This window comes from Xyrauchen texanus, chromosome 33 (genome assembly GCF_025860055.1).
Source record: "Xyrauchen texanus isolate HMW12.3.18 chromosome 33, RBS_HiC_50CHRs, whole genome shotgun sequence".
Taxonomy (NCBI): domain Eukaryota; kingdom Metazoa; phylum Chordata; class Actinopteri; order Cypriniformes; family Catostomidae; genus Xyrauchen; species Xyrauchen texanus.
The window spans coordinates 12,683,791-12,800,276 of record NC_068308.1 but is presented as its reverse complement, the minus strand read 5'-3'; the positions used below and the strand labels follow the sequence as shown (position 1 = coordinate 12,800,276).

The 116,486-nt window shown below is 39.5% G+C and overlaps 5 protein-coding genes across 7 annotated transcripts; 2 read left to right on the top strand and 3 right to left on the bottom strand.

Annotated features, from left to right (window-relative positions):
* Positions 1–3,116: 3,116 nt before the first annotated feature.
* LOC127627244 (WD repeat-containing protein 49) lies at positions 3,117–41,402 on the bottom strand. The gene is made up of 18 exons (XM_052103585.1): positions 41,263–41,402; positions 40,373–40,495; positions 40,048–40,228; positions 39,906–39,952; positions 39,218–39,355; positions 36,338–36,526; positions 32,506–32,697; positions 31,184–31,429; positions 30,898–31,062; positions 29,947–30,096; positions 28,560–28,744; positions 27,862–28,001; positions 25,900–26,045; positions 24,588–24,805; positions 13,673–13,821; positions 4,406–4,518; positions 4,184–4,291; positions 3,117–3,251 (listed from the first exon to the last, which is right to left on the bottom strand). Exons 1-18 carry the CDS (start codon positions 41,356–41,358, stop codon positions 3,117–3,119), a joined length of 2,721 nt encoding a protein of 906 aa, XP_051959545.1. The 5' UTR covers positions 41,359–41,402.
* A 3,830-nt stretch (positions 41,403–45,232) lies between these two features.
* lrrc45 (leucine rich repeat containing 45) lies at positions 45,233–58,391 on the top strand. Of its 3 annotated transcripts, none has more exons than XM_052103446.1 (18): positions 45,233–45,341; positions 45,844–46,115; positions 47,479–47,540; positions 49,321–49,391; positions 50,828–51,006; positions 53,105–53,233; positions 53,396–53,508; positions 53,604–53,662; positions 53,983–54,060; positions 54,779–54,914; positions 55,096–55,173; positions 55,260–55,371; positions 55,476–55,546; positions 55,620–55,712; positions 55,856–55,948; positions 56,075–56,248; positions 57,331–57,478; positions 57,684–58,391. In XM_052103446.1, exons 2-18 carry the CDS (start codon positions 45,884–45,886, stop codon positions 57,878–57,880), a joined length of 2,025 nt encoding a protein of 674 aa, XP_051959406.1. In that variant the 5' UTR covers positions 45,233–45,341; positions 45,844–45,883; the 3' UTR covers positions 57,881–58,391. The 3 variants fall into 3 exon arrangements, with proteins under 3 accessions (XP_051959406.1, XP_051959405.1, XP_051959407.1); XM_052103445.1 differs by having other exon boundaries at positions 53,396–53,514; XM_052103447.1 differs by lacking the exons at positions 45,233–45,341; positions 45,844–46,115; positions 47,479–47,540 and adding an exon at positions 49,619–49,811 and having other exon boundaries at positions 53,396–53,514.
* A 3,556-nt stretch (positions 58,392–61,947) lies between these two features.
* On the top strand, positions 61,948–77,443 carry rac3b (Rac family small GTPase 3b). Its single transcript, XM_052103273.1, has 6 exons — positions 61,948–62,116; positions 63,576–63,647; positions 67,965–68,082; positions 69,152–69,214; positions 69,433–69,592; positions 74,691–77,443. The coding sequence occupies exons 1-6, from the start codon at positions 62,082–62,084 to the stop codon at positions 74,819–74,821; spliced, it is 579 nt and encodes a 192-aa protein (XP_051959233.1). The 5' UTR covers positions 61,948–62,081; the 3' UTR covers positions 74,822–77,443.
* A 1,165-nt stretch (positions 77,444–78,608) lies between these two features.
* Positions 78,609–89,642, bottom strand: dcxr (dicarbonyl/L-xylulose reductase). Its single transcript, XM_052103583.1, has 9 exons — positions 89,582–89,642; positions 86,277–86,434; positions 85,923–86,077; positions 85,763–85,816; positions 85,634–85,715; positions 83,594–83,646; positions 80,950–81,019; positions 80,019–80,139; positions 78,609–78,760 (listed from the first exon to the last, which is right to left on the bottom strand). Exons 1-9 carry the CDS (start codon positions 89,640–89,642, stop codon positions 78,609–78,611), a joined length of 906 nt encoding a protein of 301 aa, XP_051959543.1.
* A 3,526-nt stretch (positions 89,643–93,168) lies between these two features.
* On the bottom strand, positions 93,169–111,447 carry rfng (RFNG O-fucosylpeptide 3-beta-N-acetylglucosaminyltransferase). The gene is made up of 9 exons (XM_052102867.1): positions 111,095–111,447; positions 108,646–109,169; positions 100,383–100,431; positions 99,432–99,534; positions 98,717–98,870; positions 98,226–98,311; positions 96,201–96,366; positions 95,351–95,436; positions 93,169–94,345 (listed from the first exon to the last, which is right to left on the bottom strand). Exons 2-9 carry the CDS (start codon positions 109,081–109,083, stop codon positions 94,279–94,281), a joined length of 1,149 nt encoding a protein of 382 aa, XP_051958827.1. The 5' UTR covers positions 109,084–109,169; positions 111,095–111,447; the 3' UTR covers positions 93,169–94,278.
* Between the last annotated feature and the right edge of the window lie 5,039 nt (positions 111,448–116,486).

Below are 116,486 nucleotides of genomic sequence, written 5' to 3'. Positions count from 1 at the left end.
GCTGAAAGGTGAACCACCTGCCCATATTCAGATGTCGAGCAGAGTCCACAGATTTTTCTCAAGAATTTGGGTGTACATGGCAGCATCCACTTTCTCTTCAATCCTGACCAATTGCCCAGTCCCCGCTGAAGAGAAACACCCCAATCACACAATGTTGCCACCGCATGCTTCACAGTAGGTGTAGAACATGTATGTTCTGGGTGGTGTGCTGTGTTTGGGTTTCTCCAAATAGCACTTAGTATTCAGTCAAAAAAGTACAATTTTTGTCTCATCTGACCATAAAACCTGCCACATGGAATTAGAATCCTCCAAGTGTTTTTTGCTACATTTTAGTCTTCTCTCTTGCCACCCTGCCATACAGGCCAGATTTGTGTAAAGCTTGGGAGATTGTTGTCACATGCACAGACTGATCAGTCTCAGCCATAAGAGCTTTTAAACACTTCAAAGTTGCCTTTGGCCTCTTGATAGCTTCCATGATCAATATCCTCCTGGAATGGTCATCCAACCCACTTTTATTCTAAAGTAATCAAATCCACTAACACTGATGTCAGATGTGTGCCAATTATCCAGGTAAGTGATCGGAAAGGTTATTGGCTGCACCTGAGCAAGTTTGTAATGGTTTCTCTTTGGGGGCTAATCACTTATCTAAACCAAGTATTTTACTAATTAATTTGTAATAACCGTTCTAGACCAGCAGCGGCTACTTTGAAAAAGTCTTCCATTTGTGTTATTTCAACACTTTGACTTTACTTTTATTTTAAAATAAGAAAAGTAGCAATAATAAAGAATAGTAGGTGTGCAAATCCATGACCAAAGGATCCTGGCGGGATTACAAATGGAATGTATACAGTTAAACATATTTTGCATTCTTCGTACTCAAAATATACGTTTCTTCATATCAGACAAATACATTTCTTCCTGAGAAGGAGTTTTTGCATTCCCAGACGAGAGCTTTAGTGAGCCTTCATGTTTTAACATCATGCTTCTTATTATGAGAAATTTGTATGTACAGTTGTCCAGCTCTTTGTCACCGGATAGATGGAACAACTAATAAATCACAGCACAGAGTTCAGCTCATGTTTGGATGATGAATGTTCCACTCGCTGAGCGCCAAAGGACAAGAGGTGCAGGTGTGTGGAGAATTGCAAAGTATTGTTAATTGTAGAAGATATTTCATGACCCATTATGTATGAATTTATATGGCACTAGCGGAAACATTGTGTTAAAACGCTGTTTTATGGACTATCATTTTTCAACTTATACCAAAATAGCATATATTATGGCTGCCTGTGCTTCCATTAATTTTTTGAATTTTGCATGGTTAAAAAGTTTCCAGAGAAGTATATACTGTATTTTGGATGAGTTTTGGTAGGAGTGGTCACATGTCACTTTGTACATGGTTTCTGACTCTGTGGTGATGCAGTGGACATTCCTCGGGCTGCTAAATGTTCTTTTAGCGAGTACAATCATAGGCTGGTAATTGGTATGTATGGACATTCTGAGGCCACAGAGCTGGAGATGCATTGAGCTGCTTACAGTTCTCACATGGAGTTCCTTACCACTGTGTTTGTGATCAATATGCTTCTATACAGTAACTTTCAGTTCAATTCAAGGTGACATAGTTTACACAAAAGGCAATAAGGCATAAATCAGCTTATTGCGGATCTGATAACGCAATTAAACTGCATTTACATGACTTGAGTGAAATCAGGGTAATGGACAAAAATCGATGTGTGATGATCAGATTTAGCTACTGTTGCTAATGTTTAATGTTGAATTTGATGCAGAATTATTATAAATGTATTGTATAATGAATATTAATAACATGAATCTTTGCATCTTCTGAAGAAAAATGTATTTTCTCATGCACAACTCGCCTCACAGTGCTATGGTGTTGCAGATAGTTTATATACTGTTGCTAAGGTGTTCTAATGAATAATTAATATTATAAGGGTGTAGACTTATAAATGTATAATAAATATTAATACGATGAATTTTAGAGTGGTAAAGACGTTGGCTACCAACCCTGGAGTTCACTAGTTCGAATTCCAGGGTGTGCTGAGTGACTCCAGTCAGGTCTCCTAAGCAACCAAATTGGCCCGGTTGCTAGGGAGTGTAGTCACATGGGGTAACCTCCTCCTGGTGGCTATAATGTGGTTTGTTCTCGGTGGGGTGCATGGTGAGTTGTGTGTGAAGGCGTAAAGCCTACACACACGCAATGTGTCCATGGCAACAGGCTCAACAAGCAATGTGATAAGATTTGCAGGTTGACGGTATCAGACGCGGAGACAGCAGGGAGTCACTACGTGACAATGAGGACTTAAAAGCGCATTGAGAATTGGGCATTCTAAATTGGGTGAAAACATTTCTTAAGGTTTTCTTATTGACTTTTGAAGCATTGTTATGTGGTTTCTAGGGTTTTAAAGGTGGTTGCTTGTTTTTAGCCTACTGGCCCTAGATACAGGAAGCCCACCCCCAAGTCTCTATGATATTCTGGTCCTTCAATGTTAGTCTACTGGCCCTAGATACAGGAAGCCCACCCCCAAGTCTCTATGATATTCTGGTTCTTCAATGTTAGTCTACTGGCCCTAGATACAGGAAGCCCACCCCCAAGTCTCTATGATATTCTGGTTCTTCAATGTTAGTCTACAGTATTTTTTGACTGCTATTTCCCTTTATTTTTCATCAGTCAAGCAAACATCCTAAGTCTGATTGCTTAGAAAAGTAACAGTATATCATTCATTAACATAGCAAAAACAGCGTGGGACGAGTGAGCCGCACAATAGTAATAGTGATGCTGGCATTAGAAAGCATCACTGATAAAATTACAGTCATTTGAAACTAAAAAATTCAAATGTAAAATCAATGACAGCATACACAGGTTTTCGAAGCAAAATAATTGTCGATCTATATTTTAATGTAAAGAAATATTGCGTATGTACACATTGATGGTGCAAAACAAAGCTAATGTGGTCATGTCAATGAAGCCACATGGTACAAAAGCAATGACTACTCTACAGTTAAAGGAAGAGGACATATATTTCTGGACAAGACAATGAAAATGTGTGAATCTGTGAAGAAAAAGAAAAAAACATCACCTCCATTATACCAACTGTCTACTCCAGTGTATCAAAATGCACAGGACCTTCAGATGACAATATGTGAGAGCTTAATTCTGTTTGTCTGGAGGAGAGCTGAAATTTTTTCAGTATCCAGGGCTCCAAAGGTAAATCCACAGGCTCACTGATCTCCTAGAAGTAATTCAAAATAAAAGAATTTTATTTTTAATTATAGTAAAAGTTTTTACATGCTTGTTGTAAGCCTTTATGTGTTTCTTCTTATAGTATAAAACATTGCCAAAATACTTCTTATCCACAGCATTTAAACTAGTTGAAGATTTGGAATATTTTGCGTCTTGTCCTTTTTAAAGCTCTTTATCCACTGTGGTTGAGACACGCAAAATGTGTCCAACTTTTGTGATGTGGTTGCCATAATAATGCCTCTCTCCTCTAAAAGTGCCATGACAGTCAGTAGCCAATCCTGGCACACGCCAATGCATCTGCACTTTTTCTCCCACTACCACCATCAATCCCACAGTGATTTACTTTGCATTTTTCATTTCATTTCTGGCCCAGCCGTTCATTTGAGAGTTTTACAGAGAAAAAAACATTTGAGCCTGCTTATTCCACCTCACCAAGAGCTTCAGTGGCCAAGCAAAACTCTAGTGCGTGGCAACAAACATACAACAAACCCTGGATGCAAAAGCCTGGTGCTGTTCTCATAACACAAAAGATGAGTTAAAAATAAAAGGGTGTTGTCTTTGTTTTCGTCCTCTGCTGGTTTTGTGGACCCTTCTATAATCAGTGCTATGCACATGTGTCATTTAGCCACAGTGTTCATGTGATTCTTATGACTTTAGCACACTAAAACATTAGAGATATTTCAAAGTATCACTATATTTTGGGTCTATGATTAAGTAAAGCAGGAAGGTCAGCTCCAATGAAGAGAAACAAGATATAAGCAAGTAAAAGAACGGAATATATCACATTTTTGAATCACATGAATTGCAATAATATCATATCGCAAACCAGTTCTCTGCTGATTCCCTGCTGATAATATCATATTTCACCAGGTCCCTGCTGATTCCAATCCCTGCTATGCATCTGAGAAAAGACTGACTAACCGGCAACTCAAGGGCCCGAAATGGTGTGACCTCCCCAAAGCAAAAGAGCTTCTTGCGGTCAATACCTCGTCGTCTGCTTTGTACAGTGGCTTCATGTCCTTGTCCAAACTGAGAAATGCATTGAAAGAATACACTAAGAAATCGCAACATTAAACAGACCATGATGTTTCAATTAAAATGACTTGAAATTTCAAGACCGGTTCATGTAATTTCTTGACCAACCTTACTGTATTTGGGCAGTTGGAACTTTTCAAAGGAGCTATGGTGTCCAGATGTGCTCTCCTGGTGTGGAGTTTGTAGAGTCAAATGACTCATCTGTTGGTCTAGAGCTAATTCTGAAATGAAAAACAGAACTCTAATAAAAACTTATCATTTTCAGTATTTACAGAACTGTATATCTGAATTTTATAACTTAAAGAAAACATGAAACGATAGGACCCATTTTATATTAGGTGGCCTTAACTACTATGTACTTAACCATTTGATATAATGTACTTATTATGTACATACATGTTGTTGCATTGTAATTACATTTGCAGTTACACTGTTAACTTTACCCCTAACCCAAAGCTCCATACAATTTCTGTGTTTTCTGCTTGTCTACCATTTCTTTTTCTTAAAGGGGTCATGTCAAGAGGAATACAATTTTCTTTGGTATTTTGACATGTAAGAAGTCATTCTACTATAAATCATAATGTAAATTTCAGAACTCAAACTTAATCCTCAATGCAATAAAAGTATTTATTGAAACCAAGCAACAAAAACGCATTGTCTTCTACTTCCGCAATTTCCCTACGTAACAAGGGGGCTCATTAATTACTGTCCGACTCTACAGTCAATGCCAACTTTACATTATCGCACCGTTGGCCCCGCCCACTGGAGCTTCAGTTCATAAACAGTGGAGATGATAATGGACTTTAGGAGGAACACCCCAAAATTAACCCTTCTCACCATTCTAAACAGCACTGTGGCAGCAGTGGAGTCATTCAGGTTCCTGAGCACTACCATCTCACAAGACCTGAAGTGGGAGACCCACATTGACTAAAAAAAGGCCCAGCAGAGGTTGTACATCCTTTGCCATTTGAGGAAGTTCAACCTGCCACAGGTGCTGCTGATACAGTTCTACTCAGCACTCATTGAGTCTGTCCTCTGCACTTCAATAACTGTCTGGTTTGGTTTAGCTATGAAATCAGACATCAGAAGACTACAAAGGACAGTTTAGACTGCTGAGAGGATTACTGGTTGCCCCCTGCCCTCCCTTCAAGAACTGTACACTTCCAGAGTGAGGAAAAAGGCTGGAAAAATCACTCTGGACCCCACTCACCTAGCCCACTACCTTTTTGAACAATTGCTTCTGGACGATGATACAGAGCTCTGAGCACCAGAACTGTCAGGCACAAAAACAGTTTTTTCCCTCAGGCTATCCATCTGAACAATTTTTTTCAAACTGCCCCATTGAGCAATAATTATGTGCAATACACAGCTTAGTCTATTTAAATTCATCCAACATGTCCTACCTCTTCTGCTATTACATTCCCTTGCACATCTGTATATACTAGATTTGTATTTGTACATACGTGTATAAATATAGTTTTTTTCTTATTGTGTATTTCTAGATATACTTATATTTTCTATTCACTTTTTATTTTTATAAAAAAAAAAAAAATGTTATCTATGAATTTTACTAAAAGCTTTTGTCACCAAGACAAATTCCTTGTATGTGTAAACATACTTGGCAATAAATGTCAGGATCTGGGTTGTTTCTCTCTCACTACACACACTCATTCACACACTCATCTCACTCACACATCAGCACACACACACTTACATGGTTGCACTCTGACATCACCTGTTGATCATCTCAATCAGCGCTCGCGCTGATTTGCAGTGACACCTGTTTCTAGTCTTGTCTGATTACTCTGTCTACTTCTGGTGTTTGCTCTCTCTGTTCTGTGTCGGATTATTGTGTGTGTTACGCTTTGTGTAATGCTCTCTCATCTGTCAGCAGTTACTCACCACGTCTTGTCATGTGTAGCTGCGCTCGTCTTAGTGTATCCTGTTACCTGCTGTGGTGAGTTTCTACAAGGCTTACTCTGCTCAAGCTACTTTCTACAAGGACCAGTACCTTCTGTTCGAGTGAACTTTCTGCTCCACGTTTCCTCTCCTGACAAGTACCCTCTGTGTAGCTGTCTTCCCGGAGAGCATCATTTGAGTTCCAGTTCTGTGTTATCCACTACAGACTTCCTTTGTTGTTGATCATTAAAGACTTTGATTTGAGTTACCTTTTGCATTTGGATCCTTTTGTTGCACTCTGACAGAATAATCCGACCAAGGATGGATCCAGCAGAGGAGGAATCGTTTTTCTCTGCGGTAAAGATTCAAGGAGCTATGCTGGGTCGACACGAGGAGGAATTATCTGCTGCCAAACATGCGGTGGAGAGTTTGGTTGCACAGGTGAATGATTTATCTGCTCGTCTTCTCCATGTGCACCAGGAGTCACCAGCAGTTCAGAGTCGTCCTTCTCCTCCAGAACCTCGTGTGAACAATCCCCATGTTATGCCGGTGAGTCGACTGAGTGTCGAGCCTTTTTGACTCAGTGTGAGGTGGTGTTTTCCCTGCAACCACAGACTTACGCAAGTGATTGCGCCCGTATCGCCTTTGTGATTTCGTTACTGATTGGGCGTGCGCGTGAGTGGGGAACCTCCGCTTGGGAAGCAGGGACACCCTACTGCAGTCGTTTTGATCTCTTTAAGGAGGAGATGATTAAGGTCTTCGACCAGTCTGTTTTTGGTCGCGAGGCTTCACGTCTTCTGACCACCATTCATCAGGGGAGAAGAACTGCAGCCGATTTCGCCATTGAATTTCGCACCCTGTCCACCACATGCGAGTGGAATGAGCCTGCCTTGGTTGCTCGTTTCCTGGAGGGTCTGAATGTTAATTTGAAGGAGGAGATTTATGCTCGTGGTTCACCTGATCAACTCGACCAACTGATAGAGCTGGCGATTCGTCTTGACAAGTGCTTTGAGCAACGGCGACGTGTTCGAGCAATCTCCGCTACACCTAGTGAGCCATCTACTTCCGCTGCTTCCAGACCAGACCCTGAGCCCATGCAGTTGGGTAGCATTCGCCTCCAGGCTGAAGAGAAACAACGTCGCATATCCAACAGACTGTGTCTTTACTGCGGCATGGCTGGCCACTTTGCCGCTTCATGTCCGTTAAAAGCCAGAGCTCGCCAGTAGACTGAGGAGTACTGGCGAGCGCTACTGTGATGTCCTCTCCATCCAAGTCCCGCACCATCCTGCCCGCGGTTCTTCGTTGGGCTGGTTCTACTGTTTCATGTTCCGCACTAATCGATTCAGGGGCTGAAGGGAATTTTATTGATGAGAAATGGTCTCGGGAACAAATAACGTACCCTCTGGGGCACGAGGCGGTCTGACAACGTGTGAAAGAGCCCTCTTTATGGTCTGTTCGACTCCCCAGACGACAGCTCCGACCACGCAGTGTTGGGGAACAATAACCTCCTTGGTCGAAGCCTCCACTGAAGAACCGAACTGCCGCGAGAGAGCATCGGGTTTAAGGTTCTTGGAACCTGGTCTAAACGAGATCGAGAAGTCATAACGACCAAAAAATAACGCCCAGCGGGCCTGACGAGCATTAAGTCTCCTGTCCGGTGAGTCTAGTTATCTCTGGAAACCAGTTTTCCTATACCCCCATTGTGTTAGGACATCCCTGGCTAGTCCAACATAACCCTCATATTGACTGGGTCAAGAATACAATGTTGTCTTGGAGTCTTTCATGTCATGTAAATTGTTTAGTTTCTGCTATTCCTGTGGTTTCTTCTGTTGCTGTGTTTCAGGAGGAGCCTGGAGATCTGTCTGGAGTCCCGGAGGTGTTCCACGATTTGCGAGCGGTTTTCAGCCGCTCCCGGGCCGTTTCCTTACCGCCTCACCGCCCTTACGATTGTAGCATTGATCTCCATCCTGGCACCACGCCACCCCGCGGTAGATTATATTCTCTCTCTGCGCCCGAATGGGAGGCTCTAGAAAGATACCTCTCCGAGTCACTTGACGCTGGGATTATTGTCCCGTCCTCCTCACCTGCCGGTGCTGGGTTCTTCTTTGTGAAGAAGGATGGCTCGTTGCGTCCCTGCATTGATTATCGGGGGCTGAACGACATAATGGTCAAGAATCGTTACCCCTTGCCCCTTATGTCGCCGGCTTTCGAAATCTTGCAGGGCTAAAAGTCTTCACAAAGCTGGATCTACGTAACGCATACCATCTCGTTCAGTATTAAGCAGGGAGACGAATGGAAGACCGCTTTTAACACCCCTATTGGTCACTTTGAATACCGCGTTCTTCCTTTCGGGCTGGTCAATGCTCCCGCTGTATTCCAGGCGTTAGTCAACGACGCCTTGCGAGACATGTTAAATGTCTTTGTGTTCGCTTATCTAGACGACATCCTCATTTTCTCACCCTCTCTCGAAGTACACATCCAACACGTTCAGCGAAGTCTTACAACGACTACTCGAGAACCGCCTTTTGTCAAGTCAGAGAAATGTGAATTTCATTCTCGATCGGTCACGTTCCTGGGTTCGGTGGTCTCTGCTGAGGGTATCAGCATGGATCCCAGAAGGTGCGGGCGGTTCTCGATTGGCCTATTCCGATTCTCGTGTTGCTCTCCAGCGGTTTTGGGATTCGCTAACTTTTACAGACAATTTATTCGTAATTTTAGTCAAGTCGCGGCCCCTCTGTCTGCTCTCACCTCGACCAAGTCTCGATTCGTTTGGTCTGAGGTGACGCAAGATGCATTCGATCGACTCAAGAGGTTGTTCACCTCCGCGCCCATTTTAGTCACTCCAGATCCTGAGAGACAATTTATAGTCGAGGTCGATGCCTCCGATGTTGGGGTGGGGGCTATTTTGTCACGGCGATCTTCTCTTGATGACAAGGTTCATCCGTGCGCCTTCTTTTCCCAAGGTCTTTCGCCGGCTGAGTGCAATTATGACGTGGGTAATCGGGAGCTTTTGGCGATTCGGTTAGCTCTGGGGGAATGGCGGCACTGGTTGGAGGGAGCCAGTGTTCCATTTATTGTTTGGACTGACCACCGGAACCTCGAATACATCCGTTCCGCCAGGAGACTTAATGCTCGTCAGGCCCGCTGGGCGTTATTTTTTGGTCGTTATGACTTCTCGATCTCGTTTAGACCAGGTTCCAAGAACCTTAAACCCGATGCTCTCTCGCGGCAGTTCGGTTCTTCAGTGGAGGCTTCGACCAAGGAGGTTATTGTTCCCCAACACTGCGTGGTCGGAGCTGTCGTCTGGGGAGTCGAACAGGCCGTAAAGAGGGCTCTTTCACACGTTGTCAGACCGCCTCGTGCCCCAGAGGGTAAGTTATTTGTTCCCGAGACCGCTCGTTCAGCCGCTTCTCCAGTGGGGTCATGCCTCTAAATTAGTCGCAAGATCCCGGTGTTAGGGGTACCTTGGCCGCTATTCGCCAGAGATTTTGGTGGCCCACTAGAGAACGTGACATTCGTCGGTTCAGAAGGCCGTGTCCTGTCTGCGCTCAGACAAAATCAGGCAACTCTCTGCCTGCTGGCCTTCTCAGACCACTTCCCATTCCGTCACGCCCATGGTCGCACATTGCTTTAGATTTCGTTACCGGTCTCCCGTCATCCGCCGGCAACACGGTTATTCTCACTGTGGTCGACCGTTTTTCTAAAGCAGCTCATTTCATTCCTCTTCCTAAACTACCGTCCGCTCGTGAGACCGCCCAAGTAATGGTTGATCACGTATTTAAGATTCATGGTCTTCCTTCGGACATTGTTTCTGACAGAGGGCCTCAGTTCGCTTCTCAGTTCTGGAGGGAATTCTGCCGACTGATTGGGGCATCCCCCAGTCTGTCATCAGGATTCCATCCTCAGACTAATGGGCAGGCCGAACGAACAAATCAGATTCTCGGAAGCATGTTGCGCAGCTTGACTTCACAGAGCCCTGCCTCTTGGTGCGATCAGATGTCCTGGGCTGAATACGCCCATAATTCTCTGCCGTCGTCCGCTAATGGGTTGTCCCCATTTGAGAGCTGTCTCGGTTACCAACCTCCACTTTTTACATCACAAGACTCTGAGACTTCCGTGCCTTCCGTACAGGCCCATATTCAAAGGTGCAAGCGTACTTGGAGGAGAGTGAGATCGGCTTTATGTCGCACTAGAGCACGAACTTGTAGAGCTGCGAATCGTCGTCGGTTTAAAGCCCCTAGATACGTATGTGGGCAGAAGGTGTGGCTTTCCACTCAAGATCTACCTACACACGAGGTCTCACGTAAGATTATTGTGTGTGTTACGCTTTGTGAAATGCTCTCTCATCTGTCAGCAGTTACTCACCACGTCTTGTCATGTGTAGCTGCGCTCGTCTTAGTGTATCCTATTACCTGCTGTGGTGAGGTTCTACAAGGCCTACTCTGCTCAAGCTACTTTCTACAAGGACCAGTACCTTCTGTTCGAGTGAACTTTCTGCTCCACGTTTCCTCTCCTGACAAGTACCCTCTGTGTAGCTGTCTTCCTGGAGAGCATCATTTGAGTTCCAGTTCTGTGTTATCCACTACAGACTTCCTTTGTTGTTGATCATTAAAGACTTTGATTTGAGTTACCTTTTGCATTTGGATCCTTTTGTTGCACTCTGACAATAAAGCTCATTCATATTCTGATTCTAAACTGAGAGAGAGAAAGATGGACAGATAACTATTCCTGAACACCAAAGGGGACCCATCTGGACGATTTTGAATTATTTTTGTATATAAACTTACATACACTACACAGACATCATTGACCATTGTCATGAATCTCGTGCTGCTTTTAAAAGATGTTGTGTCAAGTATTTGAAAAGGAGACCCCATTCTGTTTCATTCAGCTGCTCTGCCTCTTGCTGTTTTGAGCACAAATGCATCCTGGATGAGTTCTTGTACTATCTGTGATATTTTTAATTGTTATTATATGTAAACATGCACTAGATGGACGTCTTTGACCGTTTTGATGCGTTTCCAGTGATGTGCTCCTCGGTGCAGAATGATACTGTGTGTGTCTTGTTTCACTGTGCTTTGGACTATGTATGTGCGTTTCTTCGGCTCATATCAGCGTGGATTGCTTGTGAACCAGTCATAATATGATTCAAGCTTTGCAAATATACAGTTATTGAAGGATGGGGCAGTTAAAAATAATATTGGACTCGATCGCAAAACTGTAAGTAAACAGTTTCATTCATGAATATTTAAAATGTCATGACTGTTTGATTGTTTATGGTGCTGCTGTTCTTTAGTGAACAGTTTAATATATTCTGATGCAATTTTTTGGATGTGCATTATATGTAAACCCTGAAATTTAACTTTATAACATTGTGGAGCATTGTGGAGGGCCTAAATTATGTTACTAAATGCCTGTTTTGGTGCAGAAAACAAAAAAACTTTACTAACATTATCAGTGGACCTCAGGGAAGATAATACAATTATTTAAATATAGAGTATGTCATGACCTCTTTAAGAATAACCTGAATTATGCACAATGAGACTAGAGACGGTTACTTTATAGGCAAAGTAAACAGGGTCCATTTTGATTTCAGGTTTATGCATTTCTGATCATTTAGAGGCAAAGGAAAATCAGTAGAAAAACACTGATAATCAATGCCATAAGGATATACTGAAGGAAGTCTGAGAATCAGCAGACATGTACTGTAACTCTCACTCAAACGAGTGTCTAGACAGCTGCAGGAACCAAATAACACACCCAGCTCAGTCGGGAGGCTCAGTTAATCGCTTGTTTTGGCATGACGGTGACTTAGGGCAGCCTGGGAGCTGGAAGTGAGGGACGTGAGTACAACAAACAGCCAGATCATGTCTGCCTGCACTTAACACTCAACTTCACAGTCACTTTGGAGCAGTCGGTGGGTCAACAGGATCATTAATTTTCAAGTAATGGCACTATGACTGCTAAATAGCAGGACAACCTCAAAGAACGTTGGAGGGTTTAGTTAAATGAGAAGTGAACAAGAACAAAGTTCAAAGTTGTTTTTAACTAGAGTGCACATGTATGTTGTTTGTGGTACAGACTAGTTACAACTTTAATAGTGCAGTGTAAATATATAGCCAGTCATTAAAGGAATATGAAATGAAAATTCTGACGTTATTTACTCGCCCTCATGCATTTCCAAGCCCACATTTTTTTCTTCCTCCTTTCTTCCATGGAACACAAAAGGAGAAATTTTGAAGAACTGTAATAATTGCTTTTTTGCACGCAATTATAAATGAATAGGGACTGAGGATGAAAAAAGGATGCAAAAACACCATAAAAGTATCATAAAGGGCGTACATTGGACTAGTGCGTGATATTCAAAGTCTTTGATAAGTGAACGAATCAGGAGACCTGGATCAGTGGATTAATTGAAAAGATCCAACTCAAAAGAACGTTGTGTTTTCAAATCGATCATTGCTACTTCTCATGAATGCACCAAGTAGAACTAGGGTAGATCTCAAGATTTTCAGTGAATAATGACATATATAAGTCAATAAAAGTCTGACACAAAGCTACTGTATGGCTTAAAGGAATAGTTGACCTCAACATGAAAATTTGGGAACACTTTATTTACTATAGTAATACATTTACATTTACATTTATGCATTTGGCAGACGCGTTTATCCAAAGCGACTTACAGTGCACTTATTACAGGGACAATCCCTCCGGAGCAACCTGGATTAAGTGTCTTGCTCAAGGACACAATGGTGGTGGCTGTGGTGATCGAACCAGCGACCTTCTGATTACCAGTTATTTGCTTTAGTCCACTACGCCACCACCACTCCACAGTCAATTATGCGTAATTACAAGCAACTAACCCTAAACCAAACCCTTACGCTAAACCTTCAGTAAGTACATGTTGTTAATTAGAAATAATCAGTAATTACACTGTAAAAAGGTAAAAGTGTAACCGAAAATTCAATTATGATTTACTCTTCCATGGAACACAAAGAATATAGATGGAATGTTAGGGACTGACAGTCTCAGTCCCCATTCACTTTCATTTAATTTTTTTCTTCACATTTTCAAACTTTCTAACATCTCCTTTTGTGTTTCACAGAAGAAAGAATGTCATACTAGTATGATGGTGAGTAAATTATTCATTTTGGGGTAATACAATATAGTGCATGTTGTTTAGATGACTTTAATCATACTGTTATTATGTTTTTTTAAGCTTGAAAGTCCACATTCATTGAAATTGCATGGAAACGAGTGAACAGTTCAATTCTTCAAAATTCTCCTTTTGTGCTTCATGGAGACATGTAAGTTTAAAATTGGAACAAAATGAGGGTGAGTGTGTAATAACCACATTTTTTTTTTTGGATGAACTATTCCTTTAAGTGGCCACAGCAGATATTATAGGAGAGACTGTTCATTGAAACATGGTGTCCTGGTCTCTGTGTGTGTTTGTCAAAGAGTTTTTCTGCCCACCTGTTTGCTGACAATCAACATCAATAATGCTTGTCCCAGTGACCTCCCCTGAGCCTTCACCCCAGCAGATAAAACTCTCAGGGCCTGAACATGATTGGCTGCTCTCTGTCCTCTCCTCCTCTCCTTCTTTGATTAAAGTGGCACATTGTCTGTGGGGGATGTTTATGTATCATCATTAGGCAGCCATAAATGATTAACAAAAGCACACAAATTCCAGATGTTTACTGAATCGATGAGGTCACTGAGGATGTGTCATATCCATGTCATGACATATGGTCACATCATTGTGAAGCATCATGATATTAATCATTAACCAGCAGTAAGTGGTTCAGTGGATAAATTAATGTGTCATTCTGCAAAACAAATGCAAAACGCAGTAACTATGCCAACACTGAAACTGAGCAAAATGGCTTCACAGTTACTTGGTTTTAGTGTGGATTTTGTAGTTACTGAAATTTGCACACTCTCTGAATTTTTTTGTTTTCTCTGAATCTAAGCTTAGTTGAGCCAAACCCATCTGTCACAGGACAGATCACAACATACGTTCATAACTTAGTTTTGACAAAATTTGTACAGTGGTTACAAGGGATGGGAATCGTTAGGAATTTAATGATTCCGGTTCTGATTCCTCTTAATGATTTCGGATGCTTAACGGTTCCACTATTGATTCATTTAGAACTTTTGAGGAAGAAATGTTTGAAAATAAGAAATTATTTTCTTATTGGATTTACAGCCCACAGCAAAACTCATAATGTATATGTTTAAGTAGACATTGTCATCTCATTTAGCAGATGCTTTTATCAAAAGAGATTTACAAATAAGATTAATAAAAGCTCATGTTCAGTAGAAGGAGTTCAAGTACCTCGGGGTCTTGTTCACGAGTGAGGGGACAATGGAGCGGGAGGTTGGCCGGAGAATCGGGGCAGCGGGGGCGGTATTGCACTCGCTCTATCGCACCATTGTCACGAAAAGAGAGCTGAACCGAAAGGCAAAGCTCTCGATCTACCGGTCAATTTTTGTTCCTACCCTCACCTATTGTCATGAAGGCTGGGTCATGACCGAAAGAACTAGGTCGCGAGTACAAGCGGCCGAAATGGGCTTCCTCAGAAGGGTGGCGGGCTTCTCCCTTAGAGATAGGGTGAGGAGCTCAGTCATCCGCGAGGAGCTCGGAGTAGAGCCGCTGCTCCTTTGCATCAAAAGGAGTCAGTTGAGGTGGTTTGGGCATCTGGTAAGGATGCCCCCTGGCCGCCTCCCTAGGGAGGTGTTTCAGGCACGTCCAGCTGGGAGGAGGCCTCGGGGAAGACCCAGGATTAGGTGGAGAGATTACATCTCCACACTGGCCTGGGAATGCCTCGGGGTCCCCCAGTCAGAGCTGGTTAATGTGGCTCAGGATAGGGAAGTTTGGGGGCCCCTGCTGGAGCAGCTGCCCCTGCGACCCGACTTCGGATAAGCGGTTGAAGATGGATGGATGGATGGATTAATAAAAGCAGAAGCAATTAATCTAAGCTTTGCTTCCACACATTAAATTATTTCTCTAGAACAGACCCATTTTACTGCAAACTTTGAAAGTCATTTCAGTAAACTTATAAAAGCTGTTTTATTCTAAATGGAGAGGGTCCACACATGGGGGCTGCCATTTTACAATCACATGACCAGCTGAATGCTACTCACTTAATCTCAGTAACCGTCCAGTTATTTGACAGTTTCACTCATTGATTTAAGTAATCATGGTTGACTGTGAAAACAACCATTCTACAATGGCATCTGAAACTACATTTCTACAATGGCATCTGAAACTATTGATATATAATAATATAAAAACTATTGATTTTAAATGATGCTGCATCCAAGCCGCTAGGTGTCAGTGTAAATCCAAGATGACACAAAGACAAAAGTCACTGAGTGCACCTTTAAATAACTAAAAGTAATCCAGCTGTGGTACTTTCATGTTGTGATATTTGGACAAGCTAACTGGTTATTTAACTAACTGGTTTTATAGTAATTAATTGGCAATTTTTACTGGAATACAATTTTAAAGTAAACTTTCAATCTTTGTGTATAATTCAGATTTTAGTCTGAATATGTGTGATAGATTCTGCACAATGCAGGTCTCCACAGATTGAGCCAGTCAGCTGATGTAGGGAAGGAACACTGAGGAGAGATTCCTCACCATGACCAGACACTTTGACAAATGTTTTGTTTCCCCTGCCTTTCAGTAACTATTAGAAACTTTCACACAATTCCAGAAACAACAACCATACAAAAGATAAAATATATGGTTTCTCTGGAACTGTCTACCCTTCAACACGCAGCAGCTGCTTCAGCCATATGCTTGGGTTTAACAGCAGTTAAATCTGACCATCGAAACATTCTCTCTGTTGGTTTATTTGTTAAAGCCTCCCAGTGGGTTTATCGCCAAGTCAGCCCTGCCAAATTTGGAGATTGATTAAATATTCCACAGTCACTCCAGCCACTAGGATTACATCTGGCCCAGAATATGAGCTTCTAGATTGGGTTGACTACTTACATTCTTGCTTATATTGAGATTTATCATGTAGTACAAATGGCTGAGAAAAGTTAGTTCTGAGAAAAGATCTAGCAACATTTGTTAGTTGATGCCACTTGGTTTGACATATTGACAAATTGATATACACTGGCAGCCTAAAGTTTGGAATAATGTACAGATTTTGCTATTTCGGAAGGAAATTGGTACTTTAATTCACCAAAGTGGCATTCAACTGATCACAAAGTATAGTCAGGACATTACTGATATGAACAGCACCATCATTATTTGAAAAAAAAGTCATTTTTGATAAAATCTTGACAGGCCTCATTTCCAGCAGCCATTACTCCAACACCTTATCCATGAGGAATCATGCTAAATTGCTTATTTGGTACTAGGAAAACACTTAGCATTATATCAAACACTGCTAAAACCAATTTGTTCATTAAATGAAGCTTAACATTGTCTTTGTGTGTGTTTTTGAGTTGGCACAGTATGCAATAGACTGGCATGTCTTAAGGTCAATATTAGGTAAAAAATTGAAAAAAAGAAACAGCTTTCTCTAGAAACCCGTCAGTCAATCATTGTTTTGAGGAATGAAGGCTATACAATGCTTGGAATTGCCAAAAAAAACTGAAGATTTCATACAAAGGTGTACACTACAGCCTTCAAAGACAAAGCACAACTGGCTCTAACAAGGACAGATTGAGATGTGGAAGGCCCAGATGTACAACTAAACAAGAGGATAAGTACATTAGAGTCTCTAGTTTGAGAAATAGATGCCTCACATGTCCTAATCTGAGAGCTTCATTGAATTCTACATCCTTAACACCAGTTTCATGTACAACAGCAAAGAGAAGACTCAGGGGTGCAGGCCTTATGGGAAGAATTCAAAAAGAAAAGGCTAGAGAGGGCAAAGACACACAGACACTGGACAATAGATAATTGGAAAATAGTGTTATGGGTCTTAACCCCATTGAGCATTTTTAGGATCAGCTAGACTGTAAGGTGCGTGAGAAGTGCTCGACAAGACAGCCCTTTGACAAGTGTTACAGGAAGCGTGGGGTGAAATGGCACAAAAATTGACAGCTAGAATCCCAAGGATCTGCAATGCTGTCATTGCTGCACATGGAAGATTTTTTGATGAGAGCTCTTTGAAGTTCAGAATTTTTCTTTTTCAAATTGTAATAGTAATTTTTCACGTTATTAATGTCCTGACTATACATTGTGATCAGTTGAATGCCACTTTTGTGAATAAAAGTACCATTCCCCTTCTGTCTCTCACTCGAAGTTTTGTCAATGTACTGACACTAGGGGTCACACTTGAGAGCCCCAAAATACCTCAATCTTTGAGAAAAGGCCAGTGGGAATTGGCGAGTGGAATTTGCATGCCACTCCCCCGGACATACGGGTATAAAAGGAGAAGGAATGCCCACTCTCATTCAGATTTCTGTATCAGTGAGCTGAATACTGCTGCTGTTCCATTCACCTCTGAAAGAAGCATAAACTGTTGGATATACGGCGCATTCCAGTGGCTTTCTCTCCTTCTGCACGCCTAGTGCAGATTATGCCCCTGGGTGCTTCGACAGCGCTACTAAGAGAGTATATTTCCTCTTTAAGAGCAAACACATTGAGGTAAATGTCATTTTAAAGACTCGTCTTTATAAAGATGCCTTTCCATCTTTCTGTGATTCCTGGATGTGGTCGTTATCTCTCCACCTCCGACGGCCACGGGCGCTGCCTCACATGTCTGGGCAGTGATCACAATGAGGCAGCGTTTGTGGATGGTTCATGTTCTCATTGCAAGAATATGACCATGGCAACATTGCTGTCATGGCTTTCCTTCTTCCGGGGGAAAGCCACTCCAGCCACCCCCTGTGCTACGCCTTCTACCTACGAGTACAAGGCCGGCCCGGCTGGCCCTGGAGACGGTTTAGGGAAATGGGTGTGGTCTCGCCGGGTAAATCCCAGCGGACCTCCCGTTCCCCAGCACACTTGTTTGCGTTGAGTTCCGAGATGAGACCAGCTCGCCTCATGGCCAGTTCTCGATCGCTGCATAGGAGAGCGCACTGACGATGGCAATGACGAATGACGATGACGCTGAGGACTCGACTGGGCTGCAACCTTCGGGTCTGCCCACCCAGTCTGAGGCCGATGCAAAGCTGACCACTGTGCTTGCCCGGGCCGCTACATGTATCGGGTTGGACTGGAACCCTCTGTCCTCCCATAAGCGGCTAGATAATTGGTTCCTGGGTTCAGGGCGCTGCTCATGGTCAGGCCCCCCCCCCGGTCCTTTTCTTCCCGGAAGTGCGCGATGAACTGACAATGTCATGGAGGGCCTCTTTTGCTGCCGAAATCGACTTCCAGGTTCGTCCGCTCTCACTACTCTCGACGGAGGGGCGGCCCACAGGTACACAGAGGTTCCTCAGGTGGATAAGGCAATCGCAGTGCACCTGCGCCCGCAAAACACCGCCACCTGGTGGGAATGCCCGGCACTCCCCTCCATGGCCTGTAGGACTACGTCGTCTCTGGCGACCAAAGCCTACAGTGCTGCTGGACAGGCTGTCTCTGCCCTGCATGCCATTGCCCTGCTGCAAGTACACCAGGCCAAGGCTCTGAAAGAGCTGCATGTGGGTAGTCCTGATCCCAATGTGCTGCAGGATCTGTGCTCGGTGACTGAACTTGCCCTCCAGGCAATGACGGTCACAGCATGAGCACTCGGGCAGGCGATGTCAACCTTGGTGTCCCAGGAGCATCACCTGTGGCTGAATCTGGTCGAGATGAGGGATGTCAGCAAAGTTTGCTTTCTCAATGCGCCCATCTCTCAGATCTGCCTATTCAGCGACACCATTGAAGACTTTGCCCAGCAGTTCCCGATGGTGAAAAAGCAGACGGAGGCCCCGGCACGACTCAAGATCACATACCCCATCTGCTCACCAGACTCCACCAAAGCCTGGCCCCAGTTCTCGGCCCCAGCATAGAGCCCCCAGCAGGAAGCGGACACCCCCACGGACGCCCCACGGCCTGGCACGAGGACCCTGAAGGCTCCTAAGCGCTCCTGAGGTGGACAAATCCTCTGCTATGGGTCTTCCCATAGCGAAGACCCCCACAGATAGGGTAAGGTAAGTGCATTCCTTCCTGCAGGAGAAGCTGGAGGGGCGGCTGTCCGTAGCTGCTAAAGCAGCACACCATGACGCAGTTGAAGGTAAGTCCCTTAGTAAGCATGACCTGATCATCAGGTTCCAGAGAGGCACCAGGAGGCCGAACCCTCCTAGGCCGCTCTTCTTTCCCTCATGGGACCTCTCAATGGTCCTGCTGGGCCTTCGGAGAGCCCAGTTCGAGCCCCTAGAGTCAGTCGAATTAAAGACCGTCTCATTAAAGATTGCTCTACTGACCGCGCTCACTTCCATCAAGAGGGTCAGGAACCTGCAAGCGTTCAGTGTCAGCCAAATATGCCTGGAGTTCGGTCCGGAAGACTCTCACATGATCCGGAGACCCCGACCGGGCTATGTGCCAAGGTTCCCACGACCCCTTTTAGGGATCAGGTGGTGAGCCTGCAAGCACCGTCCTGGGAGGAGGCAGACCCAGCCTTATCGTTGCTGTGTCCGGTGCGTGCTTTGCGCATCTACTTGGATCGCACGCAGAGCTTTAGATGCGCTGAGTAGCTCTTTGTTAGCTTTGGTGGACAGCGGAAAGGGAATGCGGTCTCAAAAAAGAGGCTTACCCACTGGAATGTGGACGCCATTGCATTGGCCTACCAGATCCAGCCCGTGTCGCCCCCTTGTGGCTTCGAGCACACTCTACAAGGAGTGTGGCTCTCTCTGCCCCCGGTCGCTGTGTTTGTAGAGCTCTTCCCCTTCGAGGCAGGACCTACCACCGTGCCTCTTCCATGTGCGGCTGGTGAGCCCATGTGTCATATTGCCACATGTTGACCTCCCCTTTTAGCCAGGATGTGGTCTCCACAGGGCCTTTTCCCCCTGAAAGAATAGGATAGGAAAAGAACACCTTCCCTGATGCATATAATAGCATTAAATGGCCACAGCTGAATCTAATACTCTGTGGAGAGAAAACATAGAGAGAAAAGGCCACGGCTGGCACATTCACTTCAATCGGGACCCTTATTGTCACTAAATCGGCACAACGTCGAGTGAGTGACAGAAGGGGAAATTCTCGGTTACTGTCGTAACCTCCGTTCCCTGATAGAGGGAATGAGACGTTGTGTCCCTCTTGCCTTGCCACAATGCTGAACTAGCCGCTGAAATATCCGGGACCTTGTCTCGGCTCCTTAGCACAAAACCTGAATGAGAGTGGGCATACCTTCTCCTTTTATACCCATATGTCCGGTGGAGTGGCATGTAAATTCTGCTCGCCAAATTCCCATTGGCCTTTTCTCAAAGATTGAGGTTATTCTGGGCTCTCAAGAGTGACCCCTACTGTCACTAAATCGACACAATGCATCGTTCCCTCCATCAGGGAATGGAGGTTATGACAGTAACCGAGACAATTTCTTTCCATAAGAGCAAAATCAGTAAATTATTCCAAACTTTTGGTCGCCAGTGTATATTTTGGGATTGATAAATATGATTTAAGTATCCAAACATGTCCAGAAACTTTTGGGGGCCACCGTATGGTTATTGTTGGAAGAACATGTGTGTGTATTACAAACATTCAAGAATTTCACTGTTGAAAAGATTATATTAAAGGGATAGTTCACCCAAAAATAAAACTTCTCTCATCATTCTGCTGAACAGAAATGAAGATTTTAAGAAGAATATCTCAGCTCTGTAAATCCATACAATGCAAGTGAATGATTGCCAAAAATGTTAAGCTGCAAAAACACATAAAGGCAGCTAAAATGTATCCTTTTGACATCATGGGTGAAATCTATCATTGTGTCTGAATATCCATACTTCCCTACTATATAGTATGCCAAAAACAGTATGTCAATAGAGAAGTATGTCCGAATCCTCAGTATTCATGAAGCAGTAAGTGAGAAATACCCAGATGACCTACTATTTCCGGTGAGATTTTGAAGTGCAGATCGACACTTAAGGATCCCATAATCTTTTGGGCACTGAGGTGACGTCATGTTCAAAATGCTGGGTTTAAAAAAATGGTGGAGAACCGCGAGTCAGGCGGCTCTTTTTAACCGTTTGTGCTATATATACCAAGAAAGTTGTTCATTGTGCTTAAATGGTTCTTGTTTAACAAAACCAGAGCAGAGTTTTTCCAAAAATGTTGTTCTTATGTTATATATAATCGGTTATGGTTCAATACCTAAGCCCCTGGATGAAGCATGTCTGGAATCTTTTCATAATACTTGCATTCATACCTAAAGAACGTACTGTTTTACTGGCCGAGAAATGCATGCTTCATCAAATACAGGACATACCGTGACAGTACGTGGTTTCGGATGCAGGGCATATCTTCAGAGGTGATATAATAAGTATGGGAGAGAAACAGCTTAATATATAAGTCCTTTTTTACTACAAATACGCCTTTGTTATGTATGACCTTGTCCTGTTTTACCGTTGCCCCTTTGTTTTCCATTTTTGTCCCTTTTGTTATTCCATAGTTTTCACTGTTGTCCCTTTTGTAGCTCCACAGTCTTGTTAGCGTTCGTGTTTTCTGTCATTGTTTTCACCTGTCCTCATTAGTTTGCCATTTGCTTCTGTTATCATCTTGTTATCTTGTTTTGAGTTCTGTTTGTTCATTGGCCCCTTTGTCCCTTGTTCATGTATTTATACCCCGGTTTTTGGTTCAGTCCTGGTCTGTCGTTGAATGTTTGTGAATGTAGTTAGCCTGGTCTGTGTTCCCTGCCCGAGTTCTCTGTTCTTGTTTATTTCCCCATTGAGGGTTTTTCTTTGCATTTTGTTAGTAATAAAGTAAGCTGCATTTGGATCCTCAACCTTCGTCTGCCTTCATTGCCTTACATTCGTGACAGAACGATAGACCACCAAATGGATCTAGCAGCGGTTTTCCTCAAACTGTCCCAGGAAAATCTTCCTGTCCGCGAGTACTCACGGCTCTTCTCCACGGTCGCCATCCACACCGGGCTCAACGACGACGCCCTGAAGTCCATCTACTGGGTTGGGTTACCGTCATCCCGGTGGAGAGTGGCGCCGATACCCGGAGAGCTCCCATGGAGGGAGTACATGAGCCTCGTTCTGAGGAACCTCGCGCCCGAGGAACCACCCCTCGTGATTCCGGCTGTCGAGCCTGAGCCCCTGCCTACCCGGATCGATGAGCCAGCGCTGCCAACTTCTTCCGCCCGGAAGAGGAGGAGAAGGAAAGCCCACGCCTGCCCCGGTCTGCGAGCCGGAGCCCACGCCTGCCCCGGTCTGCGAGCCAGAGCCCACGCCTGCCCCGGTCTGCGAGCCTGAGCCCTCGTCAGTCACTGTGAGCGAGCCTCCCAGCGCTCCGCCTCCCGGGCTTTCCAGAGCTCCGCCTCCTGAGCTTTCCAGAGCTCCGCCTCCCGAGCTTTCCAGGGCTCCGTCTCTCGAGCCTCTCGAGCCTTCCAGAGCTCCGCCTCTCAGGCCTCTCGAGCCTTCCACGGCTCTTCCTCCCGAGCCTTCCACGGCTCCTCCTCCCGAGCCTCCTAGGGCTCCACCTCTCAAGCCTCTTGAGCCTCCCAGGGCTCCGCCTCTCAAGCCTCTCAAGACTTCCAGAGCTCCGCCTCTCAGGCCTCTCGAGCCTTCCACGGCTCTTCCTCCCGAGCCTTCCACGGCTCCTCCTCCCGAGCCTCCTAGGGCTCCGCCTCTCAAGCCTCTTGAGCCTCCCAGGGCTCCGCCTCTCAAGCCTCTTGAGCCTCCCAGGGCTCTGCCTCTCAAGCCTCTTGAGCCTCCCAGGGCTCCGCCTCTCAAGCCTTCCAGGGCTCCGCCTCCAGAGCCTCTCGAGTCTTCCACGGCCCTTCTCCCCGAGCCTCCTACGGCTCCGCCCTCAGAGCCTCCCGAGCCTTCCAGGTCACCGCCTCTAGGGCCTCCTCCCAGGCCTCCTGACCTGACCCCTGTCCTGTGGCCTCCTCCCGGGCCCCCTGACCCAGTCCCTGTCCTGTGGCCTCCTCCCCGGTCCCCCGAACCTATCCTTGCCCTGTGGCCAGCTCCCAGGCCTCCTGAACCTATCCTTGCCCGGTGTCCAGCTCCCAGACCACCTGAACCTGTCCTTGCCCCCTGTGCCCCCTTGGACTTCCTGCCTGTCCTCTGTGCCCCCTTGGACTTCCTGCCTGCCCTCTGTGCCCCCTTGGACTTCCTGCCTGCCCTCTGTGCCCCATTGGACTTCCTGCCTGCCCTCTGTGCCCCATTGGACTTCTGCCTGCCCTCTGTGCCCCGGTGCCATCATTTTGTTTTCTGTGGGTTCCTTTTTGTCTTTTGGTGTTTTTTTTCTCTTTTCCTTTAGGATCGTCTGGGATCCGATCCTTAGAGGGGGGGCTAAGTTATGTATGACCTTGTCTTGTTTTACCGTTGCCCCTTTGTTTTCCATTTTTGTCCCTTTTGTTATTCCATATTTTTCACTGTTGTCCCTTTTGTAGCTCCACAGTCTTGTTAGCGTTCGTGTTTTCTGTCATTGTTTTCACCTGTCCTCATTAGTTTGCCATTTGCTTCTGTTATCATCTTGTTATCTTGTTTTGAGTTCTGTTTGTTCATTGGCCCCTTTGTCCCTTGTTCATGTATTTATACCCCAGTTTTTGGTTCAGTCCTGGTCTGTCGTTGAATGTTTGTGAATGTAGTTAGCCTGGTCTGTGTTCCCTGCCCGAGTTCTCTGTTCTTGTTTATTTCCCCATTGAGGGTTTTTCTTTGCATTTTGTTAGTAATAAATTAAGCTGCATTTGGATCCTCAACCTTCGTCTGCCTTCATTGCCTTACATTCGTGACAGCCTTCCTGCCTAGTAGGTGGAAATACGCACGAAGAATGTGATTCGCCAAAAGCAAAAGAAGATGTGAAAGTGAAAGTGGTGATTAATAGTAAAAAAACAACTTAAATATTAACCTCTGGAGTCTTATGGATTACTTTTATGCTACCTTTTAGATGTTTTTGGTACTTCAAAGTCTTGTTTCCCATTCACTTGCATTGTATGGACCTACAGAGCTGGAAAATTCTTCACATCTGAGATGGCATGAGAGTGAGTAAATTATGAGAGAATTTTAATTTTTGGCTCAACTATTCCTTTAAGGCTGCATTTATTTCCCAATTTGACAATGGAATTCTTTATTTTCCAAAACAGACAATAGCAGCCAGCCTTAGTGGGGTTTCCTTTGAATGCATGCTAGCTTAGAGTCTTCTTCACAAGAGCATTATGAGAATGTCAGGTCATATACCCTAAGATGGTTTTAAAGCTGGGATTTCTGCAAGTTTACCAGCACAGACTGACTGATTTAACAATCATTTAGCCTAATAACAGATACAGAATTATACCTGTGGATCTGATAAGTGTCTGGGTTGCTCAATTCCCACTGCTGTTGCTGTCCAAACCACCCCACACTACCTCCATCAGTGGTCCAGAGACAGGCCTTGTGGTCCTCTGACACACTCAGTAAGAAGAGTTGCGAGCCATACACAAGAAACTCACTGCTCACTATCGCCCTCTCATGTGCCCTCCAAAAGTGTAACAGTGGGGGAAATCCTTTTGCAGACTTTAAGACACAGACATAGGCTATGTTAGGAATAACATACTAAAATACTAACAATACAATCTAACATACTGTACATATTTTATAAAGTACACTGCACAGAATACTGTATCTCACAATGCAATGCGTTAGAGTTAACCTTCCATTTTCAAGCGAGCGCAACAGTGCCCACCCACTTTTTCAGCCTTGGTTCCAGAAGTATTAATACCATAAATCTTTTCAATAGAGATTTCATATAATCCCTCATAAAAATGTTCTAATCCATGAACCAGACAAACCAGCTTAGAGGTGAATCACATTTTGATTTGCAGCAAAAAAGTATTTGTAAATCGGACAAAAAGACAAAGGTACGAGACTGTGCACTAACCGTCTTTCATGAGGAAATGAACAATCCCATGAAAGAGTGTGAAAAATCTAGTGAAAGACATTGGGACAACGTAAAACTGTTGAATTAAAACTGCTGACTTCAAGTATAGAAACAATATATTTTAATTTGAATGCAAAATGTTCTGATATATGCAAATATATAAGGCTGACTCATGCGTCATCGGAATGGGTGTCACTAAAGAGCTCATTTGGCACACTTTATCGCAATTCTTTGATTGATGCATTTTCCTCAGAATCATGGGTAGTGTAGTTTTTCTTTCAATATTTGTAATAACATGGACTGATGGCTTTAACAGTTGCATATACTGTACTCTACCATAGATTAACAACTTTGGAGTTCATGATAGGTCTCTCTTTTAAAATGTTTGTAAGTTATATTTAAAAAATGAATTTGCCTATGGAGAGAATGAATGGGAGTTTTACTTCCAGAAAGCAGATTGATGCGTTCCATTGTTACACCTACAATACTATGTTTAAAAAATAGTAGGCAGTATACAGTATTTTCTGCACAGTGTTTACTAAGTTCATAGTAATAAACTTAAAGATTATCAAACATAGACAGAAATAATGAACTTCATGAACTTCATCTTCAATTAGTGTGAATTTAAGTAAAATGACCCACTTTGGCCTACCATTCATCTCAGTGACAAAAAAGTGGCCCAATTTACCTGTATTCACCGTATATGAACAGTAGAGATGAATTTTCATACCTCATTTCGATTTGATAAGGCATACAGAGAGATGTCCCAGACCTTGATGGATCCTGTGGTGTCTCCAGTTATGAGTAGATTATTTTCCTGGTCTGTGCTTAAACCCATTACACTCTCATCAGATTTATCAGGTGCATAGAACTGTCCTGCATCAGACATGATTGACAAAACAAGTAATTTATCTACTGCTCTGTGCATTCTTCTCATAAAATGGAATCACTCACTGAATACTTTATTATGAACACTATACAGTACTAATACTGGGTAGGACCTCCCTTTGCTCTCAAAACAGCCTTGATGCTTCGTGGCATGGATTCCACAAGATGTTGGAAACATTCCTTTGAGATTCTCGTTCATGTTGACATGATTGCATCACATTATATCTGTAGATTTTTCAGCTGCATATTCATGCTGTGAATCCCGTTCTACCACATCCCAAAGGTTTACTATTGGATTCAGATCCGGTGACTGGAAAAGCAACTGAAGAACATTTAATTCATTCTCATGTTCATGAAACCAGTTTGAGATGACTTTTGCTTTGTGATATGTTGCATTATCATGCTGGAAGTAGCCATTAGAAGATGGGCAAATTGTGGCCATGAAGGGATGCACAAAGTCAGCATCAATAGTCAAATAGGCTGTGGTATTCAAGCAATGATTGATTTGTATAAACGGGCCCAAATGTGCCAAGAAAACATTTCCCACACATTACACCACCGCCATCAGCCTGGACTTTTGACACAAGGTAGGTTAGGTCTATGGATTCCTGCTACTGTCGACAAAATCTGTGTGCCTCAGCACAAATCGAGATTCGTTTTCCCAGTTTTCAACTGTCCAGTTTTGGTGAGCCTGTGCCCACTGCAGCCTCAGATTTTTGTTCTTGGCTTACAGAAGTGGAACCTTCGACATGGTCTCATGCTGTTGTAGCCCATCCGCCTTAAGGTTTGATAAGTTGTGCATTCTGAGATGCTATTCTGCTCACTACGATTGTACCGAATGGTTATCTGAGTTACCGTAGACTTTCTGTCAGCTTGAACCAGTCTGGCCATTCTCCATTGACCTCTCTCATCAACAAGGCCTTTCTGTCTCGAGAACTGCCGCTCACTGGATGTTTTTTGTTTTTGGCAACATTCTGAGTAAACTCTAGAAACTGTTGTGTGTGAAAATTCCAGGAGATCAGCAGTTACAGAAATACTCAAACAGCCTGTCTGGCACCAACAATCATCCCACTGAGATCACATTTTCATTGCACTGCTGCCACACGATTGGCTGATTAGATAATCGCATGAACAGGTAGGTGTACAGGTGTTCTTAATAAAGTGCTCAGTGAGTGTATGGAACACAAGTTGGCATTTATATTGTTGCAATAATATATTTGTTCATCTACATATTTTAACAGCATTGTAAAGAATGTTCTTGTATGGGACTTGAATTCAGATAGGGGGAATGCAGCATCATAAATGTTAGTATTCAATCAGCATAAATTCAGGACCACGTTGCCGCGTATTCTAGCCAAGAACAGCCCACTGACCCAGGAAAAGGCCATCTGACTGATATGCAAAGTGTCTCAAACAAGACACCTGTGAACCTTGACTCACAGAAATTCTGCCAATTGGACTGAAACAGACAAATTCAGCTCTTGCCATTTTTGTGTGCATCAGACGGTTAGTAAACAGTCTCTGGGTGTGCCGTCTGAGGATGAGACTACATAATTGCTCACCATGACAGTGGACTGTGTACAAAGACATTTTGGGATTAAGATAAACTCTATTTTAAACAGGTATATTGGTGTATTTAAACAGGCTTTTTGACTGGTCACCATTTAAAAATATATGGTGCACCAAGTGGAACTGCAGTCCTTGAGGTAGGGTGTAATTTAAAACTCCTCAATTTGAAAGGGTCCATATTATGGTGTTTGTGGTGTGTTAAGTCATCATGAGTTGCTCTCCATTATATGTTTACCATGGTTGTGTTGGGGTCCACAGATGCTCCACCAGCAGACAGATCCAGCCTGTGAGCTGAGCAGCACTGCGCTGCTTCTCAAATGACTTTGCTGGGCTCGTCTTTGCAGAAACAGCAGCCTACGAACAGGTGGAGATACTCTACACACACACATACAGCAGCATAAATACTTGTGCATTATTTCCCTTTGCTAGTTAATAAAAAAATATAACATGCAAAATGACTTTAATCATAAACAAATATTTTATAAATTATTTACTTTGTATGATCTAATATACAATTTAATGCATCAACTCTGAGCACACGAGAATCTAACTTGTAAATTGATAATGCAACTTTTTGAATTCAACGATATATACATAAACAATGTACAAAATTACAGGTATATTTTTAAGAGGCCATATTCTACTATTTGTTTCTGTGAATTCTAATTGATAGTTGATATTTATTGAATGCTACAGTACTTATTTTCCATACAAGAAGTGGGTGGACTTTTGATGGAACTTTGAATGTTAGATTTCGTCTACATAGTAGGGTAAATTCAGTTAAATTGGGCCAATTTTTGCCATTCATTTCTATGGCAAAAAATATTGTACAATGCACCTCAATCCACCCTACATTAAACTTTCAAAAGAGCAAGAAAATCCTGTTATAGCCACTTTAAAACCTTGTTTGCCAAAGTCTCATTTTGTACTAACTTCCCCTGCTGGGATCTCTGTAGTCGTGTGATGGGTTTCTGAAGAGCCAGGGTCCATATAATTATCTCTCCATCGTAACTGCCAGTAGCCAGCAGCCCCAGACCAGGACACTGATCCATTGCCAGGATATCATCACTGTGCTGACGACCAGACTTCCAGGACAGGTCTGCTTTGACAAAGATGTCCTATACTCACAGATAAACCTCAGTAAATGGCTTTTAGATCTACAGTTCTGCTGTGTCAGCTTCTGTGCAGTGTCAGACCCCCATTAAAACCCACTTTGTTGTCATAGACGTCTCAAGCAGTGGGGATTTCTTTAAGACTGCAAGGGAAGCTCAGCTTCCCCTATAATGTCAAAAAAATAATGGTCAAATATGTACTATTGTGTAAACAATTTATTGACTAAAAATGGGTTAGAACACGTTCATCTCGAAGACGAATTCGTTCAGAATCAGCTACATTACATATAGCAGGTCAGCTGACTCGATTTACTTCTCATACATTCCCGTAGCGTCAGTGCATTTCCCTGTTGAAGCCGAGCGTCCATTGACTTCAATGGGGCTGCTCGGAACAGTTTTTTTCAGTGCTCCAAAAATAGACGGTCATTGGATAAATGCTGCGATTATGTCCCGCCCACGGACACTCAGCGTCTCTGGGGGTGAATGAGGAGTGGGCTGGCCCGGACTCTGGGCTTCTGCGTGATGATTGGAGGATCTGTCGAAAGACTGCATCTCCTTTTGATCGACAGCGAATCTGTACTATAAGAAGTCACTGAAGCTATTTCGCGCTCAGTCCCATCGCGGATTTCTCAAGTGTAGTCGAAAGACAAACTGCTGCAACCTATTTCTTTATAGTTGTTTGGCGAAATTGCTAGTCAATTTGCATAATACATTTCACACAATTATACACCACATTCCTTGTTTCAGTTTTACCAAGTTTAATATATTTTGTTTTAGAGCGTTCGTTCGTTCGTTCGTTCATTCGTTCATTCATACAGTAGGCTAGGCTAGCGTCGTACGGGTGAAACTGCGCACGATGGCAGACGGTGCTAATATTGTCGACCTGATTTTGGCGAAGCCATTTGAAAGTCTTCCTTACGAGGAAAAAATTTGAATTAAACAGCAGGGCAGATCAACTCCTAAGATTGATTTAGTGCAAAAAATAGGGTAAATAAGTTTATAATGTAGGCTGAAAATGAGCTTCCCCTCTTTGAAAGACCAGCAGCCGCCACTGGTCTCAAGGTATAACCACAAAAGTACATTCCCAATTTAAGAGAATAAAAGCCGCAACCTGAAAATGGATATTATGTGTGTATACTGGCTGAAAGCCCTTTTTGCTTTTAAGTGGCCATTAAATGTGTGTGTGTGTGTGTGTGTCTGGCCCTTACGTTTGAAAATGCAATGCTGTACTGAGCGATCAGTCGACTCCAGCCTGTGGCTATAAGTTGGTTGTCATGGTGACAGATGATCCCGGTGACCTCTGTGTTGGAAACGGCCTCTAGCTTGTGAAGATTGTGGCCATTCAGTAAGTTCCACACCTAAAAGGAAAATGTAGCAGTTAATAATAGAAGGTTGTGATTGCAACAATAGCCAATCACTACTAAATAAATACAAAAAAATAATCAACAGACAAGTATTTTTCCTCAAATAGCATTGTTACAGAGTTTCTTTCAGTAACTGTCCATTTCACTATCATTTATATCAAAAGAGATACTGTTGAAATGTACATGAAAACAAAGTATAAAATATAATTAAAATCTTTCATTACAAAAAATCCAGTGAATTAGTGTACTGACAAATAAATTGGATGTTTCAGGTTCACTTCAAATTCCAAACACACAGTGGTATTTCTGTCACTGATACATTAGTAAGGCATTATTTACATTGAAAGCATCCAAAGGCATTAAGATGCACTCATTTTGAGGTAGGACTTTTGACTACTTGCATAATGTCTGATTCAAATTGAAGCTTTTTCTGACCCAAAACAGCCCACTTTGAAAGGACAGGACATGTGATTAATGTGTAAAGTGACCAACCACAGTTTATTTTTTACATGACTTTAGCAGCAAGTAAATTAGTCCCTACTGATTTGTGCAAGGATGTCTTGTTTACTTGTGACTAAGTGAACCTCACAAACTTTTGTTCAAAAACAAATTCTTGGCAGACTGATAAAAACCTGTGCAGACGACTCCCAGAAACTGCATTCATCCAGTCTGACTGGAGTTTGCAATTATAGGAAATGTCTATTTTTGTGTGCAATAGGCATCAGATGGTCAGTCTGTGGACATGTCATCTGAATCTGGACAGTCAATAGTAACATGGAAATCCCAGACACTCGCCTTGATAGTGCCATTGGTGGCTGCAGAGATTAGCTTGCGCTGGCTATTATCCAGAACCATACATGAAATCTCCTCTTTGCCATGAGCATTCCTTATCTCCATCTTCTTAATGCCTGTCTTCACATCCCACATGGCCAATGAAGAGTCAGCAGAGGCCACGATTACCTAGACAATACACAAATGTACCCAGACACAGAGATGGTACTTATTGCAATACACCATCTAAAGATAATAACCTATAATGTTCAGTTCTAAAATCAAAAATCTAACAAGCTGAAACTCCAACCTGTTCAAGATGAGGATTATAAAGGGCACAGGTGTACAACCCAGGCCTGTTTCTGGGCACTGCTTTGTGCAGTCGTAGCATGGCCAGATACTCCCTACAGGTCACCAAGAGTGCATGATCTACAGTCAGGTTGAGAAGCAGAGGAAAGCTGCCCTGTTCTGGTGTAAAGCCTGGCTGGAAATTGGGGAATTTCAATCGAACAGTCTTTACACATTGTTGAGAAGGGATATCCCATATTTTCAGCACCTGAAAGTAGACACAAACATATAGACGGGATTTGTGACTTGCATATTAAAAACTGTTATTTTGATGCCTTTTAAAGGAATAGTTAAAAGTTTAAAGGAACTAAAACTTCATTTTGTTCCTCTTAAAAAGCTGTCATATTGCTTCGGAAGAATAGGAATATAACACACGTGTTATATGGACTACTTTTATGTTTATATTGTCCTTTGTGGAACTTGACAAACATTCTCACTATGAACTGTTATAGTGTGGAAAGAGCTATGTGATTTTTCTACTTTTCTGTTCCACTGAATAATAATAATTATTATTATTATAGCAAATACACTTATTTAGAACTTTATTAGGAACACCTATACACCTACTTATTCGTGGAATTATCAGATCAGACAATCATGTGGCAGCAGTGCAAAGCATAAAATCATGCAGATAGGGGTCAGGAGCTTAAGTTAATGTTCACATGATCCATCAGAATGGGGAAAAATTTGATCACAGTGATTTTAACCATGGCATGATTTTTGGTGGCAGACGGGCTGGTTTGAATATTTTTGTAACTTTTGATCTCCTGGGATTTTCACACACAACAGTCTTTAGATTTTACTCAGAATGGTAAAAATAAATAAAAAATAAAAAATAAAAAAAACATCCAGTGAGTAGAAGTTCTGTGGACGGAAATGCCTTGTTGATGAGAGAGGTCAACGGAGAATGTCCAGACTAGTTTGAGCTGACTGAAAGGCTACGGTAATTCTTATAACCACTCTGCACAATTGTAGGGAGCAGAATAGCATCTCTGAATGCACAACGTGTTGAACATTGAGGCTGATGGGCTACAACAGCAAAAGACCACGTTGGACACTTTATTAGGACCTTAGTGTTCCTCATAAAGTGCTCAGTGTAGTTTTGAAATGACATGAGTAAATAATGACAGAATCTTTTAATATTGGGTGAAATATTCCTTTAATATGAGTTCTCCTATGATTTAGAATTAATTAACTACTCACCTTCATGCTAATCAAAACAATGTATATTTTTTATAGCTCTCTCTATTTTCCAAGAGGACATTTAGTGAGTGTAATACTAACAGCGTCTTTAGCATAGCTGAAGATCTTGCCCAGTTCTTGGTGAATGACCACATCCACCACAGAGGTCTGGTGACTGTGCAGAACTGCAATTGGATGAGAGGTCACATAGCGGTTCCACAGTCTGACAACAGGATCCACACCAGCAGTTACCAGCATACTGAGAGAAAAGCTAAAGTCAAAACACTTGACTCCCTGCAAAACAATATTAACATGTAGTGAATGGATTATTAATGCTGTGTGTTATTATGTATTGGTAGCGATGTTGTTATTGAAAGTGCTCTTGTTTTACACAATATACAGACAATGGTTGTCTGCTTTACCAATTCAATTTTTTACCACTGTGGGGATGACTTATTACTTCCTCAGTGTATGACACAATGGAAAATGTTGAATAGTCTTTTTTAATAAATCCGTCAAAACAACTAAATGAGGACTTTTTATTGGGGTCTGAACACTACCTCTGAAACCACAATAACAAATTCAAAACCTCACCACCCTTATGAATCATTTATGTGTTGTAGCGGGGTGAGCAAGAGACAGTCACAGTGGGTGTGGCTTCAGGCCTCGGAGAAGCGTTTATTTTAAATAAAGATAACAACAGAAAAGGGTAAATAAAGTGTCCATGGGGAAATAGGGTCCAAATGAGAGGGGGAATCTGGTGTCCTCACAGCTTAGTAAAGGTAGGGGAGTGCCCATGGTATGGTTGAGGATGTGAGTGGGGTCCGGTGACCGCATACGCTCTCCTCCTTGGTCCAGGGCACGAGAAGTGGCTTATGTGGGGGCCTGTCCCAGGAATCGCTGGCTGGTGTTTCTACCATAGTGAGGACCTAGCGCGTAACCCTGTACAGACGATACTCTACTTCTTGCAGAGTGCTTGGAAACAGGACTTACTCCATCCACGTAAAGCTTACGTTGCTGCATAGCGACCGGCCATGAACCCATGGGTGGTTTGTCTGTGCACATGGTGAATTTGGCATGGTGCGAGACGACTAAGACCCTCTCGTCATAGGACTTAGCACTGGTATTAAATGCGCTTGAGGCATTTGAGGCGGTAACTTACACATACTCCCTTTAAAAACTGTGCTTTTACTCGATTTGGAATCAGTCAAACATGATGGGGATCTTCTGGCCTTTATGGACAAAGACTCTTGTTTAGAGCTGGGACCTGGCCTATCAAAATCTGTTCTTATGCCCAAACAATGTTATGTGCTCAAAGTGCTGGGCCAAAGTGCTTGTTACCCTTCAAGCGATCTATTCTCCTCCTTTTTGGTTAAATGAGGCTAAGAAACTGCATATGCTTTGAATGTGAGGGCATTAAGCATATCCATTGCCTGAACTAGTCAATTCAAGCTGTCTAAACAGCTCCTTGTATGCTTTGGAGGCCTTTCAAAGGGTTTGGCCATCTCCAAGCGAAGAATTTCCCTCTGGATCATGGAGGCCATTGCACTCGCTTATGAGTCACAAGGCATACAGTGTCCCATTGGTGTCCTATTGGCTCATTCTACCAGGAGTGTGGCTTCCTCCTGGGCATGGGCAAAGGGCATCTGCTTAGAGGACATCTATCTGGCTGCAGCTTGGGCTTCCCTTAACAACTTTGCCAGGTTTTAAATCTTGGATGTTTCTGCCCTCCCTTCCCAGGTTTTAACTGTGAAAGAAGATTGATTTCTATCCATGTTCACTACCCTGCTGGCTAGTTTCATAGCATTACATTCACAGTCTATGAGATTTTTTTCTCGTCCTTTCCCACTATATGCGAAGAATATCTTTTTGCAATGTTTCACTACACTGGATGGCTAGCGTCATGTCTTATGTTGACAAACTGGTTTTAACCATATCATCCTCTTTCTTCTGCACTACACTGCGAAGAGTGTTATTTTCAGTGATCCACTACGCTGTTGGCTAGTGCCATTGTATCACATTTCAGTCTAGCACCGTTATGTCCTATAGAGCTATTCATGCAACCTGGAATGACAAGTGTCATTGCTTTTACCATAAATGGTTTATTTCTTGTCCCTCTTCCTTCCTATTTTTCTACCCTTTTTTTTCCACCCAATTTGCTAGTAGGCATTTTCATGTGTGTGTGAATCAGTAGCACAGCATAATGGTTTACGGCTCCCATAACATCAGCTACTTACACAGCGTCGAAATGATTGACTTAAAAATGGAACGTCTCGGTAACTGATGTAGCCTAGGTTCCCTGAAAAGAGGGAACAAGACACTCAGTAGCTTTGCCACACTACTGATTTCTCACTGTTAGTGCAAAGACAGATGTGCTCTCCTCCCTTCAGTAGAAAAATTCTGATGATGTGAAGGGCAGAGAAACACGTGTCACCTGAAAATATGTAACTGCCATGATTGAATAGGGTTTTAGAGATCGGTATTCCTGAGAGGAGCTCCCATAGCATCAGCTACTGACACAGCATCTCGTTTCCTTCTTTTCAGGTATCCAAGGTTACATCAGTAACTGAAACATTAGCTGTTGTTTTTTCAAAATCCTTAACCCTAATTTAAGAATTCCAACTTTATGACTTTTTCACTCCTTCTAGAGCTTTCGAGCAACAGCATTGTGCAAAAAATTTGGCCACATATGTTTTACAAAAACATTTCTCTTAAGACGGTTATTTATATATTCAGCCTTTGTTTGTCAATAGGAAATATACATTTTAGACTCTGCCAAACAAAATATGTCCAAAATATGTCCAGGTGTACCTAGGAGATTTGGTGCTGTTTTGAAGGCAAAGGTGTTCACACCAAATATTGATTTAGCTTTTTTTATGTTTACTAGACTTTGTATGACGTTAACTGACAGATGAAAAATATTTATGGCATAATTTTTGAAGACATCCTCACTATGCTAAATTGTTCACAAGTGCCTAAAACCTTTGCACAGTACTGTCACCAAGTATTTGTCCTTCTGTCTGTTTCCCAACACCCTAGCATACATCTATTAATTTAGCAGACTAGTAATCAAATTTCAAGTTAATCTCAATCAACAGCATGTGTTACATAGTGCTGATTACCACAAATAATAACTTTGACTGATCCCTCCTTTTCTTAAAAAAAAAAGCAGCAAAAATCAAGGTTACAGTGAGACACTTACAAGTGAATGGGGAGGGTTTAAAGGCAGAAATGTGAAGCTTATAATTTTATAAACACACTTACATTAAATCTTCTTTTAAATCTTGTATATTATTGGAGCAGTGAAGTTGTTCATTGTTCATCATTGTTTGTATGGTCATTCAAGTTACATCATCAATGAAATTTAAAACAAAAATGCAATAACATACATATTGTTATATCTTATGGCTATACTTTTGGAACTGTGAGAACATTTACAGATTGTCCCCATTCACTTCTATTTTATGTGCCTCACTGTACCCCTTATTTATGCTTTTTATAAAGACAAGTTGAATTAAATGTTTGTGGTAATCAACATTATGCCACAAATGCTGTCGATTGAACTAACTTGTACTGAACCCACTATTTTCATTTAAGTCTTAAATACCCTTCAAACATCATGTTTTAAAATTTTCAGACAACATTCAAAGTTTGTCTCTCCATTTCTAGTTCAATAAAAGTATTTTTAATCTACATTTGCACATATCCGTGCTACTAAGCATTACTGGTCTTTCTTAAGGCAGACGTGGGATTTATGGGGTGGTGTGTTTGTAAAATGTTTTAGACATGTGCAATAGGTCTTTTGAGACCAATAGAGATTTTCGGTGTTCTCTTACATAACTTTCTGTATGCATGGCTCATAATGGCACAGCAAAATTCATAAAATGGCATAGATATTGAACATGAGATGCACAGTTGTATGACATATTTTCACCTTTTCGATTCTCCAAATGTATTTCTGTCTCTTCTGATTGATATCAATGATGACAACAGAGCTGGCTGCGCTTTCTGATGATGTAATAATGAGCTCACCACGGGGCTCATACTGGATTCTGTTAATTGGGCTGCTGTGGATTTTTGGGATGTGCTGATAGGAGATCCATGCACTGTGAGCATTTATGTCCTGTGCAGGTAGGAAATAGTATTTATGACATCAGTTTTACAACATCAGTGACACTCAACTTGTTTATATGTTCTGAAGATATGATAAATATATACTGTACCTTTAGGTTAATTTCAACAGTTCCTTTTGTCTTATTTAAGTGTTTTTACAGTAACAATGTGACATTTAATTTTCAGGCCAAACTGATTTGCACTAAAATAACTTTGCAAGCATCCCTATACATATGTTACAAATTATTGTAAACTGAATTTGGCCAATAAAGGTAGTATTTACACTTGGTTATTTCATGCATTTTTACTGAGTGGATAGCTATCCAGTCATGAAAAGATACATTTGGAGATGGTTTAAGATGCATCCAAGACGCAGCTCAGCCAAGTGTAAATGCATTTGATTATTCTGCCATATACTTACAGTACATAAACATACATAAACTTTACTCCTTCCAAACGGTATACAGACATTTGGGAGCCCCACAATCCACTTGAGGAAGTATCATGGCTGAGACATATTGATTGAGGAACCGCAAAAACTCAAAAACAATTTACAAAAATGTTTTTCCCAGCATTAGCATTATCACGGTTTGTGTATTCCGGAGGCTAGGATCGAAGTGAGATTCATATTCAGACCAGGAGTTTGATGTCCAAGTCAGACCCTTTTGTAGTGGAGGCTATTGATTTGCAAAAATATACAATGTATGCACTTACTAGAAAGTTATTGATACTCCATTTCTTGTATGACATTTAAATTAATTGTTCACCCAAAAATAAAAATTCTCTCATCATTTATTCACCCTCATGCCATCCCAGATGTATATGACTTCCTTACTTCAGCAGAACACATTTAAAGAAAAATAGAAATATATCTCAGCTCAGTAGGTCCTTATAAAGTGGATGGTAACATGATTTTTGATGCTCCAAAAAGCTCAGACAATCAGCATTAACATTATCCATATGACTCCTGTGGTTAAACGAATGTCTTATGAAGCGATATGATCACTTTTGGTGTGAAAAAGATCAATATTTAATTACTTAAATATTATAGATTTAAATCAGCATTAATCAGCAGTATGCGCGTTCACGAGAGGGGTGAGGTCCCGCGGTCTTTCCAGCGATGGCATGGCAACGTTCCATTCATTGCAGCAGATGCTCTCTACCTCTGATGGCATTGCCTACATGTGCACCACCATGTCTCCTGAGCTCTCTGTCTCTCTGAGGCTTGTTGTTGTGCTGCTGTTGGTCAAGCCTCCTCCATATCCCTGTGCTCCTGGTCAGAGTAATCAGGTTCAAATAAATATGGCTGTGCAAAAAACTTGTATCTCCTTTTCTCCTCTTAAATCCAAATCTTATGACATATTTATTTAAATTTGCTTCTTATTTATTTACGGCGTTTGGTCTGTACAGCGTTCCTCCAACACAGTTGTAAACAGCGCTGCTCATCCGGATGTGTCACGCATGCGTCACTTCTCACGTGAACATGCCAATGCTAATATATCACACGAGAGACCGTGTGACCTCAGCCCTCTCGTGAACGTACATACTGCTGCTTAACGAAAGTGATTATTTTTAGTTAAAAAGTACTTAAGTATTTAACTTTTCCTCACCAAAAGTGATCTTATCTTTTTATAAGACATTTATTTAACCAGAGGAGTTGTATGGATGACGTTAATGCTGATTGTCTGAGCTTTTTGGAGCATCAAAATCGTGTTACAATCCACTTGCATTATAAGGACCTACAGAGCTGATTTTTCTTCAAATGTGTTCAGCTGATGAAAGGAAGTCCTATACATCTGGGATGGCATGAGGGTGAATAAATGATGAGCGAATTTTCATTTTTGGGTGAACTATCCTTTTAAGATTTTAGTTTAAGTCACGACATAGATTTAAGCTTTCTGACATCCCGAAAGACTTCATTGCATCTGTTGTAAAAAAAAAAAAAGGAAAAAAAAAAGAACACCATTTCTCTCATATCATTTTGGCTTTTACCTTGGCACATAAAAACAAGAGACTTGGATAATTGTAACTATACATACATATTTCAAAATGGACACATTCACAATTTAACTTTTCAGTGCTTTGTATTTGTAATATTTGAATAAACTAGCAACAAATCCAGAAAAAAGGCAAAAAATAAGACATCTGTTCTTTTCTATTGCTTGGTATGTAAATAATATTTTCTTTATGAAAATGGACTTCAAGCACATAATACAATATTGAAGACACTGCACAGTTGGTTCTGTAAAGTTTTAAGTTTTGAGAGCTTGTTATTTCCCTGCTGTGTCGTGCTATCGAGCTGTCACTATCACATCTGTATTTACGTTAAGTATTATTTTATTTTGTAACAATAAAGAATATTGATAGCATTCTGAAATGAGGGGAATGAAGATTTCAGAGATTAACATGTTAATTGAGATTGTGAGACTTGAAGCACATTCGTCTATTTGGCAAAGTATCTGTTCTCCCTGGATTTTCCGTGATCCTTCCCCCGCAGTCAAGTGAAGCCTCAGTATAACGGAGCAAAATGTTACGTTTCTCACAGGCCACTTTCTCATCTGTTTGAGTGTGAGAAGCTAAAATATGGAAGAGACTGTGTCCCATGTGGCTTTAATACAAAACGCAATTCTAATCCAATCTAATATATTAATATGCATGAAGTGACTAAGTGTAAAAAAGTCCTGAAAATGAACACACTCACTGGCATATAGATTTGAACGGGGCCAGATTGGTTGGTGAATGGTATATCAAGGAGCCCATTTAAAGGCTGAAGAATCCACAGCAAATTCACAGAGCCTTTCTCATCTCCCCACATCAGCACACACTTCTCTCCTGGAGCCTAATTAAACATGAATCACAGTCAACTAAAACAAACCAGCATGGTGAATTAAAGGAACAGTTCACCCAAAAAATGACTGTTCTGTCATAATTTACTTAAACCTGTATGACTTTATTTCTTCAGTGGTTATTTTTTTCTTTAGCTTTTTATAGTAGCCCAATCTCCTCTTTTCCATACAGTGAGGTGAACTGTGTCCATGGTTGTTAAGTAAGATTTTCAAGGAAAGAGTTTCAGTGAATAATGACTTCAATTTAAGTCTGTTCTTCATAGAAAGGTGCCACATGTCCTCTGAAGATTTGGAATATATTGCACAAGTTGTATAGCTTTATGATGCTTCTATGGTGCTCTTTTTGTCATTTTTTTAAAGCTTGGCAGTCCCTGGTCCCCATCCATAGACATTCTGCTAAATTTATCCTTTGGATTTCCACAGAAAAAAAAGGAACATGGATTTGACACGACATGAGTAAATGGTGACAGAATTTTCATTCTGGGTCCCTTTAACAAACATAATTCCAGTTTAACACTGGGGCATGAAATCTCACTGGCATACCTTTGTGTTATACCAATAACACAGTGCAGTTGCAGCATAACTTAGTCCTAAAAAAGACAGACAGGGGAAAACAAGGTCATAAAGTAAGCAGAAAAGGAACCGTTTACATCTGGAAGTTTTTTTTTTTTTTTGTAGCTCATACCAAACAAATAAACCTGCTTAAAACAGGATGTGGTGATAACATCAAAAAAGTGGATGTCCCTATTCATGGTTGCCACAGCGATCTTGTGGACGTTTCCCATGTAGACAGCATCTGTGGTCCATCCTCGGAACTTCTTGCAATTTTCTTTCTTATCGCTCTCATCAAATAGGTCAGAACACACCTGCAGGGATAAAGGAGAGATTTTGGATGAACATACAAATGAACCCTAAAATTAGTAACAAACGCCTTTCATTATTGAAAGTGTAAAGATTTAAAATGGTACATAGAATTTTACAGTAAATAAACTCCTATGTTATTATGTCACCTCCAGTTGCTTTAGGATGTTAAAACGACTGTTCCAAACACAGAGAGTTCCTCCTTTGCTGATGCTGATGTAACGCATGGGTGGTGACTGGCTCAAAGCCAGGAAACGAATGATTGGCTCTTGCTATTATGGTGAGTAAGAGATTTTACAATTAGAGTAGTAAAAAATAAAGTGAAAGTTTTCACATGTTCAAATAATCTAGAGAAACAATAATAAATAAATGTCTGTCATGACAAACTTTGATGGTGGCAGATAGACAGACAGACAGACAGACAGACAGACAGACAGTCGGACAGACGGTATAGGGTTGAGGGGGCCTGTGTTGCTCAGCGAGTAAAGACACTGACTTCCACCACTGAATCCAGGGTGTGCTGAGTCACTCCAGCCAGTTCTCCTAAGCAACCAAATTGGCCCAGTTGCTAGGGAGGGTAGAGTAACATAGAATAACCTCCTTGGGGTCACTATAATGTGGTTTTCGCCCTCAGTGGGCCACTTGGTGAGTTGATGCCGCGGAGAATAGTGTGAAGCCTCCGCACGTGCTATGTCTCCGCAGTAACGTGTTCAACAAGCTATGTGATGAGATGCGCAAATTGACGGTCTCAGACACGGAGGCAACTGGGATTCGTCAAAGGGAATTTAGCATTCCAAATTGGGGAGAAAATGGGAGAAGAAAAAAGATGTTTAGGGTTGTTATAGGGATGGAATCCCTAACTAAAAACTTATATTATCAGAAAAAGGAAAGTATAAAATTAGCCAGAAGCCTTACTGAAACCATTAAAGAACTGTATTCTATTTTGTTCTAGAGACAGACGGATAGATGAATAGACAGATGGATAGACACACAGACAGACAGACAGACTGACAGACAGACAGATAGAAATAAATATCACCTTGTTATAGACACAGTGGCATATCAATGGTTCTGAGATAGAAAAATTTAGTCCAGTCTGCAGTGAGTGTCTGCTCTGCTTGTAATGCTGCAACATATAGGTATAGAACGTCTCCCATTCTACACGGCCATCACAAGAGATATCCATCTGTACAAAAAAAAGACAGTTCTGCTCTGATAGCTTGTCATCAAACAGGTTCTAGTCAACTACATTGAACGGCCTGTGACCTATGTTGTTTTTAAGATGCTGAAGTTTCTTGCTTCAGAACTTGCTTAACCAACAAGACTAATTAGTTAAACCAGCTTTGACAGGGCGGAGGGCAGGGCCGGGTCGTGATTCTACACACGTGATTCTACAAAGGAGCAGCAGTGGCCATCTGCCGGGGGAAACACGGCGGGGTTAAGAGAGGACCGCCGACCGCGAGCAGGGTACCCTTCAGTTCCCCGAGAACAAGGCGGGCGTTCCGTCTGCCAGGGGCCGGAGGACTGCCTCCAATCCATCTGAGGAGGCGCAGCTATCGTCCATTAGAAGGTAGAGGAGTGGCCGAGGACAAGCTATGGCGTATTGGAGAACTGGCAAGTAAGTGTTTTTTTTCTCTCTCTCCCTCCTCTCTCTCTCCCACTGCCGCTCCGCATTGGCCTTTTCCCTCTCTTTTAAATTTTGCAGTGATTTTTTTGTTGGGGGTACTACACTGTTACAGGAAGTACCCCTTATTTTAATCATCATTGTTTCCCTCCCCCCATCCCCTCCAAGATTCAGGAAGGCGGGTATGACCTGCTGGCAGACGGGGGGTTAGGCATGCCATCCCCCAGGGAAGGGGGGGGGGGTGTACATCATGCCGGGGGCTCTCCGGCCTGAGAGAACGTGGGAGGAATGTGACAGGGCGGAGGGCGGGGCCGGGTCGTGATTCTACACACTAGGCCCCTTATCAGGCTAATCAAGCCTCCGAGAGGGATAAAGCCCGACTGCGGATGGTGGTGTGACAGAGAGAGAGGCAGCTACAGGCAGCTGTCCATCATATGTGTGTGTTTGTGTGTTTTTGTTTAAGTTCTTAATTGAATATAATTTATATTGTCAAGTCGGTTCTCGCCTCCTCCTTTCCCTTGTTCCCTTTACACCAGCTTTCCCAGAAAGACCATGTTTGATCTCATCAGCAAAGTTTTGCTGCTGAAAAGGGTGGTTATGCTTGTCCACCAGTTAGACCAGTACTTCACCAGCACATATCAGTTTGAAATAGCATGGCAATTCATGCTGGCCTAACCATGTCAGAAGCATACTGAGAGTGAAAAGGCCTGGTAAGTTAAACAAGTAAACCAAAAATGCAAGACCACTGGCCTCACTGAATAACTCCTCCACGTCACTTCTCTGGTAGTCTTTGCCTGTCACTTCTTTCAGAGCAGAGAGGATATCGTCAGCCCTCATAAAGTTAACAGAGACACAGTCACGTGCTCTGACTCTTCTGTTGGGTTTCGAGCTCACAGAACACTGCTTGAAGATGTGCTCCATCAGTAACTTCAGATGACTGGACCGCAATGACTCCAGGAGACAGACACTCCGGCCAGCAAAACTGTAGATTTAATGGTGAAGAGGATGCAATGTATCATTAAGCATTGGAATCAGAATTTTCAAACTACATAGACTACAGAGTACAGATAGTTAGAGAGGGCAGAATAGAGAGGGGGTGGTAGGAGAGATTGACAGTGTTGTGCTTGTCCGTGTGTGAGAGAGAGACAGAGGCTCTCTGTGGAGCAAACAGAAATTACACCTTCAGACATAACCAGGGCTCAGGGCAAATATGCCCCTGATATTTAAAATGTGAGGACAATACAGTCTTTTTTATCTGTTATCTAACATCTGATACATTTCATAATATTTTACTCTAAGAATGGATTTAGTGTGGGTTTAGTACCTCTGCAGACATTGTATTATCATATAACTGTCAGCTATATCTGTATTTGCTCTCTCGAAGGCAAGAGAGCGCTGTTTAACGTGGAGCTCATATGATGTGGTATTTGATGAAAAAAAAAATCAGCTTTAAAAACACTAAATGTGAAGAAAACACTATCAACACCTCCAAAACGTACATTGAATGTAGATAGAGAGCTGTATAATTTAACTAAAGTGGCCACCCAATAATTTAAAATGTATTATAGCAGGACCTTTATTGTGTTTTTGTGCATTTTTTACATCAACTTTTTTTGTGAATTTGATTTGCTTATATAGAGCAGCCATACTGAGAATTGGTTTAAATTATATAATTGTTTTGAAGTATATTAAGGTGCACTCACAATTTTTTGGAAATGCTGCTGACTTAAAATGGGCTATGCATAAGAGACTACTAATTAGATATACATTCAAAATGAAGATAGTTGTCTTCACAATTCTTTTGATGGTTATTATGCTGATGAAGTAGATACCATAGTTTGAGAATCACTGATTCAGAGCATTTTTGCTTATTTTTATAATCTAATTAAAAACATATTGACAGACGGACGGACGAACGAACAATCGATCGATCTATAGATAGATGGATAGATGGACAGACGGACAGATAGATGAGTGTCACCCATTCCATATGCAGCCCAATCAATAAGATTCTTGGCTTCTGTAATTTATCATGAAAGCGTGTTCTTGTTGCCATTAGTGACTTTACAACAAACCTAAATGAGCCGGAGAAGTTACTGATGGGTAGCTTTTAAATTGACACAAGGCAGCACCTGTTCAAGAACACATCCTCAGTAAGACCCACTTACTGAGCAAATACTCCTAATGTTTAATGAAAAAATCTGCAATTACGTGTTTCAGCATTCAGACTCCATTCAGCAAATAAATACTGTATGTAATGTTACATTTTGCACGAGCTTTTAGGTTTTTGGAGTAAAACCTTAGACAATTTGCTATTACGATTTTGCATGTAAATATAATTTAGATGGATGCATTTGATTATTCAAGTAAAAGGAATATATGAAACACCTTAGGCTATGTTTTGGAAAAGTGTGACAGCTAGAAATATTAAGGCATAAATGTCTGAGAAATTGCCTCCACTGTGTGATAATGATGTGCAATATTTAAATCTAATAGGCTATAAATAATAAGCCAAATATTGGTCACTTACGACTTAGTAGTGCTGGGAATTTCCTCCTTATAGACCTTCCATGGTTCCTTCCTTTGCTTCAATGTTTCCATACCTAAAATATTAATAGACACAGTGTAGACCCTCCAGAAGTGATGTGGTTTTAGTATTTTTTAAATAATTAACAATTAATTCCAAATATTCTCCTTCTGCGCTTTATGTTTAGTGTGTTTACTTTTGCTATCTCTCCTTCCTCCAGGCATCCAGACCTTCATTATGGAGACGGGAATGCTCAAGTTTCTAAATTAATCATCCATCAGTCACTAAGGCAATCTCCTACAACACACAATTAAGGAGGGGCAAAAACATTTCCATACTGAACACATTTATTGAACAAACACTGTTTAATTTTATATTTAGTCATGTATTCGCTGTAACACCATCAATTATTCTCTTTTAATTGTTCAGATAATTTACTGCCTCTGTTTACTTGTTGTTTTGTTTTTTAGCTAATTAAGCTATCAAATGTAAAGAAAAAAAGGGAAGTTCAGTATGTAGCACTATGTACAAGTATTGCTAATGTTGGCAGCATTATGTTGAAAAGGCTATATTGAGAAATCTATCATTTGCAGAAAATAAAGAAACAGACACTATAACTGTCAACAATGATTTACTGTAGCTACATTTGAAAAACAAACAAAAGTTGTACCTGGTCGAACTCTGTGTCAAACAATGGCAACATATTATCACTTGTAAAAACGTGCTTGTTTCTTGTCAAATGTAACGGAATATTTGTCTCTGTACCAGTGGCAACTCTCAAAAAGCGTCGCACTTTCAAGACTACACGCCCCATAATTCTGCTGTTTTTAAACCGGAAGTCATTTCACTTCCTGGATACTTTCAACTGTCAAAAGAAACAATCAGCTAGTGCAGACAAGCGCCTGAACTACAGCTGCCGTCTCAACAATACTGGATAAAGTTATGCCTTTTAAGTCCAGAAATAAAAGTATGTTGTAGTTTTATCACTATTCTTCTCCTGCAAGCAGACTCTTTTGATTGCTGATTCAGTTTTGCACTTAAAACGTGTCGTGCAAGTTGTAGCTTGTGCTATTTTTATGCTATTTTTAGCTCCATTATAATTTTAGTTGCATTTATATGCTTCCTTTAGAGTTTTTATGATTATTGTTTATATGCAAACCGCCAAATAGAGGTCAAATAAACTATTTAGTTACTGTTTAAATTCGATTTTTTTTAAAATATTTAATCAAAAGATATACCAACAAAGCATTACCATGTGATACCATGGTTTTTGGACATGTACCACTGCAGCGCCAGTTCAGCAATTTAATATGCAATAAACAATATATTAATACTGTGCATAAGACATATTATTACCAGATGGAAATGGGAGGTTTTTAAAGGCAAATTCCTCCCACTCTTCCTATTGTGATTACACTTGGCATTCCAAACCACATTGTCTCCCTGTCTGTCTTTCTGTTCTCCAACAGCTCAGTGAGGTGGTGACAGGGCAGCTGAGGGCGTGGGGTCATGGAGGAGTTCAGGAGGACGTACCTGAGGCTGTGTAAGGAAGGAGGAATAGATACGCAGGAGTCAGTGCTGGCTCAGCTTCATGACACAAGAACAGTGACAGGCAGCAATAGACTTGACCTGAGCGGGCAGAGTATCACTGTGGACACCTGCAGCATGCTGGGCAGAGTACTGCAGAATGACACAATTTTCACAGAGATCATTCTCAGTGACTGCATGCTTAGTGAGGAAGGTGGGTGTGACTGTAAATGGGTGAATCTCAAGAAAACATGCACAGGTCACATTACACCCTAAAACCAAGCAATGAAATAAGGAATCAATTCAGGGTTTTTTTATTTAGCATTTAACATGTATCATGATAATAAGAACATTTCTCCCACCAAATTCTCATTGCAGCAGAGCCCCATTTTTCTGGAATAGTTTTGAGTACCCACGTAATAAGTTTTGCGTGTCCTTGTTTTCTTTTTCTCGCAATAAATTTACCATGTTTTACTATAGTAACCATATTTTAACCTTGATATTCATAGTTAAACCACAGTAATAAATCAGTAAAAGGAAAACTATGGTACTACAATTCATTTATCATGTGGTTTGTTGTCCATGACACCGCAGAGACTCGCAGCATGTTGAGGCTTATGCTACACTGCGATACACGCACAACTTGCCATGTGCCCCATTGAGAGCAAGAACCACTTAATAGCGGCCACGAGGAGGTTACCCCATGTGACTCTACCCTCCCTAACAACCGGCCAATTTGGTTGCTTAGGAGGCCTGGCTGGAGTCACTCAGCACACCCTGGATTTGAACTTGTGACTCCAGGGGTGGTAGTCAGCGTCAGTACTCGCTGTGCTGCCCAGGATCCCTGAGTTGTTACATTTTTAGCATTTTCAGTAAGTTGAATTATAATAATTATATAGAAATTATTGTAATCTACCTTAATTTATATAATTTTAAGAGATCTTGAGACCCCTCTGGAAGTGCGATGAGGCCCCCTAGTTGAGAACCAGTGCTCTAAGGGGCACCTTATATTACCATAATGTAATTACAAATGTTATTTAAATCAGTATAAATTAAAGCCAGTACCTCAAATACTAATAGTACTAAGATTTATAAATAGATTATCATTTAAATATTAGATTACTTTTTACTTTTTTTTTATTACGCAATGAGAATTTAAAAATTGCCATAAAAATGTCACAGTTAATAAAAAAATCTTAATTGTCCTAAAAATAGGCTTCATTTTTATTATGTAAAACATAACTTTTTCTTTCATTTGGTTTTTGGGGTAAAATATGACAAGTTTCGTTACATGTGGATGCTTGTAGATGAGGGCGTAGCCTAATTATTACACTTTAAATAAACTGCATACTTTTTATTGCTAAATTCATGTTTCTTAAAATATATGGATTGCTTAAGATATGTTCTAATGTATACCTCTTTAAACAGTGCTTTATATATCTCAAAGACATGGCATATAAAAGACTTTGCATATAAAATGGCTGTTTCGGTGACTTTTTCATACATGTATTCCTGTTTTAATGTTTATACTGCTGTGCAGTTAACGCTGTGCTATAGACAATTCCTGTCATCTACAGGTGTCAAGCAGCTCCTAACTGGTCTTCGCTCCAACACCACAGTGAAAGTGTTGGACCTGAAGGTAAATATTAACATTATGTATTTAAAAGATATAGTTTTATCTGTTATTTAGATGATATACAGTATAACATTATAGAATAAAATATATATTATTATACAGTGAGGAAAATAAGTATTTGAACACCCTGCTATTTTGCAAGTTCTCCCACTTGGAAATCATGGAGGGGTCTGAAATTGTCATCGTAGGTGCATGTCCACTGTGAGAGACATAATCTTAAAAAAAAAACTCCAAAAATCACAATGTATGATTTTTTAACTATTTATTTGTATGATACAGCTGCAAATAAGTATTTGAACACCTGTCTATCAGCTAGAATTCTGACCCTCAAAGACCTGTTAGTCTGCCTTTAAAATGTCCACCTCCACTCCATTTATTATCCTAAATTAGATGCACCTGTTTGAGGTCGTTAGCTGCATAAAGACACCCGGTCCACCCCATACAATCAGTAAGAATCCAACTACTAACATGGCCAAGACCAAAGAGCTGTCCAAAGACACTAGAGACAAAATTGTACACCTCCACAAGGCTGGAAAGGGCTACCGGAAATTGCCAAGCAGCTTGGTGAAAAAAGGTCCACTGTTGGAGCAATCATTAGAAAATGGAAGAAGCTAAACATGACTGTCAATCTCCCTCGGACTGGGTCTCCATGCAAGATCTCACCTCGTAGGGTCTCAATGATCCTAAGAAAGGTGAGAAATCAGCCCAGAACTACACGGGAGGAGCTGGTCAATGACCTGAAAAGAGCTGGGACCACCGTTTCCAAGGTTACTGTTGGTAATACACTAAGACGTCATGGTTTGAAATCATGCATGGCACGGAAGGTTCCCCTGCTTAAACCAGCACATGTCAAGGCCCGTCTTAAGTTTGCCAGTGACCATTTGGATGATCCAGAGGAGTCATGGGAGAAAGTCATGTGGTCAGATGAGACCAAAATAGAACTTTTTGGTCATAATTCCACTAACCGTGTTTGGAGGAAGAAGAATGATGAGTACCATCCCAAGAACACCATCCCTACTGTGAAGCATGGGGGTGGTAGCATCATGCTTTGGGGTGTTTTTCTGCACATGGGACAGGGCGACTGCACTGTATTAAGGAGAGGATGACCGGGGCCATGTATTGCGAGATTTTGGGGAACAACCTCCTTCCCTCAGTAAGAGCATTGAAGATGGGTCGAGGCTGGGTCTTCCAGCGTGACAATGACCCAAGCACACAGCCAGGATAACCAAGGAGTGGCTCTGTAAGAAGCATATCAAGGTTCTGGCGTGGCCTAGCCAGTCTCCAGACCTAAACCCAATAGAGAATCTTTGGAGGGAGCTCAAACTCTTGTGTTTCTCAGCGACAGCCCAGAAATCTGACTGATCTAGAGAAGATCTGTGTGGAGGAGTGGGCCAAAATCCCTCCTGCAGTGTGTGCAAACCTGGTGAAAAACTACAGGAAACGTTTGACCTCTGTAATTGCAAACAAAGGCTACTGTACCAAATATTAACATTGATTTTCTCAAGTGTTCAAATACTTATTTGCAGCTGTATCATACAAATAAATAGTTAAAAAATCATACATTGTGATTTCTGGATTTTTTTTAGATTATGTCTCTCACAGTGGACATGCACCTACGATGACAATTTCAGACCCTCCATGATTTCTAAGTGGGAGAACTTGCAAAATAGCAGGGTGTTCAAATACTTATTTTCCTCACTGTACGTTACATTATTTGATACAGGTCTCTTAAATATGTTCAGTAGTTCTTAGCAAATGTTTAAAAAAATAAATTTCTCTTAAGGGAAATAACATGAGAGGGACAGGAGCTGAGGCTTTGGGGCAATTATTAGTGAGGAACAAGGTGCTGCGTAGGTGAGTGATTTAGCATGACTTTCTGGCCTATAATTCTTTAATTTGTTGTAAATATGGTCACTGTTTTAATAATTGAACCACCCTATTTGTATGTGCATGGCAAACATTTATTAAAATGTTTTTGGAATAAGGTGCACCGGTGAATTGTGACAGGAATGTGCACCAAACAATTATTTGATAACACTTTACAATAATGTTCCATTCATTAACTTTAATTAATGCATTAGGTATCATGAACTAACAATTAGTTCATGGCAGTGAACAGAGAGGCAGTGGTGGCTCAGTGGTTGAGGCTCAGGGTTACTGACGAGAAGGTCAGGGGTTCAAGCCCCAGCACCACCAAGATGCCACTGTTGGGCCCTTGAGCAAGGCACTTAACTCCAGGTTGCTCCGGGGGGATTGTCCCTGTAATAATGCACTGTAAGTCGCTTTGGATAAAAGCGTCTGCCAAATGCAAAAATGTAAATGTAAATGTAACAATTAATAAAGTTTTTTTACAGCATTTATTCATCTTTAGCCATTTTTCTACCATCAAGAACTGTTCTCATCGCAAAACCGTACCGTTCTGTGCCGAACCGGGCTAGCTGGCTCGGTTTCTTTTTCCACTGTTGTGTGGTGTAATTAGGAGAATGCATGCAACATATCCATCTGTTGGTGATGGGTGAGAAATAAACATTTAAACGATTTTAGGCTTTTTCCCCCTGGTTTTATTCTGCTAACAAACAACAAAGACACAAACCATGTTGAAAAAACAAAAGTAAAGAGAAAAAGGCGAGAGGTTTACCATCATTTGCTGAGGGATTGTGCATGTCACCGGACCTGAACATGCAGAAAGGGAAAAGTTCCCAAACTAGATACAAATGATATTTATTGATATTTATTTATATAAAATTGTTAGTGAGAATATATCGATGTAGTTTGAGTTCAATTAAGCTATTAATCTACTTCCCTGACAGAAAGGCTACAATACTAGTTAAACCATCATAATAAAACCATGACGATACACTAAACAAGTCGCCACGTACTAAAGCCATTCCACCAGCATGGTTGAGTATGGTTAGCTGACCATGCCGAGAATTCAGGGCCAAGAATGGTTTATAATTGTGCCGTGCCGAACCATGCTCAAGTGGAAATGCTACTGTAACCATTCCGTACTGTGCTAAGAACGTTCAGCCCGATGGTGGAAAAGAGGCTTTGTTAAGTTAATTAATAAAAAATTCAAAATGTCATTGTTAGTTCATAGTCCATTCACTAATGTTAACATATACAACTTTTGATATTAAAAAGTTATTCCTATAAATTGAAATTAACATTAACCAAGATTAATAATAAATTCTGTAAAAGTATTGTTTATTGTTAGTTCATGTTATCTAATGTTGTTAACTAATGTAAGCAAATGGAGGTGTTATCAGTTATTCTTTCTGTTTTGCTTGGAGACTTGTGCTGGAATGGAATGCCTTGGGAATGTGGGAGGAAGGATTTGCCATATTTTGTGAAGGTCTGGCCTCCAACACCTCTCTCAACCAGCTTGATCTGCGCAATAACCAAATTAACCACCAGGGGGCAGCAGAGCTCTGTATAGCACTGAAGAGGAACACAAGTCTTCAAGAGCTGGGTGAGTTTTGCAACAACAGCTCAGCACTTGGTAAGAAATTCCAGCCTCATTGTTGCCTGTGTACAAGGGCTGTTTTTGTTGTGCATAGACCTGTTGTCCCAGTTATTTGAGGCTGATGTCATGTAATTGTTTGCAAAAACCAGTCGGTGGTGTCCTTTGAACCTCATTGTCTACACCATGTTGTAAATGTTCAATGTTTGAAAAAAATAATTCTTCCTATAAATGACTTTTTCTTGCTAACTCATTGGTCTATTACACTGTTACTTGTCCAAATAGGGAAGAGGTAGACCATTATATTGGTTTTACCAAATTAATCAGTGCCATTATTTGCTTTTTGGAACTATGGGTTATTGGTAAAAATCTATGAAGATTTTTGTATTTTTGTATTTTTTTATTTCACCTCTAGAGTCCAATGAACCAGGATTCCATAGATAGAACAACTTGGTTACTGGTTCATTGGACTCTAGAGGTGAAATAAAAGCAATCACTGACTGACAATATTCTGTCATATTTTTATCACCACTTCACTAGATTCACTAGATGAATCAAATGTTCTAAATTGAAGTGAGGGCCTAAATAGAAAAATGGCACTATATGGAAGTGTGCCTTATCAGAACATACACTGTGTCTCCAATAGGGGTGGGTAAAAAAAATCGATTTTCCGAAGTATCACGATCTTCATTTGAACAATCTCGATATCGATTCTTAAATCCTAACATCGATTCAAGTAAAGCACATGCGATTAAATTTTGCATTATCAAGCCGCCCAAGATTGCGTCCGACGTTGATAAGCATTAAATGCATTTGCGCTGTGCTGTTGAAGGCTGGGTACTACTTCAAAGTGTTCTCATCCAAAAATCCTCCCCATGCAGCAATGACAGCTTTGCAGATCCTTGGCATTCTAGCTGTCAGTTTGTCCAGATATTCAGGTGATATTTCACCCCACACTTCCTGTATCACTTGCCATAGATGTGGCTGTCTTGTCAGGCACTTCTCACGCACCTTACAGTCCAGCTGATCCCACAAAAGCAATGGGGTTAAAATCCATAACACTCTTTTCCAATTATCTGTTGTCCAATGTCTGTTTCTTTGCCCACCTTAACCTTTTCTTTTTCTGTTTCAAAAGTGGCTTTTTCTTTGCAATTCTTCCCATAAGGCACCCCTGAGTCTTCTCTTTACTGTTGTACATGAAACTGGTGTTGAGCGGGTAGAATTCAATGAAGCTATTAGCTGGACATGTGAGGCATCTATTTCTCAAACTAGAGACTCTGATGTACTTATCCTCTTGTTTAGTTGTACATCTGGACTTATACATCTCTTTCTGTCCTTGTTAGAGCCAGTTGTGCTTTGTCTTTGAAAACTGTAGTGTACACATTTTTATGAAATCTTCAGTTGTTTGGCACACATTTCACCCACACACACACACACACACACTCACACTAATGATGGCAGAGCTGCCATGCAAGGTGCTAGCCTGCCATTGGGAGCAACTTAGGGTTCAGTGTCTTACCCAAGAATATTTCGTCATGTGGGCCGAATCGAACCGCCAACCCTGCGATTAGTGACCGACCCGCTCTACCACCATCTGAGCCACAGCCGCCCCATATATATATATATATATATATATATATATATATATATATATATATATATATATATATACACACACATGCACAAATCTTTAATCTGGTTAATATGTATAGGCTTTAAAAAGCTAAATTTGTTAAATACCTAGAGCATTGTAACAGAGCCAATTCTCTGTCATTTCAAAATAAGAGTCTCAAAATAAGTGTTTATTTCAGACTTGTTATGCTCCAAATCTTCATTTTTTCTGGTTATTATTGGGATTTCGGTTGCACAATAAACTGCTTCTGGGATTTTAATCATGTTGGACTCTTGTTGCCACTATGTCTGTGCCCATCATACTGTAGTAAGGAAACACCAAGAACGTTTTTTAACATACTAAAAAATCGATTTTAAAACTTATGAACTATTAATCGGTTATTGACCTTTTCCACAATCTTCCACAATCGGTCGACCTCCAACATGGGGTGTCTTTTAGTTAAATAAGTAGAGTCTGTTCTGTTTGTGTGTGCAGATCTCAGGTGGAATAACATTGGGCTGCTGGGTGGCCGATCATTCCTGGAGGCAATGAATCAGAACCGCACAATTCTCAAACTTGAGATGGCTGGAAACAACATTCCCAGTGACACACTCCGAGCTATCGGTGAGACTGACTCTGTCAACATCAGCTGTCAGCCGATCAGAGTTCTAGAATGTTGTGGTTCATATCCATGTCCACAATGAATGTGCGAGAATGTGATCGGGTGAAACTCATGATTGTGTTCAGGCTCTGGGTTCGAAATCTTAATGTATGTTTTCTTCTCAGAGCAGTCCATGAATCACAATGTAGATAGACAGTCCACACTGAGAGAGAGCAGGAGCAGGACCCATGTCCTCAGCAAAGAGATCCAGCTCCTAAAGGAGGAAAAGGGCCGGCAGGTCAGGGTAACTGGGCTATTTAGTGCTTTTGCTTTAAAAGTTTCAAATGCGGATGGGTTGAAAATGAACTGTTCTTCTCTCCGTATGGCCTGAAGTTTCTTAGTCTGATGGAGACCATTGATAGACAGAAAGATGAGATGGGAAGGAGTAGCAGGTAAGTGTTCGTTTAACTTAAAACCTGTCTTCAAAATGGCTAAATACTTCTATAAAACAGCAGCAACACCAAGTTAACAAATGACACAAATAAGAAAAACAATTTGTCCACGAAGTATTACAGTTAATGAGCCTAACTGTAGGCTGTTACAATTTTTCAAGCAACTTGGTGCATTAATATAGATATTAGTATCAATATTTAGTTAACACAACTCATCCAGTTAGATTTTGAGAGATTATATGAATTGAGATTACAATGCTTGTACTGTATATAATGTTGAATATTTTTGATATGCTAACTGAATTTAGTTTTGAATTTAGGAATTCATCACTACGCCTGGGACAGTTACAGGAAGCCCTGAACGAACAGAAATCAGCTGTGAATTCTCTCACAGCCAAGTAAGCAACCTTTAAACATGCAATTAATGATGATTTATTTTTTCAAAGTTTAAATACTTTATTCTATTTTAATATGCAGAGAAATAGTGTGTTCTTTGAGCTGTCCGACTCAACCAGTGCATGAGTTTTGGACTGGACTATCTGTAGACAGTGTGCGGGAAACCTTTTAGAGAGCATAACTATCAGCTTGGATCACGTGAATCCTCTCTGGCCAATCATATAACGACTTTTTCTTGTGGTATATTTTGAGATATGTATATGTTAGTTTATATATTTTGGGAATTGAATGTTTGTGGAATATGTTTCAGTGAGCGGTAAAAAGAGCACTACAGTATTAATCTATTTAAATATATATATATATTTTATATCAGCATTGTTGGGCACACACATACGTTTTATTGGATTTTTTATTAGATAATATACAATATTGTACAAAATGTATCATATTTTATTACTAAACACTTATTTTAATTCATCAATGCAATTTTTGTGAGCTGGAGACAGTAAATAAAAGTAGGCTTGTGTTAATGCCATAAATGAGTCCTGTCGCTTCATTCTCTACTCTGATATCTCTTATAAAACAGCAATTTTATCTTAGTAAACTCCACACATGTATCGATTGACAGTAATATTCTACTACTTTCGATTGACAGGTTGCTGGTGTTGTACACAGGAAGTACAACAGGACTTTTGTAGAGTTCATTGTTTTGTTGTTCAGATTGCAGATGTCAGAGGCTGCTCTAGCTCTATCAGAGCAGAGGTCTCATGACCTGGGAGAGTTACTGACACGAGTTAAAATGGAAAAGACAGATCTGAGAGACAGACAGTCCAGAGAGATCAAGAAAGAGCATGAGGTATTCAGCACCACTGATTAGACAAATAATTTAGTTTTTTTTAGCCTTTTAAAACGTTTAATATCAGCTTTCAACTTTTATAATTGTAATAAAATCAGAACCATGACATATTATAAAATCTGTTAACTTTGCATTAAAGTAAACGATTTAAACGTAATTTTATTTGTTATGTTTTTTGTAGGAGAATGCTTTGAGGGAAGCAAAGCTTTTAAAGGAGGTGAACAGTCTGTCAGAGAAAAACCTCCAGCTTCAAAACAAGGTACAGAAGAGAGCATATCCTATGGAAGAGTAATATATGTGTGTGTGTGAGAGAGTTTTGACTAATACTGTATATGTACCATTCAGCTGGAGGAGACTGAACGCAGATGTAAGACGCAGCAGGAGCAAATCTTTCAGCTCAAACAGGAACTCGCCAACACCACTGCTGAACTAAAGCTGCGGCTTGCCCAGACTGAAGGTGCCAACTTACAACACCAGCTATCTAGAAAAGCCTTCCTCAAGAGAAACATTTCAGTTAAAGTCTGCTTTTTGCTAGTCATACTAAAAGTTGTTTCTCTCCAGAACGGTTGGACATGGAGAAAAGAAGATCCAAGCAGGCACTTGACGACATGGACAGTTTACGACAGAAGGAGGTGAAGACGTTAAACCAAACCAAGGGGTTTTTATGAAGTTGCCTGCTGCTTAGAGTTTTCCTTTTTGCTCCAGGTGGATCACCTGACCAGACACCAGGAAGAGAGTGAAAGAGCTCTACAAGACCGCATTCTCAAACTTGAAGGACAGCGGATTCAATTAGAGGAGGTAGACAAGATAAATTCCAAACTAATCCCAAAATTAATCCCAAAGCTAAATGAAATTCCCATCTTTTATCTAAAGCACAGATTCCTGACTTATCACATTTGCACTTGAGACATGGTTTGATCTGCTTTACCTTTTGCATGTAGGAGCTCAGCAGAGCGAAATCTTCTCTGGTGACTGAGAGAGCTCACGCTGAGGAGGAGCTTGGAAAAGTGCGCTCCCAAGTGCGAATGGAGGAAGTACGCAAATGTTTTCTAAATGGTTCTAACATTATTAGAAATGTTTGCTAACTGAAATTCTTGCATCTCATCGTCCTCCGTTTCAGGATCATGAACTCTAATGTTCCTTTTCTCCTCCCTCTGCAGCAGCAGCATTTGAGCAGTCTTGAGGAGAAGCTGCGAGGGGTTCGCCAGTCTCGGGACGAGTCTCAGAACCACTGCACACAGCAGAAACAAACCATCGCTGAGCTCCAGGCTAGAGTAGGGCAGCAAAGCATTGAGATGGACACTCTCCGCCGTAGGATAGAGGAGTTACAGCAGGTACTGGTTTAAATCGAGAGATGTACTCAAATATTCAAATATCAAATAGTCACATTATATACAGTATTTGTGATCATTTTGCTGAGAATATAAACCTAAGCAACAAGAAGACTGTTATTCAAACTAGTTTTGCAATACCTCTTAGGGTGTGTTCACACTTCGGTTCTCTTGGTCCTCTCGGTCCAGACCAAAAAAGAAAATGATACATTTATTCCTGGTTCACTTGGCGTTCACACTGGCATTTTTAACACCAAACCTAAAGATAGGAAACAAAAGGCATCAGGAAAAAGTCACAAAAATCACAACCTGATTGGACAGCATTTATGACGTATATTTTGCTGATGACGGAACTTGCCGAACATCCAAAACAATGCTGGCTGCTGGGCTAAATGCGCTCGTTGGATTTATATATGTATATATATGGTGGTATTTTTACCAGCTGAGAACAAACAAAGAGCTAAAAAAAATTGTAAAGGAGTCAAAACAGCACCAGGAATTCCTCCGTTGTACACACAAATGAACATATGCTGCAAGGACGGCTGATGGTGGTTCTGACGGCTGTACCGAACTGTAATGGGCAACAAAGCTCCTATGATGAGAAGAACCAGATATGTTTTAGGTCAGTATTAGGCAAATTACTTCCTGTTTTTGGTCTGTTTAGACGTCTTTGGTCCATGATGCGTTCATATATCAATCGAACCGCACCAGAGTTTGGTGGGCACCAAGGTACGGAGGCAGCGTTCCCACTTGTTCAAATGAACCGCACTAACAGAGCAATCGCACCAGAGTTTGTTTTAATCGAACCAAACCTACTAAGTGTGAACACACCCTTAGTGAATTTCGAATATGAGAGCAAAGACAGAGATTTTTTAACAGCGTCGTCACTCAAAAATCTATACAAATTAGGGCTGTCAATCAATTGATATTTTTAATTGAATTAATTAAATGATATCCTGATTAATGTTCAAACTGTTTTTTGTTTATTTAATAATATTTTATTAATGATCATAGAATATTTCTGTCTGCTTTAGCTGATATTAGTCTGTGAATCTGATGATCTTTTGCCATGTGTCTGAACACAGGAGCTTGCAGGGAAAGAGCAAGAGAAAGTGGCTGAAGTGACGCGTGTGCGGGTGGAACTGCAAGAGCAAATTGGCCACCTGGAGGCTGAGAGGGCAACACAGGGTGGCCTAAAAGAGAAGATTGCTGCTCTGGAGAGAGAGATGAAGGGTACATTTGTTATGCTAATTTCTTGCAATACCAGGAATTATTTAGATAAATCATTTTACATAGTGACGAAATGCAAAACGTATTTGTTTTGTACTGTTCATGACCGTTTGAGATGAAACTTGATGCCCATGTTGCAAGCTCAGTTGACTCAGTGTGTGTGTGTGTGTGTGTGTGTGTGTGTGTGTGTGTGTTTGTGTTTGATCAGTTCTCAGCGCCAGCCATAGAGAGGCCCTTCTGGACAAAGAGAGCGAGATCTCCTCTCTGCTTGAGCGACTGCGTATTAGAGAGGGAGAGATCCAGCGCATGCGTGAGGATGAGGCCCAGAGAGCCAGCTTCCTCCAGAATGCCATACTCACTTATGTCCAGGGCTCGCCCCTTGCACAATTCAGCCCCAAAAAGTGAACTACTTTTCCAAAACCCACTTTCCATCAGTTTCACCAAGGCACTTTTAGACTATGCACAGTAAATCTAGTGTAGACTGGAAGTTTTTAATCAAATGATTTTACTTGATTGGAAAGTTTCATGGATTGGAAAAGAAATACTCAAAAAATGACTGACCAAATAGATATTGATATGCATTCCTGTGTCTTTTAAATGTATAGATTTTGGTTTGGAAATAAGTTTTCATAATTGAATGATCAGGTACCAGAGCATATTTTTTAAACTTCTTAGTTAAGAAATGTTACTGTTTCTATTAAGATTTATTTTGATTTCTTGAAATATTGGATCTCTTTCACATATATATCTTGTGAAATATCCTGAATGTGCCATATTGCCCATCAGAGCTCTTATGTTGTGGCACTTGCAGATTGTATATTGTAACATGTTTTCAAATTTTGTTTTCTACTTTTGGAATTTTACACACTTGTAATGTCTGTTTGCTGTTTGTGTAAAATAAAATGTGTGGTTTCGAAGAAGCTCTGTGCAGTCTGTATGGAATTGCTATAGAATTAAATGGCATGATAACGCCACTGTTTTGCAGTTAATTATGTACAGTGAGGAAAATAAGTATTTGAACACCCTGCTATTTTGCAAGTTCTCCCACTTGGAAATCATGGAGGGGTCTGAAATTGTCATCGTAGGTGCATGTCCACTGTGAGAGACATAATCTAAAAAAAAAATCCAGAAATCACAACATATGATTTTTTAACTATTTATTTGTATGATACAGCTGCAAATAAGTATTTGAACACCTGTCTATCAGCTAGAATTCTGACCCTCAAAGACCTGTTAGTCTGCCTTTAAAATGTCCACCTCCACTCCATTTATTATCCTAAATTAGATGCACCTGTTTGAGGTCGTTAGCTGCATAAAGACACCTGTCCACCCCATACAATCAGTAAGAATCCAACTACTAACATGGCCAAGACCAAAGAGCTGTCCAAAGACACTAGAGACAAAATTGTACACCTCCACAAGGCTGGAAAGGGCTACAGGGAAATTGCCAAGCAGCTTGGTGAAAAAAGGTCCACTGTTGGAGCAATCATTAGAAAATGGAAGAAGCTAAACATGACTGTCAATCTCCCTCGGACTGGGGCTCCGTGCAAGATCTCACCTCGTGGGGTCTCAATGATCCTAAGAAAGGTGAGAAATCAGCCCAGAACTACACGGGAGGAGCTGGTCAATGACCTGAAAAGAGCTGGGACCACCGTTTCCAAGGTTACTGTTGGTAATACACTAAGACGTCATGGTTTGAAATCATCCATGGCACGGAAGGTTCCCCTGCTTAAACCAGCACGTATCAAGGCCCGTCTTAAGTTTGCCAATGACCATTTGGATGATCCAGAGGAGTCATGGGAGAAAGTCATGTGGTCAGATGAGACCAAAATAGAACTTTTTGGTCATAATTCCACTAACCGTGTTTGGAGGAAGAAGAATGATGAGTACCATCCCAAGAACACCATCCCTACTGTGAAGCATGGGGGTGGTAGCATCATGCTTTGGGGGTGTTTTTTCTGCACATGGGACAGGGCGACTGCACTGTATTAAGGAGAGGATGACCGGGGCCATGTATTGCGAGATTTTGGGGAACAACCTCCTTCCCTCAGTTAGAGCATTGAAGATGGGTCGAGGGTGGGTCTTCCAACATGACAATGACCCAAAGCACACAGCCAGGATAACCAAGGAGTGGCTCTGTAAGAAGCATATCAAGGTTCTGGCGTGGCCTAGCCAGTCTCCAGACCTAAACCCAATAGAGAATCTTTGGAGGGAGCTCAAACTCCGTGTTTCTCAGCGACAGCCCAGAAACCTGACTGATCTAGAGAAGATCTGTGTGGAGGAGTGGGCCAAAATCCCTCCTGCAGTGTGTGCAAACCTGGTGAAAAACTACAGGAAACGTTTGACCTCTGTAATTGCAAACAAAGGCTACTGTACCAAATATTAACATTGATTTTCTCAGGTGTTCAAATACTTATTTGCAGCTGTATCATACAAGTAAATAGTTAAAAAATCATACATTGTGATTTCTGGATTTTTTTTTTTAGATTATGTCTCTCACAGTGGACATGCACCTACGATGACAATTTCAGACCCCTCCATGATTTAAAAGTGGGAGAACTTGCAAAATAGCAGGGTGTTCAAATACTTATTTTCCTCACTGTATATACTGTGTACAGTTCAACTATGTGCACTGTATTTATAGAATAGGGAAAGATTATTGCACAGAATACTGCATCCCGTTTTGCAATGAGCTTGACTGAACTGGAAGTAATTACATAAACACTCAAACTCTTTTTTTATCTATTTTTTTTACTTTATTTGATCAAACTGCCAAAAGGTATAGGAAAAACTGAATAAAGAAAATGTAAATCAAGAAGGATATAGCTGCAGTCAAAGCTACAAAAAGCACCAACCACCAGCATAGAGATAGGGAGCCCCTTACTTAACCCTTTGCCTAACCCAAACCAAGACTGAAAGTGATGGCCCCTTTTGGAATTTGTGCAACCCCCTTTTGAAGTAACCCCACCCTCTTTTTGAGATTCTACCCCATTTGGAGATCTCTGGCCTGCAGCTGTATTCCTACTTGGTTATTTCCAGGGTGATAGAGCGCAACAGTGCCCACACACTTTTTCAGCCTTTTGTGTTCTGAAAGTATTTTTCCCAATCATTTCTTCCATTAAAGAGTTGTAAAGCATGAACCAAACCAACCACAACAATATCACAATATTTCAAACTTTGTTTTGAGGCAAAAATTATTTTGAAAATCTGTGTACTTACCGTCTTTCATGATGGCAGGAACTACAATCCCATGAAGCATTGCGAATGATGTCAGCGAATTTATAACTAGTGTAATATATAAAACTATTGATTTTCTGTTGGTTACTGTTATTAAAGAAACAATATAGTTTACAGTTATTGCAAAAAATTTTGATATACACAAATATAGAAGTAGTTTGAGAGTGCAGGGAGACCGACTCATTTGCATTATTTAAAGTGTGTCATGGGTGTGGGCGTTCGCTTCCATGCTTATTTCGCAGGCTTTGTTGGCCATGGTACTCTGATTGGTGAAGCTTTCTCTACTGGACCATGGTTAGTGTAGTTGTTCAACAGGAATTGCACTATTAAAGATGATTTTTAAACAGTGAAGTGAAGGTTACAAACAAAAGCTTACACCATCGATGAACAACCTCAGAGCTCATGGTAGGTCTGCCTCTCAAAAGGTATTTCAGATATAGGTCAGATTCTGGAAGGAAAAATCCCATTCATTTATCTCATAGACCAATTGATTTTCAACAATAACTTATAAACATTTGAAGCCTACAGTGAGCAACGAGGTTGTTCATCGATGGTATATGCTTCGGGTGAAGCCATCGGTCTGCATTATTTCACAGTCATTGTGTAAAAATCATGTTTGATAGCGGAAATCATGGTAAACAACTACATAACCAATGGTACAGCAGAGAAAGATCCACCAATCAGAGATTCACGGCCAAGGAAACCCACGAAACGTGCCTGAGAGCCACCACGCGCTCCCATGATGCACTGCGAATGACATAACCGAGTCGGTTTCCCTTTACCCTTAAACTACTGATATATTTGTACATATCTGAATATTTTCAATAAAACTTAAAACAAATTGTTTTTAAATGTATAATCAACAACCTAAAATCAATAGTTTTGATATATTCCCATATTTTTTTATTCAATGACATTATTCGCAATCCTGCATGTGCCAACGCACTCTCATGAAAGACTTATGGCCTTGTACCTTTGTCTTTATATCTGATTTTCTAATAATGTTTTGCCTCAAAGGCAAAGTTCGTGATGTGATTGGAGCTGGTTGGTTTGGTTCATGGCTTACAACTCTTTTATGAAGGATTTTGTATTAAGTCTTTGGAAGAAATGAATGAGAAAAATACTTCCGGAACCCAAACGGCTGAAAAAGTGGGCGGGCGCTGTTGCGCTCAATGAACGCCCCCTGTCCCTTTAAATTCATTCGGCTTTTTCCGGGAGGTCTCGGTGATATTCGACGTGAAACCCGCTACTGCAAAGAGGGCAGTGACCATATTTGTGCAGATATCTATCATTTCTCGGGATAACTAAGAGCCGTAGCGAAGTCAGATATATTTACGCCTGTGCAGTGAAGGAGCCTGCCTCTCCGCAAATGCAAGCTATTAAATGCGTGGTGGTGGGCGACGGGTAAGTGGTGTTTTTTTGGGAAGTGATGGAGAGTATCCTCTTTGGAAAACCCGTGTGGTGTATGCCTAATATTGGCCTTTAAATTTTATCATTTGCTTAACGGAAGACCTTATATTTGGAAATCCGCATTTGTATGCATGCAGATTCCATGCAAAATAACAGTTATTACTGGAATCTGAATTGCTATTGAAATGGGCGCAGGCAGCAGCACATCATGATAAATTGATAATTTCTTCATATCAATATTATTTTGATTCGTTGATGCACGTGCGGTTTGTCAGTATGCATTGATTATTAGAGATTAAATGAATAAGCTTTCAACAGAAACGCGTTTTATTTCACTGCAACCAGAAAGTGTATTTATCATTGTGTTGAAGTAATGACCCATGTTGAATGATAAAAACTGAAGCACAAATGCTCCTCTATGGTTACCACTCCCACTTACGCGCGCGAGTGTGCAGTGCACGAGAAGTGTGTGGGGCGCGTGCATGTGCGCGATAGAGTCTGTCACATGCGTTTCACTTCAGGCGCGCGCGCGTGTGTGCGTGTGTGTGCCCTGTGGCGGGTGTGAATCTGGGACAGGGTCTGTCACTGGCACACTAACACCCACACAAAGAGCATACAGGCAATATCAAATAGTTTGGATGCAAGGATGCAATCTTATTCATGTTGAGATTTTTCTTCAAATATTTGCACTTCTATGTTTTTATTTAGAAATTACTTGCTTTTTAAGCCTTTTCCCCTTTTTTGTGAAATGGTCACATTAAAACGATATAGGAAACATTTTTACCAAGCATTACTTAATTTAGCTACTATTCAAAAAGTCTTTAATATCGTTTTTATTGTTGTTTTACCCTTGTCCAAGTCTGAGAATATGTAAAAATATGAAAATCCATCATAAATTTACAAGAATTATTACATATTTAAAACTTTGATAATATAAACCAAGAGGGAAATAAACATAAACCATTCCAAAATGTATTCTGTGAAAATTATATAAATATACACACACACACACACACACACACACACACACACACACACGTTGTGTTTCCATGTTTTATGGGGACTTTCCATAGACATAATGGTTTTTATACTGTACAAACTTTATATTCTATCCCCTAAACCTAACCCTACCCCTAAACCTAACCCTCACAGAAAACTTTCTGCATTTTTACATTTTCAAAAAACATAATTTAGTATGATTTATAAGCTGTTTTCCTCATGGGGACCGACAAAATGTCCCCACAAGGTCAAAAATTTCAGGTTTTACTATCCTTATGGGGACATTTGGTCCCCACAAAGTGATAAATACACGCACACACACACACACACACACACACACACACACACACACACACTGTCTTTTTGTACCTTTAATTCTTCTATTACTTTGCTTTGAATTGAAAAAAGTGTATTCTGAGAAATCTAGTTCATCCCTCTCATGTTTTTCCCCCAGGGCGGTTGGTAAGACCTGCCTGCTGATCAGCTACACCACAAATGCCTTTCCTGGCGAGTACATCCCCACAGTGTAAGTATCTGATCAATTCAGTCTTATTGTATGCATCTCTTACAATTTTGTCCAAAGAAATTAGGGCAGACTAGTTTTATCCATCAGGAATTGACTGGATTGTGAAAATTAGCTGTTTTTATACCAGAATTGAGCCCACAGTGGGTTGGGGGGAAGGGTTTAACCCTTAAACGCATACCTCAGGTCTTTAGTGACCTGGGACATCATTCCACCTCCTGTACATCATCCATTCTTTGGAGTTGTGCCCACACCTCTTTAAAATTCCTCAGTCTTTCTATTTTAAATGGGAAAAAAAATGCAAAATTGCAACAACAAAACATTTCGTTTAAAGGTGCACTGGAAGACTCCAGTCACATCTGTAACCTTATAACAGCTGTATTATTCTACATGGAGAGGGTCCACACATGGGGCCGCCATGTTAGAATCACATGACCAGTCAAATGCTACTCGTGTAATATCAGTAACCGTCCTGTTATTGGACTCTTTCACTCATGGATTAAATAAAAAAATGTATAATGTACAGTCAGGTCCATAAATATTGGGACATCGACACAATTATAATCTTTTTGGCTCTATACACCACCACAATGGATTTGAAATGAAACGAACAAGATGTGCTTTAACTGCAGACTTTCAGCATTAATTTGAGGGTATTTACATCCAAATCAGGTGAACGGTGTAGGAATTACAACAGTTTGTATATGTGCCTCCCACTTTTTAAGGGACCAAAAGTAATGGGACAGATTAACAATCATAAATCAAACTTTCACTTTTTAATACTTGGTTGCAAATCCTTTGCAGTCAATTACAGCCTGAGGTCTGGAACGCATAGACATCACCAGACGCTGGGTTTCATCCCTGGTGATGCTCTGCCAGGCCTCTACTGCAACTGTCTTCAGTTCCTGCTTGTTCTTGGGGCATTTTCCCTTCAGTTTTGTCTTCAGCAAGTGAAATGCATGCTCAATCGGATTCAGGTCAGGTGATTGACTTGGCCATTGCATAACATTCCACTTCTTTCCCTTAAAAAACTCTTTAGTTGCTTTCGCAGTATGCTTCGGTCATTGTCCATCTATACTGTGAAGCGCCGTCCAATGAGTTCTGAAGCATTTGGCTGAATATGAGCAGATAATATTGCCCGAAACACTTCACAATTCATCCTGCTGCTTTTGTCAGCAGTCAGATCATCAATAAATACAAGAGAACCAGTTCCATTGGCAGCCATACATGCCCACGCCATGACACTACCACCACCATGCTTCACTGATGAGGTGGTATGCTTTGGATCATGAGCAGTTCCTTTCCTTCTCCATACTCTTCTCTTCCCATCACTCTGGTACAAGTTGATCTTTGTCTCATCTGTCCATAGGATGTTGTTCCAGAACTGTGAAGGCTTTTTTAGATGTTGTTTGGCAAACTCTAATCTGGCCTTCCTGTTTTTGAGGCTCACCAATGGTTTACATCTTGTGGTGAACCCTCTGTATTCCCTCTGGTGAAGTCTTCTCTTGATTGTTGACTTTGACACACATACACCTTCCTCCTGGAGAGTGTTCTTGATCTGGCCAACTGTTGTGAAGGGTGTTTTCTTCACCAGGGATAGAATTCTTCGGTCATCCACCACAGTAGTTTTCCGTGGTCTTCCGGGTCTTTTGGTGTTGCTGAGCTCACTGGTGCGTTCTTTCTTTTTAAGAATGTTCCAAACAGTTGATTTGGCCACACCTAATGTTTTTGCTATCTCTCTGATGGGTTTGTTTTGATTTTTCAGCCTAATGATGGCTTGCTTCACTAATAGTGACAGCTCTTTGGATCTCATATTGAGAGTTGACAGCAACAGATTCCAAATGCAAATAGCACACTTGAAATGAACTCTGGACCTTTTATCTGCTCCTTGTAAATGGGATAATGAGGGAATAACACACACCTGGCCATGAAACAGCTGAGCAGCCAATTGTCCCATTACTTTTGGTCCCTTAAAAAGTGGAAGGCACATATACAAACTGTTGTAATTCCTACACCGTTCACCTGATTTGGATGTAAATACCCTCAAATTAAAGCTGAAAATCTGCAGTTAAAGCACATCTTGTTCGTTTCATTTCAAATCCATTGTGGTGGTGTATAAGCCAAAAAGATTAGAATTGTGTCGATGTCCCAATATTTATGGACCTGACTGTAAGCCAGTGGTTCCCAGTCCTGTTCCTGTGGCACCCCAACACTACACATTTTGGATATCTCCATAATCAAACACACCTAATTCAACTTATTCGCTCGTTAGTGGAGACTTCAAGACCTGAATTGGGTGTTTAAGAAAAAGGAGATATACAAAATGTGCAGTGTCGGGGTGCCTGTCAATCATGTTGAGCGTTCTCATAGTATTTTAGTTGCAGCGAAATATTGAGGCATAATGGCGTTTTTATGACAGGTTGCTCATAACAGTTCAGGGCGCTACTTTGCTGCTGTTGTTTTTCACAACCGTTTCTGCTTGTGCCAGTCTCAATAAAGCTCATTTGGTATCTTTGGAGTGCAGGGTTTTGGAAAGAGGGCGTGTGGCTAATCCAAAAGCTCAGCTTGTCGAAATCCTAGCGAGTAAAGACAATGACTATCACCCCTGGAGTCGCAAGTTCGAGTTAATCCAGGCAGGCTTCCTAAGCAACCAATTGGCCTGGTTGCTAGGGTGGGTAGAGTCACGTTGGGTTAACCTTCTCGTGGTCATTATAATGTGGTTCTCGCTTTCGGTGGGGAGCGTGGTGAGTTGTGCGCAGATGCCGCGGAGAATAGCGTGAAGCCTCCACACGTGCTAGGTCTCCGCGGTAATGCGCTCGACAAGTCACATGATAAAATGTGCGGATTTACGGTCTCAGACGCGGAGGCAACTGAGATTTGTCCTCTGCCACCCGGATTGAGGCGAGACACTACCACGAGTACTTAGAGCGCATTGGGAATTGGGCATTCCAAACTGGGGAGAAAAGGGGAGAAAGAAGTGTAACACATGACTATGACTATTGTCATTTGAATGTACTACTGAGATTATGTAAGTTGTTCATTTTTTACTCTCAATAAGTGCCTGAAAAAATACACATAAGATACACATAAACTACTCACAAGTTACACATACATTACACATGTGAAGCTTATGTGATATGTAGCTCAATATGTGTTTGACAGACAGTTTCATCTCATGAAATTTCATTGTGAAAGTAATGAATTCTGTTCTAGATTTGTCCTGTGATAATGTGTTACATTATCTCTTTGATATATGAAAAGATATTTGATTCTATTATTTTCTAATTGTCTTTTAATTTTTACACTGTCTGGGCATTTTGTTGATCAATTTGTGATAGTTATACGTGCAGGGTCTCTAAAGATTCAATGGTTAAATTCCCATGCATTTAAGTGTTGAAAAGCAAGAAAGATGAATAAGATCAGCCAAAAAGTTATTTTAGAAGTGTAACAAGTCTTACTTTTTTTTTTTTTTTTTACAAAAGTAAACAAAGACAAATTTTTCCCCCTTTGGAATAATGTCAGGGTTCCCAGAGTCATGGAAAACCTGGAAATATCAGGAATTTTTTAAATGGTCATTTCCAGGCCAAGTTTCTATAGTGAATATCATTTTTTATTGTTATTTTCAGCTCTAAAATATTTAGATGACAAGAAACCACTCCTTGACAGTACTTCAACTCTTTAATATGATTTTTTTCTTTTCTTTTTTAATCACAAGCTACTGGAATTCAGGAAATTCAGTGGTCAAAATGTGTGGGAAACGTGTAATGTTCATTGATTAATTGTGCATAATAAGTTCAGGGATGTGCATTAAGCAAGAATAGTGTAAATTTTGATTTCAAGTTGACTTTTAACTACACTTTGTTTACGTGAAGTCTTACACCCGGTCACTCTTTCGTTTTTGTCACATTATTAATTCGTCTCACTGGTGATGGTTAGGGTTAGGGTGATCTGGGGCCTGTTTTGCTGTTTTACCTCACATGAAGTGCATGTGAGAACAGTGATTTGCATTTCAATGAGACAATTAGTAGACTATTCTAAAGATTAATTGAACTTTGCCCTGATGCTTTGCATGGATATATTCCAAAAATGTGAGAGTTGATGTAATTCAGGAATGTGACATTTTGAAATGCATTTATGAGTAATTGCTTTATTTATTATAGAGATGAATGAGCATCCAGGAATGGTTAATGGTTCGGAATGAATGTCAGTTTCTGAACTATGGTGGAAATGACATTCCAATGTCATTTGTGTCATTCCAAAAGTTTAGCAAGGTTTTATTGAGTATTATGTCGATGTGTTCTCAACTGGGGCCTTTTTCAGATTTGATAACTACTCTGCCAATGTGATGGTCGATGGAAAACCAGTCAACCTTGGTTTATGGGATACAGCAGGACAGGAAGACTATGACCGCCTTCGACCCCTCTCATACCCACAGACGGTGTGTATCTTCATCTTCTTGACTAATAACTAAACCCAAACTGCAATGTAAACCCTAATAAGTTTGCAGAACTCAATCATTTTAAGTTAACAAAGTCACTAATTTAAGTAAACAGAACTTTCAGATTAAAATTTTGTACTACACATGCAAGCTAATTGGTCTTAACTTGAAATATTGAGGAAGGTAATTTATATATTTTGATGGCACTTAAATTTAACAATAGTCTCAACTTAAATGCTTCAAGTAGAGGAAACCTAGTTAGTACTGACTAGAATAACCTAGTACAGTGGATGCTAACATGCTGAATGCATGCTGATTGGTAACACTATGCTTTCGTTAGCAAACTAATTGCTCAATGAGTAAAGCAGTATAGAATATTCTTTACATGTACCAGTCCTCAATTTAAGCTAATCAAAATTTTCTCAGAATGTAAGAAAAGAACCCCTGGAGTCGTGAGTTCGAATCCAGGGGGTGCTGAGTGACTCCAGCCAGGTTTCCTAAGCAACCAAATTGGCCCGGTTGCTAGGGAGGGTAGAGTCATATGGGGTAACCTCCTTGTAGTCACGATTATGGGTTCTTGCTCTCAATGGGGAGCGTGGTAAATTGTGCGTGAATCGTGGAGAGTAGCATGAGTCTCCACATGCTGTGAGTCTCCGCGGTGTCATGCACAACGAGCCACATGATAAGATGCACGGATTGACTGTCTCAGAAGCGGAGGCAACTGAGACTTGTCCTCCGCCACCCGGATTGAGGTGAGTAACCGCACCACCATGAAGACCTACTAAAGTGTGGAATTGGGCATGCCAAATTGGGAGGAAGAAAAAAAACTGTTAAGAAAAGAACCCGCAAAGTGGCAGGGGATTTGATTGACAGGTCTTCCAATTCTGTGGAGATCAGCTGAACTTTATGTGGAGTTCTGCAGGTGGGTCTGTTAATAAGAGTGTATGATTTTTTTGTTGTCTCCTGCACAACAATAGGAAATTGATAAATAATTGCCTTTATTTTGGGTTACACATAAATAAATGATCATCAATGACAGCCTCTCATTTTTCTTCCCTTTCCTCTACAGGATGTGTTCTTAATATGCTTCTCTTTAGTGAGTCCAGCATCCTTTGAGAACGTCCGTGCGAAGGTAAGTGTTAAAACAACTAACTTGTAGTTGTTTTGGGGAGAAACGGCATGTAAAGCAGACAAAACAGCTTATTTGTAGCTTAAGTTTATAAAAAAAAAGAGTATCAAAACTTTATGCATTTAAAGATGCTATACAAATTAAATATTATTGTAATTATTATTGTTACTTTCAATTTTTTTATGTAAGACTAACTTTTTTAACTTGTCCTCTTGCACCAGTGGTACCCAGAGGTGCGTCATCACTGTCCCAACACACCTATCATTCTGGTGGGTACCAAACTGGACCTGCGAGATGATAAGGACACCATAGAGAGGCTGCGGGACAAAAAGCTTTCGCCCATCACCTACCCCCAGGGCCTGGCCATGGCTCGTGAGATCGGTGAGGATGTGGAAAAGGGGTGTTTATAGTCAGAAATGAGCTTGATAACATCATAGACCACAAGAGAACTAGAAGCCTAAATTATGAAACCAAAGTACTATCGTAACACTTTCATCATAAACCTTGAATTATGAATCCAGTCAACAGGACAGCTGAAAAACCATACTTATCCTCCATTACTTGAGGCATGTTTTAGCTAACTATAATAGAGTTATTGAGATGGGTTCTCTAAGGGAGTGGGATGCTGGTTGTGTTGTCATATGCTGAAGTTGCTTAGTGGAGTGGGATGCACTCACAGAGGCTCATTGTCTGACCGGTGGAGGTCCAGCATGAGTTGGGAGCGTGGGGGAGGAGTGGCAGCCAGAGAAAGATGTTCAGAACACAAAATGGCTTCTCCTCAGAGAGCCACCCGTCAGCTGCAATAGAAGGGCTCTTTGTCATGTTGGTCTGTATGCTGCAAGTAACCCAAGTGTGAATGTTTTTTCAAAGCCTGCCAGAAGCCATAAATGGCTGACTTATGCAAGATCAGTGCCCCAAATAATTGTCTCTGAAGTTTAACAGGAACCAGTGGTGTAACTAGGATCTTACATGGGCCCAATTGCAAAAACAACAGATTGGAATGAATAACTCTGTCATATGTCATATAAGTAATTTTATATTTTAATGAGTTTTAGAGCAAGTTGTTAGGCCAGTGTGCATATAATTTAGGAGTTTTGAGAATTTTAAAAGGCTGACATCGTGAAACGAGGAGATCAGTGGCATAGCCATGGGTGTGCAAAAGCCAACCTAGTCTCATATTTTTGCGAACTGACTTTTATGTTCTACTTTCTACGTTCTGCTGCAGTTTTCTTGTGAAATTAACACTAGCTACAACAACTGTGTGTTTTATACACTTTCACACAAATCACGGGTACTGTAATTGTTTATGACTTTATTAACACTTATTTTTCACACACGGCTTTATGATATCGAAACACATTTACTCTGACGCATCATTTAAAAAAACGTTAAATATTAATGCTTGCATTACAGACCCACCTACATTTACACACTTATTCCAATGTGATTAACTTCTGTGGTAGCTCACCTGATAGAGTGCTGGACATTGGACTCAGAATTGAGCCTCGAACCCGGCCAAGCACGCTTCAAACAAAAGTGAAGTGAAAGTGCCATTGAAGCATCACAAAATGTTTTGGTTGCTTCAGTAAATTTGCTTTTCATGTTGAATTTTCTTTTAAAACAATATTGGTTAGGTTTAGGTTAAAGTTTTAGGTTAGAGAGGTACGTTTTACTCAACTTGTCTTATTACATCATTCTCTCTGAATAATCTACTCCACAAACTGGCCGGCATAAGCTGGGGTGCAAGGGCACAGACACTCAAGGCCACTGCACTTGCTCTGTGTTACTCAACAGCAGAGTACTGTGCACCGTTCTGGTCCAGATCATCCCACACCAAGCTAGTTGACGTTCAGTTAAACATGTCTATGCGCACAATCACTGGAACTTTACATCCTACACCACTACCATGGCTGCCAGTTCTCAGCAACATACCACCACCACATCTCCGACGACAGGAGGCCACTGCCAAGCTGCTGACTAAAGTCCAAGTGAATGACAAATTGCCACTCAACATGGACATCACACTGCATCCACCAGCCCGCCTGCCATCAAGAAAACCTGTCTGGTTGAACCCACCGACAGGTGAAATAACAGCTAACTTGGCATGGAGTGTTGAGTGGGCAGCAACTGATGTTGTGAACCACGCCCTCGTAGCTGAGCCGTCGGTCTGTCCTCCTGGCATCGACCTTCCTCGATGACACTGGTCAACACTGAACCAATTCCGGACAGCACAGGGTCGATGTGCAGTCAACCTTGTTCAGTGGGGGCAAGCCACCAACCCGAACTGCAGCTGTGGGGAACCAGAAACCGTGCAGCACATTGTCTATGAGTGTCCGCTAACTTATTTCAGTGGCAGATTCGAGGCTCTACACCTGGCTGAACAAGATGCTGTTCTGTGGCTGGGCACGCAATGCAAACGCTAAGAAGAAGAATGACATCATTCCACTCACTTTTGGCACCCCCCCCCCCACTGGACATTTCACTTGGAGACTGAAGCCAAACGTGAAATGAAACGTAATTTGGCGTAATTTTGGTTTGCAAAAATTTTGCTATTGCCACGTAAATTTCATGAGATCAGGCTGGCATAAGCTACCCAAAATGTAAGCTTGCACACCCAAATGAAATGTTTTTTTTATGCTTAATTATAGTATATAGGGGTTAAAATGTATTAATATAATGCTGAAACTTAGATCCACCAACACTCTCGTAACAGACGCGTGGGGTGTGACTGAGGATACAATTGCGCACTTTAATTTAAGAAAGTTTATGCTACCGAGTTCAGATTTCTGCCTCATATTCATATACACTCACCTAAAGGATTATTAGGAACACCTGTTCAATTTCTCATTAATGCAATTATCTAATCAACCAATCACATGGCAGTTGCTTCAATGCATTTAGGGGTGTGGTCCTGGTCAAGACAATCTCCTGAACTCCAAACTGAATGTCAGAATGGGAAAGAAAGGTGATTTAAGCAATTTTGAGCGTGGCATGGTTGTTGGTGCCAGACGGGCCGGTCTGAGTATTTCACAATCTGCTCAGTTACTGGGATTTTCACGCACAACCATTTCTAGGGTTTACAAAGAATGGTGTGAAAAGGGAAAAACATCCAGTATGCGGCAGTCCTGTGGGCTGAAAATGCCTTGTTGATGCTAGAGGTCAGAGGAAAATGGGCCGACTGATTCAAGCTGATAGAAGAGCAACTTTGACTGAAATAACCACTCGTTACAACCGAGGTATGCAGCAAAGCATTTGTGAAGCCACAACACGCACAACCTTGAGGCGGATGGGCTACAACAGCAGAAGACCCCACCGGGTACCACTCATCTCCACTACAAATAGGAAAAAGAGGCTACAATTTGCAAGAGCTCACCAAAATTGGACAGCTGATGACTGGAAAAATGTTGCCTGGTCTGATGAGTCTCGATTTCTGTTGAGACATTCAGATGGTAGAGTCAGAATTTGGCGTAAACAGAATGAGAACATGGATCCATCATGACTTGTTACCACTGTGCAGGCTGGTGGTGGTGGTGTAATGGTGTGGGGGATGTTTTCTTGGCACACTTTAGGCCCCTTAGTGCCAATTGGGCATCGTTTAAATGCCACGGCCTACCTGAGCATTGTTTCTGACCATGTCCATCCCTTTATGGCTACCATGTACCCATCCTCTGATGGCTACTTCCAGCAGGATAATGCACCATGTCACAAAGCTCGAATCATTTCAAATTGGTTTCTTGAACATGACAATGAGTTCACTGTACTAAAATGGCCCCCACAGTCACCAGATCTCAACCCAATAGAGCATCTTTGGGATGTGGTGGAACGGGAGCTTCGTGCCCTGGATGTGCAGCCCACAAATCTCCATCAACTGCAAGATGCTATCCTATCAATATGGGCCAACATTTCTAAAGAATGCTTTCAGCACCTTGTTGAATCAATGCCACGTAGAATTAAGGCAGTTCTGAAGGCGAAAGGGGGTCAAACGCAGTATTAGTATGGTGTTCCTAATAATCCTTTAGGTGAGTGTATGTGCACGTCCATATAAGTAAAATAAGTGTGGTTATAGTGTAAAATATTTGTGGTTGTTTTCTTCCCAAATTACAATTTAGTATGCATATTGTGGAATATTTGGAGAATACACTTGGAAAGGTAGGCGATACTGTACCACGAATTTCCTCACGATCGTTATTTGTCCTTAACATGTTAATCGCCATTAAGTTGTAAATTTTGTGATCCTGCTTGGTTTAAAATTGAGACTTATCTGCCTGTATAGATTACAGATTTAGTTTATATTTTAATTATTAGTTCAGTATATGTTCCCATGATGATTCGCAAATCTATTATGCATAAACAGCACACTGCTTACTGTCTGTTTGCATCATGTCAGACATGATATTATCCTTTATTGACTTAATAATTAATGTATATTTCTGTTTTTATTATAACCCAATCCTCCCTGTACTCCATAAATACAAAGAATGTAAAAAAAATTATTTAGAATCTTGCAGTTGTGCATTATCTGTTCAACACAATGCATTATGCATTTATTTATTATCAACAATTAAGTTTTTATGTTACCTAAAACCTGGTGTATTTTTGTCAATTGTCCTGTATAGTGCAAATTGTCCCACCATTTATATTTGTGTCTTTAGCATATTTTGGAAAATAATTATGAATCATTCCAAAACTAATTAATTTGTAATTTTATAACAAATTATTAAGATTATAGAAAAAATTAATGGGATAAACTTTCCAGAACCAAAACAGCTGAAAAAGCATACAGGCACTGTTGCACTCTATTGAAAGATAGGGATAGGTAGGCCCTATGAGCCATATTAAGGGACTAGAATATCGGAGCCTGGGTAGATCAGTGAGTATTGACACTGACTATTACTCCTGGAGTTGTGAGTTTGAATCCAGGGTGTGCTGAGTGACTCCTGCCAGGTCTCCTAAGCAAACAAATTGGCCCGGTTGCTAGGTAGGGTAGTCTCAAGGGGTAACCTTTTTGTGGTCACAATTAGTGGTTGTCGCTCTCAATGGGGTGCGTGGTAAGTTGTGCATGGATCACGGAGAATAGCATGAGTCTCCACATGCTGTGAGTCATCGCGGTGTCATGCACAGCAAGCCACATGATAAGATGTGTGGATTGACGGTCTCAGAAGTGGAGGCAACTGAGACTTGTCCTCCGCCACCCGGATTGAGGTGAGTAACCGCTCCACCACAAAGACCTAGTAAGTAGTGGGAATTGGGCATGCCAAATTGGGGAGAAAAGGACTAGAATATCAGGGAGACTTAGGGGTGGGCTCTTTTGACTTCTAGTAACCACCTAGTAACCATGCAGAACACCCTAGCAATCGCATAGCAATGCCCTGGTGACCATCCACAACTCCCTAGTTCTGCACTTGCAAGCAAAAGAATTAAGTTTATTAAAATTATTCTTTGAAAATTAAAAAGTATTCTTTCTTGTTTTATTCTGCAGGTGCCGTGAAGTACCTGGAATGCTCGGCTCTGACTCAGCGTGGTCTAAAGACTGTATTTGACGAGGCCATCCGTGCTGTCCTGTGCCCTCCACCCGTCAAAAAACGCGGCAAGAGGTGCACTCTCTTCTGAGCAAAAGCGATGACAACTCCTGGCACGCCCACACAAAACTACAATATTTTTAATCAGCCTTTTGGAAATATATTGTACTACTCTCACAGGTTCGTTGATAGCCGTCCATGAAGTTCTAATACATTGAATGCAAATGACATGTATATGAACCATTGGCAAGACTTAGAGGTGTTGTCCATTCAGAGGGAAACCTTGTGGTAGATGGCTTTTGTTTTCGCAGCCTCACACCTCCGTCCAAAGATGTAATATTCCATTTCATATTGTTTAAAAGAGAAGTTTTAGTGGTAAAATGTAATTGTTGACATACTGTAAGGAAGTGTTTCTTGGTGTTGTGAAGGAAGCATCAAAGAAATGGGAAATTTCTGTTGATTTAGAGAGTCTTGTACTAAGATAACCATTTATTTGCATTCCTGGTGGTGTTAAAGTCTACATGAAACAGCATTCTCAACCCATTTTACTTGTATTGTGGCGTATTACTGAGTGAAACAGGATATTCAATGAGAAAAAAAAAGCTAGGCCGGGATTTGATTTTATCAATTGCAAATTGTTTGTTTTGTGAAAAGTGTGTGTTATATATCAGAATGAAGCCAGGTGACTGGAGGGGAGGGGTTTAAAAAATCAAGCCCTTGATGACATCAGCTGAAAAGAAAAGATGTTGTGGAGAAATGTTGTTGAGAGATTACAAAGATTTTATTAAATGTTTTGGGATTAACACACACCAATGAATCTGTAAAGGTATTAAGATGGGCAAGGAGGAGGTGAGAAACGGCTTGACAATATAAATAATATTTTAATAAGGAACTTAAACAAAAAGACAAACACACAAAGGGTGTCGGACAGCTGCCCGTAAATCTCTCTCTGTCTCACTGCAGTCTCCAGTCGCCCTTTATCCCTCTCTGAGGCTTATTAGAAGCCTGGTGTGTAGCATCACGACCCGGCCCCGCCCTCCGCCCTGTCACATTCCAACCTCGGGGAGCCCCTGGCATGACATACAACCACCCCCCCTCTTTTCCTGGGGAGGGGCGTGTCTAACGTCCCATCTGCCGGGACATCATTTCCGTCTACCTGGATGAGGGAGGGGACAAGGGGAGGGAAACCCAAAAAAATTTGCCAAATTAACAAAAACATTTTAAAAAAGAGAGGCAAAGGCCAACACGGAGCAGCAGTTGGAGAGAGAGAGGAAAAAAACACTAAAAAAACTTAGTCCTCGGCCATTCCTCCAACCTTCATCGGACGACAGCCGCGCCTCTCCAGACGGATCGGAGGCAGTCTTCCGGCCCCTGGCGGACGGAACGCCTTGCCGCGTGCTGGGAAACAGAAGGGGTCTCCCCCGCCCCTGGCAGCAGTTTTCCCGCTCCAGGCGGTCGGTCAGGTGCCCCTCCCTGCTCGCAGCTGGCGGTCTCATTTCCCGCCGCATTTCAGAGGCTGGTAGGGGTCTCCTCCGCCCCTGACCGCTCCAGGCAGTCGTTTAGGAGACCCTTCTCGCTTCGTGGTTGGTGGCCGTTCGTCCGCTCTCAGGAGGCTGGGCTCCTCCGTCCTCCGGCGGATGGCTGCGGCTGCTCCGTTGGGATGGATGGTATTGGCGAGGCTCTACTACGGTGCATCCCTCCTCCTTCCGGGGTTTCGGCACCAGTGTAAAGGTATTAAGATGGGCAAGGAGGAGGCGAGAACCAGCTTGACAATATAAATCATATTTTAATAAGGAACTTAAACAAAAAGACAAACACACAAAGGTGTCGGGCAATCTCTCTCTCTCTCTGTCCCACTGCAGTCTCCAGTCGGCCTTTGTCCCTCTCTGAGGCTTGATTAGCCTGATTAGGGGCTGGGTGTGTAGTATCACGACCCGGCCCCGCCCTCAGCCCTGTCACAGAATAGTTCAAAATAATACCAGGAACACGTAAAAAGAAAGTGAATAGGGACACTTTTGATTTCATGTATACTTTAACCCACATGCAGTTATGAACACTAAATGTTTTCTTCTTCTCAACTCTTAAACAACTGTCATTACAAACACTAAGGAAGGTAACTGTGAAACCGCAACATTGTGTCTCTACTTTCATGTTGATACAAGAATCAACAATTTTATGAATTTTGAATTTAGAATTTTCTTTCTTTTCTAGTTTTTACATGTATTTTAAACCAAGTGTATCCCTTTTTCTCCTCAAATAAAGCAAAATGCACCCTAATTTGTGATGAAGGGTGTTATGGTACAGCTTCACTATCCAAAATATCTGAGCTTTTTTTGAACAAATGCCCATTAATGGGAGTGTACGAGTGTCTTGCATGCCTCAACAAGAAGCTTTGCTTACCCGAATGTCTCTTTAATTGAAGGAGGTGCGTGGGCATTTTTTTTCGTCCCTCTTTGGAAACCTTGTTAATGTGTGTCTGCATGTGATGTGCAGTGGTTTGGCTGTTGAGTGAGCTCTGAAATTTATATGGTCACAAACAGTATCCTGCATTGGTGCTAAAGCACTTCCTCTCTTTGTATATAAACCCTCAAAATGGAGGTGAAAAAAAAATAAAGATCATCTTCACTGTTGCCAAAAGACATTTCCATGATGTAAGATAGTATATTTAAGGAGGAATGCATTAATTAATAAATCTATTAATGTTTTACTCATATTTTGACCCTCTGCCTTTTTTATTTTACATTTTGGCTGCTCTGCCAAAAATATGAATGATGTTAATACAGCCATTTGCATTACTTTTAAATTGTAATGTCTGTGTAGCCACATAAAATCAAGTGCTTTGTCTAAATAGTGTATAGTCCACAATAAATATGTTATTCATTGGTGGTTTAGGTTTTTTGTCATTAGAAATCCTTAATTTTAACATTTAATCACTACTTTTTGGAATAAACAATCCAGACATGAGTGTGAAAGGTGATCTCCACTGGTTTACATTAAATTACAGGACCTGACAGACTAGATAGCAGAATGTACTGTATTGTCATGGCAACTGGAACTTACTAGAAGGTGAGTCCTTCACACTACACATTAAACGAGAACGATATGAGGTAATTAGAGCAATTGCTATTAAATGGTTAAAGGGATAGTTCACCCCAAAATGTAAATTCTCTCACCGTTTACTCACTTTCATGCCATCCCAGATGTGTATGCTATCTTTCTTCTTCAGAACACAAACAAAGATTTTTAGAAGAATATCTCAGCTTTGTAGGTCCATACAATGCAAGTGAATGGTGGCCAGATCTTTCAAGCTCCAAAAAGCATATAAAGGAAGCATAAAAGTAATCCATAAAACTCCAGTGGTTTAATCCATTTCTTCAGAAGCATTATGATAGATGTGGGTGAGAAACAGATCAATATTTCAATCCTTTTTTTACTATAAATCTCCACTTTCACTTCCACATTCTTCTTTTGTTTTTGGCGATTTGTATTCTTTGTGTATATCGCCACCTACCGGGGAGGGAGGATACTTAAGTAAAATTAGTAAGAATTTTAGGGTGAACTATACCTTTAATTTCAGCTTTATTATTTACTATTAATGTTTATTTCATTATGCTGGGTTTTCAATACAAAGAAAGTGTGATGGTCCTTGGTAACTGCATTCTTTCACTGTCTGGAAAAACGTGTGAACATTCAGGCTTGGACTGACATGGTGAGTAAATGACAGAATTTTTTATTTTAGGGTGAACTAGCTCTATAAGATGAAACATTCCATCAAGACAAGTTCGGCATATTAATTGTTATGTAACAGTTACAAGTACAATGCATTTCATTAAACTGTGCACAACTTAAACAATTCAGAACATAATTTTCTTCTGCCTTTAGAGGGATGATCTCCAAACAACATGATGAAACACCATGATCAGTTTTAGCAGGCCAGAAAACCCCCCATCTACTGGCAGCATCACCCCATTGGTCATGGCACTCTTATAGCGGAGGAGGAAGAGGATGGCGCTGACCACATCATCCACTTCTGAAGAACATAATATGAAATGCATTTGAGCATTATTGAGTTTGACAAACTGAACCACTCAATAAACAAGCCTAGTCATCATTATAAAATAATTTAGTTGTGGAAAGACTTTGACATTCTACAGATCTTTCACAATCTACAAAGTTAATGCCATTAAAATTGGCTTGCACAATCTTCAAATCACAATCTGAAACACTTCCTCTCCCAAATGTGGAGAGCACAGCATTAAATACAAAAACAATAGACATTAGTCAGAATAGTTGGCTGTGAGGGATAGACTTCTAGTCTGTTCAGTTAGTTCATGTCTAATTATCAAAACCTACATTTTCCAGAGTTTTTCTTCATTGGAATGTTTTGGCATGACATATTTTTCACAATTTATCAGCTGAACGCTGGTCACCAAAGTATCAAATAGTACAACCCATTGAACAGATCATATCTCTATCCCTCACAGCCTTGTTTACATTTGTGAGTAAAAAGTGGAGTGAAAAGAAGCAATGAGATTATGCTATATTTAACTAGTTGTCATCTTAACAAGATCATTACATTGTTGATTAAAGGGATAGTTCACCAAAAATGTTTAATTCTCTCATCGTTTACTCATACTCATGCTATCTCAGATGTGTTTGACTTTCTTCTGCTGAACACAAACAAAGATTTTAGAAGAATATTTCAGCTTTGTAGGTCCATAAATGCAACTGAATGGGGTTCAAAGCAGCACAAACAAAGTAGTTCAATCATGTCTTCAGAAGCAATCCGGTTTGAGTGAGATGTAACTAATTTTTCAATGTACATCTTGTCATTGCAGTCTATAGGCCTGATCATGATATCAAGCTAGATTACACTTCCTAGAGCTTGACGCATGCACAGATCGCTAGATGGTGCTAGGAAATGCAATCAAGCTTGGAATTAAGGAGATTGCTGAAGGCAAGAGTTATATTGAAATAGGAGTTACAATTTGGTCCATTCTAAAACCAATCATATTGCTTCAGAAGACATGGATTAAACCACCGTAGTGGTATGGATTACTTTTATGCTGCCTTTATGTGCTTTTTGGAGCTTCAAAGTTTTGGTCTCCATTCAGTAGTATTGTATGGACATACAGAGCTGAAATATACTTCTAAAAATCTTCTTTTGTGTTCTGCAGAAGAAAGAAAGTCATACACATATGGGATTGCATAAGGGTGAGGAAATTAAGATTTTTTTTTTTGGGTGAACTACATTAGTGAGCACATTTATTGAAAAGAAACACGCTTACCTGCAAATTTCCCCAGAGGGATACGTGATGTTATGCTTTTGGCCTTTTCTGGGTCACTGCATCCAATCTTACCCATGTCTGTCATCACCATGGTTGGATACACTTTTAAGTTTAATCTTATCTGTCCAGGTCAGACTATACTCAGTAAGACATATTAAGTTGACACGCACTGTATGCATGCAGGCACTGTGCTTTTTCAAAAGATTTTCTTTTTTTTCTTTTCTTTTTTGGTCCTTTGTGAGCTTGAAAACTTTGGTCATTTTGAACTGTTGTTGCATGGAGGAAAAACAATGTATTTCTACATTAGTGTTCAACACAAAATTAAAAGCATTCAGGCTTGAAACAACATGAGGGCGAGTAAATAATAACATACTTTAAATTTTTGGTTGAACTATTCCTTTAAGAGGAAAAATTGATTGATTATATCATTTCATCATGAATTAGATGGCACGCCTCTTGACTTGTGGTTGTGGATTTCCATAAAGTTTCTGTTCCTAGAACAAACCAATTTGTCTTGATCACTGATATGTTAAAGTGTTAGTATAGCTTCCCAAGAATGTCTACATTACAAAATCTGTGTTTCCTATTCAATCAGCAAGAACAATGCACAAGCAAATGTATCTGTAAATATGCATTACTATCCGTTAGTAATTATATCCACCTCTTCGAGTAATTACAGTGCCGTTAGTGAAACACACCCTCAATTTGAACAGTTGGTTTGGGACTATTTGGATTTAGCACAACAGTACAGCCAGTTAATCATTTTAAGAGTGTGGTTGTTGATTGGCTGGGAGCTCCTGGCAAGACCATCTACCACAATTTAAGATTATACAATGATTTTAGTGATTGATGAATTTAATAAACATGAACTTGTTCTGACAAAAATCTTGACTTTAAGTTACAATTTAATGAGGGAGTGTCAGTGATTAACCTGATATGGCCCCAAATCCAGCGCCATCACTTTAGTCAGCATGTCCATAGTTCCTTTTGTGGCACCTTCATAAATAAAAACAAATAATGTACATTACAGAATCAAATGAGTGTTTCTAAAAATTAGATATACAATGGCAAGAAAAAGTATGTGAACCCTTTGGAATTACCTGCATTTATGTATAAATTTGTCTTAAAATCTGTCTTGATTTTCATCTAAGTTACAATAATGAACAAACACAATCCGTTTTAATTAATAACACAAAAATTATTGTATTGTTCTTGTACATACTGAATATATCATTCAAACATTCACAGTGTAGGTTGGAAACAGTATGTGAACCTCTAGGCTTATTCTATTATGTTTTATATTTAACTTTAAATCAATCTGTTTTTGTATCACTCTGCCATTTTGTTTGTTTGATCTGTAAAGCACTTTGGGTCAACTTCTGTTGTTTTTAAATGTGCTCTATAAACAAAGGTTAACTTGACTAAAGACATCAATTAAAGCTAATTAAAGTCAGGAGTTGGCAAACCTGGCATCTGATTAATGAAACAAGATTAGAGGTGTGGGTTAGAGCTACTTTGACATATAAAAGCACTCAAACATTTAGAGTTTGCTATTCACAAGAAGCGTCTGCTGACGTGGATCCTATCAAGAATATTTGCTTTGCATAATGATTTAAAGGGTTGGAAAGTTTTCTTAAAGAGATTAGATATTCATCTGTCCACAGTTAGTCAAACTGTCTATACATGGAGACGATTCAGTACTGTGGCTACTCTACTAGAAGTGGCCGTCCAGCCAAGATTACTTAAAGGGAACACCGTAGAATACTCAATGAGGTAAAAAAATAACCACAGAGTGACAACTAAAGACTTGAAGGAATTATTGGAACTGGTTATCATCTCTTTTCATGAGTTTACTATATGGAAAACATTAAACAGGCATGGCGTCCATGGCAGGACACCACGAAGGATGCTGCTGCTTTCCGACAGAAACATTGCTGCATGCCTAAATTTTGCCAAAGGCCACCTTGACACAACGCTACTGGGAGAAAGTTTTTTTTGGACTGATGAAACTAGGGTTGAATTGTTTAGGAAGAACACTCAGCACTACATGTGGCTTAAAAAGGGCACCACATACCAACATGAAAACATCATCCCAAGAGTGAAGTACAGTGGAGGAAGCATTATGATTTGGGGCTGGTTTGCTTCTTCGGGCCTGGACCGCTTGCCATCATCAAGGTAAAAAATGTATTCCATTCCAAGTTTATCAAGATATCCTACAGGATAATGTCAGTGTGGCCGTGCACCAGCTGAAGCTCAGTAGAAGTTGGGTGATGCAGCAGGACAATGACCTTAAACATCAAAGTAAATCCACTACAGAATGGCTTAAAAAAAGTAAATCCACCTGTTGGAGTGGCCCAGTCAGAGCCCAGACATTACCCCAATAGAGATGCTGTGGAATGAACTCAAGAGAACCATTCACACCAGACATCATAAGAATATGGCTGAGCTGAAGCAGTTCTGTAAGGAAAAACTGTCCAAATTTTCTTCTAAAAGATGTGCAGTTCTAATCTGCAGCTACCATAAATGCTTGGTTGAGATTATTGTTGCCAAAGGAGGATCAACCAGTTATTCGATCCAAGGGTTCACTGTGAATGTTTAATCGTGATGTGTTCAATAAAGAGACGAAATATTATAATGTTTTTGTGTTGTCATACAGATATCATATAGAGTCTGTGTCTGTTCCCCGAACTACCAAACACAAAACCCTCACAAAATAATTTAGAAAAAATTTGATTACGGTAAAACTTGAACAAAACAAACAAATTAAAGATAAAGATAGGGCTACTAAATGTTAGATGCGCTCTGTGAAACCTGGCTTATACCGGATGAATATATTAGCTTAAATGAATCTACTCCCCCATGTTATTGTTATAAACACAAGCCACATCTGAAGGGTCGAGGAGGAGGTGTTGCTACAATTTACAGTGATGTTTTTGGTGTTACTCAGAGGACAGGATAAAAGTCTATTAGTCTTTTGAACTAATAATGCTTAATATGACACCGTCAGATATAAATACAAAAACTGTCATCTTATTCTGAACGTCTTATTCTGATTTCCTTGGTGAATTTGCAATTTATTTTATCAGATCTTGTAGTTACTGTAGATAGAGCTTTAATTGTTGGTGACTTCAACATTCACATAGATAATGAAAATGACACATTGGGATTAGCATTTATCGATATTCTCAACTCTCTTGGAGTCAGACAAAACGTAACAGGACCAACTCATTGCCATAATCATATGCTAGATTTAATTCTGTCTAATGGATTTGATGTTAATGCTATAGAAATTCTGCAGCAGAGCGATGACATCTCAGATCATTACCTCATCTCTTGTATGCTGCAATCAGCTAATGTTACTCAATCTACACCACACTATCAGGTAGAACTTTTTTCTTTCGACCACTAAAGATAGCTACACTAATAATCTTCCAGATCTATCTCATACTCTCAGAAAACCCCAAAGCACAGAAGAACTTGATGAAATAACAGAAAATATAAATACAGTCATCTCTAGCACTCTTGATAGTGTCGCCCCAATTCGATTACGAAAATTAAAGAAAAAAACTCTGCACCATGGTACAATGATCACATTCATGCTCTCAAGAGAGCAGCTCAGAAAATGGAGCTCAAGTGGAAGAATACAAAATTAGAGGTATTTTGCAGTGCATGGAAGGATAGTGTCTGTCGATACAGACAGGCACTAAAAGCTGCCAGGTCAGCATATTTTAGCAAACTCATAGAAAATAACCACAACAATCCTAGATGTTTATTCAGTAATGTGGCTAAATTGGTTAGGAATAAAGCAGAGTTACAAATGACTTGCTCTTATCATCCGATCAAAGCTGCATTTCTCTTCTAGTGCTTTTAGATCTCAGTGCTGCATTCGACACGATAGATCATGACATTCTCTTGAATAGGCTGGAGAATTATGTTGGCATTTGTGGAGTTGCATTAGCATGGTTGAGGTCCTATTTAGCAGGCCGCTACCACTTTGGCTATGTCAATGAGGAATAGTCAAACCAAACAAAAGTAAAGTATGGAGTGCCACAGGGATCAGTTTTAGAGCCTCTGCTTTTCTCCTTGTTTATGCTTCCCTTGAGAGATATTATCAGGAATCATGGAATAAGTTTCCACTGTTATGTCGACGATAACCAACTTTATATTTCTTCAAAACCTGATGAGACTTCACAATTCTCCAAATTAGCAGTGTATCAATGAAATAAAAGATTGAATGGCCAGAAATGTCCTTCTACTCAATTCAGACAAAACAGAGGTACTAATTATTGGACCAAAAAACTCTAAAAATAAGCCACTACAATATAATTTGACTCTAGATGGATGTACTGTTACTTCATCTTCAACAGCAAATAATTTAGGTGTTATATATAATACCAATATGTCCTTTGAAAATCAAATTACCAATGTTTGTAGAACAGCATTCTTCCACATAAGAAATATTGCTAAATTACGACACATGCTCTCTGTTGCTGATGCCAAAAAACAAATGAATGCGTTCATGACCTCAAGACTAGATTATTGTAATGCATTACTGGGAGGATGTCCAGCAAGATCAATAAATAACCTTCAATTGGTTCAAAATGCAGTAGCCAGAGTGCTGACGAGATCCAAGAAATATGATCATATTAGCCCCATTTTATCATCGTTACATTGGCTACCTGTTAAATTTTGTATACATTTTTATATTCTGTTAATTACATACAGAGCTTTGACTGGTCTAGCTCTGCAGTACTTAAGTGACCTTCTACCATGCCATATTCCATCACGTTCATTACGATCACAAAATTCTGGCCTGTTAATAGTTCCTAGAATATAAAAATCCACAAAAGGAGGTAGGTCCTTTTCATATTTGGCTCCTAAACTATGGAATAGTCTCCCTAACACTGGTCGAGATGCAGACACACTCCCTCAGTTTAAGTCTAGACCAAAGACTCATCTATTTAGCCAGGCATACACCTCATTTATCCTCCCAAGTTAACCCACAATTAGGCTGCTTTAGTTAGGTCTGCCAGAAAAAGAAACAGTGACCATGATCTATAACTCTGCAATAAATTGAATGGCATCTATGCTAATATTATTTTATTTGTTTCCCTCTCTGAACCTCAGGACTCCTATCCTGAGGAGTCCAGCATCGCGTTGGACTCCACTGCTACGTGTCGTTGTGTGATGATGACTAATACCAGCCTGTGCAGCCCCTTTTCTCCCCAATTTGGAATGCCCAATTCCCAATGCACTCATGTACACTCATGTTGGCGTAGTGACTCGCCTCAATCCTGGTGGCGGAGGACGAATCGAAGTTGCCTCCGCTTCTGAAACCATCAATCCGGCATTTTATCACGTGGCTTGTTGAGCATGTTACCTCGGAGACATTCTCCATGGCATCCACGCACAACTCACTATTCACCCACCGAGAGCGAACCACATTATAGCGACCATGAGGAGGTTACCCCATGTGACTCTACAGTCCCAAGCAACTGGGCCAATTGGTTGCTTGGGAAGCCTGACTGGAGTCACTCAGCACGCCCTGGATTCGAACTCGTGACTACAGGGTTGGTAGTCAGTGTCAATACTCGCTGAGCTACCCAGGCCCATACAGCATGGTCTTTAAGAGCAGACTGTTGAGCCTGGCTAGAGATGTTCACAATGGATCCCCCACTTCCTCTGGCCATCATTTTGATTGTGTCTAGCATTATTAAAACTCATTCTGAAATCATAATGTCTTATTTTTTCTTACTTGAGCAACATGAAGTGTATCTTTCACATTGACAATAAAAGACCTGCAAAAGCATCACGTCTTTAGCTTAAATCAGACAAGCAGTTCAACAAATAATACAAAGAAAACAATTAAATTATAAGAGTATGAGTGATATTTCAATGCCCCACATGTCAAACTGATCTGGCGTGACCTCCAAAAATGGCTGAAGTTTAGCAAAGGCTGCATTGTTCACCAGCAGATCCACTGGACCAACATCTCCCAGCACCCGCTCTGTTGCATCCCAGTCCGACAGGTCCACGCATACCGGCTTAATGGAGGGACACTGGGGATCAAAAGCATCAGATATTACAAAGAGATTTCAATTGTCACAGTCTGGCTGAATGAGAACTATAAAGGAGCAGCAGGCTCTCTTGAGATATGGAGGAATGCAGATGCTTGGAATGGATGCCCGCTTGCAGACAATAGATCCACAGGGGGGGTTGTCTTGGGGATGAGTAGGAGCATGACCAAGGGGTCATTACCTCCTGCACTAGGCTATCCAGGTCAGCTTTAGTGTGTGTGACAGCCGTGACCTCTGCCCCACAACGTGCCAGAGCCAGTGTGGTGGACCATCCAATCCCAAGAAGCCATTGAGGAAAAGTCAAAAGATCTGGCAAATCATCATATTCAACCAGGGTGTCTAATTTAGAAAGTATATGCACACTTATTATGCACATTTAATCTGCAGTATTCAGCATCATTCCACTGAATATCAGGGAAGCATGCTGAGACACAATATAGTTAAAAGGAATGTCTTAAGGTTGTTGTTTTAAGTATTAAAGCTCACTTTCCAGTAAATGTTATCTCCATATTGTATTTTACGCAAAGGTCGGCAAAACAATCAGCTTTAAACTACTCTACTGCAAATTTATTTTTTCAGTAATTTATAATGATGTCATTAGATACGCCATGTTGTACGCCCCAAGTGTGCGACGCAACCATGACATTAGAACACTTCTTCTCTTCTACACTTGCAAGCGAAGAAAACTTTGCTTGCATCGCATTTATAACGCGTTTTTATAATAAGAGCGTTTTAGTTTGTAGTGTCGTGTCACGTCTCTTGTAAAAGGCGAAACGAATGTGCTACAAAAGCGCACAAATCTAGCATGAAATTCACATTTATTATTCTTCAGTACCTCAGTCTCAATCTGATGTTTACTTGACAAGTCAGTGAACTGAACGAAGTGTACCGAAGTTTCACGAAGTTGACAAAAGCACATGTCAACAAACTGTAAAAGTGATATCGCGAATGAAATGCTTATCAGTTGGCATCACCACATGATCACCTCAAATAAGTGTAAGTTTGTTTATTAAAAAGACTGGGGGTGTTTTAAATGATTCGAGGTCTAAAATGTGTGTGGGACATATCGGGGTGGCGTCTCAGTTCACATATACTAGCTAACCATATTTTATTTCCGTTTTCACTGTCTTTTGATGCATTGTGAAGTCCGTATTGAGGCTGGAGTTTGTAAGTAACATATGATTCGTGTTCAAGTTATTGTAGTTCGAAAATGTTCCCGTTAATTTCATATTTCTTTCTCTGTATAGCACCAAAGCAACAACACGAAAAGCATCTCATTAGGTATGTAGTTGATTTATCTGTCGATTTTATCATTCTAGTGCGTCCACATATGACAAAAAATGCACACATACAAACTAAACTGCACAGTCAAAATCTAAAAATAAAACAGAATAATTTTCTTTTTTTTTTTTTTTTTTTTTTTTTTTATTGCAAAAGAGTAACACATACAAGGGAGTGAGACACATATACAATACAGAAGAGAGAAAAGCACAAAAACAAAAACAACGAGATACAAAACAGCCCAACACAGTCATCGATAAAGTGATGTATGTATACAGATGAGATCCTTTCTGTGACGCAAGTATAGAAGGTAGTATCAGTATATTTTTAGTGAGGGTATTAATCACCCCAACAATCACAACAATAACAGCAATATATTAATATTAGTGGTGATAGTAGTAATGATGACATTTATAATGATAATTCATGACAATAATAGGAGCATTAGCTCTAGCAATCTATAATAATAATAGTGACAATAGTATTAATAGTATTAATAACAATACATTTAGGTCAGTCAATAATGTCACCGTACCTGCTCTAAACTCTAGGTCAGGGGCTGATCCACAACTGCCAGTGAGCTCCACACAGATACCGACACCTCTCCTCTATTCAATATTCCGATTCCCCTCACCGCCGCCAGCGATACCCAACCCCGTAGTTAAGCTTCTAGGCTCCATTGAGGTGTCCTCTTTATATAAAAAAAAAAAAAAAAAAAGGCACGCCGGGGCACCATAACAGGCACCTCCACACCAAGCTCCCTTAGTCTGTTTGTGACCTGATGTAACCAAATGTTATAGGTGGTTGGCCCTCTTACCCCTTCCTTCCTTTTTTTTTTTTTTTCTTTCTCTTTTTCCCTTTTCTCCTTTTTTTTTTTTTTTTTCCTTTTTTTCCCTTTTTTTTTTTTTCCTCTCTTTCCTTTTCTTCTTTTTCCTTTTCCCTTTTTCCCCTTCCATGGCTTTGAGCAAGGTGTGCACTGGTTAGCTCCCCAGCCAGAGACACCACATCCAACCCAGGTATCAAATCAATGATTCTTTAACACGAGGGTGGGATCTGGCCAGACGCAGTGAAAGGGAAGGGCCAGTCAGTCCAATCACTGATTCTGTAATGATTAGCCAACAGGATATGCCAGTTGCACCCACCAACAGCACCTAGAACAGACGCCCGACCCAGACCATTTATATTTCTAACAAAATTTTATACATATTTATACGTAATATTTTCTGAATTGTCATTTATATAGAAAGAGAGAGGAAGGGAAGACTAATCATTCTATAATAATAATAATAATAATAATAATAATAGTATCAATATCATCATCCCTACTACCACCATCTTTGATAAAAAAAAAAAAAAAAAAAAATAGCAATAGTATGCAGATTTTAAATAAAATAAAAGTACAATTTATCGAACATTATACATATACATGTATACATACATACATATGCACACACATACACATACAAGCATGTATACATACACACATACCTACATATACATACACACGCATACATACATGTACACACATATAAAAATATACATACACACACATACATACAAATAGATACATATACATATATATATAAAGTACATCTATACTGAATAATTGTAGTACTGTACAGTAATGATATTACTGTAATATCATCAGTAGTGTGGTTGGGAGAATGCGTTGGTCCGGTTCCAGGTTATTGATTTATATGAAGATGAGTTAGGAATGGTTTCCAGATATCAAGAAATGTAGATATAATATTCTTGTTAGTGTATGTTAGTTTTTCTAATGTGATGTACTCTATTAGAAGATTATTCCAGTGATTAATATGTATACAGTTTTTGGACTTCCAGTTTTGCAAAATTACTTTCTTGGCGATAGTTAGAGAGATGAGGAGGGGTTTTTGTATTTGATTGGGAGATTATCAACTTCCATGCAGTTATTAAGTAAACAGAGTGACGGAGATGGAGGGATTCCACAACCCATGATAACTGAGAGGTTTGTGGTCACTGATATCCAAAATGAGTGAACTGATTGACAGGTCCATAGGGCATGAAAATAGTCATCTGTGCTCCCCAGTGTGCACTGTGAACAAATGTCTGTGTCCCTCAAGCCCATTATAAACATCTTTCTTTCGGTGATGTGAATCCTGTGAATAATCTTGAACTGTATGAGCTGTAGGTTAGTATTATTAGTCATTGAAAATGTGTTGTTACAGATTTCCTTCCAGAGGTCGGTGTTGGGTGAGAAGGCTAAGTCTTTTTCCCATTTATTCATGGGTATTATAATTGTCGTATCATTATTTAATATAAGTTTATGTAGTTTAGATATTAGTTTGTTGGTATTAGTGATTTTCATTAAGTCTTCCATTAACTGAGAGGGATGAAGTGGGTTATTAATTATGTTAATCTTGGATTTAACTATGGATTTAATTTGTTGATATTGTAGAAAATGTTCTCCCCAAGACCGTACCTCTGGACTAATATTTTAAATGATACGAATTGGTTGTTTTCAAATAAGTGATGGAGATGAGTGATTCCTTTTTGTTTCCAAGATGGAAAATTGATCGATTTATTGCATAATTGAAAATCAGGGTTGAACCAAATGGGGGTGTATCTACATGATGTTAGTGGTGAATTATTAATTTTGTTTACTTTCCACCAGGCTGTCAGAGTTGATGCAATTGTAATATTATTAAAATAGAGCATTTTCTTAATTGATTTTGGTAGAAAGGCAAGGTCTGAAACTGAAGTATCTTTGCAATGGTTTTGTTCTAATTCCATCCATGAATTGTTATGATTATTTTTATGAATCCATTTATATAAATATTGTAGCTGGTTTGCTAAAAAGTAATATTGAAAATTTGGAGATTCTAGGCCGCCATGTGATTTTGTCTTTTGTAATTTTCCCAGTGAAATTTTAGGTGTTTTATTTTTCCAATAGAAGTGAGAGGTTAATGAATCCAGTGATTTGAACCATTTATCGGTGGGTGTTGTTGGAAGCATTGAGAATAGATAGTTGACTTGTGGTAAAGTTTTCATTTTAACTGTAGCAATGCGACCGATAAGTGATAGTGGTAGGTTAGTCCAGCGTTTTAAATCATCTCCAATTTTTTTTAAAAGTGGGGTATAGTTGAGATTAAACAACTCTGACAGTCTGGAGGAAATGTTGATACCCAAGTATGTAATGTTGCCAGTGTGGAGTGGAAGAGAAGAATCATGGGCTGTGGAATCCCAGACGCCCTCTGAAAGTGGTAATATTGTTGATTTATTCCAGTTTATTGTATAATCAGAAAGTTTTGAGAAAGTATTGATAATTTTAAAGGTTTCTTTCAATGACTTATAAGGGTTTTGTAAACATAACAACAAATCATCTGCATAAAGACAGATCTTGTGTTGTGTATTGACGTTTTGTATTCCTTTGATATTATCATTTTGTCGTATTGCTGCTGCAAGTGGTTCTATAAATAGGGCGAATAAAGAGGGAGAAAGTGGGCATCCTTGTCTGGTCCCTCTGTGAAGTGTGAAATTTTGTGATGTAATCCCATTTGTTGTTATTGTGGCCCTAGGTGAAGTATATAATATTTTTATCCAGTGGATGAATGACTCTCCAAAGCCAAATCTATGTAGAGTATTAAAAGAAATGTCCAGTTAACTTTGTCAAATGCTTTTTCGGCATCAAGTGATACAATTACTGTTTTGGTATGATTTTGTTGGGCAAGGTTAATTAGGTTGAATAATCTACGCATATTATCTGAAGCATTCCTGTGTTTAATAAAACCTGTTTGATCATGGTGAATTAACATCGGGATAACTGTTTCTATTCTAGTAGCTAATGCTTTGGTAATGATTTTTAAATCTGTGTTTATTAATGAAAGAGGGCGGTAACTAGAAGGGTGCATTGGATCTTTGTTTGGTTTTAGCAAAAGTGTCATAACCGCCGTATTCATGTGTGTTGGTATTGTCGAAGTAATTTTAATTTCTTTAATAACTTTGAGGAATAAAGGAGAAAGAATTGACCAGAAGTGTCTATAGAACAGAATAATTTTCAATAAGAGTTTGTTTCCGTCACGATTCTTGAATTGGCACGGCCCCAATCAGAATGTTGGGGCTCAAAGGAAATTCAGTTTCCAACTCGCGATTATGATTTTGTGGTGGCGTTCATGTGTGTTCAACTCGTAAATACAATCATTCCGACATGATATAAACACACCATTTTCTCCATCAAACCATACCTAAAAACCTGGATTAATGAAAGTCTTCTTAAAGGTGCAATATGTAATAATTTTCATGTAATATTTGCCGGTTTTTGCCAATGTGTGATCGGCATGTAACGCAATTAAAAAAACGAGCCCTTCCCGGACTTCCTAGGTTGGCTATTAAAGCCTGTAAACTGATTTTGATGTGAAGGGAGTGGGTCCCTTTTGCTGGGAAAATCTAAAAGATGTGACATTTATGCGTGCTCCAGAGAGCCTTGCCTCAGACAGTAATAGCTTCTATTCCGCTATTCAACAGCTGCAACAAAGTGCAACACTAGGTAACGCTATCTTAGAGATGGAATCCAGCATAACACAGACTCCAACACAAACTCAAAGAGTAAGCCAAAAAAATAATAATAAATGTATCTACAGAATCCCATCTGGCTAAGCAGGAACGTGATTGTGGTCGAGCGAAAACTAGAGTGAACATCGGCAAGGCATTTGATTCCTGGAGGGACCTTTGTTTGGTTTTGGGGATCAAAACAGACCCTGAATTGCATTCTTCTTATTGGACAGGTAAACTTACATAACTGCAAAGCATGTGAGATATAGTGCCATAAGGATTGATCTGTGTAATTTTAGCTAACTTAACCTTGCCTGCTAACGCTGACGAATTGCAAGCTACCATGCTTCGTAACTTTCAAATAATTCAACGATCTTCTCTTTATACTAAAAGTCAGATATACAGAATACATTTAGGCAAATATGCTGCTAGCTTATTCGTAGTACAACATATGACATACAAAACATACAATATTGTAATGTAACAGTGCAACAGTAAACTGTCTGGTATAGTTCGATAGTATATAGCTGTTTGTATCAGTATGCTATATTAGCTGATAAGTAGTTTTATTTTAGTCTAAATGTTTGTTGTAAAACAATCATAACTGTGAAATTGTAATTATGCTACCTCATCTGTCAGCATGATGTCTGTGAATCGTGTTCAGTCACTTTGTACGTTGCGTCATTGTTTTGGTCGATGCTCGCTCACATCCCTGTGGAGTGTGTGCACGAGTGTGAGCATGAGCAACAGGTTGCTGGCTGCAGTTCACTTAACGGCCAGGTGTCATTAATAGCAAGGGTGTCTGTCTTATAGGCTACATGATGAGGGAAACCTTTCAAAACGCTTTGAAATCAGCAGACCTTGACTTGAGATATCAGAATTGTTTTAGGTTAGAAATTAGATATTTTGGAAATTATTAATTGTAAGAACAATTATTATAAGCCTTTGTACCTCAACATTTTTAAGCTTTCATTAGTAAAACAGTTATCTGACGACAAAATAAGTGGCAAAAAATCAGTACCATTATTGTTCTCAGCCTATAGGTTTTTGTAAAAATTGGCATCTGATTTGCCAAAAATTCTCAAGTCGGTGCAACCCTATTTACAAATATTGAAAGTAATGAAAAAACATCTGGAAAAATTATGTCACTAAATTGCCAATGAACACTGGGCAGTTTAATTCCAGCGACACTGGGTAGTTTTAAATAATGAATCATGCAATCGCTGTACATGCATAATAAATATGTTTATTAAAATGGAATCCACACTTTGCAACATTATCAATTTTATCAGATAAAAAAAAAAAAAAAAACAAAAAAAAAACACACACACAAGTGCAAACACATCGATAAACAATTAACTCCAAAAACATGTGGTAGTGTTAAGAGATGTTGCAAAAGAAATCTTTCAGGTGAACAAAACATTTGACACTTTTAAGGAAAGTAAAACCAAAGTGTAGCTTTGGTAGGTTTATGCAAACCAATGGCCTGCAGTGAGGAACATGTTTGTGCAAAATTCAGAGGAAACATTTGGACAGCACTTAAAAAAGACTGTAAAAGGTCATGTTTTCTTCTCAGCACACTCGCTGGTGTTTTAATGAAAGCATTTGAAAAATACTGTTACTCAAAAAAATAAACAAATACATAACCGAAATGATAGATAAATTAGCACTGAAGAATAATTTTTTAAAAAGTATTGTTTTTTGGTCTGTATTATTTAAAGGGCATTCTCCTCGACTCCAGGCAAATGCGTTTGTCTGCATGCCAAAAAATGTACCGAGTACATATTGTCTTTTTCACAAACAACAGAGATGGACCAATACAGATAACCCGAACACAAGCTGAAACGGCATTGGCAACGGCTGAACTGGGTTGCATAAATCTTCAAAACTAAATACTATAAAACTATATCAATACTGTTGCTCTTCCTTAGAGACATTGATGAGATCATCTTGCACGCAAGAAGTGGGCATATTTACGACCCTAGAAAAAAGATGAATCCATAAAGATGATGTCAAAACCACAAAAATGCAGCTTGCATCATTTAAATGAAAAATCCCCCAATAAATCTGAGAGAACATACTCCTTTCAAAACCCTCTTACAACAGGAACTCTTGGCAATGCTCACTTTTCAAAAACAAATATTTCAGGAAAAAAAACAACTTTAAAATAAATTAGTCACCCTGTTTTACCATGTAAATGTACAAAGTACCAAACAAAACATTATTAACCAGTTGAACCACAGCTAGAGTCCGTTCATGTGAACAAAAAAAACATGTGGTTAACTGCCCTTCCACACAGACATCCACTTCAGTTATTCAGAGCATCATCTTCAAAGAGTTTTATGGCAAAATGAGAGACATTTGTATCCCAGTCAGTGATGAGTCTTGCGTGGACACCACTCAGTATTTGGGTAGAGAAGGCAGTGGACCGTTTTAAACCTAAAGAGACAATGGTTACTGATGAAAACCAGCACTTAACTGTAGAAAAAGCAGGTTATGCCAAAGGTGGCACTAAAATTGTGTATATAATACAGGTGGGAAATGTAATGCATTACTTTCTGCGATTAATAGTTGACTGTTTAACTAAATATGAAATTGCGTATAAATGTAGTATCCATTTTTTCTGCTTCCTGAAATTCACTAATGTTTTTCCCTCTTAACTAATCTACCCAGACCTTGACATGGGGCCTTGTTAGGAGATGATCAATGTTATTCGCTTCACCTGTAAATGGTCATAATGTTTTGGCTCATCTGTGTATATACATTTCCAGGAGGTACACGCTCGACCTGACTGCACATCCTAGCACAAAAACCGATTGTGTGGACCAGTGCATGCTTATTATGCATGATGCATGTCCCAGACAGTATACACATTTACTGTGCAGAGAATATACAGTACACTTCAATTGCAGTGATGCAGTGAGCCAGGTGTTAGGAGAGATATGTGCAAGCTTCTGTTAAATTAAAATGAATGTTTGTTTGCTTTATACCTTTATGTACAGTATAGTTTCTAATAAATATTGGAAAATGTACACTAAAGTTTCTTGCAATAAAGCTTGAATCTGGCCATATGATCCTATTATTAAAAAGCCTACTGAAAGATTTTGCCCAACTTGTAATTACAGCATGTCCACTGACTTTATAGCATGTGTACATATATCCGCCAAATAATACAAGTAATAATACATTTCAAAAAACAAATCATGCTTTGATAAATCATAATTTTGAGATAAAAATTGTACTTATATACAGATACTAAATCAGAATTATGGGATTCAAAGAAATCTCATAATTATAATTTAGTACCTCAAAGTTATGACTTAGTAACTCATTATGATTTAGTATCTCATAATGATGACTTTTGAGCTCATAATTATGATTTACCAAAGCGTAATTTTTTTATTTGTTTATATAGTATTTGTCTGTATGCGTGCGTGTGTGTACCGTGAAGGGTCTTCAGTCAATGAGAAAGCTCCCCCAACACTGACAACATTCCTCCTGTTCTCGAATCCACCATAACTGAGGGTCACCTATGGAGACAAAAACTCTAGATTCAAAAGCTGTTAGGCGTAAGGAGGGCAGATGATTGGGAATAGCAAGAGTTAGCGGAGACTGAGCTGCTTTGATAGATCTCAAACATTACAGGAATCATGGGGTTGGAGTAGGCAGGTATTACATATAGAGGGGACAAAACAGGTGGGTGGGAAAAAAAATCTGGGATCAATGTTAATTTCTCCTAAAGATCACTGCTCAAACAATGAAGTTAAGTGTACCCAGCAGGAAACAACTATTTAAACCAGCCTAAACTGGTTTTCTGGTCCTACCTGGTTTACAATGGTATTCCAGCCTGACCAGCTGAAAAGTTCCCAGGTTGGGAGACCAGTAAAGACAAGCAAACCATCTTAGGCTGGTTGAAACTGTTCAATACAAACCTGGAGCGGTTCTATTCTACATCACATTTGAGTAAAATCAGGTATTTGAAAAGTTTGTGCATATACATCATGCACAACAAAATGCTGAACGCTAATTTAATGGTTTAGATGCAAATCAATAAACAAAACTAACAACATAAGAACATTTTTCTCCACTCTCAAAACAAACAGGTATGCACATAAGACACTGAATAAGTGAACATAATGCCAATAAATGTGTTTTATGCGAAGCAAACAATCTAGGTGTGTCAATCAGGTTCTCTGTAAACTTTCTTCGATAAAGGAACATTATGCTGTTAACATGACCCGAGCAGAATCATTGCGGGATCATGCATGTCAGCGCACTCATTAGGGACCCTGACCTGTTGGAGTATGCTGTCTGTGGGAAGTCTCTGCAGATTTTCTAGGTGCGAGTGGAACAGGCCCGTGTGTGTCAGAGGAACCTCCAAAAGAGCCTCGATGATGTAACCGATTGTGCAGTCGTCAGGGAGACGAATCTTCTCTGCAGTTGTTATGAAGTTTCCAAGACTGAGATAGAAAGAAAAAAAGAATTTGTTTCAAATGGCAATTCATGCACGCTGATAAACAAATCAGACACGAGGACTTTAAATAAATGCAAAACTGAAAACTACCTGTACACCAAAATTCAGATAAATATCAACTCACTGATTTGCAAGTAAATCAGTTTTAGAGTTTTACATGCAAATAAAAAAAAACCTCTTTACGTAAGAGTTTGAGTTTGCTTTAATCTTAATGTTTAAACTTACATAGTTCAATACTGCACACACTCTGAAGTTTCAGTATGGCAACAAATGTGTTTACATGCAAAGTTTGAAACAGATTTAGCTTAAACTATGCATGAACTTCCACCAATAAAAGAAAACTGGTTATGGCATTTACATTAACGTTACACATAAAATGAAACATTTCTCACCATTTACTCACCCTCATGCAATTCCAGATGTGTATGCCTTCGGGCTTCTGAACAAACATTAATATTTTTAGAAGAATATTTCAGCTCTGCAGCTCCATACAATGTAAGTGAATGAATCTATTGTCCTTTTTTACTTTATATTTCCACTTTTACCTTCTTTTGTTTTTAGCGATTCACTTTGTGCATATCACCACCTACTGGGCAGGGAGTTTATAGTAAAAAAGGACTTAAATATTGATCTGTTTCTCGCCCACAACTATCACATCTCTTCTGAAGATACTGATTTAACCACTAGTCGAATTGATTGTTTTTATGCTGCTTTTATGTGATTTTTGGACCTTCAAAGTTCTGGACGCCATTCACTTGCATTGTATGGACCTGCAGAGCTGAAATATTCGATAACACTTTCTATAAAGCCCATATATATTATGCATTGTAAAGGCATTATAATGCTTTAGTAATGTCTCATAATGCTCCTAATAACATGTTATAACTGCTCATAAATAATTGTAACCACAATTATAATACTTACCTATTCATAGTTATTCCTTTGAGTATAATGCATTATAACACAAACACCATTTAAATTTATCTGCAGAATTTATTATATATGATATAGTATATATCTGTAATATACTGTACAATATGACTTAAGCAAAGTGACAAAAGCAATGTCTGTTACAATGTCTGTTGTCTTATTTGGAGAATTATTTTATAAATGACTTTGATTATATAAGTTTGACTTGTAATGTATGCTACAAGTTTATGTTATTGCCGTTTATAAGATTTAAGCGTTAAAATTGGATGTTGCTTGTGTTATAATGCATTATACTTTTAAGTATAAGTATGTATAAGGGAAGTCTTATAATGTATTATAACTGTAGTTATAATTATTTATGTGAAGTTATAACTTATTATAAGGTGTATTATGAGACTTTATGAATGCAGTATAATGCCTTTTCAATGCATTATAAATGTACTTCATAGAAAATGTTATATTCTATATATATATATATTCTTCTAAAAATCTTAGTTTGTGAAAAAAAAAAAAGAAAAAGTCATACACATCTAGGATGGCATGAGAGTGAGTTAATGATGAGGGAACTTTCTTTTTTTGGGTGAACTATTCCTTTAAGCACAATCTGTGTAAAACAAACCCTGAGAAAAAGTGTTAAAAGGAATATTTTGGGTTCAATACAAGCTAAGCTACCACAAAAGAGTTTTAACAGAAGAATTAAAGTAAGTGCTTTTATAAAATTATAAGCTTCACATTTCTGTCTTTAAACCTTCCAAGAATTCGCCTCACTGCAACCTTAATTTCTGAATATTTTCCTAAAAAGAACAGTCACATTTTCTTTTTGTGGTAATCAACATTATGCCACGATTGCAGTCAATTGAGCTTCACTTGTATTGAACCCAAAATATTCCTTTAAGTGTAAAAGACTCATTTTACCTTGCCCAAGGACTCATTTTGAGTGCTAAACCGCGGCTAATGCAGAAGCCAGCTCCTCCAGTGGCAAACCAGAACTTCACCGACACCTGCAGAAGATATACAAGATTCAATGGTTTGGTCTAAATATTACAATCAGCATTCTGCAATTGCCACTTCAATTAAAACTGTACAAAGTACAAATGTACACTGTGCAGTATGTGTATACTGTATGTGTATAGTCAAAAATAACTGTGTATTATTGTGTGAACAATGCATATTTTGTACATCTTGCATATTGTTATACTATCACTAGATGACTGCAATGTTGGTGGACAATGCTCTTAAGATTTTCACCCACCGTTCCAATGGTGTCATGACACTAAATTGATTTGATCAGATTAAAAAGACAACAAAACTGGCTAAACATAATCTGAAAAAATCAAACTCCTATCACTTGGAGTTTTGTACTCGATAACACTTTCTTTTCCTATCCAAGGACACGATGAGCTCACCGATCCATCGCTCTTGACTCTCTCGGCTGCCTCTATGGGGTGGTCCAGACTGGGTCTGCCAAGATACACATCCTTTGTATGAGAATAGGAGGAGAGCAACTCCAGCAAACTGGGAAGGATCACGTAGTTATCATCATCTACATGACAGAACCACCTGCACATGGCAAAGAGAGAAAGCAATGAAACACCTTCTCGTCCACTTTTAAATAGAAAAGTAAAGCTACAACGCAACATCACAAAAGCTTGAAAGGGACAATCTTTTAGACATGTTACTTTAAATGATCACTGACTTGAGATCTGATGTTTTCAAGGCACCTTTAAAACAAATCTGGTTCGCCTAGTAAAATAAAGCAATGATCCATAAGAGGCTGTGCCTTACAGTGATTTTACCCTGGGTAAGGTGTGTTCTGCACAATATTATAAATGACACTACTGTTCAATACTGTTCAATTTCTTATAAATAATTATCAGAAATTATCCACCAAGCAATACAACTTTTTCCCAACTGTAAGTTGTTTGTAGCAACTTAACGCTTTAATATAGAATGTGTGGTCACATTTGAGCAGTTATAATCATTAATAGCTGATTCCAGTTTAGAATGATTGAAACATAATGAAACATTTGCTGATAATAAGACTTAAATGACCGGTTGTGATCTCTGTGATGTGAAAAACGTGACGCAAAGTGGCAAACATGGCCTGAATACGAACTCAACTTTTTCTGTGACTCGATGAACTTGTCATATTCTACAGACATCTTACAGCACAGGGCTTGGCGAGTGTGAGCCGCGGAGCAGTTGGTGTTGATGATGTTGAGCCCTTGAGAAAACATGAAGATGACAGATCACCAAGCAATTTCTGATTAATATGAATTCATGATGAACAGTTTGACATAATTACAGGCAAGGCTCTTTTCAGAAAACAGAGTCCATGCCGTAATGCAGTGAAGCATGAATAGGAGAATGTTGTTCATATTTTTCAAATGTTCTAATATTTAAGTGATAGTTCACCAAGAAGTTTAAATTCTCTCATCATTTACTCACCCTCATGCCAAGATTTTAGAGGAATATTTCAGCTCTGTAGGTCCATACAATGCAAGTGAATGGTGGCCATAACTTTGAACGTCCAAAGATAAAGGCATAAAGGCAGCATAAAATAATTGATAAGACTCCAGTGGTTAAATCAATGTCTTCAGAAGTGATATGAAAGGTGTGGGTGAGAAACAGATCAATATTTCACTACTTTTTATTATATATTCTCCCCCTGCCCAGTAGGTGGCGATATGCACGAAGAAAACAAATCACCAAAAACAAAAGTAGAATGTGAAAGTAAAAGTGATGATTTATAGTAAAATAAGGATTAAAATATTGATCTGTTTCTCACCCACATCTATCATATTGCTTCAGAAGACATGGATTAAACCACTGGAGTCATTTGGATTAATTTTAAGCTGCCTTTATATGCTTTTTTTGGCCTTCAAAGTTTTGGTCACCATTCACTTGCATTTTATGGACCTACAGAGCTGAAATATTCTTCTAAAATGTTTGTGTTCAGCAGAATAAAGTCAGTCATATACATCTGGGATGGCATGAGGGTGAGTAAATGACGAATTTTCATTTTTGGGTGAACTATGCTTTTAACATCCATATGAAAGTACCACGTGTTACCTGCTCTCTGCCTGAGCTCCTTATCCTCCCCATCAGTGAAGATAAACGTCTGAAAGAGAGAATGCAGTCAGTGATCAAGGTGCTTACACAAAACAATCTGATCAGTGTGAAAGCCAGAGATGCAGTGACCAAGAATCGCAAAGAAGTAAAGCTGTAAAGTCTTGTAAGCTTGACTATTCCAGGCAAAAAACAAAGGGTCAGAGAGAAATAAAAAAAAATTGCAGAACAACAGGGGGAAAACTACATTTTTACATTTTCAGAAGAACACTTGAATGGCAATTGCCTGTGCAGTATTGCAGTGATGCTAGGATGTCAGTGCTGGTTACCAGGGTGTTGCTATGTTGTTGCTGATGTGTTCTGATAGGTACTAGCCCAAGTGAAATTTTGGTCTTTAGAAATGGCTTGGGTTTATCCTTCGATTAAGATCTCTGGATTTATTGGTCACACTTCACAATAAGGTCCAATTCGTTAACATGAGTTAATAAATCAGGTATCATGAATTAACAATAAACAATATATTTTTACAGCATTTATTAATCTTAGTTGATGTTAGTTAATAAAAATACAATTGTTCATTGTTAGTTCATGGTGCATTAACTATTGTTAACAAATACAACATTTTACTTTAAAAATGTATAAGTAGATGTTGATATTAACATTAATATGAAAAACCGCTGTCCAAGTATTGTTCACAGTTAGTTCATGTTAACTAATGTTAACAAATGGAACCTTATTGTAAAGTGAAACCAGTTTATTTGCCTGTTTTATCACCCAGTGAGTGAATATAATAAATCTGATCACCAAATTGAAGTATCACTCATAAGGGCTGTTTTCAAAATAGCAGTTCGATGATAAATCATCATGTTCTCCTTGTCAGTGGCATGCACAGAAGGGGGAAAGCGGGGTGCCAGCCCCTTTCGTTCACAAATATAAAAGGTGCCTTTCTGGTCAGGCAGAAATTTTGATGAACTTTTAATTTCTCACAAAAACAGTAATAATGTGTCAATGTAAGATTTTCTTGTAAATCGCAGAAGTAAATTGAAGAAAATTAAGCGGAGGTGCCCTTAACAGTGCGAGCTACATCAGATCGAGGCAAATTCTAACCGAAAATGTTTATCCCTATGCCCTACTTACTCCGAAGGGCAGAGCCTTTGAAGTGGGTACCCTAAAGGGAACTTTACATTACTGTATGAGTGTACCCTTCACTATCAGTATTGTGGAAGGGCCCTTCGAGAAAGGATTCATTTTCTCACGTTTGTTTGGAACAAACGACCCTTCGGCTGGCACCCCCTTTCCAGCAGAACCCTTCATGTGCAAAAATGCCGTTGGGAATTCGCCCCTGGGATCATCGAAATGCCATTTTGTGTTGTAGCTTAAGTTTCTGACAATTCACTTGCAGTGTAGACAGCTTTATTAATTGTCATGGGAGTGGTCTCGTTGCTTTCAGTGTAAAAATTATTTCAAAATGTCTTTTGTAGAATAAACTGAAGGAGCTGTCTGATCTAGCCATAACCAGTTTACTTTTTATTTATATTAAGCCATTAATCACTTTCGAAAAAGGACCATGGCATTGTTATTTTTTGGACATATAGGCTACCATAGAAAATATTCAAAGTCATGGTATTACTATCTTGATACCATCATTGTACCACATACTACTGCCACATTATTGCTAAGGTAAAAAATACTAATATCACAGTTTTACTATAACAAATGTAAAAAATATGGCATTATCACAAACCATGTCTCAAAAACACTGGAATATCATGGTGCATTTGGTGAAAAAGACAACAGAATAGGTGTAAAGACCTGTACACCTACTTATTCATGTGATTACCTAATCAGCCAATAGTGAAGCAGCAGTGCAGTGCATAAAATCATGAAGATATGGGTCAGGAGCTTCAGATACTATTCACATCAACCATCAGAATGGGGAAATAATTTGATCTCAGTAATTTTGACCATGACATGATTGTTGGTGCCAGACGGGCTGGTTTGAGTATTTCTGTAACTGCTGATCTCCTGGGATTTTCCCACACAACGGTCTCATTAGTTTACTCAGAATGGTGCCAAAACAAAAAACATCCAGTGAGCGGCAGTTCTTAAACACCTTAAAAGAAGGGCCAATAAAATGTATTTGCTTTTTGATAACAGCATTTTTTATTTTTACTTTCTTATCTTTATGGACCTGAATGGCTCAAACTGTATGTTTACAGTAAACAGCAGTTACTAAATAATGCTCAGGAGAAATTCAGTTCAGGTTTCAACTATGCATCTGAAACAGTGGTTCTCAACCTTTTATGATGAACGCCCCCTACTTCATTCCCTAGTAGACCTACTCTAAACACATGTAAAACAATAAATACAAAATATAAATATTTATAAGTTGTAATAAAAATGAATTATATTCCCTTACTCCCCTAATGTAGCCTATGACAAATTAAATAGAGCTGAAGTAGCGTTATGATAATATTTATTATAAATTTGCAGAGATTTCATATAAACTTCTTTCACGTTGTAATTATGGGGTATTGTTTGTAGAATTTTGAGGAAAATAATGAATTTAATCAATTTTGGAATAAGGCTGTAACATAACAAAATGTGACAAAAGTAAAGCGCTGTGAATACTTTCCGGATGCATACACATTAGCTAAATACATTTAAACTCAGTTTTTCACAATTCCTGACATTTAATTGTAGAAAACATTCCCTGTCTTAGGTCAGATAAGATCAGTACTTCATTTTAATAATGTGAAATGTCATAGTGTAATGTAATAGTAGAGAGAATGATTTATTTCAGCTTTTATTTCATTCATCACATTCCCAGTGGGTCAGAAGTGTACATACACTTTGTTAGTATTTGGTAGAATTGCCTTTAAATAGTTTAATTTGGGTCAAACATTTTGGGTATCCTTCCACAAGCTTCTCACAATAAGTTGCTGGAATTGTGGCCAATGCCTCCAGACAGAACTGGTGTAAATGAGTCAGGTTTTTAGGTCTCCTTGCCCACACACGCTTTTTCAGGTCTGCCCACAAATTTCTATCGGATTGAGGTCAGGACAAAGTCCAATACCTTGACTTTGTTATTCTTAAGCCATTTTGCCACAACTTTGGAGGTATGCTTGGAGTCATTGTCCACTTGGAAGACCCATCTGCGACGAGCTTTAACTTCCTGGCTGATGTCGTGCTTCAATATATCCACATAATTTTCCTTCATGATGTCATTATTTTGTGCACCAGTCCCTCCAGCAACAAAGCACCCCACAACATGATGCGGCCACCCCCATGCTTCACACCCCCATGGTTGGGATGGTGTTCTTCGGATTGTAAGCCTCACACTTTTTCCTCCAAACATAAAAATTTCCTCCAAACAAACATATCATATTATGGCCAAAAAGTTACATTTTTGTTTTATCAGTTTTTATCAAATGTAAATCTTTGTGCAATTGCAAACTGTAGTCTGGATTTTTTATGCCGGCTTTGGAGCATTGGCTGAGCAGCCTTTCTGGTTATGTCGATATAGTACTCGGTTTACTGTGGATATAGATACTTGTCTACCTGTTTCCTCCAGCATCTTCACAAGGTCCTTTGCTGTTGTTCTAGGATTGATTTGCACTTTTCCCACCAAACTACGTTCATCTCTTGGAGACAGAATGCATCTCCTTCCTGAGCGGTATGATGGCTGCGTGGTCCCATGATGTTTATACTTGCGTACTATTGTTTTCACACATGTACGTGGTACCTTGAGGTGTTTGTAAATTGCTCCCAAGGATGAACCCGACTTGTGGAGTTGCACAAATTTATTCCTGAGGTCTTGGCTGATTTATTTTTATTTTCCCATGATGTCAAGCAATGAGGCACTGAGTTTGAAGAAAGGCCTTAAAATACATCCACAGGTACATTTAACTCCAATTAGCAAATCAGAAGCTAACTGGCTAATTGTCTAAAGGCTTGACATAATTTTCTGGAATTTTCCAAGCACAGTTAACTTGGCATATGTAAACTTCTGACCCACTGGAACAGTGATATATCCAATTAAAAGTGAAACAATCTGTCTGTAAACAATTGCTGGAAACATTGCTCATGTCATGCACAAAGTAGATGTCCTAAACAACTTTTCAAAATTATAGTTCGCTAATATGAAATCTGTGGAGTGGTAAAAAAAAAAATTTTTAATGACTTCAACCTAAGTGTATGTAAACTTCTGACTTTAACTGTAAATAAACCATTACCTCTGGAAAGTTAAAAAACCCCCACATCATTTCTACTTCCATAAAACAGCTACAACAGCTTGTTTACTTCACTTAATCTGTGCTTTAAACTAATAGAAAACACCAGTTCTCCACTGTGTTCGTATTGCGTTTTGTTAATGCATTAAGACAATTCAAATCAAACTCAATTTGAGGTTCAAGGTTTTTGGATTATTTTTTGATTCAATCACTTTCATCTTTGTTTCTTAAACTGCGCTTTCCCTAAGCAAATCGTAAGGTAGTTTAAAAGGGCCATGGCATGCCATAATTTTATTTCAAAAGAAAACCTTAGTTTAATTTCATTGCCTGCAAATTAAGAAACTTTTCTTTGTACAGTTTATACAGTGGATACTTTTCATACAGACCGAAATGTTTCGTCACTCATATTTTTTCGCTTAAATGACATTTCATAATAATTTCTTACGCCGACAGGCTGTATATCCTTAATGAAATTTAGAATACATTTTTAATCAATTTGCTAAGACAAGCCAGCAAAGTCATGTCTGACTCTAGAGAGGCTATAACTGGAATATGCTTCATGCTATTCAGTGAATATTTCAGCAGTGAAAATGGACACAACTAAACTCTTTAATTCATAATGTTTACAATTTGATTGATTAGTATCTAAAACATAAGTGCATGATAACTATTGGGCTACCATTTAATATATTTGGTGACTTCCCAGCTCCATGGTTTTGTCATTTCCGATATTATTGATTATTGTTTGTCAATGACTGTCGCAATTGGCATCAGGATATTTGTCAGATATCATCGATGTCTGATTATATCGTCCTATTACCTAGCCCTATTCACTAACCCTTTAGGGTCCTTTGAATAAGTCCCACTACTGTTGCCACATTAGAACATTCAAAACAAAGGGATCCTTGACATTTTTCTAAACTTATGGTAATTGGCTTGCATACAGACTTGATACATTTTAAGATTCTTTTTGGAAATCTTAACCAAACAAAGCCTCTTTGAGAAAGTCTGTTTTTGTCAATGTTAAGAGGATTAGACTTCTAGTAAAAGCTTTCCATTGAACACAACTTTAAAATAAATAAAAAATGCCATTAAGAAAACACAGTTTCACAATAAGACACCCTATGTCTTTGGGCATCATACATTATGTTGCAGCAAAATAGTAATAACAATTGACATTTTAAAAACACGTCCATGCACGAAAGCCAGAACTTGAAACACTTAATGCTCAAGAAAGCCTAATTTTAACTGCAGCATGACGGTTTTGTGAAATGAACGTCTCCCGAACACACTTTCAAAAATCATAATTTTTCATATGAATCTACCAAGGAGGTCTATAATACCTGGAAAAATCTAATATCTAATAATATTTGCGATTTAAACGTTGCTTGCAATAAATTTCATTTCGTCAGGATACACGGTTATGCTGCGTTCCATTCAAGTTGGATGTGGGATATTCCTACTTTATATCTCCGATCATAAATGCATTCCATTTCCCGATTTTCGGAACTGCAACGGTCCCGTTAGCTTAGCAGGGGTTTGACTCTTATTAGAGATGTCTCCTAGCAACCCAACTGATAAACAAATCTGCAGCGCTAACATTTGTGCTGCAGTTGTACGATTATCAAAAGAGATTCTAATGTTTTATACACCTGTTTCTGAAGGTGTTTGTTAAACAAGCTTTAATATCATGTAATGTGGAAACAAACACATTTATCGATATTACTTAATAAAGTGAATGTTTATCGGTTACTTTGTATATCTCCCTGAGTGTCAACATGGAACGCAGCACTACTTTTCAAAACCTGATCCGACACTGAATGCTCAAGCAGCCTAATTTACACTTAGAAAACTCCTGATGTTGCTATAACAATGCAAAAGCACTTACCAGTTTACTTGAAGTGAAAATCAGTCCTCCTTTTGAGTTTAATAAATTATGCAGAACATCTCATGTTTTTAAATCTATATGGATCTCTTTCTCAACTGCAATACCAGCAGTGATGACAGTGGACTCCTTAGACAGCTTGATCTATCGCTCTTGAGTTACATCATTTAAAGCGATTGTGTCACTCAAGGCCAGCTAGAAGGCCTCGACCAGGACATATCCTGAAGATCACACCCACCAAGAAGTGTCTGATTGGCTGATGAATCTGACAATCTGACTTTGGTTGCTCATTCATTTGCACTGTTGAGGGATTCTGAAGAAATTCTGAAGGCCTGAGGTTGTGGAGCTCAGACTCACTCTCCGAGTAGGCTTCGGACACATGATTTGTGAAACAGTTGTCACACTTTTCTTTGAGAAGTCGCTAATGCCACCTACACATTTCTTTTTTCAAAATTAAATTGTTGCCATTTCAAAAAGTCAGAGGGACTTGAAAGGAGAAGGATGGTTCCTTTGTATTCATTAAAAATATTTCCAGAGGTGGACTTTGAGCTAAAGTTTAAACATTGCCAATTTGGAAAGAATATTTCCACAGGCATGATGAACTGGTCATAAATACTGAGCTGTTGTATATGGAAGCACATATCTGACAAAAATAAAATGCTTTGGTAAATCAAAATTATGAGATGCAGTCAAAATTATGAGAAAAAGTAATGTTTATGATAGTCAGAATTATGAAATGCTAAGTCATAATTATGAGATACAAGTCAAATTTTGAGATGGTCAAAATTTAGATTAAAATTTAGATTGTTGTGTCCTTGAGCAAGGCACTTAACTCCAGGTTGCTCCGGGGGGATTGTCCCTGTAATAAGTGCACTGTAAGTCGCTTTGGATAAAAGTGTCTGCCAAATGCATAAATGTAAAATAATTATGAGATTTAGTATCTCAAAATTATGACAGTATCTCATTATTATGACATTTTAGCTTAAAATTATGACTATTTCTCATAATTTTTATTTACCAAAGCACAATTATTTTTCTTTGTGGCACAAATGGACTTCCATAGTTGTTTTATAAACACTTGGTTTCAAAATCTAGATTTTTGAGCGACGAATGAAAACAGACAGAGCACTTGAAAATTCCTCCTGGGCATCTTGGCCATGTTGTGTGCAATAGCAAAAGAAATGGTATTGCAATGCTTTACCCTAGGTTAAGTGGGGCACTATTTTCCTGGCATCTTTGGCAGTCAAGTGAATGCTCTTGGATGAGAGCAAGCACACGCCGTCTTGTGTCTATGGGTCTCAGGTTGCTGAGGAACTTCCTCTTCCAGGGGGCCCAAGGGCCACCAAGACAAGACCCCCCTCCCCCCTTCCACCACCCACACTGTTAAAAGCACCAGGCACAGTGCCAGAGAGCAGCTGCCACACTTCCTCTTTACACTGATGACCATGTATATTAACACCTCTAAAACATGTCACTACCTTTAGGCTTCCACTGTAAAATGATAGTTGTAAAGGTGCATAAAGTGTATTAAATGGATAATTCACTCAAAATGAAAATTGTCAACATTTAGTCACCTTCATTTAGTTCGAAATCTGTAAAATTTTCTTTTTACCGAAAGATTTAATAAAAGGGATAAAAAGTACAAAAAAAGCCTCATAAAAGCAGTCCACATGATTAGTGTGCTATATTTCAAGTCTTAACTTATGATAGCTTTGTGTGAGGAACATATTGAATTTGATGGCCCAAGGGTGACATAATGACTTCAAATGCCATTGGTTCCCGTATGTCTCATGACCCATTGTGACAAGCCAGGTTTAAATGTGAGCAAACAAGAATGTGTTTTGGAGCTAGGGCCATGGGGTAGATTTTCAACAATGAACGCTTTAAATTTTCGATATTATGATCCTTTCTGAAACTTTAATGGGGCTTTCTTTTTGTGAGAAACAGATCACTAATTACATCTTTTTTTACTTTAAATTCTCCTCCCTGCCCACTGGGTGGCGATATGCATGAAGAATGTGAATCGCTAAAAACAAAAGTAGCAAAAATAAAAAATGGAGATTTATAGTAATAATAGACTTAAATATTGATGTATTTCTTACCCACACCTATCATAATGTAAATATCCCTTTAATTACTTGTACAATACCTGTTCCTTTGCTTTGGAAACCCAGGTCTGGGATAGGAGCTGCAGTCTGGACTTGTGGTATTTCCTGGTTGTCTTTATGGCAATAAAAATGTCTCTTAAGTCCAAAGAGTTTTTGGAACGGGACCCGGGGGAGTTGGCATGTGCAGGGGCCCCTTCTAACACCCTCTGCAGGTCTCGGGGTCGTCCCCCGAGAGGAAGCGGGTGGGTGAAACTATCATCCTTGGCATCATCGTTTCCTTGGCGTACAGCTGATACAGAGTTCCTGTGGAGGCCATGTGTCCATCCGACTCTGGCGGGTTTGGCATGTGGCCGGGGTTGGGGCAAATCCCCCTGCCGCTGCGGAGGTTGTAAGGAGGGAATAAGGAGCACCAGCAGGGCGCAGAATGCTAGGGAGAGCAGGAAGCAGATTTTGTTGTTGCCAACATTGGATAAGTGCATTCTTCCTCTACTCAACGCCAGCTCAACCGGTCGCGCCTGCCTGACTTTCCACTATAGCGCCCATCTTTACTGCATCACAGAGAACCCTGCGTAAACAAAACCACACATGCATACCAATAAATATTCATAATATTTGCATACATAACATGCACACTACAGCACAAGATTTTGTAACTGTATACAATTTTGAAGAGTATAAAAGCATTGAGAAAAAGCATAAAAACAATAAACTAACAAATAAAAAGATTAAAAAATAAACAAGAATTACAAAAGTGTAAAATTAATTAAAAAATAAGAAATGAGGGGGAAAAAAATTACAATTTAAGTCAATAAAAATTAGAGACTTAAAATACATTAATGAAACAAACGTTCACTTAAAGACATAGTTCACTCAAAAATGAAAATCCTCTCATAATTTACTCACTTTCATGCCATCCTAGATATGCATGACTTTTTTTCTGCTGCTGAACACAAAACAAAGATTTTTAGAATAATATTTCAGCTCTGTAAGTCCATACAATGCAAGTGAATGAGACCAGAACTTTGAAGTGCCAAAAAGCACATAAAGGTAGAATAAAAGTAATCCATAAGACTCCAGTTGTTAAATCCATTTCTTCAGAAGCGATATGATAGATGTGGGTGAGAAACAGGTCAATATTTAAGCCCCTTTTAATATAAATCTCCACTTTCACTTTCTTCTTTTGTTTTTGGCAATTCACATTCTTTGGGCATATTGCCACCTACTGGGCAGGGAGGAGGATTTATAGAAAAAAGGAATTAAATATAAATTTGGTTCTCACCAACACGCATCATATCGCTTCTTAAGATATAGATTTAAACACTAGAGTCAAATTAATTACTTTTATGCTGCCTTTAAGTGCTTTTTGGCACTTCAAAGTTCTGGCCACCATTCACTTGCATTGTATGGACCTACAGATCTGAAATATTCTTCTAAAAATCTTTGTTTGTGTTCAGCAGAAGAAAGAAAGTCATACACATCTAGGATGGCATGAAGGTGAGTAAATGAGGAGAGAATTTTCATTTTAACTTTAAAAGAACGGTTCACCCAAAAATAAAACTCTGCCACCATTTGCTTTGTCTGGAAAAAAGATGCAATGAAAGTCAATGGGGACTGAGACTAATATTCTGCCTAATATTTTCTTTTGTGTAGCAGGTTTACATCACAGCTGCATACCCAACAACTATTCATCAGCACAGAACAACATTAACATTTTCAAATACTTTTCTTGAATCCCCCTTGTGCAATCCAATGAATGCATATGCGTTCAGTTTAATTTTGGCACACAGTCATCTGTCAGCAGGCCTTGGCAACCCTAATAACAGCCTTAGCCATCAAAGTTAGCCATTTCCTGTCTTCTATTTTCAGAGTTAAAATGATACCTGATGTGGAGCCTGAAGGCTGCAGTGTCAGCATGAAATCATATTCATCACCAGCTGCAAACTCTCCTAAATGAGGCTCAGTACTGCTTCATCAATGCAACCAAACACAAAACAAAACCAGCACGCAACCATGTCCACCAGTAGAATACATCTAAAGCTTGATCCCTGCTCTGAAACATCATGTTCGATCATTACAATATGGGACATTTACACGCACCATGATATTAGAATGATTAGCATATTCATACATCATGGTATTTACTCTAAGGTACTTCACATATCTACAAAATGATTATATAACCACGTTAGTGGTAATACCATGGTTCTTTTGTTTAGTGTAACACGTAGTTTTCTTTGATTTGACGCCAGTGAAAACTGCTGGATTGAAGTGACCTGGACAAAAGATTTCAGAAAAATGCGCAAATAACACGCGCCTGCGACGACCAAAAATGCAACCGTAGTAAAAACGAAAATATGAAAAGTGACGCATTTCTCCAGCGGTAAACTTCCCCAAATTTACGAAAAAGTTCGTACAATTAGCAAAAGGTGAAATGCAGAGGTGATCGCTTGGTTTTGAGTTTTCTTTAACCCCAAATACGAAGTTTCTTACCGAGAGTGATCAGATCAGAAGAGTTTCGTGTGAGGGAGCTCGTCATCCTCGGGACATTTAAACGAATAAACACACTGTCGATCATGCCAGGCTCAAATAAAATAAATAATACTTATACAGCGATCCTGTTAAAGTTCTGTTTCCTCTTCATCAGCACGAGTCGTTCGTATCCATCTCATTATGTTCTCACTTTAAGCTTCCCGAAGCACAAACTTATCACTGTGGCTCATTCATTGTAAAGTTAATCGCATGGAGCCGTCTACATCATCTCAGTCAATACTCTAATACTGAGCTATGAATCATTGCTGGAGTGTTGTTTCGTTTTAATGACCCCTCAGACCGCGCCGTGCCAACACATATTATGTACTACATTGTCCTTTCCAGCCGAGGCAAAGACGCGTGCATTGAACATGAGCGCCCTCTGGCGGATTAGATGTGACACTACGCACAGTTGATTTAAAGACCCCGTTAAATCAAAATGAAAGTTTTGCTGCTTTTAGTCTGTATCAGAGCCATATAGAGAGAGAGTTGCGACAACTCCATTGACTCCAATGGAACGTTTTTTTTACAGCAATGGCGGCTCGTGGAGCCTCTCAATAGTTCCCGGAAGTTGCAGCAAACACATGCATGCCGCGCCGTAGAGATGCAGCAGAACAAACCGTTTGCGACGCACTTTTAAAAGGTGAGACGTTTAAAGAATAATATTATCTTATTTTGTATATTATCAGTACATCTAAATAAAAATAACTTTTAAATTAAAACCCTGTAGTTGAGTATTACTCATTAAATTAGGAGATAAGGGATGTTATTGGATAACTAACAGATTAGGCAAGGATTGGAGCTGGATAAAGTTAGTAATGAACACCCTATTAATTGTAAAATCTGTTCTCTTGATTCAGTTTCATCCATTGGTTTAAAAAAAAAAAAAAAAAGTAATATCATAATATATTATTACAATTAAAATAACTGTTTTCTATTTTAATGTATTCTAAAATGTAATTTACTCCTGTGATGCCAAGCTGAATTTTCAGCCTCATTACTTTTGAACGGCAGTTTATATACGAGTATGCTTAAGTTGTTTTAAAGCTGAATATATTGTGTATATGAATAAGTATTGTAAGAATTATACATTAGATATATCATATTTATAATGCATAAATAATTATATTACTATATATAGAATTGTAAGAATTGTAAATAATAAGCTTCATTTCACTAAATTTTACATTTACGTAACTGCTGCTAATAGTTAATAGTTCATTGACCCATTGTGCGGTGCGAGCTGGAAATCACCTGTCACCAGCCTGTCTCTGTACTATCTGAAAAGTCATAAATATGACATTAGTTACCATGAGATTAGTGAAAATAATGAACATGAGGTAACATAAAAAGGCAACAGAAACCCTAGCCTGAAATAAGTTGAGGCAAATAACGGTAAGCGAACACTAATCCTCAAATATTAGCTGATTTGATCTTTAAAAAAACAACATCGCTGTAACAGCATACTCATGCTACGTACATAATCGCAGTTCTGTCACTCTACTCTATCAGTTTGAAATGCCCGCCAAAGCACTTCCTGGAACTATCTGAAGTCTACGTGAATCACGTGACGATCAAGCATTTAGAACTTCCGTTGTCGCAACTCTCTCTCTATATGGAGCTAGAGGTCTGTATCTATCTACACTGCCTGGCAAGTAGATTTTAATGAGTGGGTACTTAAAGAGCCTATGATTTATGGAGGCCCAAACCCGCATAAATAATAAATAAATAAATGTAATAATAAATAAATAAATAAAGGAATAAATGTCTTGATAAAACAAATATAATTCGATTTTAATACTATTTATTCCTGAATTTATTATTGTATGACTTTATTCCTTTATTATTTTCCATATTTATTTTTTACTTTATTTTTATTCTTTATAAACTTATAACTTCTTATAACTTTTAATTATTTATTCATTTATTTTGCATATTTTTTTATTTATGTGTTAATTTATTTTTTATATTTATTTATTCCCACATATATTTATTTCCATATTTATATATTCCCATATATTTATTTATTTATTTATATTTATTTATTCCACATATATTTATTTCCATATTTATATATTCCCATATATTTATTTATTTATTTATTTATATTTATTCCATGTATTTATTTCCATATTTATATATTCCCATATATTTATTTATTTATTTATATTTATTTATTCCCACATATATTTATTTCCATATTTATATATTCCCATATATTTATTTATTTATTTATTTATTTATATTTATTCCCGCATGTATTTATTTCTATATTTAAATATTCCCACATTTATTTATTTTTGTATTTATTAATACATTTCTGTCTCTTGTATGATAATGATGTGGGCGGGTCCTGCTTACCATTGGCTTATTGTAGATTGAAGCGTGTGCTCGATTACTCTTGACTTGTTTTGATGTGACATTAGGTCATAGCCATATTGTGTAAACTACAGCTATTTGTGGAGCTAAAAACGTAAGAGCTTAAGTCAATCCGAGATTTATTGGTTATACTAAAATCACAAAATAAATGGGGAGCTGTTTCTTCAACAAATCCACAAAATGAGCAAGTTTCATAAATGATATGATTTAACCTTGTTCTTTTCTTTTTTTTTCTGTGTATAATATATGCCGGTATGAATGTCGAAGCACATCCTGGATTGTTAAACTCTCTGCAAAACGTTTTCCTGCATATTCAAAATATGAGAAACATGCTAAATTGAAATTCTGTCTTCTCCTATAACAATGCTACAGCCAGTCTATTCTACTTTGAAGTTTATTTTTATGTTTTGGCCTCTGTGATCCCGCCCACTGCCCACTTACCAATAGTATTTCGACACCGCCGGGTTGCCAGAACAAGTTTGCAGGCAAACAACACTGCGTGCTGCAGCAATGGAAGCCAGCAAACGAACTGGATCAGAGATTACAGATTCCACTCGACCTAAAAAGCCTCGCCATCTGTCTAAAAACCACCATGACCAGAGGCGTAGTAAAACAAGGATAAATATTGGAGATGCCTTTGGAAGATGTTCCTGTTGCATGTCCTCATTCTGACAATCCTCATGAGCTTCGAGTCTGGGGTGGGGCAGACAACTCTCCAATATTTTGAATTTGGACTGCAGTACCCATTTCAAACTCCTTTTGCCAATCTTACATATAGCACCTTTAAGGACAAAAATGTCCCCATTGAAACCCATTAAAACTGCAATATTTGATCCCAGTGCCATTAAAGCATAAAATTATGAATTCTATGAAATTATGCTTTCATTCCGGAGCCCTGGCTTCAAAATTTTATATTTGTAAAATTTTCCATCAGATAGCACCATTTGTCTCATGTGCAGCCTATGGAGAAAATACATGCTTTCCCCCCTATTTTTTGTTTGCTGTATTATAGAACACTGCAGGCCAATTTAATAAATGATGCAGCTAAAATTGTGTGGGTGTGTCAGTATGGATGTCAGTGTGTTTTGTGTGTAGTGAGAAATATGGGTGTATGTGTGCGTAAAATACAACAGTGGCATTATGTAAACAAACTGGCATTTAAAAGGGTAAAATCCTGAAAATGAATGACTATTTGGTAGTTATGATCAGGACTGATGTTGATTAAAAAAAAGTCAGTGAAAGTGGAAAAATATATTAATATACTATATTGTTATGGGACTTTGTTTTTTTTTACATTTTTGTCCACTGAGGTCCTGAGTGTGTTTTTTTGACACTGCACAAAAAAATAATAATGCATCAAAATCAATGTTGTTGCTAATCATTGACACATCCCAGAGTACGATAATTTATTTATTTTTACAAAAAAAAAAAAACATTTCCCTTAGCATTTAGTATATGGAAAAAAAGTGTACACATATGCACACGCACGCACACAAGAATATCATCAAAAAGTTGATTTCAGTAATTCCATTCAAAAAGTGAAACTTGTATATTATATTCATTCATTACACACAGACTGATATATTTCAAATGTTTATTTCATTTAATTGTGATGATTAAAACTGACAACTAATGAAAATCCCAAATTCAGTATCAAAAATTAGAATATTACTTAAGACCAATACAAAGATGATTTTTAGAAATGTTGGCCAACTGAAAAGTATGAACATGAAAAGTATGAGCATGTACAGCACTCAATACTTAGTTGGGGCTCCTTTTGCCTGAATTACTGCAGCAGTGCGGCGTGGCATGGAGTCGATCCATCTGTGGCACTGCTCGGGTGTTATGAGAGCCCAGGATGCTCTGATAATGGCCTTCAGCTCTTCTGCATTGTTGGGTCTGGCGTATTGCATCTTCCTCTTCACAATACCCCATAGATTTTCTATAGGGTTAAGGTCAGGCAAGTTTGCTGGCCAATTAAGAACAGGGATACCATGGTCCTTAAACCAGGTACTGGTAGCTTTGGCACTGTGTGCAGGTGCCAAGTCCTGTTGGATAATGAAATCTGCATCTCCATAAAGTTGGTCAGCAGCAGGAAGCATGAAGTGCTCTAAAACTTCCTGGTAGATGGCTGCGTTGACCTTGGACCTCAGAAAACACAGTGGACCAACACCAGCAGATGACATGGCACCCCAAACCATCACTGACTGTGGAAACTTTACACTGGACTTCAAGCAACGTGGATTCTGTGCCTCTCCTCTCTTCCTCCAGACTCTGGGACCTTGATTTCCAAAGGAAATGCAAAATTTACTTTCATCAGAGAACATAACTTTGGACCACTCAGCAGCAGTCCAGTCCTTTTTGTGTTCTGACGCTGTGTCTTGTTCAAGAGTGACTTGACACAAGGAATGCGACAGCTGAAACCCATGTCTTGCATACGTCTGTGCGTGGTGGTTCTTGAAGCACTGACTCCAGCTGCAGTCCTATCTTTGTGAATCTCCCCCACATTTTTGAATGGGTTTGGCTTCACAATCCTCTCCAGGGTGTGGTTATCCCCATTGCTTGTACACTTTTTTTCTACCACATCTTTTCCTTCCCTTCGGCTCTCTATTAATGTGCTTGGACACAGAGCTCTGTGAACAGCCAGCCTCTTTAGCAATGACCTTTTGTGTCTTGCCCTCCTTGTGCAAGGTGTCAATGGTCGTCTTTTGGACAGCTGTCAAGTCAGCAGTCTTCCCCATGATTGTGTAGCCTACAGAACTAGACTGAGAGACCATTTAAAGGCCTTTGCAGGTGTTTTGAGTTAATTAGCTGATTAGAGTGTGGCACCCGGTGTCTTCAATATTGAACCTTTTCACAATATTCTAATTTTCTGAGATACTGATTTTGGGATTTTTCATTAGTTGTCTGTTATAATCATCAATTAAAAGGAATGAACACTTGAAATATATCAGTCTGTGTGGAATGAAATTAC

What these genes read in the sequence shown, in the direction of transcription:
- LOC127627244 (XM_052103585.1), bottom strand. Translation starts at nt 41,358, where the DNA reads ATGTTGCAGCATTACAAGCAGAGCAGACACTCACTGCAGACTGGACTA. An exon ending in ACATCCTAAAGCAACTGGAG is followed by an intron (nt 40,229 to 40,372) that starts GTGACATAATAA and finishes TTATCCCTGCAG; the next exon opens with GTGTGTTCTGACCTATTTGA. An exon ending in TGTTGATTGTCAGCAAACAG is followed by an intron (nt 4,519 to 13,672) that starts GTGGGCAGAAAA and finishes TTTTCATTTCAG; the next exon opens with AATTAGCTCTAGACCAACAG.
- lrrc45 (XM_052103445.1), top strand. Translation starts at nt 45,884, where the DNA reads ATGGAGGAGTTCAGGAGGACGTACCTGAGGCTGTGTAAGGAAGGAGGA. An exon ending in AAAAGGGCCGGCAGGTCAGG is followed by an intron (nt 53,515 to 53,603) that starts GTAACTGGGCTA and finishes TATGGCCTGAAG; the next exon opens with TTTCTTAGTCTGATGGAGAC. An exon ending in AGATCAAGAAAGAGCATGAG is followed by an intron (nt 54,915 to 55,095) that starts GTATTCAGCACC and finishes TGTTTTTTGTAG; the next exon opens with GAGAATGCTTTGAGGGAAGC.
- rac3b (XM_052103273.1), top strand. Translation starts at nt 62,082, where the DNA reads ATGCAAGCTATTAAATGCGTGGTGGTGGGCGACGG. An exon ending in TGCGTGGTGGTGGGCGACGG is followed by an intron (nt 62,117 to 63,575) that starts GTAAGTGGTGTT and finishes TTTTTCCCCCAG; the next exon opens with GGCGGTTGGTAAGACCTGCC. An exon ending in GGCGAGTACATCCCCACAGT is followed by an intron (nt 63,648 to 67,964) that starts GTAAGTATCTGA and finishes GGCCTTTTTCAG; the next exon opens with ATTTGATAACTACTCTGCCA.
- dcxr (XM_052103583.1), bottom strand. Translation starts at nt 89,642, where the DNA reads ATGAATAAATGGGAAAAAGACTTAGCCTTCTCACCCAACACCGACCTC. An exon ending in GTTGCTCAAGTAAGAAAAAA is followed by an intron (nt 85,716 to 85,762) that starts TAAGACATTATG and finishes GCTAGACACAAT; the next exon opens with CAAAATGATGGCCAGAGGAA. An exon ending in TGGATTTGGGGCCATATCAG is followed by an intron (nt 80,140 to 80,949) that starts GTTAATCACTGA and finishes TGACCTGGACAG; the next exon opens with ATAAGATTAAACTTAAAAGT.
- rfng (XM_052102867.1), bottom strand. Translation starts at nt 109,083, where the DNA reads ATGCACTTATCCAATGTTGGCAACAACAAAATCTGCTTCCTGCTCTCC. An exon ending in TTCATCGAGTCACAGAAAAA is followed by an intron (nt 98,871 to 99,431) that starts GTTGAGTTCGTA and finishes TGCCATGTGCAG; the next exon opens with GTGGTTCTGTCATGTAGATG. An exon ending in GAGTCAAGAGCGATGGATCG is followed by an intron (nt 98,312 to 98,716) that starts GTGAGCTCATCG and finishes TATCTTCTGCAG; the next exon opens with GTGTCGGTGAAGTTCTGGTT.